Genomic DNA, 144179 nt, shown 5'->3' on the forward strand with positions numbered 1-144179 from the left:
CTCCCGAATAACACAAACAATTATGATCAAGTCTGTGGACACAGGGAATTAATTAATGGGCCAATTTCGGAGAAGCAGGCAAGACAGGCCGACATGAGAGCCTGTTAGAGTCAATTAATTTTTTAGCATATAAATATCACGGCGTTAATTATTTAGCTTCCAGCACTCGTGTACGTTCGCAAGGCACGCGCCGGGGCTGCATATGTGTGTATATTTATTTTTCTTGCCTTACCTCTTATCTGGAGATATGGTGCGAGCGGCAGGAACCGAATTCAGCCCTGACGGAAAAGAGCGACACACTGATCCTCCATGGAAACCTCGTTCGGCAAATTTCGGTCGGAATCGCAAGGTCGTTCATACAGGTGAAATGGAGCCTGTGGTCAGTCAGCGGTGGAGCACACGCCATAACGCAGGAGGTATAATGAACACACGCGCCTCATGTCTGCTGCTCTCCTCCTCTGCCCCTACACTCCCCACAAAAACACACACACATGCACGCACACACGCGCGCGCGCACAACACCCACGTTGTTTGCTGTGCAGAATCACATTTGCAACATCCCCAGTTTCTCTCTCTCTCTCTCTCTCTCTCTCTCTCTCTCTCTCTCTCTCTCTCTCTCTCTCGCCCGTTTTTAGGCGATGAAATCCAACAAACGCACGTCTGGATTTGGGATCTTGCAGAGATGATTTATTGTGCGCATCAAGTCTGCTCCCCCTGCGAACAAGAAGAGGAGGAAAAAGAGGAGGAGGAGTAGGAGGAGGCGATAGTGCAGCCACAACCAGCAGCGCAGCGATGGGAAGGTGCAGGATGGAGGGAAGGTGCACCTGGTGGAGAACTGCGCCCCGTGCGTCACACCACAATATTGCAACATAAATGGGAGCCCTGTCTTGGGTCAACATTTATATAGTCTATGAGAGGGATCTTCAACGTTTTTCAGGCCAAGGACCCCCAAACTGGTTGAGAGAGGGAGCAGGGACCCCCTACTATATATATTGTATACAACTGTGTTTAATATTTAACTGGGCCTTGTGCCATATATAAACATAGCTACCCTGTTATTGTGCATTCAATACTAAGCTATTCAAATATAACACAGGTTCATATATTCATGTTTTTAATTTAAACAAGTGCACGGTACAGGATGGCCATGCCACTGCCATTTCTAAACATACATCTTGCATACAACACTGAGCTATTAAAGTAATTCACAGATTCATCTTTTTATTTTAAACATACATGCAGAAGAGACAGTGAATCCTCAAGCCATCTGTGGATAGCACACGTCCTCCCACATTAGTGAAATGTCGGACCCTGATGGGTAGCTCACAACTTATCTAACCTTGGACGGATGGAGGTTGTCAGGCAGAGGGTCAAATTAGCCTCTCAATATGTTGGATGCCTGTTAATGTGTATTTAAAGACATTTAAATTTGTGGAAAAAAATTGGTTAGAAAATAAATCAAAAATTATAAACAATTAAAAAAATTGTCTCATCAACCAAACATTTCGCGACCCCCCTGCAGTACCTCCGCGGACCCCCTAGGGGTCGCGGACCCCCTGTTGAAGACCTCTGGTCTATGATCATCGCAAACTGTTAAACGATAGTTCACAGAAAAATGAAACTTCACTTATTATCTACTCACCATTATGCCGATGGAGGGGTGGGTGAAGGGTTTGAGTCCACAAAACACTTTGGGAGTTTCAGGGGTAAACAACTTAGAGTAAAGTAACTAGTGATCACTTATTCAAACGTACAAATCCTCCATACTGTTTGGTGTCATCCAAGTGTCCGTAAGCCCTGGCATTCATATTCGTCTCGAAATTTACACCATGTTTTTTAGCCTAAATGTCCTCCTCCTAGTTGCTGCTACAGTTCTTGCGAGAACAAGCTGATAATTTTCATTTTTGGGTGAACTATGTCTTTAATAGGAGTACAAGGTCGTTTGTATTTTCTTTTTGAAAGCATTCCTCTTAGCTCATAAAAAAATCTTATTTCTGTAGGTAACATGTAGGTAACATCATCTTGGTCGAGGATAGGGTGTTTCTGACCAGGACCATCATAACTTTATTCCTAGATCATGAGAAGTAACTTTAGAAATGGGCAAATACCAAATTACATAACAATTGAATGAAATTTGGTGCATGCATGCTACATTTTTCATGAAGTTATAAATAATCTTCATGAAATTTTAAAGCCCCACTAAGTCAAGATCAGCAACAAGTGGCCTGCACTCCAAACTAAATGCACACAGTAGAGTGGCACTATTTCCAGCGTTAGGTTTCAGCATCAGCAACAATGTAACACAATCTGCCCCTCATATTACTATGCATCCATTACATTGGCATGGTTGTGAAGCAAGACATCCACTAGGACACACACACACACACACATACACACACACAACCACACACACACACACAAACACAGGGCCTACTACTCACTGCTGGTCAACAAGACATGTACGTCGGACAGATCAGATAAGTCAACATTTTTATTTTGCCTGAAACACTATTTAAACAGAAGAAAATCACAAAGTAGTAACAGACTTTGACACAAAACCGTCTCTGCTATCATGAAATTCTTTACGCACAACGGAGAAGTAGTGTTTTACACAAGTGTTCCTTTGTAAACAAATCCTCTGCCCAGAAGGCACAACTTGGTGAACCTTGAGGTGGATGAAACACAACACCAGATGAGGATGACCAGGATGGTTCCAGCGTCTGCCGAGGATACAGATCCAAGGCTGCTGCAGTGGATAGTGGAAGGCTGGGGAAATGTAGCCTGGTCAGATGAATGTGGATTACTGCTGAGGCTGCAGATGGTAGGTTCAGAATATGGCATCAACCCTGTGTCAAAACTCCAGATTGCTGATAGTGCTGTGATTGTTTGGAGAAGGTTTCTGTGGTACACATTGGATCCCTCAAATCAAATCAATCATGGGTTGAGTTCCACGGACTACTGCCACTTCACCATGTGCGTCCTTTTATGGCCCCTATCTTTTAATGGCAACTTTCAGCACAATAAAACACCGTGACACGGAGCCAATAGTGTCTCAAACTGGTTTAATTAACACAACAATAATTTCAGGGTACTTCATTGGACTCACCAGTCACCAGAGCCTAATCTAATAGAACACCTTTGGGATGTAGTAGAACAGGGGATTTGTAGCATGAGTGTGCTGTGAGATGATGTGATGCAGTCATGTCCACATGGACCAAGATCTCAAAGGAATATTCCAAAACTTCTTGTGCAATATGCCAGGGAGAATTGAGGCTCGACTTTATATACCCAGCATTAGTATGGTGGTTTTTAATGAAGTGGTCAGAGAAGTCAAATACATGTCATATGATAACGTCAATCACCGAGCTCCAGTAGCCTGAGGTGGAGCTAAAGAGCTTTACAGAAATCAGCTAAAGCACACAACAGTTAAATCCAGTTTCAGTTTGCTGAAGGTCTGACTCAGAGGTAGATGAATACATCAACAGCAGTGCAATGTTTCGTTCCTAGTTAAATTATGAAGTTTACCACAACTCCCAACTCTAACTGAGTTTTGCTTCATGGTAAGAGAGGAAGAGACTGTGGTGTTTCTATGTTGATGAACATTGACAGTATAGATGAAGCTGCAATTTGTTAAATTATGTGAATATCAAATGGTGAAAAATAAAACCTCTTATTCGTTGTTAGCTGGATTTGTTCTTGTCGAGGCTTGGATTTTTTCTTTTTGTTTCCATATTTCCGTGAATTAATATAAATTGGATACTCGAGCAATCACCTATAATTTTAGCAATATATAAGAATTGTTTAGCTTCATCAATAAATGAAGCTCCCTAGGAGAAGAAGGATTTGTTAAGGACTGAATAACAAATATATTTTCATTTGATTCACAATGCCCACATTTTCCTGTAGCCTACAGTAGTAAAGTATAATTTAGACAGTTTTAGATCCATTTTATTTACAAGGAAGTGATTGTTCATGGTGGAAGATAAACATCTAAATGAGTAATTGTACATTAATGGAGAGAATTAAATCATTATTGCTACGAAATTTATAAGCAGGTAAAGTATGGACCTACAACAAGGACATGTCCACTTAGCTTGGCCCTGTCCAAGAGTAACAACATCAGCCCACCAGGATCCCGAAAGCTTACAATATTGACTCTTTCAGTATAGAACTATAAAACTGACAAGATGAAGCTTCAGGGGGATTGTGAGCCAAAATACTGTGGTAGCCAGGTGCAGCATCAACATGAGGCCCGAGGAAAAAACATAACTTGACATTCGATTTTTTCTCTACAGCATAATGTGTTAATTAGCGAGCTTTCAAGATGCTGCTGAGCAGATAGTGTAGAGTAGGAAAAGATAACATATATAGCAATATACATGTTGGAAACCATATGTGTTTGCCAAGGATGTGACTGCACATGGTGAAGAAAATATGTACCATTGGGGAGATAACTAATTCATTTTCTTGACAAGAGGTTGAACATGAACCAACAACAAACCAAGGAGAAGGTTAGCGTGGCTTAGCATGAAGTGGTAGCAGCTAGCCAGTCCTGTCCAAACGTGACAACATCAGCCCACCGGGATCCCGAAAGCTTGTGTTAAAATATTGTTTCTTTCAGTACAGATCTATAAAAATGAATAGATGTAGCTTCAGGGGGATTGTGTGCCAGAGTACAGTGCTAGCCAGGTGCAGCATGCCTAGTGAACAACTAGGCTTGTGTGAACACACAAGGCCAGGGAAGAAACTGCAACTTGACATTTATCCAACTCCGTTTTTGAACGGTTAATTTAGTAAGTGTTAATTGGGGAGCTTTTGAGATGCTGGAGCGCAGATTTGTATTTTCTTCTTTGGACAGAGCCATGCTAGCTCTTTGCCCCTGCTTTTGTTTCGCTAACAGGCTGCTGGCTCCAGCTTCATATCATGGAAACACATGAGAGGTCGCATCACGCTTCTCATCTAACTGCAGGCAAGAAAGACAATTAGCATATTTCTCAATCTGCCAAACTATTCCTTTGACAGCAACTATAAAGCTGTAAAGCTTTATAGATTCGCAGAGAAGAGTTTTAGTTTTCACGGAATTCTTTAATTTTTCACGGTACTTGCGACATATTACAATGGAAATTGCACAGGTGTTTAATTGGATTAATAATAGCTATATATGATTTGATGTTGCTATTTTGCACGACAGCTCCCTGGCAGGGTTTACTGCGACTGGAACAGAGCCACTGTTAATGTTATTAGTTCCACATGTGCTTGTTCTGTCATTTGATTTAATGTAAATTTGTATTATCGCTTAAAGTACCTCAATATAAGCACGGCCAGACGTGTCAAACTGTGTGGATAATCCGAAGTGCTTTGCCTCATTCCCGGCAAACTTAAATTTGAAAAACTCAGAATAATTCCTACTTATTATCTTTTGTCTTTTCAACATACTATAATTTATACTTGGCTTTTCTTGACAGAGATAAGAGATAAAGTCAAACCCGAGAGACAAATGGGTCACTTTTGGTTGGACTTTCTTCACCAGTCACATGTTTACCTCAGCAAGTCTTCATTTCACACTCGACAGGCAACAGAAAATCAGCTTGTATGAGCTTATGAGCTCGGCAAGGCTGCTGGTTGTAATACGTTGGGTCAGCGAGAGCCACTGGGACTCAAGCATACATCTACCAGAACACAATATAATGAGTTGCAAGTGGCTGAGAACATAGAGCCGCAGAGTGGGGGGTGTTAAAATTACTCAAAAATTGTGCGAGAGTGGCTTCTTCTTTGTGTGCAGGTGCTGGGGTGTGCATGGGGGCTAGTTGAAATCACTCCAGCATGTTTCTGATTGGAGGAGACAGAAATGATGGGGGCACAACAGAACCATATTTCCATTGTACCATTCAGTACAGGTGCTAAATGCAGTGGAGGAGGTACCTGCAGGCAAAATGAGTACAAAGTGAGTGTGCTCATGATGATATTGATGTTAGTGGCATTGCTCCCATTGTAATTGTCCTTTTTTTACTCAAATTTCAAAGCAGAAAAATAATAGAAAAATAATAGAAAGATTGATGGCTGAATTCCATTAAGTTGCGTTAATATCATGAGCCAGATACTGAATAGAAACAAAAAGTTCTCCAATTTCTATGACTAAAATGATCAGCTATCCTACAATACAACCCATTGGAGGAACCGGTAAGAGGTGCGCTGGACCCTTATTGGCATAGTAACACTAAAAGGACCCATAGGAGCATACCAGACCATCATCATCATGGTGGCAATGATACACACGTAGTTTGGGTTGTGTAACAATCACTAGATGTGTCTCAATTTAGGGCCTTCAATCTTGAGAGGCTGCATTTACAGACTGATTGCATCACATTGGCTTGACTAGGCTGTCCAACATCAAAGGCTCCTTCACATGAGGCCGACAAATGCGACCTTTCATCCTTGTGAAACGAAGGATCCAATGGGTGGATCCTTCTTGCCCCAACCTATCCCAGTATTCATTGTGCTTTGGTGACCAACCCTTTTTCATAGAGGTCATTGCCTCAAGATGTCCAAAGCTTGAGTATCACGCTTCAACTCGAGAGAAGAAGTGAGGGTATTGCACATGGGGCGTTCAGGCTTTCTTTGTCATGTCTAACTTCAGATCTGTTGCTGGGCAACAACAATATGGGAGGGACGAGCCTGTGAAGCCAATCACAGAAATCCTCTGTAGAACAGACTGTTTTCATTTCAGCCTTCATGATCTATGTGGACCAGTAAGATCACTTTCTTGATGTGCTGGGCTGGATAGGGATTGGTTAGGTATGGTTCAAAACATACTCTAGTAAAATACAGTTAGAGCGCCCTTCAAATGATAATGACGAGCAGCCTCCTGTGTGACAGTCCTGTCTTTGTTGTCCTAAAATCCACCTCAACCCTCCTCCTCCCTATATGGACTTTGTCGGTATGTTTAATTACAACCATGTTTTAATGACTGCAACCAAAAGAGGTCGAAATATATTAAACTGCTTTTTGCAAATATGACATATTGTTGACATTGGCTTGTCATCGAGCTGATCAGTCAAAGGTGAAGTAAAACCCAGAAAACACATTTATGGATTTCTCCATAAATAGCAGGGTTAGACAGACAATCTAAAGCTTCTATTGATAAAAAATATTCCAGCTTATATTATATGGTAAGTGAGGTTATAAAGAAGTCATAAACATTTGCTTTTGCATGCATTTCTGCATCATATAGGTCTATATACAAGACCTTAAGTTTACATAGATTGAAAAATAATTTATGAGCAAATTGTTTGAATTATATCATCATGACATCACTCTGAAGTCAAATTAAGTCAAATAGTGTAGTAATGAATTTCATTTGTGTGCAGTAAGAATTGAGGCACAATCTACGGCTTATTAATGTAAACCAATAATTTATTGTAAAATGGCATCAATAAAATATTTACAAATTGCAGTAATGCCCTATTAGTGTTTAAACTGTCTGCATGCAGGGAATAGATCTTATGCTTTTCATCTTTTTCATTATTTATTTTGAGGACAATCTCAATGGAACAGAGCTATTGTTACTGTTATGTTTAACAGGATAACAGGAATATGATGTTTCACCAGAGATAATCCCAGATGTTTACATGAGTTTCTCAATATAATGGTTCTCTTTTCTAACTCTATACTCCATCCTTTCTGTTCATCCTGTAGGAAGTTTTTCTCTTTATTGCTCTTGCTGCGGTTTCTGCTCATTTAAGTGTTCACTCCGGACTTGTCCAAGTCAAGGGTAGTGGATGTTGTATATTGTTCTGATAGTAAAACCCTCTGGGACAAATTTGTGATTTTGGGCTGTATAAAGAAAATTTACTTCAACTGACTTGACTATGATTCAAAAGTGCATTTGCCAACTGGAGGAAATTGGGTTTCTGTAACACACTGAGTTGCAGAAGGCTGACGTCTTGCAGTTTTTTGATAAGCATCCGCTGACAGCTTTGGTTCCTGTTGAAAAGATGTATTTCCCATGACAAGGCTGGAGAGAAACTTCTCTCTCTTCCAACTCCCTTCCTTTCAATTCACTCTCTCCTATTCTGAGATAAACAACTGCCCGTCATTACTCTGTCTGTGGGCTTCCTTCTCTCACAAACACTGAATTCCTCCTCTTTTCCGCAACCGCCTTTTTTTGTACATCATCCTCTCTCTCAAACACAACGATCACTTATCACTGGGTCTCTGCTGGGCCCGACTGAAGCCCTGACGGGATCCTCTTAGTCTACTAGGAGCCCCATTAAACCTCTATTGATCACCCTCATTTTGGGCCCAGGTTCCTTTAACATGGCCAGGGCATCGTTAATAACGCTCCATATGGCAGTCATTTGACATTTCCTTTAATTATACCTGTAATTTATTCATGCACTTGATCCTGGGAGCTTGTTGTGAAAAGCTTCCTCCAGGAATATTGTATCCTGCTCCTCTTGAGGCCCATGGATTAACCATCTTAATAGCAAACCCCCGAAGGTATTATTTCCTTCATTGTATGGGAGTGTGTCTGCATGTGTGTAACTTGCAGTATATGTGTGTGTACGACGTGCATTGTGCCTCGAAAGCGTGTGTGTTAAAATGCAAGTCATTAGGTCTTATTTCTCCACCATTAAGAGGGCTTGATGTAAATTCTCCTGTATTAACAGCTCGTCTAATTTTGGGGTGAGCGCACAGCAAAGTGCAAATGGTTGCAAGAGCTGTGCTTAGCACAATGCAGCGACCCCCATGTTTAACCCAGTTTTGTAGAGGGAAAACATCAGCGCTTAATTTGCTTGCTCTGCAGGTCGGTTCAGCAGACAGCTAAACACTGCAATTTCCCACAAAGCGGCGGAGGGAATCTCGTACGCACCCTCTTCAAATGGGATTTAAGATGTTAATTATGATGTTTCTTGATCACAGAGCATTGCTTAACTCCTGACTGCACTGCACACCTGACAGAAACTCTTTAAGCTGTGTGGGGGGAAAAGAATGCTCGCATTTGAGGACCAGAAAGTGGAGGCTCTTGTGCAAAAGACCCACACGCACAGGCACACACACACAAGCACACACACACACACACACACACACACACACACACACACACACACACACACACACACACACACACACACACACACACACACACACAGAGACACACACAGGCAGGTAGAAATAAAACGGTGATTTGTCACCCTAAAATGAAAAAAACATTTGACAATTTGTCAATTTGTCAGGACTGGAGGAAACACTATACAGCCTACTTTATTATTTCATGAAAAATTAAACAGCATATCCTGCTACAAATATGTAAACTTACATCACTTTCATTGTTGTGATCATTTTTCAGCTAAAACCATAAATCCTTTTGTCGTAACCCCTTTGCACAATACATCTGAACATAAAAACATCTGTCAGCCATGTGATTGTCAATCTAAAATGATTTGTGTGTTTTCTGCAGTTTACTCGAATACATCACACAGACGCTCCCTGGGCTCCTCTCGTTCCCTCTCCCTCTCGCACAGCCTCAGCCTGTTTCTCTCATTGTTTCCTGTGTGTTTTCTTTTTTTAATTCAATGTCTCTGGTAGCCTTAGTTCATTAGCCGGACTCTTTTCAACAACCTTGCATAGAAGACTAATGGGCCAGTATTCCTTTTTTATTGCATACTGCATTTCTATAGCTGTGCAGGTCCATTACTTTGGTGGATGGAGAATTTACTCTCGACTATAGGGAGGCCTCACTATGGGCTAATGAAGGCAAAAATCCACTTTGAGATAAATCCTTCTTTAGGTCAATACAAAATTTGCTTGGCTGCAGAAGAGGCCTGCAATTAAAAACCAGTAGGGGGAGGTCTGACCTCGAGTGAGTCCAGAAAATGCAGCTAGCTGATACACAGTCTATCTGACTGTCTGTTAGCCTGTTTATGTGAGTGCATATGGCTGCAGTACATTAATTAATCTTAGCATGGCTTAAATATAAGATATCTGTTTCATGCGGCCTGGGGAAAACAATCTTGTTATTTCCTGCACAGCGTTTCCCCGTGAATTAAATATAACTCAAGATGTTTTCATACAATACTCATAATAACTAGGAGGCAAGAAACAAACAAACAAAATTGAGTCCTGATGATCAGGCAACCTCTGCACGTTTCTTTTTTCTGTATATTTTGAGTCAATGTGAACGCCCACAGGAATTCTGTGGTACACATTGGTGTGAACTAAAGCTTTCTTGCAACAACAGATGGCGGAGTGAGTGAAAGACTGATGGAAAAATGATTCTATCCATTATAGGCTCTTAGTCATCTCGCTCTATTAAACAAACTCATAACGAGTGACGCCGGGGGTATAGCGAGCAGCAACCTTCTCCTTTTCTGTGCAACAAAGGATTTGTATATAAAGGTATCTCTCAAGCATTGACTGCAGTGATTCAAGTCCTGCTACAATTACAATACAGGATCAGTTGTAGATGACGCATATATTTGTATTCAGATATAATGGACTGAATAACAACTTGAATCTGGTCAAGATCGTGGTGAGTTGTGTGAGAGACTGTCAGGAGTGTTGATTCAACTCAATGGTCATTCACATTGTGCTTTGTAGTGTTATTAAGCCAATGTCCTGTTAAGTGTTTTCAGTCTGAGTTGATGAGAGGCTACTTGTTACCGCTGCTCTTTGCTGAAGCGCTTGTCCTGAGTGCTGAGCAGTGAGAAGTTCTCCCTGTTGCTCTATTGTATAATTCCACAGTGTCTGGAACCGATGCACCAGTGATTTCAGCACTGACAACTGTTAAAACAAAGCTTTACACCAGTGAGTCACTGCCGAGCTGAATGCACCAGCTTTACTGTGATGGAGTTCTGAAAAATCACAGTTTTTATGATGAGGTTTCAAATAAACACAAGGCAACATGGAGAAGAGCAAAGAGGCCAGCAAGTGTGGACAGCACTATATCACCCTAACAGTGATTTGGGGTTTAGTGTTTCACTCAGATGCTCTTAAGCGGTGGTCTGTAACAACCGTCCACCTCGGAGTTGATAGTTGCGAATCTAATGGCTTACACTCCTCACCCAGAGCCAGAAATCAGCCCGCATAGAGTTTCTTATAGCGGTTTGTTGATAGTATCACTACCTCTGGGCCAACCTTGAAGTTTCTGACAAAATTAAAGTGCACCGGAATCATCATCTCCCGGTGCCTTTGAGCCCCCTGGTAAAAGGTCCCTAAATCCTGAAGCCGCTGTGCAGACAGAATTAGAGTCGCTGTCAGGAGCCCCGCACCGCTGAGCAGAAAACACTGCGAGAGGAACAGGTGGCGGCAGACATTACTGCCCACGTCCTCATGCCAGTCGGAATAGGCATTTCCAGCGCAGCTCGTTTGGTTATAAATTCTGCCAACGGAAACGCGGAGAGTGTAAATGTGAATTGCTTTAGTGCTTTCAGTCAGGACGTGGGGAGAGGAGGTGGATAAAAGGTGGGAGGAGGAGATTGTTAAATGGAAGAACTTGTCACACGCTATGAATTTTCATACAGGAAGTATTTCCGGCTGTCATATTCAGGGATTCACTTTACCTGTCTCCCTGATAGAGATGTACACATTTAAATGAGGCTTTTAGCCTCCATAGAAACTGACACGCTGCATGTAGCGCTTATTTATACTCACCTAGACATCTCCAATGTTGAGTTTGTGTGGCTGTTCCATTTATTTGGGCAACCATAAATATTTAAACCGTAAATCTGTTGTGGGGGATGTTGCAAAAGTACTCTCAGCTGAATATTCATTACTTATAAATATTTTAACTACCATTTCACCAGCTTTCCATCGACTCATTGCGTGTGTATGTGCATGTGCGCACATGTGGATATGTTGTTTTCAGGGTTTGGTTTTGTGGCCCAATATCAGCTTCACAGACATCTGTAATCAATAAAACCGCTGAACCTGCAAGGTCAGCCTACCTGAGATGAGCCCGGCAATTCTTCTCTTCTTAGGAGCTGCATGAATCTCAAACCGTCTTCTGTTGGCTGCTGCAGGGCCACATTTTATTCTCTTAAATATTTCTGGAGACCAGAATTAGACAGGAACACTCTCACATTTACTTTCCTTATTCAAAGAAAATTAAACGAGCCCAGCAAATTAATGTATAAATATTCATGGCATAATATCAACTTTTTTTTCTTTTTTATATCCTCAGTCCTCTTTTGAATACCCTTACAAACCTTCAATACCTATTTTAATGAAAGGCAGTGAGTCATTAAAACCAATCCACAAATTAACAAATATAAGCTAATGCTAGCAGAAAATCCTTCATCTTCACCTGACTTGCTTAACAGAACATGTGCTGCTGGCCTTAGTTAGTTAGTTGGTTAGTTGGTTGGTTGGTTAGTTAGTTAGTTAGTTGGCATGAGGCACTGATGATGTGCCTCCACCTGGGCTTGTCCTGGTTAAGTGTTGGTCCTCTCCGCAGCTCCGGCCCTTCTCTTTCAGCTCAGCCATCACAGTTCGTCACCTTGTTGTTTCGGCCGACCTTGTTTGCATTCTCCGCTTCGGAATTGAATGACACCACAGGATAAATATGGAGGCATTTCTTTCTGTTGTTTTTTATGTAATAATTGGTCCCCAGTGTTTTGTGGACTCAAACACTTCACACACCCCTCCAACTGCATAATGGTGGGTAGATAATGTTTGACTTTTCATTTTTCAGTGAACTATCCCTTTAAAGCAGTCTTTGGTGTGTAGTTCTGGTCTTTTTCCGAGGACACTGCTGAAGCCATCATATCTGCTGACGTCTGATCTCCAGCACTTCAGTCTGACGCTCACTCTTCTTGTTAAGTTCTTCAATTGAGATCTTTTTAGGCCGGAGGATGCAATATATTTTTCCGGAGGCATCCATTGTGGACGACCCTGTTCGCCTCTTAGACTAAAATGTTTGCCTTCTTCATGAGAAAACGAGGCGGCGCTTGTGTTTACCTTCATTATGAGAGACTTAGAGGCTTGTGTGTAAGTGAACCCTGCAGTATAATGAAACAAACAATGGGGAGGCCTCCAAAGGAGGGATCTGTCCCACACTAAGAGGTTCTCCTGAATTTACACACACACACACACACGCATGTACTGTATGTCCAGTGGATGTTCAGCCCAGTGCGGCTGGTATTTGTTTTCACACATTATCCTCAAGCGTTCGATGAAAAGATCCATCATGGATGATTGGAGGATAGGTCCAAGGTGCTGACCCCCGCATGGATTGTCAATAGTCTCTTTCTAATGAATGTTTTCTCTCTCTACTGGTCAATGACCCACAATGATTCGCCTAAGTTTGGCATACATTAATGGCAAATTATCTGTTGTTTTTAAAGATGCGCTCCAATGGCATTTGCCCATCAACACCCAACACACAGTTGAACGTGAAGTTTTCTCATCAGATCGTTGAAGACAATGCAAAAACACAATCAGCTTCAAACAGCTGGTAACACGACTAGTCGGCACTTCTTAATTGTTAACTTGCACATTTTTCGAGGACAAATGATGCATAAAGAGTGAGAAAAAGCAAAGTTTTATAATTATATCCACGATGAACAGCAGTCCATCTGCCCGGCTCTCGGATTTTCACAGATGATCATTAGGTGGTTAAGGCGAAAAACATCTGTTTCTCAAAGCATTTGTATGTCTTAGCATTCAGGATGTCAAATAAATGAATTATTCAAACATCTTAATTAACATAAAGGATCCTGTCATGGCCAACATACTGACATCTGGGTGTCAGTGTACACGAAACAGAAAATCCATTCAATAGATGCATTGTATGCTTTAAATTTAATTGTAATTATCAAGTCTTTACAGTAGCATTTACATTTGCAGATCATTGATTATTATTGTTCTTTATGTAAAACAACTGAAGGAGAGGATGCAATTGAAGCTTTAAATTTGGTAAATTTGAACAAAGCAAAATCAAACCAATAATGACAGTGGCCTCTGACCTGGGATTTGTAATATTGACTTTTAAAAAATTACAATAGAAAAAGGCTTCGTGTATCACTCTAGAGAAGCTGACTCATAGTGGTTATTCAGTCAAATTAATTTCCATTTGAGCCCCCACACTATCTCTTAATATTTCTTCAACTTGTTTTTACCAGCACTTTATCAATTGAAATAAAGATGAATGCTGTGTCTCCACTTCCTCCCACTAGGCAAAAATGAAGCCGAGTCTTGATACTGGTGCTACCATCTTGTGTTGATGACGTTCATGCAGTACCGTGGGAACTCATTGGCCATCTTTGGGAATTTTATTTATTTAATGGAGAAATTTGACTTTTTAATTTAGCCCATGTCCTGTCTGTTAACATGGAGGAGTGAAGGTTTCTTCATTGCGGCCAACCACCAGGGGGAAATCCAGATGATTTCATCTTTATATTCAGTATAGACTCTGCACTTATGACGAAGGCATGCTGAAGCCACCTGCGACTTCCCCTGCCATGGAGAAGCGGGGGTGTTAGACGGATGAAAAAGAGACCCTCAGACAGCCGTAGCCCCTGTAGATACACCATTTAGTCATACCAGGCTTGTCCAATTCATGATTAACCTTTTCTGTCTCTCTCACACACACACACACCCACACATACAAACGCAAAGGGAGAGAGAGAGAGTAAGAGAGAAAGCAGAACCCAGAATAACACAACAAGCATAAGTGCAACCCTCGGTCACATATTCCCAACGTGCATGAGTATTAAAGTCATTTAACATTTCAATTTCAATATTTGCCCCTGGGCACCAATAGTTTAGTGAGCTACCTGTAATTCTGTTAAATGGTGATGATGTAACTTCTCTTGGTCCACTGCAACACTGATATTACACATTCTCACACACGTACGCTCACACCTCTGGGTCTCGAGTCAATAAAAAGGAGGCAGCTCGCTTTGATTGCACTTATCAGTCAACGTTTATTCCCAGTTCATCTCTATTAAGAGCCCGGTGCAATCCTGTGATGATGTTGGGCAACAAATATGAGATATTTCATCACGGGTAAAATTTTTGCATGACGCGTTCGACGGCCCCAGTCTAGTCCACACAATAGAATCTGTCATTTAAGGAAATACCCATGCAGCATTAGCACTCTCCTCGGATACCGAACACAAGTTCTCTATTATGCGAGGCTCTCTTCTTTAGAAAGAGCATTGCTCCACACGGCATTATCTCCTTTCTTTATTCGCCCCTTTCTTCCGCTCTGGCACTCTTTCATGAATCTGACACTTAAAGGTAAGGCTGGTGGAATCAGACACTGCAAAGAAAACATGAGCTCTACGTGGCAAGGAGACATTGAATATCGGGCTGAAGGGATTGGGTGTAGAGAAAGATCCCTGACATCTCCAGGTCAGCGTGCCCGCATGCTGGGCCTCCACACAAAGAGATTCATAATTGAATGATTTCACACAGTGAGTAGTGGTTCATCCTTGTACTTTGGGAGGTGTCACTTATATTCACAGTCTGAATGAGAACCTGGCTGTGGCAGATTGACAATCAGAGAAACGCAGAGAGACATGTGCAGAATCTGACTGAATCTTTGGTCGGAGGTTCCGTCGGAGAATAAACCTAGATAGATGTGAATCTCGTGGTCTAGGATTCAAATTTCTTCTCAACAAAATGTACGAGTGATGACAAATGTACATCAGCCCACACGGCGAAATCTGCTACCTGGAAACAGTGACGAAGCAAATTTTTATTACAGTACTACCCTTAAGTGTGTCCCTTACCCTTAAATTAGAAAAATCTTCTTTCTCTCTTCAACTTTCTCTGTACTTTCGTCTCTTCCTCGTATTCAGCCCCATTCGTCTTCCACAACAATTAGGTTCTATTATGAAGGTCATTGCCCAATTAAAATGCAAGCTAACATGATCTAGTGCTGCCAAAGATTTCAAATTAAGCACTGTGATGTTTTCTCAGGGCCGGACGAAGCAAACACAGACAAAACAAACTGATGCTCCCCAAAGTGTCCCAGGTTTGATGAGCCAGTATATACGTTCTCTGTGTTATAAACCAACGAGCCACCAGTGAGACTCTTGCATCTAACACGACTGTTCTGGAAACGGCACTGATGATGGATTTGTTGAAGTAATATAATATTTTATTCTATGTGAAACAGACAGCAGTAGTGAAACCACTGCAGGGTGCACTCCGAGGCGCCCTCTACAGTTTAGCTCTAAAAGAAATAAAACTGTTTCAACCTACACTGCAAGAACGTTTCTTTCGTTACGACCTGAAAACTCTGGAACCAAACATTGCAGCTGGTGGCAGTTACAGTATGTCTCACCCACAGTCCATCCACTGCATGAGACCGAGCTTCTCAAACCGAACGCAGATATCATCTCCTGAAATAGAAAAATGACCGTTGACATTTTTTGTATGCTGCTGTCTTGGCCAGGCTTCCCTTTGAAAAGAGGTCATTGTATCTCAACGGGACCGACCTGGTTAAATAAAGGCAAATAAAAAAAAAAAAATAAAAAAAATAAACCATCACATATTCTTGGCTGAATCTGTCAACTCCCATTTCCCAGCATCTCTAAAAGCAGATTATACTCTATTTATATTTTATAAATTACTATCATACAATCTATACATATATTCGAGTTTTTCACATTTTTTATATTTAAGGTCATATTTAAATGTGTGCATTAGTCCGGGAGATTTAAATCAATAATGAATTATGTCAAGCTCTCTCAGCCTGCTGGAGTGAAGCTGGGTAAATACTAAATATACTCCAATCCCATGTTTGCGGGGCCGAGGTGTCACTAGGGGGCATCGTTAGACCACAGGAGGAAAGACCAGGCACCGAGGAAATATACATCCATTACCATGGCAACTGGATATTCCCCACTCCTTCCTCTGTGGTGTAAATTTTGCATGTTTTTATCTGCAGCACAAAAATATAGGGCAGAGGTCAATGCGAACCACCACTGGGGCCGTTTGTCTCAACGCAAAATAAATTGCTGTCAGGGGTCGCGAGGCTCATCGCTTGAATAAAGAGTTTCCAGTTCGGAGCAAACACTCTTCTCTTCCCTGATACTTTAGAATAACCTCTGTTGACGCACCGCGAGAGGAGAAGTGATGAGGAATCCACGGATTTCACTTAACCACGCTGAAGTGCTGTGAGCCGGAGAGAAACACAACTGGGGGTCAAGATCACAGGTCAGCGCGGCACAATGGTCTTATAATAGGTGTAAATGTGTGAACTCCAAGCAGCGCGCCGGTGCCTTTCTCTATGGAGGGTAATGTCAAGGTCCACAACACAGCGCTCGCTGCAGGGTCAAGTGGTAATTGGAATGTAAGCTTCCTCTCTGTGGCTCCGCAATGAAGTTTGGACCTTGTGGGAACGGAACCTGGTTGGACGACTTGAAAGTGAAGAGCGTTTAACGGTCAATTCATGTGGATGTGGATTTATCATGAAATAATAAATGTCGAGTTGTGTGAGACTTTTGGAAAACGAATGAACAAGTCAATATTTAACACATTATATTTAATTTGGTGTGTGTTGCATTCACTGTGTGTTATATTGGGCTACACAAAGCACCAGTTCATTAAAGGGCCTTTCCACCACCATGTTTTAAATGTGATTGCCAATATACGCCTGGGAGTCTTCACCGGTTTTTAAGAGATGAGCCTTTATTCTGTGATTTCATCCTCTGATGTCACAGTGAGGATCAACAATGTCATACATACTATATATTTAGTGTATATGCAATGTGTTTTCAATATGTACACAACTAAATAGGGGTACAATTATACTTGTAAACAAACAGAAGACCAATCGGATTCATGGGCAACAGATGAAGTTGAATAGTTCTTATTTTTAGAATTCACAGCCCTCGTTTAAGTGTAGTCAGTAACACCACAACACAGTGTCATGATATTTTTAGTGCTTTCTTTGCATTACAACTTTAAATTATTTTGTCAATCTGGAACAGAATTCTAAAGAGAGGGCAGCAATAAATGTTTCTCCCACTATAACTTCTTCTTTCTTAATGATTTGATTTGTCATCTGTATGACAATGGTCTTTATCAATCTGAGGATTTCACAAACGTCTGTCTGCTGGTATATATGTGGCTCACACATTTTGACGATTGTTAATCTTATCTGCTTCACACTTCACATTTGTATCGTTAAGGGTCTAAGGAAGTGCTGTGTTATATTTTTACATGTGACACGTTCTCACAATCAGCGCTCTTTCACAGCGGTGGCTGGCTCTAATCAACGTAAGTGACATCGATCACTACAACAGGTCATTCAAGACAACTGTCAACTGATTCTCCAGTTCACGGTTCAGAGTCGAGCTTCACCGCACACGATGTGGACGTCTCTTTGTGCAGCGGCGGGGGAGACAAGGCTTCAGATTCCTGCAGACTGAGTCCAGCAGCTGGTCTTTAAGTTGCCATGGCTCAATTACTGCAGGTCACTTTTTAACGATTTCACAAGGAAAGCTGCAGCCAGCATTACCACAGGCCATAAACAGCCCATTCCAAACAGGCAGGTTCAGAACAGGCACCGCACTAGTAGTAGGAAACTGTCTGTCCTTTCCTTCAGCCCAAGCAGACTCGTCTTGAGCGGCTTGCTTCGTCCGTCAAACAGTCCAAACCCCAAAGTTAAACACCTCTCTGTCATTTATAAGCTGCAACCATGTTTTAGATAATGATTTCAATATCAAACGAGTAATTATTTCCTGTGCTGCTCTATCTTTAACCAGCCTCCAACAGCTCAGCTCACAGGTATTTAAAGCTGATGATATTAATTGTGATGTGTGTAAAGACTAACATCACAGTGAGGGTGTGTGTCGGCCTGCGAGTGTTTGGTTTACTTTCAAGAATGCTCTCTCTCCACATACTTACACCTGACATTCCTTCAGCCACCTGATCACGTGCTCCAGGTGACAGGATGTTTCAAAACACATGTTGTGATTCTGGGGAAGTGATAATTGTGTCAGTTGTCTCAGCCCGGATGCACCTGGAGTGTGAAGTGAGCCCAGATAGGTGTGGACTCATACTGTACTAACAGAGGACCGGTTTTATATGTTTTACACCCAGTCTCCTTCTCCAATTCAAGCAGTTGTTGCTGTTGACTGATTTGCGGATGTGCTAATTTTGTTTTTTTCAGGTGTGTGAATGTGTTTGGCACATCTACTGGAGCGAAACGTGTGACTGCAGGAGTTTCTTAATTTGTGATTCCAAACAAAGGATCTGTGCAGGTGTAATGAAGAATTAAAGAATACTGTTGTGTTGTGTATGTTGGCGAGAAACGTTAATCTACAAGTTACAATACAAAAACAATGAAATACAATACAATACAAGAAAATACAATATAAAGAAAAAAGAAATATATATATATATATACTGTATATATTATTTGTGATGGCTATTTGCTTTAGGGTAATTAAAATAAGACAAAAAAAAAAAAAGATACATCTACTAAACAAAAACACATTTAAACCCAAGTCAAGACCGGCTTCAGTTGCATTGAGTTAAAAGTGAAATTTCTTTACAAATACATTTCTGTAAAATACTTAAAAGTTGTAATGTGCTTGAGTCTCCTAAAGCATTTTTCTCTGTCGTTTCAAATTGTGTGTCTATTTTCTACGATTACAAATGACATTGTGACGTGTGCTCTGTTGTTTTGCAACAATAATACCTCCGCAGGGAAAAGCTTTACTGTAAAGTGGCACATTTCCATTTCCATTTCAGCTGGTGGTTGTATCTCCTTTTTCATAAGAGCAGGAGAAAATAGATATAGAATAGAATGTGGAGAGGAAGGAGCCAGTTGTGTGTCGAAGGGCTGTTCATGAGAAGGGATTGACCTTTGAAATCGGCAGTAACAAATCTAACTGGCCATGTAAGTCAGGATGCTCCAAGGTTTAGCATATGAGAAGCTGGGCGTGGAGGTTTCTGAACGGGGGCAACAAGTGAAGACGCGCTTTTGACTCTCCCTTGATTGACAGTTGACACACATGCACACGCCGACGCACGCGGAGTGAAGTATTTCCCCATGTTTTCTCTAGACTGCTCCAGTGTGTGGGGTTGTGCCGGTTATAGTACATGACAGCAGCCATTCCACACACACAGAGTCACAGTGCGTCCTTTGACCTGCGTCGCTTCCAAAATAGAGGGACGACCTAGTGGAGACTTGAGTCAGAGCTGCAGTTGTTAACTGCCCACTTTTGACAGTGAGTCAAACAAAAAGGAGGCGACGCACTTCACTCTGGATTCCTGGAGGAGCTGTGAGATGTGATGTGTGTGTCCGACCGTCAGCTCTCAGTCACGTCAAGGTCTTGAAGTGTAAAGTTCAGGAGAAAGGAGAAACTAGGACTGCCTACACTCCAGCTGATCGTCTTATGGGTGAGTTGTATAAGTCAGTTTACCTCCAGGCAGCTGTGTGTTGTTGTGTGTTTGTCAAGTGTTTGGAAGAAGTCATTCAGCTCGCTTACAGAGGTGTAACGTGATGAACTGTGATAATGCAGAGTAAAGCCTGCAGTAAACAGACCATCAGGCTGCAGGTTGGATGTGTTATCAGGTTAAATCAGAAGAGGGCATATCCCACTAATCTCTTTGATGCCTTTCCAGTTAGAACAACAAATATGAAGGCTATGTGGAGCCAGTGAATGATAACAGGGGAAAATATGTTCTTGTTTTGATATTTGACTAAAGATATGACAGGTATTCAAAAACACAAGCGAGTCCAGTTGCCTGTGTTCACATGTTTCCCTCCTGGAGATACCATGACTCTGGAGTCAGATATCTTAATGTGCTTTACATCACAATGGTTTTACTGTAATCAGAATGATGTTGTTAGTCCTGGTGCTTCACAGCCAGACTTAACTTGAAAACCATCCTGAATCATTCAGGTGAAAGACACATGTTCAACCTGGAAGCATCATCCAAGAGGAAACGTTTGTGTTGAGTTAATGCCACTTTTCAGTGGAGAACTGATTTCAACTCAGATGTTTTATTCTTATCCGAAATATCGATTTATTTTTTTATTTTTCTCAAGCCCAAAAATGGAAGTTTTTATGAATTATCTGAACTTCACACTTCATAAGTCAGGATTCCTTTCATCTGTAAACTGTTCATAGTGAGGTAACGTCTCCTCCTCCCTGCTCCCCTGTCCGGTCACTCACAGAGTGAAGGGGGAGTGGTGGCGGATGAGTAGCCCGGTGGACACTGGTCCCGCTCATTCCTGTGAAGCCGGCCCATTTAAGCCTCCGCAGCTTTGTCGCAGTGAAGTGGGTCGAGCTCTCTCTCTTCCTTTGTGTGACCAAACCTGACTGAAATGCAATAATTGGGGAATCCCGGGCTCCTCGCTCCCCGCGGTGATGTTTGGGTGCAGCGTCCAATAAATTAATTTGCAGTAACAAGTTGTTAGATGAGAAACAGGTCAGCGTTTAATTTAATAACTGAAAAACATCCAGTTCTGTGTTCTCTCAGCCGTGGTGCACGTTCTCTCTCTCAGAGTCTCTCCCCTGCACATGAACAGTGAATTTTGGACTTAAATCAGGGCAGAGTGGAGTTTATTATGTTTGTGTCCAGGTTAACAAAAGTGTCATTGGAATAATATAAGCAAACACACACAACGGTTTAAGCTGCTGTGATCATGGGGATGGAAGTGACAGTTGGGAAAAAACTTGTATATTTTACAATAACAACGGTTTTAAATATAGTTTTATAAATCCCATGAAGACATCCCATGATATTGCCAATTATAAACCCAATAAACAATTTCTAACAGAATGCTATGATTACTGCATGCATAGCATTGTACTGCCTCAAGTGTAACTGCAGATTTTTAATCAATAATAAAAAGACAGTGATGGTAAGTGTTGAAGTGGGATCATGGGAGACGTTGTTTTAACCAGAGCCCCCCCCCCCCCCATGCATCCAGCTTCCCCCGGTTAGGATTGCATCAGCGCTAATGGTTCAGGAGGTTTTTAGGGGAAGTAGAATTACCTGTAAATCACCAAATACAAACAGACTTGGTGATTAAAACATGTTAGAACTTTGAACATAGCACTTTCATATTTACTGTGACTGTTTGCTCTGTGTGTTACCCTGATAACTTGTTACCGCGATCAGATGATCCAGATGTTTAGGAGGTTTTAACCGGGAGCTGAATCATCTGCTAAGGTTTCCTCCCGGCCATAAGAAAACAGACTTGATGATTAAATCTGGTAAAAACACTAAATAAATTAGTTTCCTGTTAAAAATCGATGTTTCTCCAACATTGTTCGGTAACTTGGAGGAGCTTTTATTGCTGAGGAGCGATTACTCAAATTGTTTCTCTGATAATTTATATTCCAGATCTGATGACTAAAATCCTTCATCCTGCTAAAATAGATTAGTTAAAAACTGACCAAACCTTGGACATATCGGACTCTCTATATTAAGAAATGTACTTGCCCCTTAGAATAAAAGGTTGGACGAAAGTATTGAACCTTCCACACTCGCAGCCAACCGGCATTTTATGGTTTATTAGAGGCCAAGAGAGGGTGATAAATTCTAAATGTCAGACGGGGAGAGCCCTGGCTGACGGCTCTTATTTTGGCTAAATGGAAAAATTACAGTGGCTTCTCTCTGTAAAATGTCATAATGCTTTGACACCGTGAAATGGAAATCAAAACTTTCCATAGCAAATAGCTCCCCAGTGGTAACAATGAGAGAACATGACTGTAAAAGTGCCCTAAAGTTCATTACTTACTGAGATTATTTCGGAGGTTGAACATTCACCTCGTCACCCCTGCGACAGTTGTATCCAGCATGTGTTGCCACATGCCAGTCGTGCTGTCTCCACCTATCTCGTTTGGCTTCCTGAGAAATAGAAGACATAATTACCTCCCAGCGACCTATGTGATTGTATAATTGGAGCCTGTCAGAAGAGTTTTACTGTTTCCTCTGTGTGCCGTGTCCCAGGTCGAAACCAGACGGTACACAGGTTGTAAACACAAAAACAGCTCAGTCACTTCAAATTGAGTGGTCTCTATTGTAGGAGTCTTTATTTTAGGAACATGCAACATGCTTTTGTTGTCGAATGCACTGGATGGATCTGAATGGCTGATAAAGCAAGTGAAGATACATGAAGGGGCTGAATGTGAGAATGCAACTGTCAAAATGAAAGGCTTCGGACTTTCTCTGGAGTTTCTTCAGCCAGCCCCCTTGTAAAAAATCTGAACAACTGGGGGTGTTGGAAGCAACAATAAAAAAAAGGTGGTGCCATACACGTAGAAGACACCGGTGAAGAGAGAGAGAGTTTTTGGTGATAAGGGTGCGATGCCGGTGTTGATGGGCTCTAAACATAAACAAGTGATCTCCACAGTGAAATGTATAAGTTACATTCTGCCTCTTCCTGCCACACCACGCTTCACCTAAGTGCTCCAGATATTTGTGTGTTATTGTGAACGTCTCCAGGCGGAGAACCTTGCTGTGTTCTTATAGGCAAAAACTCTGGACCCGATTCTCTGGCCATCCTCTGGAGTTCTGAAAACGGCTTAAATGGGTCATGACAGATCGAGAGTATACGTTTTGCTGTGGTCAGCACACGAGCAGCTCATTGTTATCCACCAGGAGCAGACAGCGCAGTGTAAGAGCCTTACCAGGCAGGGGGTGGGCTTTTCATACACTTAATCAGTGATGCGCTTAGAAGAAGTTTAACTCATTGCCAGTCACTTATAGTAAACAGCTATCTGCCTTTATTGTGCACCCACTGCATGAAGGAATTCAAACTGCACCTTAAAAATACCTTTAGTCTAATATGTGGATTTGTTTTCATCAAAAGCTGAGAGCCAGTGGGGATAAATGTATTTGTTGGAACTTTATTGAAAAGGCAGTCACTCACGGCTCAGTATGAGGGAGGAAACTAATTTATGCCACAACTCACAACATCAGACTGGCAGTAACCTGCTTCGTGCAGAGCAATCAAAAGTTTTCTCATCACTGCAGAGAAAGAGTTGTTGAAGAAGACACGAGATGCGAAGCTGATTTAATGTTCAAAGCTTTCTAAATGCTGGTGGAATAGTTCTCACCGGTATTACACATTACGGTCTCACTGTCATTCACAGATTTCTACAAATGATATAACTGTGGGAAGGAGTCGCTTCAAAGTAGTGAAATAGTGACAGTGTTTTCCTTTGTGACGAGGCACAGTAATCACTTATTTTACATATCAATAGTCTGAGAGAAAGCACTCGTGTGGATTAAGTGTTTAGCTGCCGTTTAAGAAGATAATCTGCACGAATAAATCAAGCAATCTGTGCACTTCTGAATCTGCTCTCGAGAACGTAAGATGGCAGCTGACGGTGTCAAAATTGATCTTTGCGTATTCAAATAATTTTCTTGTGCAAACTGAATTTGGTCCCACTGCATGTTTTTGTATTACACCCAGTCTCCGGTAGCACTGTCCATCATGTGCACGGTCTCCTGTACAAAGGAAATATGAAGGAGAATCTGAGCGTTTGATAAGAGATGGCAGGTGGCTCTGCCGTGTCGTTCCCATGGTCCTTCCTGCTTTGAGTTTTAGTCTGTGTAGACATTCCCTGTTTCTGGGCCATAAAAGGACAAGCAGAAATCCCTTCTCCACCTCCATCTCAGTAAGATAATGACGCTCGCTCGACTTTGATCGGAGAGATGACCATGAAAGAGAAACTTAAGGGGTTGAGCGGCGATGTGTGTATTTGGTGAGGAAATTTATTGCTCCGCTCCCAGGACTGCCAGTCGACGTTTGGAATGCTTGTGAAATATTTACAGGGCTCACTGACACAGGAACTCACCACAGTCAACACCACGGCTTAAAATAGAGGGGTCGCTGTCAGGAACTGATTGTGTCTTCAGCCTGTCTGTCCCGTCTGCCTGCATTTGTTGACAAATTTGATAGCGATCAAACGTTGAGGGGATCGAGCTCGTATCCTGTGGAAATTTCTGTCAGAATCTTGAGTAAATCTTTCCAGCGCCGAGGCCGGCAGTCTGGTTACCATGGTGTCTGGCTTTCTGCCTGTGGGCTCTGGCTGTTCCTAACAACCGGGAGCAAAGGTCGCGACCGTTCCAGCCGGCAACTGCTTGGTGAAATCAACGCCCCACACAGGGGGCACAAATAACTTTGCTCCCTGTCTGAATTGGTGCGACTGAAGTCTCTGCAGAGAGCACGGGGAGAACGGGATGATCTGGCTTTGAGGGCGGTCACGTATGCTGTCCTGAGCCTCCCTCCAACCCCCCTCCTGTGCTGCACTTTCAGGAGCTTTTGCACCAGTTCTATTGACAATAGGTTGCATTCCTCCTGGTGAGTGAGTAACATGGTCGGCTGGCACTTGAAACACTCCTCGCGGGATTCATCTGGACTCTTGGTTTTGAACAGTGCCCTACCTGTTAGGACCTCTCTTTTCGGGGCACTCACAGAAACACAGAAATAAAGTGTGACGTGTACAGCGTGTTGCCTTGTTGAAAGTGACAGCATGTCCCAGTCGCCGGACTTTGAAGTAAACATCCTCTCTGTGTGTGGTCACCTCCTGTAGATTTCTGAGTGGATCACCGCACACTCTGTTTTGTTTTGGTCCTGGAACCTGTAAAGTAGAAGCAACTTAAGATAGGCGAGTTCAATATCAGGGCATGCCACACAATCAACACTATAAGTCAGACTGAACAGTAGACACGTGTGTGTGTGTGTGTGTGTGTGGAAACACAGGCTAATGATAAGATGCCTTCTGTGTTTGACAGGAGTAAAGAATTTTGCTGTGACGCATAGATTTCATGTTCATACATGTTATTTCGCAGTAAGGCTTATCTGCATGAGCCACAACAGGTCCCCATGAAAACATGTGAGAAACTAATAAAGACTGGTCTCTTTCCGTGCTGCTGCTGACGTATAGAAAGTCCAGGGTTTTAATGATTCATCACTACCATATAGAGTAAAGTAGACGGTGGTTGAAGTACTTAGATCTTTACGTAGGTAAGGATAGCCCTGAAAGGAATGTGGTCAAATACAAGAAAAATCCCTAAATTCAATATTTCAATTCATTTTCAGCAAAATGTGACATCAAAAGTATTTTTAATTAGCTTTATAATCATCATTATTATGGTTTAAATTAACATAACAACAAATGATATATACATTATTCGACTTATTAAACTTATTCATCACATATTCATACACAGTGCTCATATGAAACATTATTCAGCTGCCAATAATGGATACTTTTTTGGATCTGTATTCTTAAGGGTTGAATCTTTGGATGCAAGTAATTATCATTTTCATTTTTTATCCGTTTGCTGATTATTTTCTTGATTAATTTGCTATAAAAAATAAGTATAAAACGGCTGTTATTCATAAGTTCTCTAATGTTTTTAACTATTAGAGAACTTATTATTAGAAGCAACATTCTCTTTCATGTTCCGCCCTCTGCTTATCACAGTGCACACGAGTTGTACAAACTTGTATAAATTCCTGTGTCATGGTAATATATGTTTTTCCAAATTTTCCATCATATTTCCCCCAGGCCTCTGAAACTCGTAGCTACTTTTGAAGCTCACCATGCAATGATTTTGCTCATCTACTGCTGGTATTCCTAACAACGGGCTCTGGACTGAATGTCTGTCTTTTTTTTTCTTGCTGCTGGAATTTGATTCATATGCTAATGAGCTGAATTCCCATGGATTTCTCTCTCCTGGGCCATAGATATTACCCCCAAAACTCCCCCTTCTCACCCTCTGTATATGTAATCGTCTCTCACGCACTCACAAACTTTCATTGCGTCCCGGGGTCACAACCTTCCTAACAATAATCTTACACAAGTGGATGTATGTGTTCTGTCTTGACGGCAGGTGATAATATGTAGAGAGTTGTAGTCAACCAAAGACAATCTTTGTCGACTAAACTTGTATCTCCTCTTAAACCAATTGATTTGTCATGGGAGTAAAACAAATCTGACCTTTACCTCTAGATTAACTAAATTAACCACAGTTAAGTGACTGAGCTCTACCTGGAAGCCTAAATATATCATAAAAAAACATTGAAAGCAAATATTTGCAGTGTATTAAATCAGTTTGTCCTAATTATTAGACCAAAGATATTGAAATATAACAATTCTGAGATTGGAAGCCTCAAACATTAAACACAAGGTTGGCAGAGCCTCCCATCAGAGAGAAATTAGCTCTACTTAAAAATGATAGTTCATGTTGACTATTGAGCTGTGATATGCAGGCTGTACTTTATTAGTGTTCATTGATTTTGACATATTGCAGCTACATTGACTAAATTTTGATCGTGTCAATTAGTTTGGAGCCAACTCCAAGTAAATGTCAGGAATTTGTGAATTAATCCAGTTTAAAGTTTTTAAACAGCTTTTTATTCTTAAGTCTTAGCACAGCGTTTGAATGATGAATGTCCTCCTTACTCCTTGCTCTACCTTTGTCGGAAAACAGAGGAATTTGATAATTGATAGTTAGCAGACCTGCCCTAATGGGATATTTGGCTCTGAATGTGAGACAAGAGTACAGCCTACCAACATATTCAGTGAAGTATTCATTAACCTGACTGATGAATTCACTTCTTATGTGGTCCACCTGTTCATAAGCAGAGAGCAGTTCATCGTCTGCATACGGTTTGATTCAGGCCATCATGTCATTCAGAATTTATATTTTTTATTTTGCACTGGCACTCTCCTCCACTCACCAGCTCCCTAACATCCGATTCCAACACAGTAGAACCCCTAAAACACTCCTTAATGGACCCTTTCAATTGGGAGCACAGACCAGAACAAACACTTTCATTCATGGGGTTCCAGAAATGCTAATGAAGCAAGGCCCTGACACTTTCACAGGGATACCCCTGTCATGGGCCTGTGTTGGGCAGTGGTGAGGCTATCACTCACACAGGGTGATGCAAGGTACAAGTCCTATGGTAGCCGTCCTAATTGTGATTTGGACCAATGAAGTTGATGAGTCTCCTCAGGCAGCATTGGCTCAAATAAGCAGGAATTAGGAAATTAGTGACGGTTGCCAGGAGCAGCTTGTGAAATGCTGTAGCTGCCTTGAGTGATGTCATTGTAACATATTTTATCTCCCATTTGTCACTGTTTAATAAGGATGAACCTGAGGTTTTAACTTTTCCATGTATTGATTCTCTTTGCTCTGAACTCCGGATAATCTCCATAATCTCTGGAGTGTGTGAGAGTGCAAACTTTCAAGTGAGAGCCTCTGGACTTTATCCAGCCAGCTCCTTAGTAAAATCTCTGGATAATATCTGAATGAGCTCATGTGAGAAAACAGCAGGAGATCCTCAGGAGGATTCACTGCGAGCGAGTGGGGGTGTTGATGACCTTTCTATCATGTGACAGATGCAAAAAATAAAAAAGAACCAAACACAAATAGGAGGAAAAAGGTGGAAGTCACCAATGAATGTCAAGAGTGCTTTTGGTGCTAGGGGTTGACGCCAGTGTCAATGTGCTATAAACAAAAACAAGTGACATTTTTGCTGCAAGTGTGTGACTGGAGAAAACTCCCACTTTGTTGTGCATGTGTGAAAGTCAAATATCAGAGAAAGCCCAGACCTCGTTGTGCAGACATTCTCTAGAGTTCATATGTGAAAACAGCTTATGAATGAGGTATTTTATTCATTATGCTGTGTTATTTCATATATACATGGTTCGACATAAATTTTTTTAATTTTGAAAAAAGTTTCTACCTATCTGATGTATTTTGTGTCGTGTGGCCTTGTCGGTGCGTGATGCATATGTGGCAACATTGAGTAATAGCTTTGATGGAACACGATGAGGTGACTCATGAGTCCCATTCTCCTGACATGTTGCAGCAGATGCCTTCAAACTCACTAATTGCCAGCTAATCATGAGTAAGCAAAATCAAAATGTTCTATCTGATGAGTTTCTCACGAGCATGAAGATTTTTTTTTAAGTGCAGTAGATGCCAGATGAATTGCCCCTGCTGGTTTTTAATTCTAGAAAGCATTCACAAATTAAGAATTGCCGCTATTCATTATCATGAAGGAACCGCATGGATTCTCTCCATCTCATCTAGAATTGTAAAAATCTTTTCTGTAGATGATGCATTCAGTGTTATCATTTGTCATGATTACCCCACAGTTCAGTGATGAAAGGGTATCATGTGTTCATATATACACAGATATTTATAGACCGTGATATACTATAGAGTTTATTATTAGACTGTTCTCATCCAGGCAAACACATGTCATGGTGGAAAGATCACTCGTTGTCGTCTTCTGTCTTATTAGAGCCGAAACTAAGCTGCAGGTGCTGAGGAAATCCCCCCAAAACGTTTTTTTTTTCAAAATGACAGAAGTGAAAGAAAAATTACTCCCATTTTTTCCTTTTTTCCTTTAGTCTGCCTAAAGCTTGAGGACTTACATGATCCACAGACCTTGTTTTCTGTGTTTAGAAAGCAGAGTTGCAGAGGGCATGTGGCAGAGAGAGTGTTCACAGTGGTGAGTGCACACACAAGATCAGACAGGTCTCACACTGAAGTGAGCCCTCATTACTTTCTGTGTCATCTCCGCGGAGATGAATGTTAATCCCATGGATCGAACAACAGCTGTTATTTCTAAACATCATAAGATGGCATTTATCACAACTTGACAAGGCGTCTGTTGCTGTATGGGTGGCTGTTATTGTCAGAGAGAAGAATAGTGTAAGTAAGCGTTAACAGGTTTATCGATCATAGGCCTGAACATTGTCTCAAGTGGAACGTTTACAGTTACATGTATTGACGCAATGAATTTTTGTTGGTATGAACCATAGATAAATATATAAAACAGACTGAGCTGGGTATGGAAAGTAGACCCATCATGACCCACTTGATCTATTAAGCAAAAGGAATACGAGACAAATTGCTCTGCATTTGAAGCTCCCAGGGGTAAATCCCTCTTAATTTTCAGAACTGAATTCACAGAGTGTCTCATGTTTTCTTTATCTAATCCAGCATACAAATAGACACGTATACACATATTTGTGTGTTGTATTTTTAGGTTGTCTACCCTCAGCAAATAACCAGATGGAAGTCGTTGTTAAAAATAAATAAAAGATGTAGATGCAAATGTAAAGAAAATGTCGGAGGGACTGGCTATGACAAAACCTATCCATCCATCCATCCGTCCCTTCATCCGTACATCCTGTTCATTCTTTGAGGTTCGAGCGAGAAGCTGGGACTAATCCCAGCTGTCTTTGGATGAGAGGCAGTGGACACCCAGGACGGCAGCGTATCGCAGGGACATCACAGAGAGACAAGCAGCCAATTACACTCAAAATCACACATGTGGACAATTTAGAGTCTCACTTACAAGTCTGAAGGCCGGTGCATGCTTCTGCGTTTTCACGGGCCCGCAAGCGCAAGAGCCCCGCGCCCCTTACGTGCTTCTGTATCTCTTCTTACGTGCTTACGTGCGTCGCCCAATTTTTCTAACTATATGACAAAGCGACGCGAGCCTCACGCAGCCCGCAAGGCTTGTGATTGGTCTGCCTACTACATCCCGTCCGGAGTCCCATAATACCGGCAGAAATCACGGAAGATTTAGAAGAACCAATATGGACCAAATAGAAGAGCACTTGGCAGAAGATATCCGATAGTATGATCACTTGTATAACTCGTCACTGAAAAAGGCTACGAGGAGCCGCAGTGGCTATGTAAATAAACAATCGACGAAGAAGAAAGAAGGCGTCTCTAAGGTCGTCTTCGACAAAAAACATTACTCCGCCTAGTGTTCTGGAGGGGAATTGCTTTGTAAGAGGCGCAACGCTTGGGGAAGCTTGGGGAAGCATGAATGACCAAGAGTCCTGCGACACAGCTGCGTGAAAAGCCGCCGACGCAGTTGCAGAAGCATGCGCCGGCCTTTACCTGTGTGAGCTCTTGTAGATTGTTTCAAAGTGAAAGCACTCATGCGTTTCTATTGACTGAATCATTCATTTGTTTTTAAAAGGTTTTGATTGTTATTGTAGGTCTGGAAGATGAAAAGTTTCATATCATACAGTCCTTGCATTTCGTTAGGTACATAGTTCTACATTTATTTGAGGAAATACAGTAATCATCCCAGAAACCTCACCTAGCCGCTCGGCATCAGAAACACTCCCTGCGTGAACAAGATCCGCGACATGCTGCTGATCAGCAAAGAAGCCGTCACAAACAAAACAAACCCTGTGTGACCTGGGCGTAACCCCGATCTATATGTGGACTTTGGGGAGAAGCCAAAATACCAAGAGAAATCAAATGAAGACAGGTGGAGAATATGCCATCTCCACCCAAAGCTGGAATACGGACATGGAACCTTCTTGCTGTGGGGCAGCAGTGAGAAGCGCTGAACCACCGTGCCGCCCAAACACCAAAACATGGTTGGTTTAATACATTGATGTTTCAATAGGTCTTAATCGGCATTAAACAAAAGTATATTTACCACAAAATACCACTTTAGGCCTTCAACATTATCCCGTAAACTAATCACCAGCTTGGTTTGGAGCAGGGAGCGCAGCGCTGCTCGCTTATCTGCCTCTTCTTCAACTGCGATGAACAATGTGTCAGGGTGAAGAAAGATGTGAAGAGGTCTTCTGGTGACCTCGGCGTTGTAAGGGAGGGTAGCTGAGTGTGACTGCTTGTCTCCACTCTGTCTCCCTTCGTGCTGTTTGCTACAGAAAACAGATTAAGCTCCTGAATGGCACTCTGTCACTTGTCCTTTCCACAAGGGACATATTTCTGGAGTGATTCATGTTGTTTTTCAGTCAGTGTCACTCAGTGGACTTTGATTTTCTTTTTCTTTTTTTTTGCATGGAAATCCAGTATTTGTAATAGAGTAACATGAGATTGTAAAATGCAAGAGATGTGACTGATAACACAGTATTCGAGGACAGGAACTTCGTTTATTTTGTAATAACGAAACCGTATGGCATGTGTTTAATGGCACGCTACGTGTGCGTGCCAGGCTTGCTGCTGTTTAGAGAGACAACCCTTCATGTGTCATTCAACAAAGCACTGTGTGCCAACACAGGAACCACTTAAACCCCACCTGAGTGTCGCTGGGTGGCCCTTTAATGAACAACACACCACCACTAACTTCCACACAGTACATGTGTACTTCAAACATAGCATTTGGAGGAATGAAACCACTGAAACCATTAGAAAGTGAGTGAGCATGTGATGTGCTGTAGGGTACCAAGTACAAAAACAAGTTTTAGTTGAAATAAACCGCATGGCAGTGGTACACGAAATTAAAACACAAGGCAGAAGTATTCAAATACTAATGATTTTTCCTTTAACATTTTCCTGCCCATATGCTTTGCAGCGCTTTCGTTGGTGCGCTTAAAAGCTTTGAAATCTAAGCTACTTCATGCTTGGCTTTAAACCCTTTTGTAAAATTGGAGCACTGCTGCCTCTTTACATAATACTGGAAGCACAGGTTTGTTTTGGTTGTGTCTGAAGTGTGTCAGAGAGCTGTTTGCGTGAATTCCAGCCTTGAAAGGTGATTACTAGTTTCTCAAAGTGCTCGGGGAACCGACACAGGTAGTTTGAGTCTCTGCGCTGAAATGTGATGACGGAAAGATGCACCGACCTTAAGGGTAAGGGGAGTTGTTTTTTCTTCTTAATGATTTAAAAATCTTGATGTGTGTGGAGGCAAGCGTGGCTGTCGGCGGTTCTGCTTATACGGTTTGTCAATAAGGATTTTCCGTCTCTACTTCAAACACTTGCGGTAAATGCCTCATGTTTTTATGCATTAGAAAGTCATAACTGATATGAATTGATTGAATTGGCACAACTTCAGTGCATCTGTTACTTTATGGACAAACTTGAGTTATCTTCTGATAAGCTGAGCAATCATACAAAGCCATTAAAGAAGACTATATCGTTTATATATAGATTATTGGTATTAATCATTGGGATTCACCACACAACTTTTAATCGGTTTACATCTCCGGGGACTGAATGATTTACTTCACTCCTCAGCTGACATCTGGTCAAGGTTATGGATGGAAACCACATGAGATCTACCAGTAATATACACAAACTAAACATGAGGCACATAAAGGAACACATTCCTCAAAGCCTCAATCCTGTTTTATGTGGTTTTGAGGCTTCACTCTTCTGTCCCCAAACTACATTAAACTAAAAGATTGTGAAATCCATGACGCCTGGACTGTGTTTATATTTATCACCTAATTACAAATGAGACCTTAAATAACCCAACTCACTGAGTTTAAATTGGTTTGTGTACTTCTCTGAAACAAAGAAGGCAGAGGACAGTGTTGGTGGCAATAGCCCTAAACTATTTGCTCTTTCAAAGGTTTGTCTTCTGACGGCTGGGTCACTGTCTATATGTCCCAGCAGGTTTTGTGTGCAACGCTCTCCATCATTCCTGTCATTGTCTATGTTGACAGCAAAGCTTGTCATGATATGTTTCTTTGGGGCGTGCAGTCGTACGTTAGGTGTCTACACACGCAGCGTAGCATGGGTTCACACAGTCGCTGAAATTGTCTCTATTGTGATTTCAAACTGTGTGCGAGAACATAACAGACACATAATGGGTCACAATATCCGCTGCTGCTTTATAGTGTTGCAGTATAGATATAGGTGTGTCCTGTCTCGCCGTCTTCTTTAATAATACTCATTACACATGTGTTCATTTTGTCCGCTAATTATAGTCTTGGTCCTGAGATATGAAGTACATATTAGCTTTTAATCATATGTTAAGGATTCTATTTGACCTCCCACAAGGAGGTTATGTTTTCAACCTGGTCTGTCGCAGAAAAACAGACATTAACGGCTTTTAATTATCAGAAAGCACCAGAGGCTAAGGAGTGTTGGTGAGGAGATGGATTGTGTCAAAAGGCAGAGCCGCCGCCTTTACGCAAAAAAAGAGATTTGTCTGTTTCAAATGATGTGCCTGTCACTACCCACATGCCTCTATACCTTGGCATGGTTGTTAAAGTAATATTCACTAGAGGGCAGCACTGTGTCTAGAGTTTGTGACGAACCATGACGACAGATGAAATTGTGATGACGTACTTCCAGAAAGAGGAAAAAGTGTCTGTTTGTCCCTGTGCACAGATACAACTCGCAAAGTCTCTACTCAAAAAGTTCCACAACTGTTGAAATTGCTTGAGCTATGGCCTACACCGTTTTGCCACATTTTCAGATGATACGAATGCAGAGTAGAATCAGAAGTCTCCGTTCATTCCTGTGTATATATCTAACATTAAGCATAGATAAGTCTCAAGGTAAAGATACAACAACAATAAAACATGAGTTAATTAGAGAGTAACAAAGAAAAAATACATCTGCGGGCAACAGAACCTTATACAAACCAAGCATACAGTTTTGATTCTACCAGAAAAGTTGATTGTGTTCTGTAACTGTGTCGACCTTAGTGGTAGTTTTATGAGAGTGTGACAAGATAGCATTTGGAGTCTGCACATTGAGGAAGCTAAACTTTCGGAAGCTATATACTACGAACAGGCCTGACTTCATGTAGCTGTATTCCTATAGCATGTATGGCTATTACGTTGACTTGTATTTAACATCTATGCAACACAACAGAAACAGGTTATACCAGGGTCGGATCTTGGCATAGGCGACATATGCGGTTGCCTAGGGCGCAAAATGCAGAGAGGGCGCCACAAGACGCTGATTTATCAGGACTTGATATATACGTTAACCAATGCAGTAACGTCACACCATCGTCCTCTAAGTCCGGGGACACACCGGAGGCAGAAGCACCGCAAAGCTGTTCAACTCCTTTCCATGTTAATCAATCGGGCAATCGAAGCGCCGGGAAGCACCGCGGCCGGCTCGCGATCTATAGCGATAGTTTTAGGGTCTGTTCAATTTTTTCCTCTCACCGCGAGCGAATCGAGCCAGAAAGCACAATGAAAATCGATTTTAAATGATACAAGTGATATGTTATACTTTATATAAATTATTAAATATGCATCCCATACTTTTGATTTCCCTGGTGTCCTCCTGGAGTTTCAATTTCCAAGATTTTTGCCCCGCCATGATGAAATTTCCCCATCTTTAATTATGTACTTATTCCACTCGTTTGTCAGTTGTGGTTAAACAGACAGAAACACTTAAGCACATAATCTCTTGTGGGTGGCGGCTATAGGCTTGCGTAGGTCAGTCACCTGTGAAGACCATCATCATTTTACCTCAAACTGGCACGGACAAATGCGCTTCCTGTGTGAACAGCCAGGAATGTTGAAATGTAGAAATGTTTCGTAGTTGTAAGATGCTAATAGTACAGCCAAGTAGGTTTATTTAACACTGTTAAGTTAGGTAACCTCCATTCAGTGACACAACCGAGGTTGTTTCCTCAGGTTTCTTCCCAGTGGTTTTGGAGCGATAGGGCAGAAACAGATCTACAAAGCCACTCTCAATGACATTATATATAAAGTAGGTCCTAACATCAACCTGTTTTGTTCCAGTCATGTTTTCTCCTCACTGTATGTTATTTGAGCTCCTAAAACCACAGTGCATAGCCAATACCAGTCTGGCACTGTTGTCAGTGTGTTCACGGTTGGAAAATGAGCAGTAGGAGAAATGTGTAGTGGAGCCATTCAAAGTATGTTTCAGTTATATCACAAAAATCACAATCCCATCTCAGTATATTGTATGAGAACATAGTTACAGTTATTATTTAATGACGATGGTTTCGTCTTGTCATTGCCCTGTCTTAGTCCTGGAAGAAAAGTCAATTGAAGATCAAATTTGATCATTTTTTTCGTAAACTTAATTAACACTTGTGTAAACATTAAGTAGCCCAGTGATTATGATGCAGTTGGTCGAGCTTTCCGTACGTTTATTCGGAAGGAATTTTGTAATTGCTGTGTGTATGTGAGCTTTGCAGAAAGACAGAAGTAAACGAATTGTAATTATCAGAAAGCACCAGAGGCAAAGGACTGGTGGGGAGGAAACGGATTGAGACAAAGGCAAAGGGCAGGCCTGCCTTTTCAGTTAGTCACCACAGGAGACTGAGAAGTTGGTGGAGATGTGAAGTTGTAATCCAGAAATAAGGTTGTCTCTCATTTGTTTAAACCTTCCCGTAAGTTTAACAAGCGACTCTCAGCGGAGACCGTGAAAACACAATACCTGTGTTTTCTCCTCCAATGTTTTGGGGTTGATTCATATTTGTATCAGTAAGCTGTTATTAATTGTGCACACTATGATACTTTGAACCTGAAATATTTTAATATGTTTTTTTAATAGATATAAATAGAAACACATTTCTTCAGTTAGCAGAATTAAAAAGCAAATGTTAGTCCTTTTGACTTGGGATGTCACACTCAGTATGACCACGTCCATGTGCCAGCCTCCTCTTCTAAGTTTTCACATTATTCTGTTCTTGTACAATAAAAGTTGTTGTTACTTTCCAAAGACAAAACAGGAAACATGCAACATTTAAGGCGAAGACAAATTCCACGAAGCTCAGATGTGTGATGCTCACCATCTGTCTGAGATATGGTATAACCATTATAATTAAATTACATTATGTAATGTATTAGCTCTGTTCTTATATTTTCAGTCTCTTTTTGTCCTTTGCTTGTACCAGTTCTCACAAAATACAACCAGGTGTCTATATGTGCATGTTTACTTTGGCCTGACAATGCATGTTTGGTCATGTTACAGCTGTTGGTTTTTGATTTACATTAAGCCTTTGTGCACATGGCCCCCACGTCTACACAGCTCGTCAAGCTCTGAGTGAACATGTGAGTCCGTTAGACTTTGCCTCAAGGGCTTCTTTCTCTGTGTTTAAATAAGCCCTCCCCTCTTTAACGTGAAAAAGATCCATTTGAAGTGATGACAACAATGGAAGGCGTAATGGTATCCAGCCATTCTGCTCTCACAGTGACTTAAGGCAAGTCACTCACTGATTTCAAAGAAAAAGATGAAGGACAGTATGAGCTAAGTCAAAAGCTTAGTTGATGTAATTTGTTTATCAGTGGGAGGATCCAGGATTTCCTTCTAACATTCTGTAACATTGCAAGATATGGCTTTTTTTTTTACTCTGAACATTTCATTGGTTTCTCAGAAAATATAGAGAATCAGATTATTGATAGACCTGAAAAATCAAGATCTAGTGAATTTAGTGAATACATGAGGGGACTGTTGGGACATGGCAGAAGTATGTGCTTTTCTTTGTGCCATTTTACTTCCTCTTGTATCTGTCTGCAGATCTTTACTGTCATTTTTCCAACTCTCAAAGAGGTTTAGGGTTTCTTTATACAGTCTTTTTTTCTGTGATGTCCTTTAGAGGCACAAACACTCAGGTCAGGGTCTGTTTACAGCCAGAGATTTTTTAAATGGTCAATGTTGGGACTTCCAGCTGACGCCAAGTTCCACACCTCACCTTTAGAGGTGGTTGAAAAAGGGTTGGTGCTGTGGCTTTTGCATCACAGTTGTGGCTTTTTTTTGTGCTGTCACTTTTGCATTCCTGTTTTCCAGTGATGCACACTTCTAGGCCACCGTACCACACCGACTGAAGCTGAACAAAACCCTGCAGATAATAGCCAAGCTGCTGGTCTCTCAAAGCCACAGCTGTTGTACACGGCCTCCACACTGTTCCTGTCCTGAAGATGATCACAGCCTTTAGTCTGAGGGCCAATATATCTTCAGCACTCAGCCTTTCTTTGAGCTCCTCTATTCCACTCAGAAGATCATGGTCCCTCTGCTTAATGGCAGCCTCCTCTCCAAGATGCTGACATTAATTCTGCTGGTTCAGTTTCTCCGTTACCACGTCCAGTTTTACAGTGAGAAGAGCGACTGTTAGCTCAGATTCCCTAAAGATCGACCTCTTCTAACTCACACATCTTGGCCATGAACCTCCACTCTTCAATTGTGAGGAAGATGTGTGCCGGTTGAGGAGAGTGGTTCCCAGCAGAGCTCCAACATGATGCCTTGTTCATCTCAAGCTCTCTGACTTTGTACTGGACAGTGGATTTTACATTAAAGCTCCTCTTGTCTGTTGTCCCCGAGTCTCCCAGCAGAGCTCTCACATGAGCTTCGCTCCTCTTCTGCTCTCTGAAGTTGTTGGACAGTGGACTTGTTTTTTTAGAGTTTTACGTTGTCACTCTGTGTGTGTTGGTTGGTGTTTCTGCTCTCCAGATATGTTTGCTCTCAGCAGTGTCTGTGACAGTACTGACAAAGCTCTGTGCCTAAAGTACATCTTTGAGTTGCATTCACATTCAAATATGTGTGATGTCTAAATAACAATATGGCCAGAAAGCTCTAAAGTAGGATTTAGAAATGTCATGAGTTGGATCATTTCAGTATAACAGCAGCAAAGAGCTTGCACTAGTTCTTGTCAGACTTTGATTCACTGGGTAGTAAATGTCCTGCTCGTTTGATGATCCTGCAAAGTACTGCTTAGTCTACTGGTATATGGTCATTATGGCCCTATAAGCAAATTATGTATAGTTCCCATTATTTCCAATACAGTGCAGATCAGGACACAAAAGTGCTCCATAGAGTATAACGGGTCCTAATGAGAGAATTACAGATAGCTACTATTAGAGCCTTCCATAAAACAGGCATTTAAGTTGATGGAACAGCTTCATGTTGAATGGATTTGAAAAATTTGAAATGAAAACCAAATCATGTATCTAAAGAACCTGGCCTTCCATCAACAACATCATGTCTATTTCAGGCACGTTTTCCCAAGCCTCCATCTGTATCAATACCCTGAAGCACTGCATGCATGGAAATGAAAGTACACTTTCACAAAAGCTCTGGTCTCGTGAGATAAGAGGACTCCTTCCCTTTTCAATGGAGCTAAGACACATTGCATTAAGATCACTGAGACGGAGCAGGGTGTAAATGGGCGTGTGTAGTTTGTAGAGGGCAGGATGGAGGAATCAAGGCAAAAGGGGACAGAGAAAAAGAGAGAGAGGGGGAGAGGCATGCCTGTACTTCCTCTCCGCCCATTCTTTAATACTCACTGAGTCGCCCTGCAGTGCAGGCTTTGTCCCACTCATTGTCACAGACTTAGAGAGCCTCTTTGCCAAGTGAGAGGCTTTGGTGACATATGTCCCTTCAGTGAGTCTCTCGTCGCTTCTTTAGACGGCTGAGTGGAGGGGCGGGCGGGGGGGCGTGTCCGTGCACCAGGAGAGGAGCAACGAGAGGTGGCTGGAGGAGGGAGACATGTCAGAGATGTTGGCTCAGAGAGAGTTGTTGCAATGACTCCTTGAAGGTTTCTGTCCTGCACTTTCTCTATGGGTCTGTAGAGCTGCTGCCTCCACCGGCCTCTGCAGGAGGTGGACCTCAGATGTAGAATGACTCAACAAATGAGTGAGTATTAGTCACTTGATGAAAAGTTTGATGTTGTTAATCCAAGGGGAACGATTTCTCTCTGTGCTGCATGTTTGTTTGAGTAGAGTGCACAGATTATTTCTGCATTACTACAACTAACAATCTTTACTTTGCAGCCACACCTATAGTCTGTGTAGGTGCTGGTGGGTGTGAGGCTGTTTGCCCTAAGTTTGAGTTTAAAGACATTTAAAGTCATTGTGTACAATGTGAGTTGGCAGGGATTAGTTGTGAAGTCGTGCTCCGGCTGAACCATTGGCTTAAAAAGCATAATCCCCGCAGATCTGTGACTATGATCTGCCATGTGTTCAGGTAGTAGATCCCTTCGCTTCCAAAACAAATGCTTTGTTTTGTGTTTACACAGGGACTCCACCCCGTTTTACGCTCTGAGTATTTCGCCTTTTAAACAGCCTGTGTCAGCTTTGTTTGAGTTCTGCTCAAAGTGGCAGGTTCTGCAGTTCTCCACGTGCGTCTACGCAGCTTAGTAATTTGCCAAACCCACATGGGTCTTTGAGTGTGCACCAAGGCGGGGGATTGTCTGCTCATGAATGAAAGTTGTCCATTTGGTGGTCGCTGTGTTGTCAGGATGAAAACAACCGTGGATAAAAGAGTTCACTTCTCATGTCACTGGACGAGTGAAGGCCTCCCACCCAATCAGGACTCATGTGTGGTTTCTGTCTCCTTAAATCACAAGCCTCTCACTTCAGTTTTTTTACCTGTGTAATGGTGCTGTCGGCCTTTATCCAATGTGCACGTGTTTGTGGGCGTGTGTGTGCCTCCCTGTGTGAGACTAAGACTTAGAATGAAAGAGGCTTACTCCTTTATTACAACATGAAATCAATGTTTACCCCACCAGAACAAACGTCTAACCAGCTTTGTGAATCCTTCAATCCAATTCACTCAAACTTCTTATTTCAAATGATACTTTGCTGCGATCTCTCAATTTGTTTAATTGATTCTAAAGTCAAGCAGCTTAATCCGGATTGTTGTCGACAATGATTACCACATTAACCTTTTTTTCACTAAGACCAGGAAAGACACACTGCCTCATGTCCTCAGCACAACCCTGAGCGGCACTCAGTCATTGTTAAGCAGCGTACTGTATGACTGCTGGAGCACCCTGCCTTCATTCTCCTCGATTGCAGGATTAGCTGGAGGGTGAACCCATTTGGCATCGCCGGTGCTGCCGCCACCGTCTCCACGCTGCCGAGAACTAAGCCGTGAAATACTGACAGGCTTAGGCCAATTTATAGTCTGCCATCTTGGATCTAGCTATCGCAGCAGACAGCAGCTTAGCTTTTGTGCCAGCCGGGTTTACTGTAAGCATGCCATGCGATGCCACCGCCCAGGCTTCACAGTTCAAAGGGTAATCTCCAGACAAGTGCTCTGCAGCGCTGAGCTACCACATCACAACAATGAGGGACAACTAACATGAAATGGCTTGTGTCCTCAATGGGACATTTTGCATAAGATAAGAAAAAGTTCTTTGGAGGAGCCTCATTACAGAGCTTTTAATTTCCTCTTCTTTATTCATGAGAAACTAAGATGTGTAATGTGTTAATGGCCGAAATTTAATTATTCTATTTTCAAGCTTTTTAAGTATTTCATTTGAAGGAATATAGTCGTTTGCTGATAACTCTGCCTTAAGAGTTCCCATTCCCTTAAATGCCCTTTCACTGATCTACATGTTCGTGCAAAACATCACAAAGAGCATTTGCTTCCCCTGAGGCACAGAATCTTTAAAAATGATTTTCATTTGGATAATCAGAGAATATGTATGGATTGTAATGCTGTCAGATCACATTTATGTATTTTACTTCTGGTTGTCTTTAAGTTCACTTCACATTAAGCCATATACAATAGAACATTTTCAACATTACTGCCATTTACGTGAGAATGTGCAGCCCAGTCAGAACCAAGCAGATATCCCCCCTGCGATGCCCATTCCGCAGTTTATACCTGTGATTAGAACACTTGCTTGTAAGCTCCCTATAACTGAGCTATTGAACCCGGGACTTACACAGTTTGATCTTATTCTGACTCCTCCAGGTCCTCTGTGCCTTACGAGTTCCAAGTGACGACAACGTTTTCCTGATCGCATCTGTCTCCAGTAACCAGTGGAGGGGAATGAGGCTGACGGGGGGCCTTCAGCTGGTTCTGTTTCTGGCCTTGACCTCCAGAGCAGCAGGCCTCAGTATCCCACTGGAAGGTAGGAAGTTGTACTAGCTTACTTGATATCAAGTACAAAGGGGGTTAAAAGTTTGATGGACATTGAAGTTAAAATGTATCATTATATCGAAAACTTGATTTTTCCTCTCACTTTGTGCGGAGCAGAATAACATTTGTCAGAAAGGCCTGTTTATATCTTTAGCTGTAAGTGTTTGTAGATTTCCATCCTGCCTGAGCATAAATGTTTGGAGCTGTTAGAAAAAGGACAAACAAATCTCAACTTAAAGTAAATTGTTTAAGTCACAGCTCTTGCAGCAGCAGAGGTTTCTTTGTTTTGCATTCAAGTCCCGGTGTGCCACTGTACCTCCCTGACTGTCCAAGGCGCCTTATTTGTCCCGATTACGCTGCTTTGCTGGCACCCAACTTGTTTTTCCAAGACTTCTCAACATCATGACAACATTTAACATCTGTGTATGTCTCTTCATGTTCTAGTGGAGCAGCCACCGACCATAATAACTCAAACCTCAGGTCCCGTCATTGGCCTTCCCTTCGACAACTTTATCACCATCAGGTGTGAAGCCAGGGCAAACCCCCCACCACAGTAAGTGACCTCAACATTACAAAATGAATCCTCAGACAAGATCAGAGCTGATCGGAGATTGATTGAAGGAAACCCACTGTGTGTTTTGCTCTCATAGATACAGATGGACAAAAGATGGCGAGGACTTTACTCCTCCATACATCACCACCAACAACACAGGTGGAACTTTTGTGCTTCACTTCAAACAGCTCACCCAGTTCCAGGGTAAATACAGATGCTACGCCTTCAACAAACTGGGAACTGCCATAACGGAGGAGATTGAACTGATGGTTCCCAGTAAGTAATCTTCGCACTGTAAACTCAGCTGTCATGTAAAGTTTCTGACCAATGCTTTTCAGAGGCATCACACAACTGTGTTTTTTTTTAATGTTATTAGATATCCCTAAGTTTCCGAAGGAGGAAATTGATCCAGTTGTTGTTAAGGAGGGAGAGCCAATCCTCCTGAAGTGCAACCCTCCGCAGGGTATGGGTCAGCGGCAGATCTACTGGATGACTATTGGTGAGTAAAGAAGCAACTGTAACTTACATGGTGGATATGTCTTTGTGTTGGTTGGTGACATGAATGAGGATAATGTAAACTTAAACGTTAGATAAACGTTCAAATCCTGGCTGCTTTCACTCCTCTGCAAACCTGCTAATCACAGCCCAGTGTGTATGGCTGAAAATTTCTAAACTTGCTGGGAGAGTGTTTAAGAGGCTGACAGGCCATCCTAAAGTTATTTTAAGATCATGTGTGCGACGCTCGTCAGGCATCATGTCCTAATCAGTGCTTCTGGTGTCGAGCCCGGCTCTGGGTTAGTGTAAATACTGTGGACGTCTGTTTGTGTCACTCCTTCCTGAGTTTCAGTGCAGGCAAACAAAAGTAGCTGTTGACCTTTGAAATGGTGCTTTGTGTTTTCTTAGAATTTTGAACTCACAGCACCCTTATCCCCACCACTGCCAAACAAAGTGATTCACTGTGATGAAGGTCACCTCACTTCTGTCTGAAGTGCTCAGTGGAGAGAGGCGGAGTTTTCTGTCCAAACCTTCAAGAGGTTCTTACTCATCTCCAATCAAACTGGCCGATATCAGACAAAAAGACATGAAAGGTTACAGACGGGCTTGAGACATAAACAATGAAAACACTGTTTGTTTAAAGTTCTTGTTTTTTTGTCTTAGTTTACGATTGCTAGTTTCTGTTTGATTTGTTCTTAGTTTATATTTATGTAACATTGATTTAGTCTTAGTTTATATTTATGTAAGATTCAGAACAACGGATATATCAAACATTTAAAAATAGTTGAATATATATAGTAGCTTCTCTGAAGTACAGACAAGTCAAGGAGAAACAGTAAATGGAAATATTTTGTATTAATGGCCCATGTTGCCCTTAAGTTACATCTGACATAAAAAGAGATTGTTTCTGATTGTCTGTTTTTCTGCACATCCAACTATCGTGAACATGACATTTTGAGATTGCCTTTCAAATTTGGCATAAATTAACTGATAAGATTTTGATGACCAAAGGTCAAAGGTCACAGTCACTGCAAACCTCACCACCACAGTTTTTCATTTGGACATTTTACCTCACTAACTCGATACCTTAGTAACACCTGGAGGACTCATATCTCTAAGTTTGGAACAAATATTCACTTGGACTCAAAGATGGACTGATTAATGAATCAGTTTTCAGTTATGACTAATTTAGTGTTTAAAGCTCAAGGATACTTTGACCTCACAACATGTTTTTTTGTCCATAACTCATCTCATCAGGTAATTTGCTCATTAGGACAAAATGCTAATAATTTGGTTTAAAATCTCCATTTCTCCATACGACCTGGACGTGTATGTAAACTGCAACCTGATTGGTTGGCGTATGCTTACACCCATGAGGTGGACATTATAGTTCACGAGTTTTCTTTGTCCAACTAATGTCTGGAGGCTGTGTTTTAAATAAAGCTGTTAAATATTGTGAATGGGAAGACGAATGAGTGAAACAGAGCGTCACTGACCCATAACTTCCAATAATAGCTTGATCTTAACCAATCTGCTGTCCCAGTGAAGTGCACTATAGTGAACTGCACTGAAAGAATTCACTGGCTCTGTACTACACAAGGAAGCTCTTCAGGGCATTTCCATTAATGTCCAGTGGAAACAGTATGAGGCTGTGCTGTGTTTCAGTTTGATGTGATGTCCGACAAGGAGGTTGTTGAAGTAATTTTCGCCTTTGATTCCCCCCCCCCCCCCCCCCCCCCCCCTCTGGTGCACCCAGTGAATCTATTAGAGAATGCATGTCGTCCTACTTTAACAAACTGGTGCAGTGCTCGTTCAGTTTGCTTGACCTGTGGTGATGCTGGTTGCAGCATTCTCTCTGGAACTGTAAAAGTGACAGTGCAGTAATTGAGCCGCGGCAAATAAAGACCAGCTGCCGGAGTCAGTCCACTGGAGAATCAGTTGTGGTTGCGGTTGTTGTGAACCTGCTGTTGTTGTGATCAACAACGGCCCTTATGTTGATGGGTCCCAGCAGCTGCCGCCAGAGAGCACTGGTCACCTGTTTATTACATCTGATTAATATTGAACATATCGCTTGTCCAAATTGACAAAATTTGACACTGCACTGAATTGGGCCTCTAACAATACACATGCCAAATGTAAAGCCGATAAGATGTAAAGTAGTAGGTATAAGATAAGAGAACATGGGTCGACATTGGACACGTACATTTTCGACACTATTTGCAAATCACTGATTCACAAATGTTCTTTTCCAGATCTCCAGCACATTGAGCAGGATGACAGGGTGTCCATGGACGTCGACGGCAACCTGTACTTCTCTAACGCCTTTCAGAAAGACAGTCGGAAGGATTACTGCTGCTTTGTCGCCTTCTCCATATTTCGCGCCATTATCCAGAAGTCCCCGATGGCTGTCGTGGTCAAGAGCTGTAAGTTTGAAAAGTAGTCCTGTTGGCTTTGAGTCAAACTTTGAGTCAAAATTATTTAGCATTGGCGCCAATAACAGATCCCTCCGAGGCATGATGATAAGAATCAGTTACACCCACTTCAGCTTCCACCAAGAGGGAAAAAACAAAAGGCTTGCATGTTATTGGTATATTTAAGATATTCCTCTGCTGCATACCAAGAAGCAGGGCTTGCCTTGTCATGTTTATGTTCCTGGAAACTCTTGGTGTGATTGAGAAACACATGTTGACGAGGACAAAGCCACAACCATCTCTGCCCGTATTATTCTCATGGCATTCTCTGTTTTCTTTTCCAGTGAAACCTGACAACAAATCTGCTAACGCCAGCAATTCCAGTGAGTCATATTATTCCCACATCAAAGCCTTCACAATTCAAATCTAAACAATTTTTCTGCTATGTGAACAGGAAACACTTTTCGTTTGCCTGCTGCACAAAACTGCAAATGCGATATTGACTGTGAGCTTGTTTGTAATTTGATGGACTGATTCAAATGAGTCACGTGAGTGATGAAGTCTCTCTGTGGTCGCTGCAGTTGAAGCCCCCCCAGTGAGAAAAGCTGGCCTGCTGCTGCCCTCTGGTGTTCAGACAGAGAAGGTGCTGTTGAAGGGGAGAGATCTGAAGCTCGAGTGCATACCAGAGGGATTGTATGTATATGCTACAGTAACCACATTATGAGTTTAACATTATTAATTACAGAGGTTCTTTAGTTTGTTGATGAGCAGGATTACGCGAAAACTACTCAACCAATTCCCTTGAAATGTAAGAAAAGAATACATGGATCTTGATGAAAATTAAATCCAGACATTTAGGAGGAGATTAGGAGGACTAATATTTATGAGTGATTGCAATTTTATGCACATTCAAATATCAATTTGGATCAAGTGAATTTGAAAAATGGTTGCATAAGGGGACTGTTGGGCCTTGGCAGAGGTCTGCGCTCAACCGAGTGCCATTCTTTGTGTCATGACATGTCTTTGTTTCATGTTGTAGTCCCACTCCGACCGTGAAATGGATAAAAATGGGGGAAGACCTGCCAGTGCGGACAAAATTCAAAAACTCTGGAAAGATGTTGTCCATCTCTGCAGTAGAGGAGAGGGATCAGGGGAAATACATGTGTACCGCGGAAAACTCTGGTGGAAAGGTTGTCCACTACTTTGACGTCATAGTGGAAGGTAGGTCAACATCAGGGCCTGATCACTGTATATACTGTTTGCATGTGTCAGTCCATTTGTTTTGGCTTCAAAGGCAAAGCTGTTGACACAGGGATGGCAGCTGTTTTGACTCAGACCAACAAACATCTCCTTAATGTCTCCCAGAGCCGCCAAAGTGGCTGACAGAGCCTCCTCAGAGCCAGCTGACTGTGATCGGGGCTGATGTTCACATCAAGTGCTCGGTCAGCGGAAAACCACTGCCAGACATAACGTGGAGGAGGAACGGAGAATTGTTCGAAGGTGACTGGGAACGATTCTTGTTGTTGTCATTTTTGTGCTGCCGGGCAGGAGGACGGTGCAAAACTTCAGGCGCACAACCAGCAAGCAGCTGTTCTGTTACGTGTCCTTCAGAGAGACAGGCTTGACAATGAATGATTTGTACTCTTTCAAAATATAAAACACAATCCCCTAAATTAAAGTGTGTAAAGCAATATTTATTATCAGTTAATCTAGGGATTATGTTTTTATATTTATAAATTCATCATTTGGTCAATAAGATTTGAGTGAAACCCCAAAGTAATGTTTTCAAATATCATTTTTTCTCCAATCACCAGTTTGATACCCAAATATATTTGATTTCAGATTTTTATAAAAACAGATGCAAATCTTCCCATTTTAGAAGCTGAAAACAGATTTTGCCAAGTTTCTGATTAATCAATTAGTTTAATTCTAACAAATGCTGTCTTCAGCATCAGCCTTCCAACATGTGATCTATGCTTTAGTTGCTGTGGAAGGATCTTAATGTTCTATTCTTATTGATGTTTATGTGTGTTTCTGTCAGATGACCCTGGGAGCAACAGGCGAGTGCTCGATGACACTGTGGTGCTGCATAACGCCAGAGAAGAGGACAGTGCTGTGTACCAGTGTGAGGCCTCCAACACTCACGGCAGTATTCTGGCCAACGTTAACATCATGGTCACGAGTGAGTGTTACAACAGCAGACTACAGCAACTCTATCGGCTACACCTGCAGCTAGTTTGTGCTTGTATAGTTCTTCTTGTAGGTTGACCACACTCATCTACTGATCCTTTAAATAGAATAGAAATCATCCACATTTCACCTGAACCCGGCAGGTTTTGTCTGTTGTATGTATCCAACACCAACCTCAGCCAGAAGCAGTTCATGTACGCTGCTCTGAGCTTGTGTCACCCTGTACCTGACATAGTTATTGCTAATTATATACATGTGCATTTTAAAAATGAAAGTAGGTTCGCCCAGCCAATATGTTTTAATGTAGAAATTATATTCATCATAGAAATCATAAGGTAAAAGGCAATTTATGTTTTGCTTTTATCCGCTTGACAATATTTTTACTGTTATTCAATGTATTGAGTGAAAAAATGTACATACTTAAATTTTTTTCCTGGTTAATACTCCTAGACTTTAACTTATTGCACCATTATGAATTGAAGTATATGTCGAGTTTTTCATGTGTAGGTGAATATTATCCGTGTTTCAGCGAGTCTGTCCCCTCTGTGAAAACTTGACATTTGAGCAGCAGTTATCTCTCTGCTCTCCACTGTCCTTCAGATGTGACTCCTCTGATATTGACGAGGGACTACCAAGAGTATGAAGTAATACTTGGTGATCACATCATCATGGACTGCACCGTGTTCAGCTCTCCACCAGCGACCATCACTTGGTGAGTCGTAAGAATATGAGGAATTAGTCTTGGTGACATCTGTCAAGCTTGACACCTTCATCTACTGTGATGTAACTATGACTTCATCCGTGTAGTTACATCCCAGCATCAGTATGCATTGTGCGAGCCCTCTGTGCCGTCTGTGCTGCAGCCCAGAGAACGAAACGCCGCTTAGTTTAATAGCAGAGAGTCATGCTATCAGTTCCACACTGCTTTAGGTGTTTGCATGAACTAGTCTGATGATGACACTTGTGTCTGTGTAATGAGAGAATCCTCCTCCGCTCCATGGAAAAGGTCTAATTAAATGTTTCAACGAGCCCTTTGTCTCTGCTGCAGCTCCACAAATGGGAAATAGGATCTCAGACAGATCGGGACGAAAACATTTTTAACCTTACAAAAAAACATCCTCAGAATATCATTAAGATAGCTCTTCTGTTCCTATGAAATCATGCTCCACTTTAATGTAATCAACAAGCCTAGATCGGTTTTTCCTTCATTGAGATTATGATTTAACCCATTCATAATCTCCAGTTATTTTCAGAAGTGAGCAACTAACTAAACCTCAAAGGAAAAAAATAAACAAGATAAATTACAAGACCACTGTTCTAGCCTGATAGCAACACATGCTAACATCCAACCTAGCCCCTTAGCCTGAGCTAGCCAGGTATCGTCGAGCCATGTGGGCGTGGTTCAACAACCAGTCTTTATCCGGCCCACCTCAGATCCACCCAAGCTCTCTCCCATTTTTGGATTAGCTGGGAAGTAGGAGGAGTAAGGCGCTGGCAAGATGGAGACAGGTGAGCTGCCCACTTTGAGCTGGAAATTCGCTCTCTTCGGAAACCTATGGCGGATTTCGAGGAGGAAGTTGTTGGTATATTTAAAATTATATTAATATTGAACGTATCGCTCGTCCAAATTACAATAAATTCAACAGCCAGGTTTCTTGAATTGTTAGATAGACAAACAGTATGATAGGCTGAGTATGATTTACTGTATGGAGGAGAAACAGCCAACATTTTAATAAAAATAAAAGAGGCATACATGATTTGAATCAAATCTGACTTATACTGATTATTTTTCAAACTTAAAATTCAAAGTGCCTCTACATTGACAATGATTGATTTGCTCTTCATCTGTTATACACACAGACTCTAAAGCTGTGTAAACTTTGTCTTTCAGGGCCAAAGACTATGATCCAGAAGCTATCAAGGGAGAGCGATTTTTGTCTCTGCAGAACGGAGCGTTGCAAATCATCAGAGCAGAAAAAGATGACAGCGGGGAATATGTGTGTGCCGCCTCTAATACGGAGGGGGAGTCAGCCGTCACTGCTCTGCTGGATGTGAAAGGTCAGTAAAATGATACTGAATAATTTCACTTCCTTTGAGCAAAGTCACTGCACACGACCAGTTCACCCAAAAGATAAACCATTTCAGAGTGAAGGTTTTTTTCTCTGTTCAGCTGAACTGACCCTTTAAAGTGAAAGGGTGGTTGTGTTATAAACACACTTGGCCTTAACTGTGACAGGTTTCTGCAGGACCCTGGTTAAAGAGAAAGCTTTGGCTTGTACACAAAACTACAACAAAAAACAAGTTATACGGGTTTGCATGAAACATGCATGTTTACGATGAGAAGCCACTGATTGTCTTTGCATTTTGACTTCAATTAATTTCTAATTAAGGTTATAAGACGAAGCAGCATGAATTATCTTGTGAGAGGAGCATAATTACAAATACATATTTTTTATGGCATTTCATACATGCAAATGACCATGTGAGACATTTTGGTAACCCATCAAAGCTAACATAGTCACAGTGAGAAAGAAAACTTCAAATATATCTTATCATGATTTCTCTGGCTCCAGCCTAACAGGATAATCGTTTCTGTTTTTTCCCGGGGATGTTTTATCTTTAGACCCTACGAAAATAGTAGCACCGCCTCAGGACGCGGAGATCATCAGTGGGAGCACAGCCCAGTTGACGTGCCAGGTAGAATATGATAAAACCCTGCGGAGCACCTTCCACGTGGTGTGGATAAAGGATGGGGAGGAGATCCTGACTTCCTTTGAGGAGAAGTCCAGGTAGAGTTGATCAGTGTTCAGTCAGTTTTCTGATGTGTCTGTTTAAAATGGTTAAGTTCAGTCTCTTTTACTATATGCTAATGCTAAGCAAGGAAAAATAACTATTAAACAGCCCAAAAGATGAATTCCTTACTCTTTATAGACTTAACATATATTTTGGTCTGGTTAGTTAAGGAACAGAATATCTACAAATGCTGCAGCAGTTTCCTTAACCTTCTTTGGAAAGTTATCTGATGACCCGAGGGAAAACAACTTTCTTTAGCACGCCCAGATCATCTAGTTTTTTTTTTTACAATTGGACTTGATTCATATATTGAAAAAGAACACATACCTTTTCAATACAATGTGCATTTTGTTTAAATAACACTCTTTACTTGATACTTGCTAAATCCAAATTCAGCAGTTAACAAAATCTGTTCTCATCACGTGATCAGATACTTTATGGACGATGGCATGCTGCAGATCATGAATGTGAACCTGAGTGATCAAGGAATTTACACATGCATCGCTAGAACCAATCTAGATGAAGACAATGCTGCTGCACATCTCACAGTACTGGGTAAGATACTTTGTTGGTAATGTAAAGTTCATTCATTACATATTATTAACACATTCTGCAAATGATTTATTAAATCTACTTTTACCAACTGATGTTTTGGTTGTTGAATTGACTGAAAATTGCTGATCTGAGGTTTCTGTGTGTGTTTTGTTTTGCAGACGTTCCTGATGCTCCAAAGAATATCGAGCTTTCTGAACATAAGGTCCCACGGAACGTCACATTGTCTTGGACACCTGGAAGTGATCACAACAGCTCTGTAACAGGTAGAGGTCAAAACGTTATCCTCTTTTATAGGGTTGTGGAGGTGCAAAAGAAGAATGTGACCTTCAGTTGTTACACCACACAGTTTATGGCCGGATAATGATGTCATTATGTGTGATTATAATTTGATTACAAAGTAATAGGCATGTAGTACATTGTAACTGCAGAAGAACACATCAAAAGAGTATTTAGGATTTATGATGTTGTCATTTCAAACAGATTATATCAGCCTGGGCCAATAGCAGCCGTCCAACACAACTTGCTGAGAGGATAAAAGAGGTTCAAATAGATGTACTGTCAGAACACAATTCACAATTTAATCTAAGGTTCCAAAAATCTGAGACATTTAAAATTACTAATTTGTTTTCATCGGAACATTGAAATTATCAGAAAATTTGATGATTCAGAAATATTTTAAAACACAAGGTGTTATATTATGAAAAATTAAGAAGAAACACTGACCAAATCAATTTGTATACCTTCCATCATTCACCTGATATGAATAAGCCTGTGCCTAATCAAAAAGAGGACTTTCTCAGTGTCAGTCATGGTTAGACTAAAGGTCGGTGCATCACACTCTAAAACGCTTTGAAGAAACCGAATCACTTTTACCCAAACTACAATTGATCGGACCACAAGTGACTGCACCATCGGAAGATCAATACGTCAAGCCCTGCTACCCGAGAAAAGTGACTTCATCACAGAAACACGATTTTGAACTCAAGACTCCAATCAAAAAAAGGACTTTCTTGAAGAGGAGTAATGGCAGTTTCTAAACCACTTCTCAGGAGAGGAAACAAGGCCAACAACTTTATAGTGGCCTAAGAAATACCGGCAATTCACAGAGGAAAAAGGTCCTGTTTGCTTATAAATCCAAGTTGGAGATTGAAGGTCTGAGACAGAAGCGTGTCTCGAGACGAACAGGAGAGAGAATGAATCAATCCAATGTGAAACCTGGTGGTGGGAGTATTCTGCTGTGGAATTAGACACCTTTAACTAACTGACTACACCCTGACTGAGGGAGGTACCAGTCCATTCCTCAGACATGCTGAAGCCTCTGATTTATGTCTTACTGGAGTAGATAATAAGCCCAAACACACCTTGAAGCGTTGCAAGAACGTGAAGAACAAAGACATGTCATGAATTTCCTCCATCACCTGAACATCACAGGGGGCCCTTGAAGACGGTGAAAACCAAACATTTTTGTGATATTACGAAAGGATACATACTGTTGTTAAAAGCAACAAAAATTGTATTACATGTAAAGTAAATACAAAATGCAGGTATCTTGACTTCTCAGACAAACACACATATGTTGTATCTAAATACGCCTTTAAACAAGTAACCGGTGGTTTCGAGAGACACAACTTAAAAACATAATACGGAGAAGCTAACATACGGAAATTTAAATGACCAAAATGTTGCTTACCTCTCTGAGGGAGTAAAGGGGAGAGATGAATCAGGAGACACATGCTTATAAGAAGGGGTCTCCAAAAAGTGCATGTGAGGGCACAGAAAGCAAATGCTATTTAAACAGATTATGTGTAGTTATAACAGTAAATGTTTTAATGCATATTGGACTCTATCATACATCACCACTGTGTAACTGAATAGGGTTACATACCTGTTTCCCAGGGAGATGGGACCTAGCCAGTTCCTGCTAATTATGGAAGCCAGACCACATCTCAACATTATGCAGCACTTAGAATCTACAGACCGTTGTTAAATACTGGATTAGAGTCTCTCTTTGATTCTCCTCACTAGTTACCACGTCTCCTCTGTTGTGAAAGGGGTTGTTAACAGCTTCTGCTGCTGTGATCACTGCTGAGTGCAAACTGAGTGTTGTTGAAAAAGACATGGCTGCAGCTTGTAAAGTGCTGAGGATCCTAGCGAGGAAGCTGGTTTCCTATTTACGCTTCAAAACAGGGGACTCGTTTATTTTTGGATCTTAGTTTTGATCAGAATTGAATCGAGTGATAGAGGTTTCCTGTTGGATGCTTGAACTGCCCCTAAGCTTTGATATGTGAGAGCACTGATCAGAAATTAGAACCGACTCACCTGAAGATCCTTGGTGAGAGTGAAATGTTTTAATTCTTGTTTGTTTGTTTAATCAAACAACTCCGAGCAAGAGACGAGCAGTTTGAGGCCAGCCCTTTTAATTAAAGGGGCCTGTTATTATTATTGACTTGTATTATTATTATGATTATTTATATGATGATACAATGTCGGATGTCCATATAAACAATGTGTGCCGGTGGCAGGAAGCGTTATATTGCCAGTATTCGAACACAATATCTCAAGAACACTTTGAGGGGAGGGTCTTCAAATTCGGCACAAATGTTCAGTTAGATGCAAGGATGAGCAAATTAGATTTTGGTTGTCTAAGGTCAAAGGTCAAGGTCACGGTGCCCTCCCAAAATCCTATTTTTACTTTATTCTAAGAATAAATTAAGCGAATTCTTTCAAAATTGGCCGATTGAACATCATTTCTCAGTTCCACCTTAAGGGAATTTCTTCAAATTTTGACCAGCTGTGATTTGGACTCAAAGATGAAGTGTTTAGATGTCAGGGGTCAAAGGTCATGTTGACCTCCCATTATTGTGAATGCAATATGTCAGGAACAGCTGGAGGGACATACAACCACAGGGCGATAATTCTTGTTTTAGGTAGCGGGCGTTATATTCACAGAACTGAGACGTCCTGCTTGTGCAAACTCATATTCTGGGCCAATGTGGGCTCCAATATGTCTGAATGGATTCAAAAAGATGCCATTTCCAGTCATTTATGTTGCGTTACTTAGATTTAGTTACTAGTTACCTAGTTTTATAGTACATCTTCGACCAGTTGACCAGTCAGAAGAAAGTTATTCTTTTGGGATCCGAGCTTATATTGTTTGTTTCAGTCAATAGCTCACCTGAGGAACTGCATTACTGGCGCTTTGAGATAATCAAGTCTAAATGGGAAGCTTAATGGAGTCCCAGAATAAAAATATAAAGCTAGAAATTAGAGTAATAGGTTCCAATTAACATTAACTGTGGATCTGGCTGAGTACCAGGTTGATGTGTATTGAAATATTCATTTAATGGAATTAATTAGTCATGAAAATTGTCAAATGTACTGAATGTACTGTGTCTGAAATCCTCCCTTTGTTTACTCATTTATTATTCCCTCCATGACAAACACTCACTTGAGGCACTCTATACCAAGTAGTTAATTGGGATTTTGAACACTTCATCATTTTGAACACACTCATAGGTGTAGTGTTGCTTAACTAATTTACACATCCGTCATTTCAGAAGCAGGACTGACGCTGTTGTGGGATTCTGACAAAGAGTTGCTTTTTATTGTTTATAACAGTAAAAACATGGGACATTTAAGTTTATCTAAATTCAACATATAGAAGATTTCTGGCCGAGAAAATAATGCAAGAAATGATACGATCAACACCTTTGGGATGTCTGAGCATTTAGCACAGAGATGGAGTCAAAGGGTGATTAACCCGTCTTAGCCTGGAAACTAGCCTGGCTCTCTCACATCGATCTACCAGCACAACTTAAGTTCACTAATAAACACGTGGTATCTACGGTGTCCCTGAAGTTCAAATGTCAAAGGCAAATCACTAAACACAACAAAACATCACAAAACAAGTGGGCAGTGTCTCCATTCAATCAGCGATAGGTTGTGGCAATAGCAGGCACCTCACTACGTTGCGTTTTGTGATTTATTATTGTATTTTTTCTTATTTGCCGTGGTGTTTTGTTTAGCCGTTGTGTTTTGTGATTTATTGTTCTGTATTGTGATTTGCCTGCTTTTTGTGGTTTGCCGTTGATTTGCATTTCAGGGTTCTGTAACTATCCTATTTGTTTAATCTTTTCAATAACAGGAATTGCCCATTTGGCTTTAAGGCAGATACATGTCCTTGTATCAAGGAAGCTGAGCTAATCACCACCTGACTCCAGCTCCATTCTTCACTCATGAGCTTATTGATCGTCCTATCCACTCATCACATTTATTACACCGTTAAACATCTCCTTTATTAGTCTACCTGTAATGTAGGTTGAAGAATGTCTAAATAAAATGAGTTTAATTCATGCTCTCCCAGCGGCTGTGATCATCAGTTCATATGGTGATGACTGAATGTGTAATTGTTATGTGCGGTGCCATCTCCTCTGTGAGCACAGAATTTATAGTGGAATACGAGGAGAGCCAATGGGAGCCCGGCAGGTGGAGGGAGCTACAGAAAGTCCCCGGTAACCAGGCAACAGCCGAGCTGGCACTAAATGGACACCTCAACTACCAGTTCAGAGTGTATGCTGTGAACGCGGTCGGACCCGGACCCCCCAGTGAGCCCACTGAGAGATACAAAACACCCCCTGCTGGTAGGACCTACTCCTTTTAATTAACATTTTCTGATGTTGTTATCTGTGAGTGGTGAAAGTGTGCAACCTTCTTTTGAAGTTTGCAGAGAGGTGCCGTGTGGAGAGGCTACGGCCTTTGTCAAAAGGACCATGTAGCAGTAGAGCCGGAAGGCCCTCAGCATTAGCTCCTTTCAATGTGGCTGCTCAACCTTGACTTTCATTCCTTCAACCTGTATTTTAACTCAGAATACATTGAAGCAGAGATTTACAATAGTCAGTACTGGAAAATTAACAAAACGTGCCGAGACACCAAGAAAACACAAAGAATCAAAACGAGATAAGTGAGATTTAAATTAAAGCGAATGAAACAATTAAAACAAATACAAGATACAAGATACAAGATTCAAGACACAAGATACAATGAATACAATGAATACACTCCAGCAAGAACAGATGGAGATAAAACTACTCCAAAAACTTAAGTTGCCCTAAGGATTTAGGAGTTTACTTTGTATGGTTTTTCTTGTTTTGGCTGCTTGATGAGAAAAAACTGCATTTACCGAGCTCATATATGTTTAATGAAATCAGGATCTCTTGACGCTGAATAGTAACTACAGGAACGTGCACTTTAGCTGTAAGAGGCTGCAGTAGATATTCAGTGTGAAGATTAACACAAATGACTTTATTTTGTTTAATTTATTGTTATATAATCATACAATTTAACAAATTACCCCAAAGCTCCTGATAGGAACCCGGAGAACATCAAAATTCAAGGACACCTTCCTCATCAAATGGACATCACCTGGGAGGTGAGGGAAAGATTTTATAAGAAAGTATATCATATACGTAAGAAAACATATCATAGTAGTTTTTCGTGATTGCTAAGTCATCAGCATATTGTCTCTTTGTAGCCGCTGCTGCCGATCGAACACAACGGCCCGGGCCTGGAGTACAAGGTGAGCTACAGGAAACTGGGGGTGGAGGACACCTGGAAGGATCACATGGAGAAGAGACACTCGTTTGTCGTGAGGAACACGAGCACGTTCGTCCCGTATGAGATCAAAATTCAGAGCAGGAACAGCCACGGGTGGGCACCTGAACCCAAAGTCCTCACGGGCTACTCTGGAGAAGATGGTGAGTTGTAGAATTAATACTTCCTCGACTCTATATTTTAATACAATATCATTTCATTATATAACATGTCTATAAGCACATCGGTTTCAACTTCATTAAAACACGCCCTGAGGCTGAACTGGCCCATGTGAGTGTTGCTTTACTTGCGACTTTCTTTTGAACTTCTCGTGTCATCATTCCCCCCCCCCCCCCCCCCCCCCCCCTCCTGTCTTCAGTTGTCTTTTGGCATTGTCTGCGGGAAAATATTTCAGGTTAGGTTCTTTTCTTTTTCTTTTGCCCGTGGTGTTAACCCTGTGTGAGTTAGTCTGCAATAGTGACTTTTTCCTCCCTCCTGAAAGAGATAAAAAGAGAAGAAAATCCCCTTTTCAAATCCAGCAGGTGGCAGATAACCTTTGTAGAGCAGAGGGATGTCAAATTTGCGCTTCCGTCTCAGAAGCTGTCGGAGATTTGACAGATCGCGACACACTTTGCGCTGTCGGCCCGCTGGGGCACAATGGCTGCTTCCCTCTCTAGTGTCTGCTATGCTTCCATCCTTCCCCTTATACCAGTACAGTACCATGTAGAGAAGAAATTATTTAGAGTATTTATTTCATGCCGTGTCTTGAATTTCTTCTGGCCTCAAGTAAAAAACCCCAGCTTTGAACAAGTGAGGTGTTTTATCTCGTGTCCAGCTGAGAATGTATTTCTGCACTTTAACGCTGATCTCTTAGCTTTTCTATTTATTTACCAACGCAGCCAGCAACAGATCTCATCTACACAACCTGAAGCGAAAGAATGACCTCCTCCGTCTTTTAAAATATCAGCTCAGAGAAGATTCTTTTTGTTGTTGTTCCGCTCACTGTATCTCAGTCAATAGTCTTTCTTTACACACGTTTCACGGTGGTGAGAAAGAGGCTCTGCGAAGGTGGCCTGTTGTTCGCAGGTTGTGTGTGTTGCTGACCTTCCGCTGTGTGTTCCTCAGTTCCAACTGCGGCGCCGCGGGACATCGCGGTGGAGGTGATCAACACCACCGTTCTGAGAGTGAGCTGGACCCCGGTTCCACCTGCCACAGTCAGAGGTCATCTCGGGGGCTACAATGTAAGTTACCTTTACGCTGGAGAAGGATTTTATTTTTTCAGACTACATTTAACTGAAGACTTAACCCGAGTGACTATGGAGCACTTTTCATCACAGTAATGTGTTAGTAATTTTTCATCAGATACGTACAAAGATGGAATTTCAGTCAATTAAATAATGTAATAGCATCAAAAGGCCATACCAAATAACATTTGGCACTACTGAGGTGAAGGTAAATTGGTTAAATTTTTTTTAAATTATTTTCTGTTTATATAAAAGCTCTTCAAAGTTAAAAGGCTAAAAGTTCAAAAAACAGTGCTCCTGAAATGCAGTGGGCCAGCTGGCCAATCATAGCAGACTGGGCTTTATCAGGAGGGGGGCCTTAAAGAGACAGCGTTTCAGAAAGAGGCTGAAAAGAGGAGCTGCAGCAATTGACACTATGAGGAAAGAGATGTGTTTTCTGAACATTAAACAATGTCAACCTTTTTTAAGTAATAAGACTAATTCAAATCATCAACTTGAATATGATATGAAATGTCTCCTTCAAGTGCAGAGTCTTATTGCATAACATAACTTGTTTTTACTTATATTGTTATTAATGTAATCTTATGGGACTGTGATGAAATTGCTGGCTAACACCACTAGCTTTGATTTGGAAAGTTACTTTTGGAAAGTCTATGTCCTCTACCTGGTTTAGTGCAATTATATTTTTATTCTAGCATATTTTACCAGGTTTTATAATATAAATATATCTTCTCTTACCCCTTGTCACTCACCTGTCTCCAGCATGTCATAACGGAGGACAGATTTCCAGGAAACAGACACTACTCATTTCCACTGTTTCTTACATGCGCCCTTATCAACCAATATTGTGACAGCAAATTGACATTTTAATGTGGCAAGTCAAAACTGAGACAGAGACACAAAAATATAATTTTGTGATTTTAAATCAGTAAATCGTATAATTCTTGCGATACTGTACCCAGAATTTGTCAAACTCCACCTGAGCCGCAGCCCTGAGAGAAATCCTTTTAAATCCCAGCTTTCCATCATAATTTGGCTATTTGATGGTGATAGGTTGCACGGGTTCCACAGGACAATGTGAGTGACACATTAAATGACACATTGTAACTATTTTCTAAAAATAAAGTAAAATGTGTCAACTATGCATTCTACATAACAATGATAATCCATTATAATGAAGCACATAGAGAAATATTTTATCCCAAAAATGTCACAATGTAAGATTTTGAGCCACCCAATTTGTTCTCAGTTTCTATGTTTCAGACTTCCCTAATAGGAATATTATACTGTGACTTTCAGAATGATCTTGACTCAGTTTTGAAATAACTAGTAGTAACTTGCTGAATTGACAAAAATGGGGCTGGCGCACACTAGAGGATAACATGCAGATTTTGGACCCAATTTCCCTTTCCGATAATCTGGAATCGCCAAGCGTGTTTAACGTTTTTGCCAAATCATCTAGTCAGTGCGTTCTGAAGATTGGAAAATCAACTATAAGATAATAACAATAAGATTAACTGATAGAATCCATTAAATCTGTCATTATGTCTGTGGTCTCCCATGTTTTTAAAATCAGTCAAGAGTTAAAAATACTCTTGTGTGCAACACCTTAAGCTGTGCATGATAACTGTGATATTATGTTACATAACCTGTAAAAGAGATGCTCTTTGGCACATTCATAAAGTAAAGTATGTACATTCCTTAACACAGTGTATTAATTCGTTCAGGGTTAACATGTGTCAGATATCTGCGTCAGTGAAACTAGTCTTTAATAGCTGCTCCTCTCCATCTTTCTCCATTGTCTCTGTGCTGGGTTGAGATGTCAGGGTTTGATAAACAGGACCCAAATGCAGATGATGGACAAATAAAAAGTGTTGAGTTGCATAAACAGGCTTCCAGTCACCTGAAGGAAGGAAACACTTGTAGCACAAAACATGAACAGACAAACTGCCCAAGACGGAAGGAAACACATAGACTTTATGAGATCCAGGATATAGAACACAGGTGAAACATATTAGGAACAGGTCCAGACGATCAGAAACAGGACAAAGACAGGAAATGATACAAAAGAGATAAGACAAGGTCCAAAGTAAAAAAAAAAAACAGGAAATGAAAAACTTGAAGGGCAAAAACACGCGGTCCAAGAATCCCAAACACAAGTAAATACTGAGTTCATAACATAATAAAGTCCAAATGCAAAAAATCGAATGAGTTGTTCTTCAAAGTTTTCCCTTACTTCCCTGTCACAGGTTCACTGGGTGAGGAAGCACAGTCTGCTGAATCCCAACAAGATTTTTGATGACCGCCAGTCGCTGTCCTTCACAGGGAAGAGGAGTCACGCCATCGTCCCGGGTCTCAAACCTTTCACCGAGTACAGACTCATTGTGAGCGTTTTCAACAAGAAGGGCAATGGGCCCAACAGTGACCCGGTCACCTTCAACACTCCAGAGGGAGGTGAGGTCATATTGTTGATATTGTTAAATTATGTGGGTTTCTCACACACTCAAGCTGATCTCAGACATACACTCACCTCTGGATATTTTCCTGAAATTTTCTCCAGACATTATCCCCTAGTACACAGTCCGGATAATTTCCGAGTGAGCCCATGTGACAATACAGAAGCAAAACAGACGGTGTGATATTAATACACAGCAGAATTTAAACGTCATGTCCTGCCCCTTGCATGCTCTACCAGGACGCCACTCCTCTCCTGAATATTCCAGCCATTTTCCTGTTGTCATGAACATGTCTGACTTGCGGATCTCCTGGAAAATAATAATGACAATAATAATAACTTTATTTGTATAGCACTGATCCAAACAAGGTTACAAAGTGCTTCATTTATTTAAGCATAAAAGATAACATTTAAAATCCTCTAAATAAAAAAAAAAGGACTAGTAGGAACATGTCTTTGCAGCAGATTAAATAACATTATTTTCATTCTTCATAGTTCCTGAACAAGTGCCTATCCTGACCGCCTCCAACGCGCAGAAAGACTCCATTTTGTTGGTATGGGGACCCCCCCCGGAGGCGAACGGCATCCTCACTGGTTATCTCCTGCAGCACCACCTCAGTACGTATACCCAATGTTGTTGTCATTAACAAATGTCTGTGCAGTAGTTCGGTTCGGTGGTGAGGGCTGAGAAAAATCTGAAGAAGTGATGTTTTGTGTGTGTGTGTGTGTGGGGGGGGGGGGGGGGGCACTGCAATTAAACTTTAAGCATATTAGAGTTTTGATTCCCAATTGAAAAACCTTACAAATATGCAGCTCAGATCCCTCCTCTAACCCTTTCCCCAATTGTCACCACCTGTGTTATAATTCCAAACACTAGGTGGCAGTGTTTGACACTGAGCACTACACGATGGGGTTCAAACAGCCTGGTTGTGAGTTGAGCAGGTTACTTCAGATTGTGGTTTGACAGTTCCCTGAGTGTTTCTCATCTCAGATCCTCTCGGACTGAAGCTCCTCTCGCAAAAAAAAGAAAAGAAAAGAAAAGATCATCTGAGTCGATGCCGTTTGTGCCTCTTTTTCAAATTTCTTACCGCATTCATCTTCATCCAGGAGCGTTTTCTCTTGCACACATTCAGTGCAGTTATTGTGAATAAATGTCTTTCATTACGCTCTCCCTGTTTTCAAAGCCCACACGCTCATTGGCTGACATTTCTGAAATCCTTTGTGTGAAATGTGAAGGCAGAGACTTTGCCATCTCCACCAACACCCACAGAGTCCGGCCCGCTCTTCAATATCTGCTCCTCTGTCAGACCTTACACAGATACTCCTACACATGCAGTGTGTGTGTGTGATTTTTATTTTTTTCAGATGAAATGATTCACCGTGTAACATGCAAGCCCCTTTCAGATTTTGTCTTCTATAAACTCTATGAATAAAATATATGCTGTGCTATACGCGCAGTCTGCACATCCGCTGGAGTCATGAAACTGCTGTGTAAGTAGTAAATGAATAATCTCACTGTGTTCACAAACACATAAAATATCCACAGTGTTCGGTGCCGCAAAAACGATAAAGAATCAGAGTTTTCCAAGCGGTCGGCTACGACAGGGATCAACACATATTCAATATTCACCTGCATCTCAACACGCGCAGGGCTCTGACATCAACGAAGGGGGTTTCAGGAGAAGTGCGTTGCTTTCCACAGTCTGCACAAATACTGTACTTTGATCTATAATACATGCTTAGTGATACGTTATGCTGCTTGAGTGATTGCCACTCCTCTAATTTCCTTTTCCTGCTTCCTCCTCACATTTTCCATTGCCACTGCCTTCCCTGCGCTTTCCCACCTGTACCACCTCCGTCTCTTCTTTTGAAAGTGTTGTTCTTTAAGCGTTTCCTTCATTATAAGACTCATTCTGGCATTCTTACAAACCTGGGTCCTATTTCCCCATCTTTCTGGTTCTCAATGATCAATAGGGTCATAAATATTTGCAGTATTGAGCCTATCTGCTCCGGCTATCTCCGCAGGAATCCTATTCATAATGCTGCCAGACAGATACAATAACAATCTGACAATCAGTGGTAAAAACCAGCACTTTGGTGGACATAGTGTGACTTGAACAAATGCCCCATTTTATTACAGTCTCGCTGTTGCCGGTGTTTTCACTCAATTACTGGACTGATTCCAAACAGTTTTGCTCCTATTAATCATTTAGACCCAAAAAGACGGGAAAGCAGGGCCAAGTTTTGAAAATACTGGAATTATCTTTTAAGTTTCATTTCCTCCTCCTCTCTCCCTCTCTCCTCTCCCTCCGCGTTTCATCCATTGCCACTTGTTTACTCTCCCCCTCCCACTCCCTCTTGAGCTCTCTATCTGCTGCTTTCATCTTCTCTCGCTTTTCTTCATAATGTATTCCTCCTCAGCTCACCTGTCAGGACATGTATCTGCCACGTTCACCTTCTGCATGAACGAGCATGACATCTCCTCATCCCTAAGCGCCCCTCCCCTCGACCATTGACCCTCATTGTAGTTGTGTTCCATTCACACATAACAGGGGACAAACAGTGACGACTCTCAGCCCCGTCCGTCCATTGTAGGCTCACTTCGCGCAACGTGAACTGACCTGACATCTTTCTCCTTCATCTATAGTTAATGAGACCACACTGGAGGTGGTTGACTCCCAGGAGACGAACATCACTGGGGCCGACACCACTCAGTGGGAGCTCCACGGCCTGCAGGAGGGCAGCCTCTACCGCTTCCACCTCAGTGCCTGCACTCGAGCAGGCTGCGGACCTCCACTCGCCCAGGAGAGCAACACGGTCACTCCGGAACGTGAGTAGATGAAGTCAGTGTACCTGTGGTGATAGTGTGGCTAATCTGCATTTGCATTAATTTGAAAGCCCCTCCAGTGATGGAGGCATAAATCACTGCAGACGTGGTCGCAGAAATTTGATAAGTCATATAAATTGGAGATAGTTATGCTGATGATTTATTTTACTGTGCCCTCAATGAAAACACTTTTTTATCGTTACAGTGAGTAGCCTATCTGCATTTGAAAACATTTTTCTCACGTCTAAAAAAATAATAACCCCTCATGAGTCATGACGTCATTACTGTTATCTGGGCCCAGAAACTGCTTATTTATGCAAAGCTTGTGCTGCAGACTTGAAGCATGGCGTTAAAAACCGGGTGTTTACAAGCTATGGATGATCTAATGCAAATGCTCTGCTGAGTCGAGGGAATTGGGTTTTTGGAGCTCAGCTCACACTGAATAAAAGTTTGGGTGTTTTATCGACACTTCCCTGTTACATATTCCTGCCTCTCTGGATTTTCAGTAGTGGCCTTGAAATGAAAACCAACTTAACAACAATTGTGTCCTTCACACAAATAAAAAAACATTTAAAAACAATGAGTCAAGATGTGAAGAATAGACACATAAGCCGTTTTCAGACATGACCTGCGGGTAAATTCCAGAGACTTGGCTAAGGACTTTGCCGCAGTTTGCCTTTAATACAGGCACAACACAGTGGGACGTTCTCTGCACCGACGTGTTCACAACAGATCAAATACTCTGCCTGCATTATTCAGGTGAAAGGTGGAGCTGCCAGGTGCAGGAGACAGAGACAGGAAGTGACGTATTAACTGCATGGATCAAGTAATTATCTTGACAAAACACAGATATGGCATCTCTGTCTGTGTTTTCTATGTGTTTGTCACCCAGGGCAGTAGACATAATAGTGTCACTCCAAATTTTTAAATATGGTCAAATTGTCCCCCCCAATAAACAGAATTGTAAAGTGTCCGAATAACAATAATAAAACTGTTATGCCATGCTATGACAAGCAAAAAAGATGACTGGAGAGGACAGGAGAGGAGAGGATAAAAGAGAGGAGAGAGGAGAGAAGAGAGAGGAGAAGAGTAGAGTGGAGAGGAGGGGAGGAGGAGAATAGAGGAGGGGAGGAGCAGAGGAGGAGAAAAGATGACTGAAGAGAAGGTTAGTGTAGGATCAATATAAAACCAATTTGCTAAACCTTTTGCTAAAATGACTGTACTTGTCTTTATAGATCTGTAGCAATGCATATATATCTGTTCATTGTTTAAAAAATAATACGATCAAATATTTAACATTGTGGGCCCTAATGTGTTTGCCGTCTTAAGTCTAATGTATTTATGCTAATATAAAGATATTTGTGTATATTTTATATAATTTGATATATTTATGAAAGTATATTTTGGAAAATATAAAAAATGAATATATAAAGCTATATAGAGACTTACAATCTAGTATTAAACATTCTTTAAAAAAAATCATCTCTTCATCTCATTTTGGTCCCCCCCAATGTTCACTTCATGACTACAGACTTGGTGTCACTGGTAGATATTTGTTTACTCTTTGATTCTCCTGGATTTCTACGGACACTATACTGGGAGGAGGTGGAGAAAGTCCGCAGAAACTGGGGAGCATCTCACGCGGCCATTTGCATTCACACATAGAGAAAAATACGGAGGAACTGCAGAGTTCAGTGCATGTCTGAAAGCAGCTATAGTGGAAACATCCGTAACTAAACACAGTGTATCATATTAAAAAGATGCTAATAAATGAAGAGCGGACCTGAAAGAGGAAAATCGTGTCTGAAAATGCTATTTAAAAATGCTCGGTGAGATTGTCTCCATATCATCCCTGTGAATGCTTTTCCACAGTGTGCTTATAGAAGGCTGCGTCTCTATTTTGTCATATCATAAACATGATAGCGGCGGCGAACAGCTTACAAACCTGCAGAGAATCAAAGTGACCTGAAGACAAATACAATATAACGACCGGGAGTCTGCAGTTTAGCGTGATCCTCAACCATTTAGAGCTTCGTGAAAAAGCAAAAAGACCTTTTGAATATTTTTAAGAGCCAGCGTAGCTCATGTAAAACTGGATTACTGTGCTTCCTCGTTTTTATTCATGTCTAGCAGCAGAATTATGAGCATTTTTATCCTCTAAATACCCTTTTAAATAAGGCCTGGGAGAAGATACAATGGTCTGTTTTTAAAGCATGGATTGGCATTGTAGCTTTTTGTGAGCTGAGGCCTTTAACCTGGCACTGTTTCTCACTTTGGCTGTGTCCGATATCACTTGCAATTCACTCTATAGGGAGTCTGCCATTTTGTAGGGCTGTCTGAATGTTAAGGGACGTTTTCATTCCCAATATAGTGCACTCATTGTTTCCCATAATGCATCATTAAAAACAGTGTACAACCAATGGTTAATGACCGAGCAGGATCTACCATCATGCATTGCGCTGACAGTGGAGAAATGAGAGGAGAGAGTGTGGTGAATATGAGCAGAGCAGCACATCCCTGCACAAACTGTGGGAAACAAGTACATTTTTTTAACACTAAATGCAAAATAAGCATTTTCCACTGGTTTCCACTGGCCAAGTGTAGTGTCAGAATATGTTTTTCCCGGATGAGCTCACTATATAATTCTCAGTATAGAAGTCCATTCATAGTGAAGTAGGGATAGTGAGTTAGTGAGGGGGTAGTCCTGGTCAAAAAACTGCAGTCTGTGTGCCTATACTTTCTGCTCTCCAAAGCCAATAATGATAAATTCCTCACACGTAGCCGTTTTAATCGTATCGCACTCAGTGAAACTCTTTGCTAAAAGTTTACGTTAGTTGTAGTTGAGACCAACATCGTTCAATTTAGACATTCTGGTCTCCTTATTTGACAATATTACCTGCCGCAATGCAGTTTCAGACGGCAGGGTGAGAAAATGAGCACATGAGAAAATGTTTCTCCACCATCTGTATGTTTTAATAAAAAGTTATTCATTTCTCTCTGGCTTTTATGTTTCCTTTGAGAGGCTTTGCATCTTGGAGGTGGATGTCCAGCCCGAGAGCCATTAGATGCACTGTTTGTATATAGGCCTGAGTAGGGGTTCGGTGGGGAGATGAAATGGTTCTGTTTTGGAGCGCTGTCCTCGGGGCGTGTTAGTCACAATGCAGCAGAGTGGATTTATGGCTGCCAATATCACAGAGCAGGGGCATCATGAATTTAGAGACATTAATGTGGAGGGCTGGAGTGGCAGTGAAAAAAGAAGAATGCATGTGAGTTATAAAGCCCCAGTAAGCAGGCTCTGGAGTGTTCCTTTTAGAGTTCACCTTTGACTGAGTGAGCTTTTAATGCTTATCACCGTTTAAGTACGAGAAACAAAAATTACAACGGACATACCCTGTGTTTGTGTGTGTGTGTGTGTGGCCGTTTGAAAGGGTTGTAAGGGGGGGGGGGGGGGGGGGGGGGTTGAACTGAGAGATTTACAGAAGGATGGAGTGGAACATCTGTGAGAAAGGGGAACAGAAAGAAAAACAGAGAGTAGAGCGAACAGCCACAGCAGAGGAGTGCGGCAGACGCAGAAACTGTTTTTCTCCATCAGGTTTAATGAGATAACAAAGCAGCAGAGATAAATTGGGTTACAAACTAGACAAAACGCAGAGAAGAGCACGCACCTCTGAAGCCACACACAAAACGGCTCCTCCAATTATTTGCTCTCCAGCACAACGCTCGAATACCCAAGTTGTTATCGCCGACACATTTGCTAATGGCTCGAACTTAACGTTTGAAAAAAGTTAAGCTGGAAACAGTGTAATCAAGGGCTGGCTTTATGTTCATTCTAATTAGCTTAGGATTCAGCAATCAGAGCAGAACAGACAGCTTCAGTGTACAGCAGTATTATTATTATTTCTTTCATTGTACTGTAAGTTAACGCAGGGGCTCCACATATGCACAGTGAGATCTGTTTACCACACTTATTTAAAATGACTGGAAATCCAACTTCTGGAAAAAATCTTTGTGACACCAGAAAAAGATCGAAGCAGCTCATCAGATCTATAATCAGCATGAATTTATCTTATCCAAAACCAACAGTACTAAAATCTTACATATACTTATTAGATTCAGGGTTATCGGGTCCCATATGTACAGGTTGTCATTTGTTCAAGAAGCAATTCATTAAAATACAAACCTGTAAACTTGTACGATAATAAAAATACACAATTACGTTTATAGTCTTAGTAATTATAGTTCCAACTGCACCTTTTATGCCTTCAGCCAGTGGCTGGAGGCAGTATGATTTCTGGTCTGGTCTGGTCTGTCCGTCCCATTTTTGTGAACACGATATCTCTTGAACGCCTTGAGAAAAGGTCTTCAACTTTGGAACCAACGTTCAGTTAATGTCTCATGGCTTAAAAAATATACATTCAGGTGGTAAAAGGTCAAAGATCAAACATCAGGGTTTCTCTGACCTCACAAAGAACATTATTTTGCCTTGTGAACAAAGTTTATCCCCAAAAAATGTATGATGTTTACGTGGACCCACAGATAAACTGATTGGTATTTGTTTGTCAAAGGTCGAAGTTCAAGGTCACTGTGGCCTGGAAAATCATGTTTTTGAACTTTTGAAAATATCTCAAGTCTGCCTCAAGGGAATTTTTTCTAAGTTTCACCATTTGTCTCAAATATTAGGTGATTAGATTTCAGTGGCCAAAGTTAAAATGTCACACTGCATGTAGATGAAGACTGCATTGGATGGAAGAGGCATACAACCTGTTTGAGTGTTTAAAGAAAAGCAGTTCCTAGTCGCAACGTGATGGGAAACTATTGTTTTATTACTAGTTGTTCATCCTTCCATCCATGATCTATTAAGCTTATCCTTTGAGGGTCGCCGGGGGGCTAGATCCAGTCTTTGCAGACATTGGATGAGAGGCTGGGCATCTTCTGGACAGGTCACCAATCCATCACAGTGTTGAAATAAAGAGAAAAACAACCACTCATGATCCCATACTCACCTATTGTCAATTGAAAGTCTCAAATTAACCTTAGCCTGGTCTGTGGACTGTTGGAGGAAACCGGAGAAACCCACACAGACACTGGGCAACATGCAACTCCGCTTTAGTTATACATGTAAGATACATGTATAAATCTTACCACTGTTAAGCAGTTAGCATAATAATCTAGACTCAAGAATGTAAACATCAGTTGATGTCAGTCAATCTGGGATTTTGTGGGATTGATGGAAACTTGTCAATCAATGAGGAAAGATTCATTGTTTCTTTTAATGAATTCTTTATGTCATCTTTTTATTTGCTGTATTTTGTGCCTACAAATGTGGTTTTATCCATCAAATACCAATTTGTGATTGATTACTTTATCTATTGTGATAAATACCGGATCACTGGTTAGAGTTAGTAGAAGTAGTAGTAGGTACTTGGGAGGGAAAAGGTGTATGCTTCTTTGGCAGCGCGGTGCCCTCTGGTAGTGTGATCCTCCACCAGTCACCTCATCTGAAGAACAAATCACTGATGCAGGTTTCCCCATGCGTCTGTACACGAGGATGTACTGCCCACGTACTTGTATGTGGATATGCATGTGTGTGCAGTCACGCATCCCTACAAATCTGCAAGGAGAGTGTGTCTGTGCGCCTCTTCTGGAAACCTTAAATCCGGCTTGCCATATATTTCTAATATTCTGCTGTTATTTCATTTTCTTTTTATCCCTCTGAAGATTTGTCCCTGACTCCAGCTGTGGCCCCTATTCAGAGCAGTATGTATCAGCGCCTGCAGCGGCTGCAGCATGCCAACGTAGAAGTAGTAGCGCAAGGGATAGACAAGGTTGTAGATGTTTTTGCTGTAGTGTGTAGCTTGCCATAGCCTCAGCAATTGTTTGTCCTTTAGAGTTGTATAATGGTGTTTGGGTAATTCCTGGAAACAAACTAAAAGGCAATACGAGACTCCCTGCTACATTTGCTACCATTAATCCAGTTTCCCTGGTTGCTCTAACAATCCTGCCTTCATGTAATCTCAGACCTCACTCTCTTTCACGATATAGAGCAGTAGATCTGACAGTATTGTTGCAGGAATCTAACATCTGAGGGTTCTCTTTGATTTCAGCCCACAACTGCTCTCTCTCCTTTCCAACCTCTATGCCAGGCAATTCTACTCATCTTTCCTTAGGTATACAGCTCACACTCACACATGCACAGACAATAATACCCCTGTGATCCCATCCAGGTTGTACCTGAACTTTCAACTAACAATGGGAGTCGAGACAGAGTCGTCTCCGATTGTTCTGATGTCTGCTTTTGGGGGTTGTGGGGCCGGGGGCCGGGGGTGTTGGAGCATCAGGAAATGTCAGCTTTGCTTAAGAGCGAGAGAAGACAAGATGTCACCGCCGCCCACGATCTCTGTTCCTAACCCTTTATGAGGCAAAATCCAGCTCCACTCAATTAAGTCTCGGGCCCACTGTTGCCTTCTGAACTGTCATCTTGAAACGTTTTTTGCTGCTGCTGCACTGTTTGCCTCTGCTAATCCTCTTTTCCTGCCTTCTGTCTTTCTCCTTTTCTCTGGGATGGGCTGTGTTTTCCTTTGTCCTCGATTTGTCCTCCCACTATTTCTGCTCTCTTTATCAGTTCCGGCCCTGGTGAACGTAAGCTCCTACGTGAGTGACACCTTTGCCAAAATCAGCTGGACTGCCAGAGAAGAGCAGCAGGACTCACAGCTTTATGTGGCTTATATGAATAACCGTAAGCTACTTTTCCTGTCCCCAGCCTTGCTAAACATCGATAGGAATTTTAGTTGGCACCACATTTAAGTGAATCTGAATTTCACATCATGAATATACTACAAGCCTAGTGTCTGAATGGTAACTTCCATCATTTCCACGATATCCTTCAAATGTATTAAAGGAGACATAATATGTTTATATTCAGGTTCTTCTATCTCCTAATTCCCAAAATACCGTCTTTACTTGCCCCAGCTCAAAATACTGCAAGTCACTTTGACATTTTCAGAATGAAATCTGCATTACCACTGCATTACAAACAGCCCATCACACACAGGCATATTTAGGACAGACAAATAATGCTCTAATAGTTTTAATTTGGAATATAACTTTAAAACGTTAACACATCGTTTTCCTCATACTGTCAATTGCGGACAAAACCCTTTATAACACCCTAAAACAAAGAGAAATGTTGATTCAGCACAATATGTCTCCTATAATATTTAATGTTAGATTTAGAACAAAAAGTGTGCTTGCATAGGAACCCTTTGTGACTCGGTGACAGGTTATCCTTTCCTCTTTCTCTGTAGCCAGACCGCTAATACAGACTTGCTGCTTGTGCACCTCTTGTGCTTGGCTGTGTAGGTGATGGTAACTGGTGGATTTCTGAAGCCGTAAACACTTCTCAAAGTTTCCACGTAATTGATGGGCTCACACCCGGGACGGTGTACACAGTGCGCCTCATGGCCAAGGGACTACTTGATAACGCTAGCATTTTCGAGGACGTTATCCAGACTCAAGTCAAAGGTGAGAGGAGAGACAGAGCTGTCCCAGTCCGTAGAGTTTAGTATCCTGCCATAACAATGCAAACCTATCATCAACGAACTGATATTGACTGTGGTGAATGTGCGAGTTCATTTATTTTCCTTGTGTTTCGTCGACATTTGTTTTGTTTCCTCCATATCTAATGTTTTGTTTCCCCCCTATCTCATATATTTTCAGAAGAGATTTAGTGTTATAGCTGAAGGGTATGTGAATAAAATACGATGTGAGAGCATCCTCTCAAACTTGAATTCATCATGTTGTTGTTTTTTTGGTCCTACTCAAAGATAACGCTGTCTGAGGAATGCTTGAGGGGATTGTCGTACTCAAATATACTGTGTGTTAGGATGATCTGTGAGCTCTGCCTCTCCTTTTTTAATTCTCAGGTGTTGAAGGTCAGCAGAGAAACTCCTCGACCCAGGGATGGGTCATTGGGACCATGTGTGCTGTGGCACTCCTCACCCTTGTCGCACTCATGGCTTGCTTTGTGCGGCGAAACAAAGGTGGCAAATATGCAGGTACGCCACCGCCGCGCCGGCGACCAGACATGTTCTCCATGGAAAAAGGTCAGTTAGTCTTTGACGGGTTGGGCCCCCTTATCATTTTGCTTCGGGAAGTGAACCAAAATGCAGCTCAGGAAACAGATAGAAGATCTCGGTCTGATTTGGTTACATGCATCATTTCTGACATTTTCAAACACCACCAGTTTTCCAGGGTGATTCTTTGATCTACTTTACTCTACTGTCATTTTGGTTGACATCCCGAAGGAAAGTAAATGTGCACTGGACCTTAACCCTCACCCCAACCCTGTTTGGAAATCTACCCTGCATGCATGTTGGAAACCTATGCATGCCAGCCCCACCAACTCCGAATTCATTAACCCCAAATGAGATGAGCTTGTGTAATTTGACTCCTTGTGGAGTCATTAGTGTGGCTCTGTTAGTTGTGCTTGGAGCCTGTGATCACAGAACTTATCAAGCGAGATGAGTGAGAATCAGCTGGCTTAGCTCCACTGCTCCCCACCTCTCACCTGAGCAGACATCCTGGCTCTTCCTCTGTGCCTTTGTGTAACCTTGTGTCCGAACCAAATTCAGTTTCACAATGCCACCTACCTGCAAATTGTCTCCTCACTCGATTTCTTTCCTCTCCGCCTGATTTTTTCCGTCTTCTCAACACAACTCCACTTCTTTGCCTGCAGCAGCTTCTGACATGAAGCACTGAATGTTTTATCAGCTCCGGTGGATTCTCCCCCTCTGCCCATCCAGCTCTGTTGATGAAATCCCTCTTTTGTTTTTCCTGAAAAGCAGCTGGTATTTTTAAAGCATATTTACACAAAGAGACGATGTGCAGCACTTTGTGCAGACCTACAGAAAGAGGCTTTCAGTGTCCAGACTTGATAGTTAGTTTACCATCATATTTAGCTGCGCTCAGAGGATGTTTATGCCTTTACACTGCATACATCCTTCGTGTCCTTCGTGTGAAAGCGATAACTCAGGAACGCCCTGGGAGATTTTTCCACCAGTTCGCCTGAAGATGACCTGATAATAGTTTGGTGGTCAAAGGTCAAGGTCGCTTTGACGGCAGAAATCCCATTTTTGCCCATAACTCAGAAATTCACCCTCAAATTATGACAAAACGAGAAATATGTCTTGAAATAGATGAAGCGATGACATTTTTACACCCAAGAGGTCAAAGGCCAACTTCACTGTGACATCAAAGTCATTATTCAACACGATAACTCAGGAGCAAAGCAGGCGATTGTGACTGTTTATCCTGAAATGACCGGTTGGACCATTAATTCTCACCAGCATGAGACCTACTCACTCTTACACACTTACTGAGCACAAATGTTCACCTCTGATGATAAACGCTAAACAAAGGCAGATGCTACTGTTTGAGTTATCTCCCTTGTGAAAATGTAAGAGGACAGGAACCTTCGTAGTGATCTGAATCTGACGCATTACAAATGATATCACATCGCACCAGTACAAGTGAGATGTATTACACCTATGGATGAAAGTGCTGCTCTTCAACAATGGCGCTGAAATGTCTGTCCTGCCGCCCCCCTGCAGTGAAAGAGAAGGAGGACCTCCACCCTGACGTCGAGTCACAAGGATTGAATGATGACACCTTCTCTGAATACAGGTGAGCTGAACTCCCACTTTACAGAGGAAAGCTGCAGCGCCAGAAATGTGTTCTGGGGAAATTACCTTTTTCTTTATCTCCTAGAAAATGCATTGTGTTGTAGTCATATTAATCTAACCACCATATGTGAAATATTTTTGTGGCTGAGAAACTCATTTGTCATGTGTCACAGTTATGCTTTTCTCTCCCATCCCGAAAGCAAACCTTGCATTCACGAGCAGGATCGGCCTAGAAGCCAATGTTCTCGTCATTTAATGGGCTAGGTAATCACACCGAGTAGTTAAGAGTAGATGGTGACACACTTTACTTTGTTGTTTGATTCTGTGTGCATGTGCGTGCTCAGTGGAAACTGTGAGTCAGCTTGATTCAGTAGGGATCAGCTTTTGTGTGTTAGTGTGTGTGTTTGTGCCTACCTGTAGTCTGCTTGTTTCTTGTTACGTGTGTAATTTATGGAGTGGCATTTCGCTAGTTGAATTAAATGGCATCTGCACGCTTGCTGTCGCTCAGTGTATTACAGCTGACTCACAGTATGCAGGTCAAAATAAATCATCTTAACATACTCACACATTCACCCGATCAGAATTTCAGGAGCCAAACTTCAGTACCTATGTGATACAATATGATAAATAACATATGAGCCCAATATCTCATTCAAATGCTATCTCATATTAACACCAATGCATTGATTTTGTGTAAAATTGCAAAATCGAACCTGCTTATTCATATAATCAATGTCGTTAGGTTCCACTACTCTTCATTACCTTCCCTGACACTGATTCTGTTGTTTGACTTTGTATATTGTCTGATATCAAGTCCTGATCTGACACCAGTGTATTACAAGTTGTGTGCTATCAACCTTTTATTGGAGTGGTGGTTGATATCATTGCTGTTTGGCCTATTCCTAGCAACAGCAGTGGCAGATTGTCTTACTTATTCTACATTACAGCTGCTATTTTAGCTAGCTCTGGCTAATGCTACACTACTGGAAAGTACTTCTTTGTGGCATCACAGCACAGCTGCTGTTTTGGTGCGGCTAAGATTAAGATTAAGATGCATTTATTTGTCCCAAACAGGCACACTCATACAGGAAGGGAAATTGAACCTCTGCTTTTGACCCATCTGGTGCAGGACACACAGAGCAGTGAGCGACCATGTAAGGCGCCTGGGGAGCAGATGTTGGCGGAGTAAGGTGCCTTGCTCAGGGGCACTAGACAGGGTAGGGAGAATCCTCTTGGATTTTTGGACAGATCAATCCAGGTTCGTCTTTTTGTTGTTTCTCCGTGGAGTCGAACCAGAGACGAACCAGAGACCTTTTCTGCCCATAGTCCAAGTTTCTGCCACTAGTCCACCGCCTCTCTAAGAAGAAGTGATTTCTGGGAAAATAAAATTTGCATTTATTTGGATTAAGCTAATATACTTTAAAGACGTGATATCGGTACATTTAGTAATGCATTCGGCCAGGTCCGACCCCGCATTTTCTGTTAGCTGTATCAAAGGCATTACAGGTAGATGCCGGTATGTGTGTCTTAACAGAATAATTTGGGGCTGGCTGTAATCTTGAACCAGAAACGTTTCCCCTTGAGTGAAGGGCTGGCAGACAACAGTTTTTAACAATTTAATTTCTTAGATTTGCTTTTGTTTTCGCCACCACTAATGTAAGAGGATGTCTTTAGAGAGACTGGAGCAGATTCAGATTTACTGTTGAACACTCGTTCACATTGTGCACTACCTTCAGTAGAGGTGACACATTAAATTGCAATAAGGGAAGCTCCCACCGCGGACGTACGGATCGATTATAGATGTACTGTAATTGCTCATTGAAAATATCTTATATTCAGTGTAACAGACACACACTAAGCATGGCAAATGGCTGGAAAAAACTGAAGTAGACAGCTGTTGTTTTTTATAATAGCTGTTGAATTTCTATTGTTTTTGCTTTGTTTTGCTGCCACCGTGACAGTTTAGGGAAATCGACTGGATCCTATTTTTGCTCCGCAGCGCTGTCAGCAACTGTGTGACAGTGGTGTTTGTTTTGCTACAGAAACCACCGAAAATAGCCTCTTCAGTCAGCTTTGATTCCACTCATTGTCACATTCTTCAGAACATGATTACTCAAAATTGTGTAGTTGCTGCCAAATGCGTCCCTTTGATTGTTGCCAAGACTATAATTCTAATAAAAAAAATGCATTGTCTCGTGTCTACAGCTCGGTTTATAGATTACACAGTTTAAAGATGTAATAAGTACGTTTTTCCAGCCCCAGAGCCCAAGATCATTATAACAGTGTTGCTACATGGTGTTGTCATTTGTTGCTGTACACATGTGGTGGTGGTGCGCACAGCTTTGGTATTGTTTTCTGTGATGCCAAGTTTATTTTGTGAGTTCCTCAGGCAGGAGAAGCCGTCTTAATATGTATGTGTGTGAGTCGGTTGCAGCTGTGTGGCTGCAGCCTTTTGTTTAGCATGCCTCTCCTGGCTGGGTTCTCACTACTGTCCCCCCAGAGTGCCCTTAGCCCCACTGAGATGTTGTTTTCCTGGCTTTAGAGTCAGATTCAGGGCTCTCTGGTGCACTTTGAATCTCTGAGGTAATGGATCACCCACTGGTATGCCACGTGTCTGGGGAGCCGACAAGTGGTTATTATGGTTCCGATGATTTCTCTTTGGAGACAGGCCACTGCTCCTGTGTCCCGCTGCCCACTGCAGGAACAGCGGGTGTCATGGCTGGATTAGGCTGTTAGCCAACATCGCCATGCATTTTACTTCCTTTCCTTCCTTCTTTATTTGTTTACCTCTGCTCCTCTTAACTCTCACCTTCCCACATTTGTATGTGCATTTCGGGGGGATGGCAGCAGATCCTCTAGGCACCTTTAAACTAAAACGAATACAACTTCAGGTGCAAAGAGGGGAAAAAATTTCATCTCGCACCTGAAGTCTCTGCACTGCCCCAAAACCAAGTCAGCATGGGTCAATGGTGAGAGAAATTGAATTACCTTCTGCCCCTTCTGTGATGTGCCTCCATTTCTCACCTGTTTGTGAGGCTGAAGAGCAGCAACAGCTGAGGCTGAGCTGGATCCCAACCAAGTTCCTGAACGAGCCTCGGCTCAGAAGCACCCAGTCCCGTTTTATCACTGCATTCAAAGTCACTGTGGGCGAGCTTCCGCGGCTGTGGAATTCCGCTCCTTAGATAACAGCCACTTATCTTCGGCCCTCTAGAGTCGTCAGAGAAAGACGGTTTGATAAAGGATGAAATGCGGACCTTGTGTGGCTTGCATGGTAAACGGCCGTGTGAAATGGGATAGATAAGGTCGGTTATTAAAAATCCCTGTGAAGGAGACTCGATTCGTAATCTTAGCTTGAACTGCCTGTCCGTGCTAAAACGCTGCTCGAAATGTCAAGCTTGTATTCGACGCAGGTGTCAACGACTGCACGCCCTCAAAATGCACCAGCATACAGCAGCCACCTGAGCACTGTTGCCGAGCGCAGACGCTCCGTGCCATGAATGCTAAAGCGGAGAGAGGTGTGACCGAACACCGGCGCTTTAGGGAATTAGAAAAGAGGACAGGGAGGAAAAATATCCTCTGTGTTTTGAGGTGACCCCGCGTCTTGTAGCGAGACACCGGCAGGTTGGCCAGTTGCCCAGCCGTAAATTGGCATCTAATCTCCTCAGCCTGCGTGTGGGCCCTTCGGGAATACCAGGAATGACAGGCTGTTTGTCTGGGATTGCATATGCCCCACCTCTTCCTTCTCCTTTTCTCAATCTCAGCCTTCAACCCCTCCACCCCTCCCACAGACACACACACACACACACATCTCCCACCCATCTTCTTTCTCACTGCACTCTGGCAATTTCCATCGCTGGCTCTAAAGAGATTTGAAATTGCCTTTGGTCCTGAAGCCTTGGCAATTAGCAATTAGTGAAGTGATTGTAGCAAGCCCCCCGCCCCCTCCCTTGTGCTCCCTTTTCCTACAAGTTCTCCCATAAGAACTTGCTTTTTGAGTGGGAGCCGGTGTGCCCGTGAGTGCAGCCAAGCATTTAACACACTGTACATTCTGTATACACTAGTGTTCCTGTGAGTTTGTGCATAGCGTTTGGTTCTGTGTGAAACTACTATATATGTGTTCCTGTGTGTCAGAGAGCCGCCCAGAGCCATGTGTTTCTGTGTGTGTGTGTGTGCTTGTTGCTTCCCGAACATCTGCCTGCCGTGCTATACAATATGTTTGTTTATGCGCCGCACCACTGACCCTAGTCATCCCTCTCTGTTGTTGTTGATGGCAGTGACAGCGACGAGAAACCACTGAAGGGCAGTAGCCTGTGTTCCCTGAATGGCAATGACACAGTCGGGGACAGCGTCAGCAGAGACAGCCTGGGTGACTACGCCGAGAGTGAAGGGGAATTCAATGAGGACGGCTCATTTATCGGAGAATATTCTGGACGCAGGCACAGAGGTTCAGTGAGCGAGCCCAGCGGACCCGGCCCAGTCACTGCATAAAGCATGGCTGCGGCTCAAACTGTCTATTTCAAATCCTTTCAAGAGACTTTATAAATTCAGCATCACTGGCATTAAATATAGCTCCAATAGCCATATGGAGGAACAAAGATATTTTTTTCTGAAGACTGGGAAGGGAAGAACACACCAGTCATACACCTCAGTGGGAAAACCATGTGAGTCTTTGTACATACTGTAAGAGAATGGACTGTATCGTTTATATGTTTGAATTTCTTTTGGAATAATTTTATTGATGATAATAAAGAGCTTTTTTCTACCTGACGATCTGCAGTGGTGTATATTAATTTCATACTTTAACAAAAAGGACTTTCTACTAAGTAAAAACACCATACATCGTAAAGGCTATTAGTAGTTTTTAAACACTGGATAAAAATGTACACATACAGTTGACATACATATAGTATTGTATTCACTATATGTGTTCATTAACTCAGTGCAGGGTGTCCAACTTTCTCTCACTCTCATGAATACAAATATCTATTCATAAACTAATTACTGTCTATTGTTCTACATCACATGTTGAAATTGATCATATTTTTGTTTTTATATAAAAAATGCTGACGATGTTCTCATATCTCTTATAACCTCAAGTCTTTCATTTCCCCGAGTATGCTCCTGGTCAGTTTATTACAGAGGGTATAGATTGGTGTGATAGTATGAGTATGTAGGTGTACAAGTGTAATCATGCTAAGCAGTGTTAATTTCGTTGACGAAGACGATGACGAAATATATTCGTTAACGACCTTTTTTCAATGACGAAGACGAGACGAAGACGTAACGAAAACGAATCTTTGAAAATAAAAACTATGACGAAATCTATTTTAATTTTCGTTGACGAGACGAGACGAGACGAAAATGTTGGTGGTTGACTAAGTCACAATAATTTTTAAAACATCATCGTATCAGGCCGTCATGAAGTATCAGGAGCGGGCGAGTGAATCTGTGTGTGTGTGTGTGTGTGCCTGTGCGCTCCCAGATAGCGCTCCGGTCCGTAGCTCCGCCCCCCGCCTCGCGCACTCGCTCAGAGAGACACAGTGAAAGCAGAGCGCGTTCTCGTGGAGCAGCCTCTCAGTGACCGACTGCTTCTTAACTATGGAAACAGTGAAAACCAGAGTTTCTCTGGTCTCAGCTGGTCAGAGATCAGCGCCGCATCTTCTTCATCAGAGCAGAAGCTGCAGTTGGTTTGTACCGATGTTCAGTTTCTGTGTCTGGCTCCAGTCTGACCTGCTCTCCCTTTTTGTTTTCACATTTAAAATTAAATATATATTTTTAAGCTATTAGGCTGCAGCTATATGTTTTTATAGAAAAGGAGTTTAATGTGGCTATTAAATGTGACTAAAACTAGACTAAAATGGAATTAGTTTTCGTCGACTAAAACTAGACTAAAATGGAATTTGTTTTCGTCGACTAAAACTAGACTAAAACTAAGAAGGATTAAAATGACTAAAAGGTGACTAAAACTAATATGCATTTTCGTCAAAAGACTAAGACTAAGACTAAATCAAATATAGCTGCCAAAATTAACACTGATGCTAAGGTTTGCCCTTACTGTAGAATAACGTTTTCACCACAGGGAGTCTCCAGAAATGAAGTGGAGGTTTTAAATCTAAAGAAGCTAAAAAATCTGCTTCTTTCAGTCTACATCACTTTAAAACTACCAGGGGGCCCCAAACTATATATATATATATATTTTATTTTAATTTTAAACTTGGTGCAATCATCAATTTGTATTTGTTGCTCTGTTTAATGAATTAATAAAACAGCACTGACCACTGAATGGTAAAACTAAGATATCTATGCCATAATTAACAAACAATGACCAAAGTCTAAGTGAAATGAAAATAGAAACAATGCACAAATAAGCTATATTTTCTCAAACCTCAGACACTTTTAAACTTAAATATTTCGCCCCTTATATCTGAAGTACATGCAGTGAATCCTTACATACATAATGCACGTTGCTGAAATATTCATCGAGGGTATAACTCAAATAAAGATTTGACCTATTCAACAATCTGAATGGAACAGATGTAATAATAGCGGTGGTGCTGCGTAAGTACTGAATGTTTCATTGGCTTACTTTTTATGTTTCCGATCCCATGAGCTCTCTCAAGATATGAAGACCACTTCAAAACCATCGTACTGCATTTGCTATCGAGGAAAGAACATGCGGTGTATAGTAATGCAAACCAGCGAGACTCTATGTTCTCAGTTTGAGGCGAAAAATATACCCGCCCTCATGATAAACAACATGAGAAACATAATTTATGTCCAAAAAGTGCAAAAGTGATCATAAAAAGTTAGCCGATGACATAGAGACAAAAATTGTAGCCAATCTATTTCCCGTCCCTGTACCAGGTCTCATGGCTCCAATTATCTGAACCAAAGCAGCGCCCGTTCTCTCCTCTTCATTTTCTTTGGGGAAAGGATAACACTTTTGATGAGGCACGAGTTCCACCTAACACAGATAAAAGATGATTGACTCATTCGTCCTTTGCTGGGAACCTCTTAACGCCCTCCTTTAAATTACCACTCTGGTTTAGTCCTTTATTTCTGAGTCTATTTTTTACATAAAGATCTTTTTCCCTACTCATCATATCTGTTTGACCCCAAATTCCTACATTTTTTTACTGCTATCCAAATTAAATTGTATTGTGCATTCAGAGACAAGATACCCACAAGACATCCTCAGAGACAGTGTGAGTATCTACCTACTAATTCCACATACGTCTGTCTGTCCTTCTGTCGGTAAGTGGAACTGTTTATCTGATCGGCTTCACACTTAGCTTGTGTGTTCTTTAAACTGCCTTAGGAAGTGCAGTGCAGAGTTTGGTGCGATCTGGACAAGCATTCTTTTTTTAAAGCCTGTTAAAAGACTTGAACGTGTCTTTTTTTTACATCCTCAGATAATTCAGGTCAGAATTGCAGCCAGATCATTTTGATCTTGTTCATTTCACCATATTGACAGAGACATTGTCGTGTCACTGATCTCTATCATGGCAACAACATTCACAGAATCACTTCCTCCGGAATAAATGGTCTTCAAATTAAAAGCCCCAAATCAGTTTTGTTGCTGCAATGCTTCATATCAAGCGGAAATACAGAGCTTTTATTTTAAGGAGTTGTGATCTTGGGTCTGACGATTGTGTCGTTAGCTTAGAAGACCTCTGAAATAGCCAACATAACCCTTACCCAATGTACGAAAGAATAACAACAGTTTGTATATATATGTATATATGTGTATATTTTGAACCACATATGTGAACAGTAGTAAAGCAAATTCAGTTAAATTGTATTTATATATTGACTGTTGATAAACCAGGTAGGATGAACACAAAGTCATCTAACTTCACTCTGCACATGAAATCTGTGAAATTTATGAAAATCAATGAAATTTATGAAAATCAAATGACCAAATGATTATTTTACTTCATTCCAGCTTTCCCTTAATCAAATCCTCCTCCTTCCATCGCTGGACCTCTTGAACATGTCTCCCCGCCTCCTTGCTGCGGTTCTGTTAGTAGCCTGGTGATTATACAAGGGCTTTCTAGCCGTAATCAAACCAGACTTGGGATAGTGGAGTTGAAAAGCACTCCATGCCTCATGGCAAAATAAAGGTCATTTAAAGAGATTATCTCTGTATTGTCAGGGATTACACCCTTATCCGTTTTAAAATTGCTTTCTCCGTGAAACGTTAAAACCTCTAAACAACAACAAAAGATTACTCAGGTCAAAGCCTCCCCGAGTGTCACGAGCAGCTTCTTTTTTTTTCTTTGCTAAATATATTCCGAGGACATGCAGGCGACCCCTTTCAGAAGTCAGCCCTGTTCTACAAGGAGCCCGGGTCGGGATCACATTTACCATCCCTTCAATACGTGCCTTGATTGCTACTCTGTGTTTTCATGCTCATGTTATCTGATGGTGGATGCTGCAAACACACACACACACACACCGACAAGCCCACAGCTCTGAGCTCAACGCAGACAACTCCCGTTCAGCTGGGTTGATCGGCGCTGATATTTAGACTAAGTGCCCTGGAAATTACCTGGTGGGAGGAAATCAATAGCATGCTCACACATGCTGTGAGTTCAGCCCAGTGACTGCGGGCTGTATCCACTCAGCATTGTATCAACTTCAAACCAACCAAAGACACCACAAGGACAAGAGAATGTTGCAAAAAACAGTGGCACGCAGGGAAGATACGTAGTTTCCTCATGGCGCTAGACGTTGAGTTTACACCACAGCTGCCCGGTAAAGAAGAAGTTAGCATGACGGCCATGAAGACCTCATCAATAATGTACAATGTCAGGTTCACAGAGAGGGGAACTGTGACAGGTGTTTCCTGAGTTGCTCTTAAGGTAGGCCTCCTTCCCTTTGTTGGCTTTTCAAAGAACGTAGCTAAAGCGTTTGCCGAAGCGTTCAGGAGTCAAATCAACGGCAAGGGTCTTTTAACAAATAGCCATTCGGGGCCGCTTGGAGCAATACACACTAGTTCTCTCAAGGACAAGCTGTGGGCACTTTACCAGAGAAAGGGTTTAAGAGTGGGTGGAGAAAAAAGGGAGGGGGGTTAAGTACCGAAGGTTATTTGACTGCACGCTCCTCATTGAAACCTGCTTCAGCAACATTGCAGATGAAGAAAAGAGAGTGCAGAAAGAAATCTCATGATCTCGCGACGTTGACACACAAATGGCAATGTTTCATTTTCCATATTTCTTCCAATGGCATTCACTCTTTGTCTGTATGTTTTTTTTAAGTGGATGTGGGAACAATGGCCAGGCTTACCTAATCATAGAAATCCAAGGCAGTCTAAAAGGAATCAAAGAAAAGCCATCGAGCAAGACATCAGCGTCTAGACACGCTTTCGAGAGGCTGCTGTTGGAGCGATATATACTTTAAAGTCATTAAACTTCCTAACCTCACGGCCCTTATTGATGCCCATGTTTAACCAAACTAAAATCTGAATGCATTAATATCTCCAATAAATGCTTTCACGGTCACAGTAACACCTGGAAGAACTTCCATCTCATTTAGGTCCCAGACGCCCTCCCCCCTCCGTTCTGTTCATTCATTTTGTCAGCCCAACACGGTGCAACACTCACCTTCTGCTAAAATTTAATTTGTCTCACTAGAATGCAAATGGCACGGGATGATTCTGCATACAGAGAATCCTTTCAGGGGGCTATTATTTCCCTGGTAAACTGCTTTAGATGCAAGCCCAGACACTCTCGAATGCTAGCCAGCAATTGAGTGGGTATTTGTGTGTGTGTGTGTGTGTGTGTGTCTTTGTGAGAGAGAGAGAGAGAGAGAGAGAGAGAGAGAGAGAGAGAGAGAGAGAGAGAGAGAGAGAGAGAGAGAGAGAGAGAGAGAGGAGGCAGGGACACTCAGCCATGGCAGAAACTAATGAGACATGCATCGGTAATATGATTACAAAGTCAGCGCGTCTATGTCAGAGAACAACGGGTGGATCGGGCTTCGGTAGCGACATCTGCTCCGAACAAAGTGGACACTGACATGTTCAGCTGCACCACATCCGCGTCACGTTACTGGACCTGGAAGAGAGTGGCGCTGAGGTACAGGCGGGGAAAAGGATGCACAGACCAGCTGTCACTCAGATAATGATAATCAACCAAGAGAAGCCTGAAGACGCATCATTAACGACAGCAGTCCAGTCCAGTCCCCTTCTAGGTCCACACACCCCAAGGTTGATCCCCAAAAACAGGATTTCATCTGCTGGAGGATTAGATAATACACATGCAAGGACTGTGTGGGTTGTGAATAATTCTCACCTTCCTGTCTTAGCCTGAGGCTGTCACAGCAACAACTTGGAAGAAAACCATGAAAAAATATGTTTTTGCATCCAAAACTTGCCCAGGTGAATAAAAAAAATGACTTTCTTATTCATTCAAGTTTGAACACTCCGCCTGCTCCCCCGCAGCGAGGTTTGCGATGCTATTTTTAGCGCGCCGACATTTCCGTTAATAATGATTGAATTGGTCTATTTTAGCAAATGTCAGAAAACAAAGTGCTGCAGTGTGTTCCGATGTTTTCTCCCTTTGATGGGAGTAATCAGACTGTGGTATTGATAAAAAGACCTCAAAGAGACAAAGTGAGTTTGAAACCTGACACTGATGTTCAGTTTTGGTCTTATTAACGTACAAAAGGCTGGAAGAAGGGTTGGACACAGCCTCCCCTGCACTTTAACAAACAAATGAAATTCAGTGTTTTCCTGTGTTCCTGCTTTTTATCAGGCGAGTGATGAGCAGCTCTAGATATCAAACACAAGAGACTCTTCTTCGGCGTCAATTTTTTATTTTTCCAAAGCAATTCTTTTTTTTATGATTTTGTCTCTGTGTTTCTCGTGGAAACACCGCTCCTGAATTATTCATGACGCCTTCATTAAAAAAAACATTTGCATAACACACATGCATTAGGGCTTTTGATCCTGGTGTACACGTCAAATAATCTAAAACAGAACCGGGACCGCCAAAAAGCCCACGGAACATGGGAGAGTTTAAACGTCTCAAAGTAAGCTGGCCACAAACCTTTGCTCGACTTTAAGTTGGAAATGAAAAATGACCATGCAGAGATGGAAGTGGGTCAGAGTGGACCCCTTTGGTGAAATAACCCACTTGAAGAAGTAAATAACGTATGTGAAGGACATTAATGCTTCTCTGGGAAGAAGTTAGAGTTACGTGATTTATTATAATAATTATTCTGACAGCAGCAAAGTAAGTTGTTTGTCAAATGTGTTCTTCCAGATCGACACAAAATTACTTTCCATATTTTATTGAATCATAAAAGACATTTTGTCTTGTATCTTTCATTTAGTGATTTATTTTTGTTAGTATCTATTTATATATTCATATATTTCACCAATATATACAGAGTTTGAGAATGATTGATTTATAGCTTGTTAAGTTGGATTTCGAAACAATAAAAGAAAGAAAAAGAAACAACAATGGCCGGAAGTTATTAATGGTAAAGATGTGTGCAAGTCCTGAGACTTGTTGACAGTCACATTGTATCCTAGAAGCATTGATTCATTGTAAAAACAAACATACTTGATCAATAATTGATCCAAAGTCCTGTTCCACTAACTCATTGTGTATAGGACTATTTCACATTTGGTAGATTAAGAGGATATATTAATTGTACGTCTCTATGATGCACGAGTCTGGATTCAATCAGCAAGTACCGATGCAGAGTAACCATTAAAAAACAAGTGCTATTCAAATCTTTGCAAAGTAAAAACATTGTTCCATAACTTAATGCGTCCTCCTCCAGTAGCCAGCCAGCAAAGCTTGAGACATCATGTGAGATTATTCACAATGTATCCAATTGGTCCGCGAGTCTCAGAGGCCTCCAACCAAGTGTCATAAAGGTTAGAAAAGCAGAAATAGAAACACTCTCAAAATGTGTTAATTCTCAATGAATTACAGGTTATTGTTCCGGCTCTGAAAAGAGCGGAGGCTGGGTCCGGATCCAGGTCATGGTTTGCCTGTTAATAACATCTGGTCTAGACTGAGAGGCGGAGTCTGCTCCTCATCTCTTTAAATCTGCCTCTCTGCCATTTAGGACTTCATTATTTTTGTTTGTGGTTAATATGTCAAGAGAACTAGCCATAGAGACCCCAGAGTATTAAAACTGTGAACAACAGGAATACTAAAAGAGACTGTCTGTCCACTTAATTCACCCAATGGCATTAATGCTGTCAGGATAATGTCTCTGCTTAACAATCTGCCCTGGTCCCAGTTAGTATTTTATGTTTATAATAACTTTGTGTATTTAACTGAAACCCTTAAGACTGTGTATTTTACCCATTTCCATGAAGTGGTTTCCTGTGATCCACTGGTTTCTGAGAGTGTCCTAATTTACAAAGTCCGTGTCATCAGCCGTCCTCACACCGAAGTTTGACAAGTGTTGTGGGATCATTTCCCCGCAACTCATTATCCAGGTAGGGGAGGGCACCTTTAATGGTGGCTTCAATTATGCTCCACCTGAAAAAAAAAAAGCTCTATGATGAAGTGCAATATCATCAAGGTGAAACATCTTGTACAGTGGCAGCACTGTTAATAGTCAGCAAGGGTATCCACACTGACACAAATTTAATGAGGCTGTGTGTCATGCTGCAGGATGTGAACAGCCACATCCAAGGCTGCACTGACCACCGATATCTTGCAAACAAAATAAATCTTCCCCCGAATGACCGCAAGCAGAAGAATCCCACCAAGCTCATGACCTCATTAACATTGAGAACAACCGCCAATCTTATCCACTGTGTAGCTTGACTGTGTGCGACAGAACGGGTTTTCTTCTGTGCGTCATCCCTTAACACCACTTTGTGTCTCTGCAGCTTCTTCAATGCAATATTCTACATTGGATCATCATTGGCTCACTTGAAGAACAAGCTCCCCTAAGTGCAAAGAGGGCCTGTCAAAAGCAAGTGCTGCTTCTCTGCCAAAGTACTATAGAGGTGGCTTTTTTTTAAAATAAGGAGCCTCTGTGCACGCTGTCAAAAATATGTTTGAGAAGATAGTCCAGTGGAGAAATTTGTGGAGTATTGGAAATTATACTCTTCAAGTAACAGACATTCTTCCTGGGTGGTGTGAGCTGCGGCTGCATTTGTAGACCGATTGTGTCACAGCGACTCGACTAGACTGTCCCAGTTCGTAGGTTCCTCCAAATGCACTGAACAAATGTGTCCTTCCTTCCCCGAGCAACGGAGGCATCACCGGGTGGATCCTTCCTGGCCCAACATATCCCATAATTCATTGCGCTTAAAGGTAATGCCAGGAACAAATCAATGCGTAAATGTCAGGAGAATATAATTTTTCTATGTAAGTAGTCAACCAAACAGCTAACTGTACATATGTTAAGAAAAATCGACCTAGGGGATGGCTGTGACTCCCTGAACAAGCTGGTGACGCCATGGTTAACCAGCAGGACGCAGTGTACCTGACCTTTGGAGGAAGCAGCCGGCTGCGCAGGCCGGGTCCTCACAGGATGGTGCGACACAGCTATGGAGACAAAGACAATATCCACTATTTCCAGCTTGATGCACGATTGCCAAATGTGGTCTTCAAGTGAATTCTCTGCATATTACACAAAATCCCTGATCAAACCGCCGTCCTCGCATCCATGAGCTAATATCTCACCCACTCATCTCAGAGCTTGTGTTTCTTTTTGCCAGATCAGAGAGGATTCACAACTTCAAACGCATCTTGCTTCGAGATCGCTGAAACTGAGGAAGCCAACCTTTGCCTAGTGTGTCTTCTTTGAAGGCTTTACCATTCCTCACATCTTTAGGCACATTTGAATTTTCTACTGACTGCACTTTTTTATAGCTTGAAGAGTGTATTTCCCTGTGATTCACTGGCAAAACTTTAAGCCTTAAAACAAAGAGTAACCTGCATCGTCTGAACATAACTTTAGCCCTAAATTGTGCCAGATTGTCAAATCCTTTAATCAGAAATTTAAATCTTTAAAAAGTCTTCACTACTCACAGCAGCATTGAAATGTATAACCATCAAATGGTTAAAACCAGACCCACCCACATATAATATATGGACCCAAAAAGTATGGGACATCTACCAAATGGAGCAAATCACATATTCATTAAGGCTCCAAAAGTCTATCTTTACTAAACGATGGGGTCCTGTCTCTGCGTTATTAATACAATGAGGGTTACTAATTAATATCACTCTGGGCCTCCGGTTGTGCGGCTATCTGTCAACTTTGTCTACTTATGTACATCATAAACCATCCTCTCGGAAAAGCATATATAGCACCTATGATACTAAATTCTGGAGTGGACAATAACTATTACTTTATCCCTGGTTTTATTTTCATTTACTTGTTTTTCTTTTTTCTTTCCTTGTTTAATTTAATATATTATGTATGTAATCAATCATCTATTCTTATTCCTTTTCCTATTCCTATTCAATTAAAAATAAGTAAAAAAAAAAAAAAAGTCTTCACAAGGTATAACAAACAGCTGTGGTAAGTATGTATGCATCATTCTCATCAATTAGAGTTAGAATTATTACCTGCATTCAACATTAGCCAAAGAGCCACTAAACTCTGAAAGTTCTACTATGTCTGTCATGTCCTCATTTCCCCCCGTGTAGAAAGGATGTTAAGACGCCCCCCCCCCCCCCACACCCCCACACCCCCCACCCCGTCTCTCTAATCTAGAATGCATCTCTGTTGTTAATAATGCATTATTGACAGATTGTTGTTTCTACTTCCACAACAATCTAAATGACCTGATTGTGATTCACAGAGAAAATATATTTCCTGTCAAATTGAAATCTGATCATGATGTTTTACCGGATTTTAAAGTAAAAAATTTGTTCAGTGTTCAGTATTATAAACTATTGAAATGTGTCTCCCACACACACACACACACAGACAACACACACACATCTGCACATCCATCACATTTTAAAAGCCTTCCTCTTTGTTCCTCCCTGGTTGCAGCAATCAGGCTAATGAACACAGATTGAACCACAAAAAGCTGCATCGGAGAGAAGGCGACAGGTGTAACCAACGGCCATTTTGTCGAAAGCATTAAAAGCGGATTGCATTAACATTGGTGGCTCCAATAGGGAGGATGCCACCTGTCACACACACTCTTTCTTTGTACTCTAGCAGTGAGTCCTAAATCCTAAAAAATAAGTTTATTTTTAAACTTATATTTCAATCAATCTAATTCTGTTTGGTCTGATGGCTGAAAGAAGTTCTGAGTTCAAACAAGCACAAGACGTTTTCATGATTGAGTCCACGACATCATTAAATCCTCCACCCACTCATATACAAAAAAATCAACTCCACTTTTTATGCTTTGATATTAAACACATGGTTGCTAACAAGTATCAAAACAGACTACCGCGGTTGTTGGGGACAACAAATATGATCACTAGGCTGAATTTACGTTCTCATTTTCTTCTGCTGGGGTTTTGCAAATCATAAGTAACTTTTTAAGAGGAAGCTCTTCTGTGGAACATCTGCAGAGACATGTTGCTTTACTTTGGGGGACGATGTTCTGCTCTGCTCCTCGGGTGAATTTAATCTTCGCTCTGCACTGCTCCATTACTCTCATCCTTGTTTTCTTTTTAGTACTTCTTCCCTCACTTCTTGACTTCAGACAGGGATGCCTTCTCCTGCTCCTCCTCGTGGGAATTCCTGACTGAGAAGTGATGAAAGGTGGCGGAGGATAACTGTGCTGCAGTCACAATGGATTTGTCAAGATTGCGTGGCTGGTCAGTGATGCAGGATTATGTACAATCATCATCACTTAAAAGGTGACTCTGCACTTGTGAGACACATGCCGTTTCGAGTCGAATTTGAATGTCTGGGTTACCGGACACTTAGATGACATCACACGAGAAGTAGGGAGACATGTTATGCAATGAGAATCAGGGTTGTGCATATTTTCTGTGAACGCTGAACTGAACAAATCAGTTGTACGAATGATGAACGTGAGCGGCGTTCACTCCCACAAGATCATCATCGTACAGGCCAGGAGCGAGCGAAAATGTGTGTGTGTGAGCTCCCTGACAGAATACACACACACACACACACACACACAAACAGGCCCCCGTCCCCACTAACTTCCTCAGAGAGACACACACACAGTGAGATAAGAGGAGCGTTAACGTGAAGCAGTCGGTAAGTTACTTTGTTGAAGAATGGTGGAAAACAACAGTCAAAAGTTCAGTTTATACCATGCTGGTGTTTTCTGTGTCCCCTCCACACTCCTCCTGCTGACCTGCTCTCACTATACCTAATAAACACTCATCACAAGTTATTTAGACAAGATCAGTACATGAAGTTTACTTAGTGTTTGTTTGATTTGCTCCAGAGTTTATGAGGACACATTTGTGCACGGTCAGTACAACACAAGGTGTGACGCACACAACCAGGACTCCGTGTTAAAGGGACCAGAGCGACCTTGATCCGACACCATCAATTGATAACTAAATATATAATTGTAAATTTGGCTTCTAAATAATCCCAATAAAAAAACTGAACAAATTGAACTGCTTCATTTTCATCCGTAAGAACTGAACTTTGAACTGGTTCTTGTTACGTGTGAACGGGCACAATACTGCCGAGAAAGGCTGATAGATTAATCCCCAGATGCAAACATTTTGTGAGAAACGCATTAAATTCTATAATTGGATACTGTATGTATATACAAGACATTGATATCATAAACAAAATTCCCTAATTAGGCCCCATGCAACTAGCTTTCTGCTAAATTCCATGTAATTTGAGAGGTTTGATTCATGACTAATATGTCTAAATTTGTTTCTATGATATGCCTGGGATGGTGATGGGGTTTTGTGATTTGGATCAATGTAGGGCCACCCCGTGCCCATGTACCTGGGGCTCCCAAAATCCCTTGAAACACTCCTGCCTCCTCCAAATTGTTCTCCAAGTTTCCTCAAGAATCAAAGAGGTTGCGTTGTCAGAACCAAGCATCTTGAGGGATTTGTCAAATACTTGTCGATGGACTTGTTGTTGATTTTCCTTTGTTTTTCTACAGTGCAGAAACGCTGACAGACTCCCAGTATGCTTGTGTGAGGTTTAGATGTTTTCGATTCGTTGCCCCTTTTTTTCTCCGTTAGTTGAGAAACGTTGAGTGAATAAAAAATAGCAAGTAGATCCGGTGCACAAGGCCGGAATTGGCCAGAGATAATCACACAAGCGACTCTTAAATCCTGGTGGAACACTAACATGAAATCCTCCATATTTGGTTCTTTCAATTCCACTCAACACAGACTGATTACTGTAATGGATTTGTCCTGTGATACACCAGGAAAACGCTTGATCCGTTTGCATGCAGCAGTGTACCATTACTGCCGAGCATTCAAACACACACACACAGACACACACACACACACACTGGAACAATGAGCACAGATGGGTATTATGTGTTTAGTGGCGATTTCTATCTCCCACTGTCTTTCTTTATTACAATCTTTATTATAATCATGTGTTACCCCCTGAAGGCCCCAGTCCACACAAATAAATCTGGTAAAAGCACAGGCTGACAGCGGCGGCGGCAAACTCTGTTGTGTCGTGGCAGAACAGTGTGTTTTTTTATTTTCTCCAACAAACTTATTTCTCTGGTTCGATTCCTCTGTGAAATTGCTGCACTGCTGCTACATCCGGATGATAATTTTGTTTGGGGATGATTAACTTAACTCTCAAACCAAATGGCAGCAACTGGCAACAGTTGACTGGGAGTTGGAACACAGACGCCATCTGATGTCTCCGATGATTCAGAGAGGATTAATTGTTCAGCTTAGCACTCCGGGACATGGGGGGATACGAGCCCGCCATCAAAATACTGTGTTCCAGTTATAAATCATAAAATCACAAAGTTGAATTTAGCTGCCTGTAATTAGTGGAAACTAGTAAACATATAATTGTCCTATAACACAGTAGATTAAATTAACCCTTCTCAATAGATACTACATATGAAACTGAACTGACAATATGATCTAAAAAAGGCTCATGTGAGTAATTAAATGTGTCAATTTAACTTGATACGCATTTTCAATTTGTACATTTAAAAAGTAAAATATTGCAAAAGACATTACTATTGCATTTGTAATGACATCATATTGTTGTTATTTTTAGAATTACTGCAACCAGCTGTTAATCAATAAGCCCAACTGCTAATATTCACATAACAGCAGTGGATGAAAAGTTAAAAAGTGCTTTACTGACACATTCAATGAAATTATTGATTGCATTTGCTTATTTCTTGGACTTATATTAGTACTGGGATCATTATCCTATTGTTGAATTTAGCTTGAATCTTCCCCTGCTTAACTCTTGTCATGGACACACAGTTTGTCTTTGTGAAACATTTGACTCTTGAATCAATAGACTTGTAAATGGACTTTTTTGATATTTATTTTGGATTTTCCTCTTGTAATTTCCTTGAGTTTGGACTTTGGTTATACATTTTTGGATCTTTGGACTTGTTTTTATATTCATAAACTTTAGCGTTGTTATTTTCTTCTGTTTGGTTTTTGGATTTATATCTTAACTGTTTGCACTTTGAGTTTATTAGTTTGTGTTTGATTTTGAAGCTTCTTCCTCTGTCTGCCTCAAGTTTTTAATTTTACTATCATCTTTTAATTTGAATTGCAACTTTACGTCCATCTCTAACAAACCAAATAGGATTAACACACACCTTTAAAATTATGATGTCAAATACACCTGATCCTTATTCTTTGCTTGGTTATTATGTTGATATTGATAAAGAGGTATGAAAGTGTTGTTTAAAACATAAATACAACACATTCTGTTTACAGCTTCCAGTTTTTTGGGCCCTTCCAAACCTTTATATATATATATCTATGCTTCCAAGCAGCAAGTGGAAGCACAGCTCTTCAGTCTTCTTTGTTGGTTTGTCAGTTAAGCTCCGTTCAGTTTGCAGAGTTAGTTACTTGCTTGGTTTATCACTGTTTCATGCCCTTGTTTCTATGGTTTTGCTGCCTAAGTTATGTAAGCTGGTCCTTTATCAAACATCCCATTGCACCCTCCTGTTTTCTCTGCATTTGAGTCCAGCTACAACAGGATTATTATACCATTAAAGCACTATTATTGTAACTTTCTCCCTATACAAATAAAAACTCATCTAACTAAGTCTTTGTTTTTCTTTTCCCATGGTTTTGTCTTTTTTCGAGGTCTGGATCTCCTCCTTTTTGAACCTGTTAAACCCACAGAGACAACAGAAATAAACTTGACTTGACTCTAACATGCACTGCACACTCATGCAAACCCACACGCTAACATTCAATGACATGTTTGTAGCTCAGCCTCCATTGTTCACACTGCATGACCTGGCTTCCGTGTCAAGCTTCACCTGTGATGTTGGATTCGACATCGCCGCCAGCCCACGATAAGAAGTTAGGGACGCAAGAGGTTGACTCGTCTGGACTCATAATACCGACGTTCTTATAACTTGTCACACTCCAGTGGTCGCGAGCTCCCCTCAGGAGCTGTGTCCTCTGTATCTTCCATTCCAAATCACCTCATTACATCAGCCTATTATACTCCATCACAGCTTCCACTGCATCTCCCTTATGACTTCCAAAAACCTGGCGACACACAGCGAGACACAACAGGGATGCCTCTCCCTCAATTAGTGGTCAGTCATCCTCCTCCTGGAATCCATCAAGTCCTGCCTACCTCATTTATTCCCACTCACCCTTCTTCTTAACTCTGCAATTTCTGCCTGTGAGAAATCCCGACATGCACGATGACTAGAAAGCCTCTCACTGTCCTTTCCCATCATACTTACTCAGCTGTGATGGAGCCTAATTTTGAGAAGGCAGAGTGTGAAATTCTCTCTTTTCCATATGTGTCATATACTGGATGTGAATGGATACAAGCAATTTTCAATCATCTTTTCTTTTTTCTTTTTTTACCCCTCTTTAATCATTGGCACATAGAAATAAGAACCCTGGAGTAGGATGTGTGTAAACTGAACATGACGTTTCGGGGGCTCAGCGTTGGCTCCAACCCGCACAGCCACATGGAGCCGAATGACATTGTCAAATCACCGTAGCAGGAGAATGGAGAAAAGATCATGAGGGAGAAGTTGGAGGATCTGTTACCTCTTGCCCCCCCGAGCTCTTTGTGCTGCAGGAGAGAACTTCCAGCCTTGCGCCTCGCTGCTGTAATTAATTTGTGATGATTCCTGGATGTTCAGACGTCACTCAGAGCTCCAGGAGAAGACGCTCGCTTTGGCATTTGTATGGCAGTTGCTACCAGCAGCAAACCGGGGTCATTTCTTTGGAAATGACTTCACCGTTCTATACAGCTTCTTTTTTTTTCTTCTTCTTTTTTAGATACACTGCATTAATGCTGCTTTTGTCCTCCGAGACCAATTTCCTCCTGTTTGCTGCTGAGTGCTGTAGGAGAGAAGAAGGACTCCTGTGCTGGCGTTGCTTTCTTGCACCACACACAGAGATAGAATGAGCTAATTTAGCTAAATATATGGAGGAAATCCAGTTTTGTTGTACTCTGTATGCATGCAGTATATTGGATTCATCCTCCAACAGGTATATTTGTTATAAAATATTCTTATCTTCAGAGATTTTGCTGTGTACATTTTTTTTTTTTTTTTTTCTGCACAGGAACTCATGAGTAGATTTTATTACTCTTTGCAAAGACTAAATAAGTAGCAGCCCTGAAGCCCGACTGCAGCGTAGCATCCTATTAAATGTAATGAATTACCGTCTGCCTTATATAACCAGTGTTCCAGCAGACCTGGTGGGCTATAGCCACCAGGTCTTGTGGGTTGGTTTATTCCCAGTAAATTGAAGATGGTAATGAGGATTATGAATGAATAAGTCACTACTGTCATTTCTATTATCCTTTTATTGAAGGACCGTTTGCGGCTGTCTTTCCAGACAGTGTTTGGAAAACGTCCACTAGTGAGTGGAGGAGTATAATCTGACAGTAGGTCATAAACCCACAGAGAAATGTGTGTGTCTGTTCTGTGATGCTCTCCTCTCTTCTGCAGAGTACAGAGGGAAAAACTTTCCAGAGCCTTCAAGACAATTACAAATCTTCACAAGTCCCAGGAGAGTCGTACAGTGCTGCACAATGCTGGAGTTGGAAACTAGTGTATCTTTGATGCACTGTTATCATGCAAAATGAATGAATCTTTCACAGCAACATATTTCCAAATTATACACTGATGTGGAATATCTCTATTTGATTTAATAGGCGAGGGGCTGAAAGCCAATACTTTTTAATTGCTTTTGGTAATTATCTCTGCCAGGGATGTTATGTTTTCATCTTTGTTTGTCTGTTAAGCTGCTTTCCGACATGCACTGAACTCCGGAGATCCTCGGGTGGAGGTGTATGTGTGAACGCAAATGTCTGAGCGAGAGCCTCCGGAGTTAAAAAGGTGGAGCCAAACACGAAGAAGACACCGACGAAGATGTCAAGAGAGTTTGTGGTGTAAAGAGCTGCCGATGTGTAAAAGGCAACTGCAGAGAAAGCCTGAGCTCAATTCTCCAAAGATCCTCCGCAGGTTATGTCTGAGAACGGTTACAGTTTGCGAGATTATGCAAAACTACTAAATGGGTTAACGTACAGCTTGTTGAAAGGTCGGGTATGGGTCAGGGATGAGCCCATTAAATGTTGGTGCAGATCCAGATCAGGGGGAAAATGCAGGATTTGATTAACTTTCTTAAACGTGTCGATATAGGCTATTTATCATCGTTTTCACTGTTGCCGAATTATGTGTGAATCTTGAAAAAAACTCCTCATATTTTGAGGGTTGGTTTGAATGAGTCTGTGCTATGTTGTGCAGAAGCAAATAAAAACACTATAGCTGAAAAACACAATTTAGCCTTGGCTTGTAAGCAGACTGTTGGGCCTTGGTGGAGGTATGCACTCTACTAAGTGGAAGTCTAGTTATATCTTAAATCATTTCAAAGGAAAAAAAATAGTAACAATAGATAAACAAGCAAGCACCCGGCAATGAAGACATTATTTAAGTGATAATCCTTGAGATTTCATCCCGGTTTATTATGTTTACTGGTTTTTACAGCATGTGCAACACTCAGGAGCAGGTACTTATGTATGTATTGTATTAGTTATGAAGGTCAATACATGGTGCTGGTTGTTTACTGCACACCAGCGGGAGACGGTGGAGTTGGTAACCTCACCGAAGAGATGGAGGTGTGCAGCCTGTCCCCTGCTGCTCTTCATCTAACACCTGACGGAGGATGCTGCTTCCTGTAAGAATTGTTCAGTTTGGTTTATCAGTAACCTATTACTGTGTAATGCTGAATTACATGCATACATTATCTATGTCCCAATCCAGGGGACATAGAAAGAACATCCACCTGTTAGAACCTTCGATTCTCTATGATCCAAGGATAAATTTGACAGCCGTGTTTGGAGAAGCCGTTGAAAAGGGACAGATTAGTCATGTGACACCATCAAACTTCAAATGTAGCGTCCGGAGAATGCTTTTTTTATTAATTTGTTTGTTTGACAGGGACGATACACAGCTCTGTAGCAATACAGGAGTTTTAGCTATAAGCTTATTTTCATCTGGTGAAACAACAGCAATAAAAGTACAACATTAAAACACAGCAGCAGCAGCAACAACAATACAACACACACAAACATTTATTTTAAGTCTAATTTAAGACTGTTTGTTAAATCTGTCCCCAGGTATCATCTGTATTTGGCTCCTCACCTTCCGAGATGTGACCGAATACATAAACCCGTCAAAGTTATAATCTACAATATACAAACGACTTTACACATTTGATAGCAGTTTCAGAATAATTTAAATCTTCTGAGTTTATTTTCTAAAGTTATTCCGCTTACAGTGAATCCAGGACCTCTACCACAGTTGACTGCAAACCTCCCACTTATTTGATTTGGCTCTGATCCGGCTCTAGTTAAAACATTAGGGCTTGTTTATGGACTGTAGCCTGCAGGAAGATGTGGAATTATCTGGAATAATGTCTCATCCTGATCAATATATGGTAAACAAGGCAAACAGGTTGGTTACGTGGAGAGAAACAGAATGTACGTATTCCGGGTTCCGGTTATTTGGCCAGTTTCCAAGGGAATTATTTTCTAACCTTCAGATTCCTGTGTGCAATTCCTGCCTGCAGTGAACAACCACAGATATCAGGAGCTTTTTCAGAGGGTGACAAAGCAGGATCTTTTATCGCAGTCTTCACCGTGACATCCCTCGTCTCAGACACGGGGAATTATGGGCTGCGATCAATCGGCGAGCGAGCGAGAGGATGCCTCGATACAACAGAGGGCGACCATCACAGCAACTGTAATTTCAGGCATGCATTATTCAGCAGCGCTGTAAGATCTGTGAAGCCTTTAAGATTATTTACACTTTGAAACGCATTGGCAGGGCAATTGCAGGCATGTCCTGCAGAGGCCAGAGGTAATATTTCAGTGTAGAAATATATGTGGAGATGCAAGTTTTGTAACTTAAAACACAGACAATAATATATTATGCTCTAGAGCTTTTCCATTATCATTAGTTGTAAATGCTGTCTATGAATATAAAGCTAAATGTAAATAAGATTACAGAGTTATTGAGAAGGAAACTAAATTCATGCGAATACCTGACTTTCCTGTATTTCAAGAAGACAGCCGTCAGTTTTCTGTGAGCTTTTCATTGCAATAGTGTCTGTGTGTCTGGGCCTTTACATTCATTATGATAATTATCTATGACAGCCAGTAATGACTCCTGCGTGTCCACTGAGCTGGTGCACCACAAAGGCCAGGGCCCATACCCACTAACGTGCACTTCTCTGCAAGTTCTTATTTGTGACTGTGTGTCCCCGCTACAGGCAGTTCCCCCACAAGTATAACTCAAACTCTATGTCCTTTTATTTCCACGTCCTCCTCTCATTCTCTTCATCTTCTCGGCTCGTGTGTGTCGGGGCGCCGGGTGTGATGGCGGAGCTCTGTAGCTCTAAGCGTAAACATCTCTCCATCTCCACATGAAGACAAACAGGGGGGCATTATCGGGCAGAGGGATAGACCCTGCATTCAATCTTTGATTATAAATAAACCCAGACCCCCTCCTCATTGACATTCATGAGGTGAAACGGCAGCTTGGAGAAAGACCAGGAGCTGTGTTTGCAGTCTTATTCGTCTCATTTGTTTAATCAAACATCACTGCATTGCATTTATCACACTTTGTCACTCTCCCTGTTCCCGACTCACAGGAGCTTATTCACACTGGACTGTTCAAACAGCACCTGTTGACTTTCTCCACGTTGTTTTTCGTGATCACATGGAGACTCACAACCTAGACAGAGAAAGTTGACAAATAAAGACAAACAGGAATTATTTGCTTTTCCTGTCAAAACAAGAAGATTGAGCCCACTCTCATCTCAGTGTTGTAAATATGAACGTGCAACCATCACCACAACAGGGTGAGGCCTGCTCAGTTCAAAGACTAGAATGGCACTGTAGAGCGCAGACCTCCGCCAAAGCCCAACGGTCGCCTTAAATTCTATCAAGCTTGAACACATTTCACACACTAATACATATCAAGCCTGATGTTTTCATCAAGATCAACGCAATATTCTTTGGGAAAATCAGTGAAACCCTAACCCTAACCCTAACCCTAACCCTAAACCCTAACCCTAACCCTAACCCTAACCCTAACCCTAACCCATACCTTCAAATCTCAGTGATGAACTTCAAATGACTCATTGACTCATCTATCTTGCTTCATGAATCTGTATAAAAACTGAATTGTGAAAGCAAAATCTTGTGGTTATACAGTCAATGCTGGAATGGCTGCCAAACTTTCATCAAAATAAAAGTTCAATATAAATTGAACATCAATGCAATCATCAGATATGTGGATGTGGTTTCACAACAAATATACAAAAAAAGGAAATCAAGGAAAGAAACAAACGTGTGAACACTCAGAATAACGGGTGTGAGTCATTTTAACTGATTTATTCTTAGAACTGTATCATTACATTTGTACAAAAATGAGTCACTGACTTCAGTACATAATGATGAGCAAGTTCATATTTATATCCTTGCCATCCCCAACACTGAGCATGTGGAACAACAACATGCTGCTGCAGTCTTGGCCCAGATGTATGATGTGTGAACTGGACAGTGTTGTGCACGTTCACACCTCTCAGGAACTAGTTCAAAGTTCAGTTCATACAAGTAAACATGAATAGTTCATGTTCATAGTTCACCATTTAAAATCTGAGCTAGTTCATAGTTCAGTTCATTTCATAGTTTTAAGGTGGAAAGTGAGGCGCCTGGATGTTCACACCGGACGCGCATTTCTCAGCGCCTGTCAGCCCGCGATTCTGCTTTCTCCGCTTGTTGTTGAATGTCACCCGTTCAATGTCTTCAAAGCCCCCCCCCCCCCCCCCCCTTTTAATACAAAATACCGGCTGTTGCCCTCAGAGGTTTTTTCGTCGTCAGACAATAGCCGATTGGCTCCGAGATCGACGAGCAGGTAAAAGTTTGAATGTCTTCTAGAACCACTTGCTCCTTAAAAGCTTCCCGTCACAGTCAAATCCTAATCTTTGCACTTTCCTTACATTCTTCCCAGTATATGTTTGTGTTGTGCAAACAAGTAGTAGATGAACAGGAGGAACATCTGTGCTCAGTTGTTAGCGGATATGCTTCTGCAGTACAGTTAACTAAACACACATGTGTTAGTCTTGGCCAAACCACCGAGTAGAGAGTTCACACTGTCGATGTGAGACGTGTAAGGCTAAAGTTAAACTGGCTCTGCATCGCAGTCTCCAGTCGTGCACTCACCAATTTAAGGATGGCAACCTCATCAACCTTTAGATACCTGACAAGCTGCATTATTGTATTTCTTTCAAATACAGCCTGTGCTTTGATGTGAAGCAAGTCGCGTCCTGCTGTGCAGGATGTGTTCAAAACCAACTATTGAAAAAGCAAACCCACACATCAACACTGAGTAACACATCCAGGAAAAAGCCATTTGAAGTTATTCACTTTTTGATTGAAACATTCACATGCACTTTACAAAATCAGCAATTCCTTCCTATTGAACGGAGAATTAATGACGTTTCATTTTATCCGTCAACAAAAAAAATGTTTTCACCCTGAAAAAAAATCAAAGATGTGTTGCTATGGAAACAGTGAATATCAGTGTGTGACTGAAAGTCTGTCTTGCAGGCATGAGGGCTCCACCATCATTCTGGAGACACATCTTATCACACTCCTCGCTTGTTAAAAGTTTGTGCTGCTTTCCTTTAGTGCCTGAGCTTCAATCTTCTTCTCAATGTGTCAATGCGCATGTGCAAATACTCAGATTATTATTTTTCAGATGGGGTAGGGCAGCATCTGCATGTTCTTATATGAATACACAACTCATGGTATCAATGTGTTAGGTTACGTGTTGCTTGGATTCATGATACTACGCTTAATGCTTTCTCCCGGTTCAGCCCTTTGACACAGGGGGAAACTCACTTAAGCGGATTTCGGACATTCACTGAATTCCGGAGTACCTCCAGACATTCTCCTGAATGAGACAACACAAATATCCGAGTGAGCGACTCTCGGTCTTTCTGAAGAGTTTCTCTGAGTGAAAAGTCCACAGAATGTTCGTAGGAGCCGCTGTGAGAACACAGCAGATCTCTGGGTTGTTGTCAACGTGTCTGAGCAGAGAATCTCCAGCTGCGATTTTTATGCATGAAGGACAAACTCCGGAGAAAGTCCGAATCTGCTCAATGCCTAGATACTACTGAATGCTGGAGAGTTTACTTCTGTCATGCAGAATAGCTAAAGATTAGATATATAACTATATTGCCTGATTAGGTTGACTCGCTGTTCATGCTTTCATTACAGCGGTAACTGTTTATTTCCTTGTACTATTTGTCTGATATTAGTGGGAGGAGACCACGCTGAAGGTGTTCATAATGCTGATGAGCAGGGTATGTTTATAATTAACTTTAGTAATAATGTTGATATTCCTCAGAAAACTGCATCTTATTAGTTATGTCGTGCAAGATGACCTGGAGTTAATTAGCTCAGCTTGTTCCTTGTGCTTCACATTATCTCAATGACACATATACAGAACAGGGAAGTTTTCTATTTGCTGCAAACCCTCACCATGAGAGATTGACTTGTCTGAGCTCTCCGATTTTTCAGGCTGTGAAACAAGCCTGCTGCACCATGGGGTTCAGAGCAGTAGGGAAGAAATGACAGGGAGGTCTTACATATTGCCTGTGTGCTCCCAGGATGTTCTATCAAGCTTTTTCGGAATCGGCACAGTCACAACAGGATCCTGTGCTATGTGCCCGGATTAATCATTGAATTTTCATCTGCCACATGATTCTGTTTAGCTGCTCCTAAACCGATGTGAGAACACAACGTCTGACCCCAAGACCCGAGAAAGCCACTGCATGTTATCATCATTAACCTCGGTTTACCCCCAGAGGAGATCGTATCTCCTCCGAGCTATTGGGTTTCCAGCGAACTCCTGCCTGAAACACAATATTTGCGACGATGAGCTGTGAAATTTGCAACCTGTGAATCCTTGGCCATGAAAAATTAATAAGGGAGTCAAGTATTGACCCAGGTACCATCTGACTTCGGGACATTAAGGAATCATACAACACTGAAAGATGTATTTAGTGTAATTAAAAAGCGACATCTTGCCCTCTGAATGAGTGTTTTCCGTGCACTCTGTTAATCGCAGCCTCATTTTCAATTTGGTTCTGAATTTGTTGGGGAAAAAAGAACTTGTTTGTTTCTCTCTCACAAAAATAGCATTCGTTCATGAATATGAAATTGTTTTTATTTTCTTCTTCCAGAAGTACACAATGCAATGCATTCATTAGGAGTCCCCCCATTTTAGTCTCCAGTTTTCCAATAATACAAAAAAAATTCTTGAGTTGTGCAAAGAGACAAAAGTGTTACGAGGATATGAACAAAACGCCATTCGCTCTGTCTGCTTTCGCATCTGAGGCGTTTGTTAGATTTCTCTGAGAGGCAAGGTCAGAACTACTGCCACGGAGATTTCTGTTTCCTCTAGTTCTGCGTTAGTATTTTTGTCAGGTCTTTGAGAGTGGATGACTAACGACGCACAAGGATCGACAAGCCGCAGCCTCAAGCTGTGAGAAAGACATGATTTATCCCTGTTATTAACCTGTGCCATTTCCCTCCACACTTATTCAAATTCACGATGAAATCCATCTCTTTACCCTTGCCATTTTTTTCATCAATGTGCTTTTTTAGCATTCTCGCTGTTTTGATCTATATTTCAGAATAAAGATTTGCTGTTTATACAAAGGAGCCATTTAGATGCCACCCAGTAGTGTGGAGGAAATGGATATGAATCTCAAATGACAATGTATTCGATTAAAAGCAGCATGAGGTGTGAGCTCCAGAAATGGCTGCACACTGCACTTACACATGCACACTGCACTTACACAAGCACATACCAGAGTCTTGTTGTGTAGCTGACTGCTGGCAGCCCGCAAACCCAGCGCACAAATATTGAATTTGCTCAAACAAAACTAAAAGCTGACAGTTGTGTTCAAAGCAAATTCATCGTCCTTAAAGCTCTGATTCTCAACAAAAGCCCACGTCAGGGGAAAGAAGAGCCGTGCTGTTTTGACAGGTAGAGCTCAGGTCAAGATTTATTGTAGCTTTCCCTGGTAGGTGAACCAATACCTCCAGCCGTCCTTCACTCCCACCACTGTTTACCACTCTTTTATTTATTTTTTTATTCACTCTGTGCGGCAACTGCATTTAGTAATGCGAAAAAATTTAAGTAGAGAAATAAATTTATCAAATAAACACTGCTATCAAAAATAAAATATTGCTTTGTATTTATATGCTGAGAAATCTGGTTTAGAATAATAGGGATATAGTATATACATTTTATATCATATTAATGACATTGTTATTTTCATAATCAAAAGTAGAGTGCTGAAACATGGCATAGTCAATGTTAAATAATAAAGTGTTTTTTTCCGATAGTAATAATAAAATAATTATAATAATAGTAATACTTAATTATTATTAGAATATTATGATTATATAAACCAAACATAACAATAGTTCCCTCATTAAGCTGTAGATATTGTACTGTGGTAGGCGGTGGAGATGGGACAAATTACAAATCATTGACAAAACCTAGGATGATAAAAACTAATTAAAATCTTGTAAAAGCAGAAGTATAAAGATGTAGGAATAGAAAGAACTCAACTACCTCAAGTTTGTACCCGAGTACACGTACCTGACTTCCTTCCTCCACAAATCATCAGAGCCTATAGTCGGGAGAGTCCTAACAGATGAGGGATTATGACTGTCATTAAAATATACGAGTGAGCATATTTTCGATGGATATAAATCTGATAACAACCACATTCAAGTTCCACTATCAACATATTATTCAGCAATACACAGCACAGTGGCAGACTGATAAAAAACAGCTTAAATACATACGCTCTTTATCTGTGTCCATCCCTGAGAATCCGACGGAGCGTAATGTGTTTTCAAGATGCCAGGGCCTCAGACAGCACAGCCTTTTGGAGAGACAGGTTAAAAGAATCATAAATCCAGTAGTGAAAGCACTGTTGATATAAATAGTTGTTTTATGCTGTTGTAGGTCTAACAGCTCCATTTCTCATCCACCTCTTGGCAGTTGAAACATGTTCTCAGTGATAATAACAGCCAGAAAAATCCATTGCAAGCACGACCTGAAACCCAAAGCAGCCACTCGGCGCCTCCGAAAGATCTAGGAGGAACTTTTACTCGCTTTTGGACTTTATTATTTGAGCTTCATCTCTCTCTATGTGGGCTTATTTTTAACACTTTTCCCCCTAACTGCATTTCTTTCCTTAGACACAGACTTCTCAGCTGTTTGTATATTTAAACTACAAAGAGATTTAATAATAACCCATCACTTAGTACATAGTGGGTCCACGGGCACTGTACAGAAGTCACCTAATGACTCTGACATTCATAAATGGCCTAGATAAAGCGTGTTATTAGAGCCACATATGGAATGAAAAACTGCGGGAAAACAAGAGTCAACCACAAAAGAAACATGTCCTTGACATAGTTATATTTATAAATGATGCCATCTCTCAGAGGAAACCTGGGCAAAGAGTGTTTTTGAAGTAGCTGTCTGCACGCTGTATAAAACATGGTCTCGCAAGAACACACACTCACTTAAATATTTTATTAGCAGCAGAGAAATTGGGCAATCGCTGTGCACCTTCTTCAAAATGAGTACCTCAGCACACAGCTGGACACCTGAGACGGAGTCCCATGCCTGAAAGTTCACCGCAGGAGAAGCTGCACAATGAGATGCGCTTCCCAGCAGGAGCTTCCTTCAAACCAACCTACGCATATCAAACCAGGAGGCTATATCCAATATTCATCAGCATGCAGACCACCACCATAGCTGTGAGTAAGAAAGCAATTGTTCTCACACTCTGTTGTCATACTGCAGAGAGTGAAGGATTCAGATTATGGGGGGGGGGGGGGGGTATTTGTGCCTGCAAACTCAACTGTGAGCAGATTTATTTCCAACCTCCTTTAAAAGATTCTATTCAAAGTCATTAAAGAGTGTTTGATTTGGTGTCAATGTTTTCAAAAGGCTTAATGCTTTTTCGCCTCATGTCGGCAGCTCCGCACACGGCAAGCAAAACTAATGATTCGAAACAAATTTAAGTTTTCAAGATCAACACCCGAGTAATTATTTGAAAGTGTTTGGAGTTTGGAGGTTTGAAGAGTGTTGTGAGAGGGAGGATGTGTTTGTTGAGGACGCTAATTGACTTGCAGCAGCTAATTAATTCGAAGGTTGCAAGGTTGTGATAACGGTGTAATGAGAGAAGGGAATGTCAACACCAGTTGATATTAGACCCGCTAAATATAGATGATAGAATGTTCAAGAGCTTTTCTATGGGGAACGTGAGTTCCAGATGTGAAAGCAGATGGTGGTGACACAGTGTGGAGACGACTGCAGATCTTCAGGCGGCTGCTGCTGCACAACAGGTTTCAGGGTCATGTTAGAAAGACCGAACAGATTTCAGGTTCAAAACAGCTTTAGTAACAGTAGCAGCAGCTCATGTTTTGATTTGTGGGTGCAACTGGAAATATGGAATACGATTATTTAGTTTAGTGTGCTCGGAAATATAAGCCTTCATTAGTGAGGCACTTTGAAGTTCTGTACAGCAACTGAAACAAATCATTATGAATTTGTGTTGTAACTAAGGCATCAATGTTTTCTCGTTACTGATGTCAATGAAAACATCGGGTTTGATTTTAGACATGCACGGAATTCCAGACATTTTCCAGAAATTTTCCGAAGGGGCTGTATGTGAATTTTTTTTCCTGGCAGCCATCAGAGCAATCCATGTGAGAATAGAGTGGGAACAGTCACAGCAAGAAAGTGGGTGCATTCATGTTTCTAACACACTACGGATGCAGAACCAAAAAACAACTGAAAAAAATACAAATAGCGGGAAAAAGATGTGCCACACATATAAAAGATGCAACAATTCGAAAGCTTTGCCAATTTGTCAATGTGATGGAGAGAAAAATGTGAATTCTGCAGCGGAATTTACACGTCATATCAAGTTGTGAGACTCGCAACATTTTCTTGCTGCGTTCTGCATATGTGAAAGGCAAACTATGAATAATTTCCAGACCCAATTTTTGGGAGTTCATGTCTGACATATGGTTAACTGGTTAAATGCAAATTACGACTAGAAGCGGTATCCATACTAACAAGAGGTGTCAGATTCCATTCGATTGACCATGCAGCAGTTCTGACCTAATGCTAATGTCTGTAACCAAATAAACCACCATTTGTCTCACTTTGGGTTAAAAAACAAACCCTCTAGAATATAAAGTGTTTGCATGTATTTAAAAACAGATAAACAAACCTGAATGACCTAAAAAAGTAAACTCACTGTTCCCGAATGTGTCTTGAAACACTCGAGTGGCGTCTTAGTGTAATCATGTTTTCATGAGCTTGAACATATTTTCTAATTATGGCCTGTCCCCTTTGGCTGAGAGAAGTGTTTTGTGAGAAATAAAGTTGTGACATTTTCTAAAGGAGGACTGCCAGACAATTAAGGGCTTGTCGTGGGATTACCTCCTCGGGTATGACACTGATGTGCATGATGGGATGGAGGGCTGCGTTCAACACAGTATTAATGCTCTTAAATCTTGCCCCATGTGCTTTTTCATTGCTTGTCCAAATGTCACATCAGATGGGGGATTACTTTTTATCAGGAAGTCCTTTAACAACTGGTGAACCTCAGGGCAGCGGACTAAAAACTGTCTCACGCCCCAAAAGCAGGGTTTCATAAAAAATTATAGGAAACTGGTGTAGCATCAAAAAGCGAGTTAAACAAAGCTTATCTGAACAATGAACATAAGGTGCATCTGTGTGAATCTAAAATGACAGAAACCATGTTTGAGCAAAATATGATTTGGCTTTGACTTTTTAGTTTGGTCCATGTACCATCTATTAACATGGAGGAGGCTGGATTAATTACCTATATTGTAGCCAGCCACCAGGTGGTGATCAAGATAGAAAACTGTAAATGTTTAAAGTATTTACACAGTAATGAGTATTGAAATGGTTATTGCCAGTTATGGTAGAATGTGTCGGCAGATTGTATATCAAGCAGTCTTGTTGTATTCATAGTCCACGATCAGCCTCCACCAAAATCATGATCCACCACCACGATCCACTATCATGATGTCTGATTCGCCATCCATTGTCATGATCTATGGTCCACTATCAGGATCTACAACCCACTGTGATAGTTGGTTGTTGATCCACGATGTGGACTGAGGCCTTGATCCTGGATCTGCAAACAGAAGCACAAGGACTCCTGGGAAAAATTCAAGTCAATAACAATAACAAGCTTCATGTGTCCCCCGACAATCGAACAAAGAGCAGGTCCAAGACAAACCTGCATCAAACCTGAACCAGCTCTAAGAAAAATGAAGGTTTTAAGCCTACTCTTAAATGCAGAGAGGGAGTCTGCCTCCTGAACTGAAACTGGGAGATAAATCCACAGGAGAGGAGCTTGATAGCTGAAAGCTCTGGCTCCTACTCTACTTTTAGAGACTTTAGGGATGACAGGTAAGCCTGAATTGTGGGAGCGCCGTGCTCTAGTGGGATGATGTGGTTCTCTGAGCTCTTTAAGGTATGATGGTTCTATATTATTAAGGGCTTTGTAGGTGAGGAGGAGAATTTTAAATGCTCCTCTAAATTTAACAGGAAGCCAGTGTAGTGATCTATACTCCCAGACAGATAAAATAGAAAGATAACTCACAGATTCCTAATGGTTTCATTGGAAACAACGGCAATCCCATCGATAGTTAGATAATGTATCCCTGAGGTGTTTAGAGCCGAGCGTTACATCCTCTGTTTTATCTGAGTTTAATAGGAGAAATTTGCCGGCCTTACGGTTAGGTCCTTGAAACATGGCAGACGTTTAGTTAATTTATTACATTGTTCTGGTTTTATTCACAAGTGTCATCCGCATAGCAGTGAAAATTGACCAATGGTGTCCTGATAATGTTTCCTAGTGGAAGCATATACAAGGTGGGCCGAGCACAGAACCCTGAGGAACCCCTTGATTAGCTTTGGTGTGCACAGATGACTCATCGTTAATTTGCACAAATTGGAATCGATCTGATAAACCAGCTTAAGGCGGTTCCTTTAATGCCAATTAACTTTTATAGTCTCTGTAGTAAGATGTGATGATCAATAGTGTTGAATGCTGCACTAAGATCAAACAGGACAGGGACAGAGATAAACCCTTGATCTGCAGCTATGAGAAGGTCATTTGTGACTTTTGTCAAGGCTGTGTCTGTGCGGTATTTTTCTCAAGGATTTTAGACAGGAAGCGGAGGTTGGATATCGGACTGTCAGAGCCCGGAATGGTTTTTTTTTGAGAAAGGGTTTAATTACGGCTAAGTTAAAGGACTCCGGGACAGATCCTGATGATAACGATAGATTGATTGTATTCAGTGAAACGCTATTTATTAAGGGCAAATTTTCTTTGAGTAACTTTGTTGGAATGGGGTCTAAGATATAAGTTGTGGGTTTAGACGATGAGATAATTCAGGTCAGATGATCAAGGTTGATAAGGGAGAAGCTGTCTAAATAATAACACAAGGAGACTGGGGGATAATGGCTGGGTTGCTTATAAGAAGAGCCTAAATGGCCCAGAAGATAGGAAGCACATAGACTGTATGTACTCGGAGAGGGGGGACAAATTTGACAGATATGGAAAACACATAGAGGGAATGAAGTGGGATCTAAGATGGGGAAAGTTAGTGACACCAAAATAATGTAAAACAGGAAGTACTCCCAACAATGGAAATAAATGAAATCATGACCAGTGAGAAAGAGCAGAACTTGACAATCCCTTATTGCAAATCTCCCACTAGAGCATTTTCTGTGTGGTGGACAAAAAAAGAGACCATCTATCATGCCACCTAGGGTCGGTGTCAGAAAGTAACACCCATCCTCCGTCTCCTGTTCAGTTGCTGCATAAATAGCCGCTGAGATCGCTGATTGATAATTATCCTTATCTCCGAATGTCTCCTGTTACGAGGAAACAAATAAGGGCCGAGGAAAGCAGGAGCTGGCAGGCAGAGGTCAGTGTGAGGACTTCTACATTTCATGCGGTGCACACTGAGAGATGGAGGGTGCCACCGAGTGACAGTCTCCGACCTCTAGGTGAGATCGAAAAGGGATGATAAAGGCAACTGACGGAGAGAAAATTGGCAGATAATTACAAAGGCTAGAGGGGCACATTTTGTCTCCCGCTGTCTCTTTCTCTACATCGTAAAACACACACACCACACACACCGGCAAACAAATCTGTATAAACAGTGTGTAGCAAACACATCGAAATTACCAACAACTTCTCTTCCACAATTAAACGTGCTTGTTGATGTGCTTCAGCTGTTTTTTGTTCTATAATCATTTATATTTTGTTTCATTTTGTTTTCTTTCAGAGGAAATATCCTTTATTCAAAATTAATATATAATAATCAATTTGACCTCTCAACATAGTTACTGGTTGAAGCTGCATCAAGGACAATGCAGCATTTAATATGATTTTTTTATGAAGGTGCATCACCTTATTTACGTTTTGAAAGTCACCTACTGATCCGGTAACATCATGTAACGTCATATTTGTTGTTCCTGAAGTAATGGAGGAAGACGGCAGTGACGCTGTCAAATAATCCACAGCACTGAGGTCTCAACATTTCTCAACTTCAGAAAACATCAGAATTACGTTCACATTTCCGTACATTTACATAACCTCCAACATTCAGGTCTTTTAGTTGTTCCAAAGTGTGGAACTAAAACGTTTGGTGAGTCAGGTTTTAGCTTTTATTCTCTGAGCCCCTGGAACAAGCTGTCAGTGAATCTGAGAGCAGCCAGAAATGTTGACATTATTAAAGGTAAATTTAAAACATACCACATGTCTGGCTTTTATTTATGTATTTTTTTAACAATTAACTCTCATTTATCATCATTAACTACTTTCAATTATTCTTACTAAATCTATATTTATCTCAACTTTTATTGAACTCTATGTTATTATTTGTATTCTTCTTATTTTCTTCCAGTTTCTTAGTTTAGATTTTATTCCACCCTCTTTTACCACTCCTACTGTTATTTCCACCTGCTTATTATATTGTATTTATTTTTTACTTTTCCATTAATTTATTAATTTATATTGTATCTCCATTTTATTGCGTGCATTAGTCTCAAAGAGTTTTAATGGTTTTACCTATTATTTCTCTCTTGCATATTGTCAATCATATTTCAAATACTGAACTGCACTAACCTGCATTAAGAGATGATATTGAAATAAAGTTTGATTAATTGAAGGTGCGGAGGTTGAGGTGGTGTCAGGGTCAGTGCACGTCTTTTCCATCAGGTATCAGGTTTTGTGTTGCACCCTCATGTGCATTGTGATTAAGTGACTAAACACAGACGTGACAACGTATTCATATATCTCAACTGACTGTGAAATCAAAGAAAGCATACTGCAATAATATTGATCAATATTTACTGTCATTAAATGCTTTTTTTCATGTCAATTAAAAATATGAAATAAATTATATTTATATTTATCTTTTAATAAGATTTAATAAAAAAATCAAATAAAAAGTGTTAATTGTTTCATCTTCCTTCTTTTCGCAAACTCATTTTCTATTCCAAAACAGTCTCAACCAATTTTCAACACATCTTAACAGTGAACACATTTTACAACTGCTTTTCTTTTCCTTTTTTCCCTTTTGTAGACCAACCCCCACTTTTCTTTTCTGGTCTAGAACAACTCATAACACATATGCAAGAGCACTCAATACCTAACTTTGATGTGAAAAATCATTATCTTTATTTAATTTGCAGCAACCATAGTACCATAGTAACCATGTGCAGATTTTACAGGAAGTGCAAATTAAAGAATAAACTGGCAAAATCGATTAAAATCGGTAACACTGCAAACATCAGTGTTTTTCAGATTTTCTTTGTACCATGTACCTTTCAGAAAAGCTCGGATACATCTTTGAGTGAATGAAGCTGTATTTGAATGTTTCATCCAGGTAATTATACTGAAGGATGTTATTTCAACTGTCCTGACCTTCTCCCTCTTCATTCTCCTGCACACCCGCATACCCTTATTTATAATTTTTCCTAACGTGGTGTTTTGTGGCTTCCCCTCCTTCCTTTTCTCCCATCAGCCACCTCTGTTGCTCATTAATCATGTCATGTGTCTCTCTCTGGATGAACCCCAGGGAGTGCTGAGGGGATGAGTTGAACTGAACTGAACTGCACATGAACTGGAAAAACTGCAGCACAGCGGCTGCAGATGCTGAACCAAGTCATGTCTTAAGAAAACCATCTGTGTGTGTTAGTGTTTGTGTGTGTGTGTGTGCATGTTTGAGAGAGAGAGAGAGAGAGAGAGAGAGAGAGAGAGAGAGAGAGAGAGAGAGAGAGAGAGAGTGATTAGAGGTAAGTGCTGCTCTGTGCTGTTTTGCTGGCTAACAAGCGACACTGTCCAAAAGGATGCTCGTCTTCGAGATACTTCGTTCCTTCTGAACTGTAATGTTTATCCCAAGCATGGTCTTGTTTTCCACTTCACAGCCACCCTCACTGATTCAACTTGATAGAAGCAAGGTGGGCGCAGATATATCACGTTCTGTCTCACTGACGGTTTGCTAGTCTCCCAAACAGTGAGAAGAAAAGCAGACGACATTGTTCTTTTTCAAACTGAATTACATGTGGATGAATGAATTGGAGGCGTGTGATCTGTGGGCCGCTAAGCTGTGAATCTAGAGCCGAGTCCTCTCTCTGGACTGCCGAGGGGTGTTTACCGGTTTCCACAAGTCAGGTTAAATGTTTTGTCACTCTTATGCTTTTGTTTTTAGAAGCAAATGAGGAACTCTTATCATGGCTACAGGATCGGTTGAAAACACAGGTGCCAGTATGAGGCCTGCTTAAAATCACAGGTATGAATATGTCCTCTCTTTTTTTCCCCTTTTGACTGTTTATAAAGATGAACAATGTGTCCACAGTCCTTCCCCCTTCCCCATAGGCCAAACAAATCCTGGATACAGGTGACCATGCACCTTCGACATAATTTGGAGCCAGATTCTACACAGTATTGTGCCAGTGAACCATGCCATCGGGGTCCTAATACACATTCTTGATCAAACGTTAGTCACTTTGAGACTTACTAGACAAATGGACATTTAAAAATACATCAGTGTGATAAGAACCAGCTAAAATGACAGGAAGCGTCTTTGACAAAAGGTATGTGACGTGTACTTTGACTTTTTATTGTGGTCCAAGTCTCATTTGCAGACATGGAGGAGACAATGTTTATTACCTATATTTTAGCCAGGGTTGATAAAGATGATTTGGAGCAGTCATGTGGTTTCTAAGAGCTAAGAGCCTCCCTTAAAGTTTCCCATTTTGCGCTAGGCTATGCTAACTGCTTATATTTATAGGACAGGCATGAAAAATGTATCGTCTCATCCCCATCCTACCAAGAAACAGTGACTCTGTCCAACTTCTTCTTTAAGTGAAGATTAAGGAATTTAGGGTGTGTACATTTTGGACCAAAAAGATTTGTAGTCACTGACATCACAGTTTGTTCTCTTTTTTCTGAAGTAAGTCATCACATCAACGATGTAATGTATTTGTGACTAAACATCACAATGTTACACTGTGGTGTTTGGCTCTGGGTCTATTTATAATAGTGTAGTACAATGTTGGGTATATTCTTTAAAGTTGCTATGGTCAGTTTAAGTACAAAATAAACCTCATGTAAGGACATATTTCTAACATCACAGCCTTCCCCCCCCTGCTTGTGTCAGAGTTCTCACCTCATCGTTCCTTTGAAGATTTCTGCAGACTTTTAGAAAGAGGAAGTAATGGGGCTCTACTGACATTGGTGGTCACAGACTCCACTGCAAAATCCACTGATCTGGTCAGTGATCATAATTTATACAAAAAAGTGTTCCACGAAATGAAAAACCCAAGAATGTGAAGTATTTTGTCAAGCATTGATATTAATTCTTTATTTATTGTATAATGAAGGTAATCAGTATACTATAGAAATAAAGGATATCTTGGCATGTCTTTCAGGAGCTTAAGTTTCAATGCCAATAAATGATTTGCTGATCTTCAAAGCTCAGATTCCTCTCCTATTTACTCCCAGTTATTCTACCTGGATTAACAGCATGGATGTAAAATACCTGATCCATTGGCCGATCAATAGCCTCATTGCCAGAGCATCAGATAAGCCAGTTGCTCCAGCAGGACCCCTTTGCCCCAATATGCTAAAAGAAAGGAATCCCTAATTGTAGAAACAACACCCACCGCATTCCTCATTTGATGCGGCACTGACATCCAACATATTGGATTCCATGCTGGAGCAAACAGGCCTGGACTGCAGCACAGGGGCACTCTGAGACGCGACCAGGAGCCAGGATAATTAACATTTATTGATACATGACTGCTGTAAGCCTGTTTGCCCAGTGAATTAAACCAGCTCATTACAGGCTTAATGGTGGGTAGGGGAGATAAATAATAGATGCCCGTCCACTCACTGGCACTTTAGCATGCACCACCAGACCCTCACCACCACCACCTCCTCTGCTTCCTCCATTCCTGACATCAATTTGCCCGACGCGAAGTCAAGACATCCTCCCGTGAAACCAAAACTGACATCACCACTTCAATCCAACCAAGTGGTCTCATGTGGCCGTGGTTGGAGGCTTTAATGAAGGCGGTTGCAGATAAATGTTGGGAGTTGGCTACTGAATCAAATATACACATTTTCATTACAGTCAGAATGTAACAATTAGTAATGACATCTAATTCGAGGCAGTTATTATTTCTTGTTGCTTATTTAATTTTCTTTGCACTCCTCGGAGAGCTGGATGATAAAAACGACACAGATGTTGAGGCAGAAAGAGAAAAAAATAAACGTCCCCGTGGATGTGAACGCCACAAAAGGTGATGTTGAATGTTCACTTGTTCTATTTTCCCTCCTCACTCTCCTCTGCCCGAATTCGGCTTCGCAGGAAATGAAACATGAGAAAAACCAATACATTTGAGCGGAGCGTTGCGGCAAAGCATCCCGGCGACAGATGATGCTTTTTTGTTGTGCTTCTTATCTTCTGCGCCTCCCTTGTCCTCCCCAATTGTTCTCCTCCCTGACAACATAACTTTCGCTCTCCCGCTCCCCCGCCTCCCTCCTGTATCCCCACATTAAATGCTGCCTTATCGAGCTCGCACACCAAAAGCACGGAGCATTTTCATCTGCCACTCTGCCTTGTTGAATCCACTCAATTCCCCAAAACTCAGGGAACATTCATTTCTGAGAGCAAGGCAGGGAGTTTGGAATGAACTAGTTACGGCTGGATGAGTGTTTTATTTTTCTATTTATGCAAACCACTCGAAAGATCCAGTCGCCCCTTTTTTTTTTTTTTGCAGTTGCGGCAACTTAATTCAGGGCATTACTGGCATTCCTCAGCTCCCCGGAGCCATTGAAGAAATCACTTCAATGCTCCTTCTTGATGTGAGGAAGCTCAAATAGATTGGATGTATACAATTCTATTCAACCTCAAAGATGGATTATCACATTAGGTTTTTATTACAGCATGGAATGCGGTCAAGATTTTCTCATCAGCTTTTCTGATAAAATGAGTTAAGTTAAAAAAGTTCTCCTCATTCACTGTGATGACATATGCATTAGAGGTATAGTTTAATGAATTGAGTTTTAGAAATGTATTATCTTGGATAATTTCACTAAACTTAACTAGCAAGATACAAAATATGACCTGCAATGTGCACTCCACTTCCTTGGTGCTGGTGGGTTTATTTATTCTGCTTCTAAATCCAAACTGACCTTTAAATGTGTTCAAAGATTTGTGCTTTGTTTCTCAGGAACCAACAATGATACACACAGCTGTGTCTGTCAACAGCAGCAAGATGAGAAGTTGGACCACTGCATTGTTTAGGCTTGTGTTAATGTTACATCGTTAATTAGAATGTATTCTTGACTCATAGCTTTGCATTGTTTATAACAATAATGTCACCAAAGTCACTGGCAAAACAATAAACAATTCTAAATGTGGCAACAATTTATTTATTTATTCTACATAAACTCCAGTTCAACCAAAGTTGTTGGCATGACAAATGAAGGCAAACTTAATTAAGCTTGTACTATTTGTTAAACACACTTAATCCCAGTTTATAGAACACATTTGTACTTCAACTTCGATTGTACTCTTATTACCTCCAAATAATTTGTTTTTTAAAATCTGGCTAAACTATTGGTTTATTTTAGCGTCATCGGACTAACATTTAGGGATATGACCTTGGTGAGATTTAGTTATTTGCTTCTTTGGTGAACACAATGGTATCACGATTGGCTGAAATGATGGGTTAGCCTTTAAAAATAAAATTAAACTTGCTTCCTGGCACCGTATAATATGATTAAGGCCGTCAGGCTCAAATAAACGGATGTGAGTGGGTGAGTGCATCTCTGATGATACTCGGGAGAAATTTCTCTTTCCACTTAACAATTGCGTCTGTTATGACCAGATCCGTACTCATTGTTACTGAGGGGGGCTTGGTTACTTGATTCATCTGTGGAAGAACCACATCTGAAAACTCAAGCCTCAAATATTCTAACAAGAAATCCTTTTTAGAATCTAAATTCAGTGAATTGTATCTGTTTTATATTTGTAGTGTATTGTATGATTATTAATATGCGTACAAAGAAAAGTGAAATGATAAACAACTGGGGCATAGGAGTTGCTTCCACATGCATCTGTAAGTGCTGTCTGCATCTAAATAGGGTTGACATGAACAATTACTTTTGTAATTATCAATTTATTAAAATATATTTTTCTCAGATGCTCAAATCGAACAGGACAAGTACAAGCTCAAGTACTTGAACTAATCTGATATTATAGACTGAGCTGAGGTAGGATTTTATCAATTTCCGATTTTATAACATTTTCTTTTATTTCCATTCCCACAAAGTGGCAAAGGTCAAGTTCAAAGTTTTAAAGTATCTTTATTGTCCCTTTCAGGGAAATGGATTTGCAGCCAGGTTCGTGCAGACTCACATTAAACACTAACACATTGGTGGACAACCGACAGCAAAATCAAGACATAAAGTTTACAGAGAATTCCCGAGACTCTATAACATACAGTCAAATCACCAGTAAAATGAATATCTCAAAAAATCTGTGCAAATTAGCAATTAGTGCAATAAACAACCCGAAACCATTTGCTATTTACCATGTGAATGGCAGCCGGGACGAAGGTAACCTTATATCTCTTGGTTCTCGCAACAGGCTCCTTGAGACGGCCACCTGAGGGTAACAGTTCAAGCTGTGACCTGGGGGGGGGGTGGAGGCTCTCCATGACGGAAGTAGCCTTCCTAAGCACCTGCTTGTTTTTTTTAACTCTGTAGGCCGGGCCTGACTCCTCCCTGAGATCTTACTTGCTACTTTGGTGAGGCTGGTGAGCCTGTTCTCACTGACAAAGTCACCTTTCCGTTCCAAGCAGCATTACAGAACATCGTTATTGATTCAATATACCTTATAAAAGAGAGCCATCATCTCAGAGGTGAGACATTAAAAGAACGCATTTTTCTCGAAAAGAATCACATTTTGTTGTCAAGAACGATGCCCAAATATTTATAACCATCCAACAACTCAACACTAACACCTTTGATAGGGGTTGGTACAGGACCAGGAAAAGTCTTTCTGTGAGTTATTATCATGTCTTTAGTTTTTGATATTTTTTACTTTTAGGGAGGCAGGTTCAGAGGACTAGGGACAATTTGGTTTGACCAACACTGATGGCTGCAGATAGTGTTCAGATGTTCATCTGTAAGAAAGGTTATTTCACATTGCTCTCATTGTTTCACTTCTGACATGTGCAATGCTTTTGCCAGTTTGTTTGTTCTGGTTTGTAGGAGCACTCCTTTTGGTGCCACCCATGAGGGTCTGTGAGCTTTAAAGTAACATGTCAGAAACCTGAAACACATCACAAGCCTTACTGCAACATTAGAAAGGCTGCAATGGGAGTAACAGGCTCTGGTGAGTCATCTGAGGGACACGAGCCTTAGTGACATATAAGGCATGTGAGTATGTACATGTGAGGATCCCAAAAACTATAAGGTGACTTTTGACTTTATTTTCAGTTAAAAACGCAGATATTCCTGAGAAATCCTAATATAGGCTTACTGGGGCTGGAACGTCTTTTATAAACCCACAATTAAACATTTTAACCTTTATTGATCCAAACTACTGCTACACGAAATCTGATATAACTGATTGCAGTATATTTTTCATACTCCCACAACCTGTCTGCCTTACAAGCCAGAAGCTAAAGTGCATTTAATACTAGAACACAAAATTGTGGGATGGCTAAAAACTCCACTTGTCTCAAAATTAAGTCAGTTTCTGTGTCTATGAGAAAATGACCCTGCTCCTTATTTGATATATAAAGTCAGTAAACATTTTCCTTTTTCTTAACATTAATTGTCTCAATCGCTAGTTTCAAGTTTTCTTCAAAACAGCAGATTGGCCTTTTATCAAATTATTGTCCCATTTAAGTCACATAGACGCGCAGTAGGGGCATGGGAAACGTGTGATTGACAGCTCATGCCATTTAATGGCTAAAGGTCAAAGTTGTAGATGGGCTTGTTATGTTCTCTTGTGCTTATGTGAGAAGTACATTCCTTGATAAAACCCATCTTTGATTTGATCTAGTAGAAAAATGGCTTCTAAGGAGGGTGGAATCACAGGCTTCATTATCAGTAAGAAATAAGTTGGGGATGTAAATAAGCTCAGAATTCTTCTGGGGCGCTGTATCATTAATACCTACCTTCAAGGTATCACCACAGAAATGTATATAGGGTACTGATATTTGCATAATAATGTATTTGTTCTGGAAACTCATTGCGATGGTGTCAGCATATTGGTTGACAACGCTGCTAAATTATCAGGACTCATTTGACAACGTTGAAAGCTCCCTCTGACATGGAGAGATGAATTTTGGAACTTGTGGAAAAGTGGAATCCCCACTTTGTGACAATTTAGTCAGTGAGTGTCTGTTATACTGTTGTCTCCCTTTTTGTGTCCTGAAATCTGGAGTTTTCCACTTCAGGTCTGACTAGCCATCTATCTAGGATGTAAAATAAACCGCAGCTTTTTGTTAGATACATCTGGAGATATTTCCATATGCTCGTCCCCCACTCACAGGCAAAATGCCCCTCTCCTTTTAAACTGATATCTTTACTTACCTACTTGTATTGTCTACTCACTTTATTTCCCCTCAAAGATCACTAAAAGTAAAGTAGAGAACAACATGTACAGTATGAACGGCACACTATACTATTCAAGTGTGCAGTCATTCTGCATCAGTCATTTACATTCAGTGGCAACGGTCAAAGTCATAGCACAAAGTGTTGTGGTGTTTATAGTGCAATAAAAGTAAGGGTGTGAAGGTCATGGTGGTAGAATAGGCCGACAAGCTTTTACCTTCAACACTGACAGGGCACTTTGTTTTGTCTAACATCATAAACGCAGTCAGAGTTTATTATTTGATTACATGGAGCACATCTCTCCCTAACACAAATAATTTGTTTTTAATTGCCAAACATTATCTATGCAGCATTAAAATATATAAGTGTCTGCATTGGAAAATGTCGGTATTGACGTTTTTGCAGTCATAAGCATTCTTTTTAATATCTAGCATCAAAGCAGACGAGTTGTTTACCATGAGATGTACTTTGCAGGTTAATGATGCTATTATACGAACATTATTTGTGGGATGTGAAGCTGAAACAAATTCTTTTCTCTTCGGCAAAACTTTTGCATCCTCGCTACTTTCATGGAGACTGATCTAGACATGGTTGAGGGTGACAAAATGTTCCTTAATGCAAGGCTTGTTACTGGCCACAGACTTGAAGGGTTGTGACTGGTGCTGTCACACGACTGTCGCACTTTGTTGAGAATTAATATTATCTTCCACGGAGAGATTGAGAGTTTGTGGTGAAATGTATTTAAATAATTGCTGAATCCTTGTTAGACAGCACCAGACTGTCCAATTATGTAGTTTCTCCTTTACAGAAAGGGGCTATTTTCAGGTGTTTTTACTGGGATTTGATATTTGCAGAAGAGACTAACTATGACCTTGTGCTCGTTACAGTGGTATAAGTGGTTGGTGAAGTAAGAAGTTCAGCAGATTTTATCTATACTTCCTCATTTATAGAGTCTACCTGGCACTTTTGATGATTATATTTGATTCCTCGGTCAATAATGAATACATTGATAATATGGCTTTAATATTTGTTTTTTTTGGACAAATCAATGTGATGAATTTCTCAGAAACAGAAAAACACAGACATGAACGTCCAATACATTTATGAGGACTACAAGAGGAGCAGTCTGGTCAAGATGAGTCAAATAAATTTCCTTTGGAAACCGCATGGTCCCATTCTGTTGTGGAAAAGAAGCAATTTCCGTTATCTGCAATCGAACTCAGTCAAATGGATTCAGTGAACCATCGGATCCACGAGGAGGGTTGTTCTTGCAAAAAAAAGATTTTTTGTTGAAGCCGATGGTGGAGACAGAGGTAACGCCCTGAAATAACTCCTCACACCTCAACTAGTGAGCTCCACCTCTTTTAGTCAATGTTAACACCCACAATTAGTGCTGGCAGTAGAGCAAATGTAAATTACAATCAAATTCTGGATTAGCCCCGCTCCACTGGTTTTAATACTCAGAGGAACAGACGGAAACTGGCGGCTGCATTGAAATGCGCCACTGCAACTGCTTTAAAGGCATTTTCCAGAGCAATGCTGGTGAATCTCTGCTGAACAGCAAAACAACATGTGTCCAACAACGTTCTGTTCGGAAACTAATGGAGCTGCTGAGTCGAGATGTTTGAAACAAGTAAAGCCTAAATGACAGCAGAACAGCTGGCGGGTTGTGGTGATGATTAACTTCTGCACCGCCGGTTACATAAAACAGGAATCACACGAAAGGCATACAAGTGCAAATAGACTAATAGACACTTTCACAGATGCTTACACACGTACATGCACCCCGCTCTCCTCTCAAGGGAGCCCCTCCACAGCCCTCTCTGATGTGTTTCATCATTCACTGTTTGACTTTACTGCTTTCCTTCCCTGTGTTTCCACCCTGGAGCCCGACCACCTCAAGTGGCCAGGTGCAGCCTCTTCAGAGCACCTAACACAACAGCCCTCATCCGCTCACTGTGTTCCCGCCAACACGACAATCACATGCAACAAATGATTCTGCTTTTTTCAAACGCCGGGACTGAAAACATCAAATCAGCCAGCCTATTTTTTTTACTTAAACATTTTCCAGCAGCCACATTGACATGTAAGAAACCTTCCTCCTGCATCTTCGTTCAAACTAATTCTTATTTATTTTCATGGCTCCGCACCGGAGGCATTATGCTCTGGTTGTCTGCCGATCACAATATTTCAAAAACGCTTCGAAGAACTTTCTTCAAATTTATTACAAATGTTCAGTTGGACGAATAAATACGTACGATTTTGTTGGTCAAAACTCACTTTTGAATTGTGTCCACAAAGTCCCTGTTATGCTTTTAGGGATTTTTTTTTAAATTAGATTTTCACATAAACTGAAAACAATATGGTGGTCAAAGGTCAAGATCACTGTGACCTTTCAAAACATACAATGTCTTGTAAATGTCCACATTTAAACCCAAAAGGTGATGACACATTAGACTGGTGCTCACTTGTGTTGTTTTGTTTTAAGAATGGTGGTTGTTCAGAAAAAGCTTTGTCCATTAAGTTCAATCCTCTGATTTCACAACAGTGCCTTGGGGCTATCTATCGGCAAGTTAGGGTTTGCTCCCAGTTGACAGGACTGAATGGGGTCAAATATTGAGGTTACTGGGATAAGAAAACGTATCAAAGTGTCACAGTCTTTTGTTTGTGTCGTAGCTGAGCCTATGTGGCTACTTTGTGCTTCTACTGGGCAGGAAAAATGTACGGATGCTTTTAACATGGCTAGACAGGGAGAACACGACCGGCAGTATGCCACGTGATCACCACAGCTTTATCTATGGCGCTAGGGGAAAGCACTGGTTCATTTCATGCCATTAAATCATTAGCTGATGCTCATATGATGAGGTCATCTGCCGGGATGTCACCTTTTTCTCCAACCACACATCGACTCCTCAGCACACGAACCCTATGTAATCGACTCCTGCCTTCCTCGCCCCCTCACCTCAGCCCTTCACCGCCACCGCCATCTCTCTTAGCTCCATTCTTCTGCTCCAATGAGTCCAAAGCCACTCGCGCCCCTCTTGTTCTCTACTCGAGCAGAATCATCAGCAGTGACAAACATCATTATAATGCTCCTCAATGAGCGCTCCACCTTTAGCTGCATGTTGTAGCCTGCGGGGGGCTCTTCTCTTGAGTGGGCTCTATGTGCTGACCCGTGTTTGCATGCTCGCAGTTTGGCTGTCCACTCCAGTGAATCACACACCCAAGTTACGTCCCTTTCCTCTCTCTTTGCTTCCAGGATATGATGCATTAGCTCGGAGACTTTGGGGAGGGGGGGGAGACAGACATCATGCAGCCTTTTCATTAGAAGAGAGCGGAGATGTGACTCTGTCTACATGACTGACTCAATAAATATTTGTAAAAGGGAAAAGAAAATGAGAAAATAAATAAATAAAACATTGCCAAACAAATGAGATAGTGCAAGCAACTCTAATGGCACTAAGTAGAGCACATGCCTCCTCCAAGGCCCTAACCCTAACCCTAAGTCCTCTTATGAAACCACTTAAATCAACTAGATCCAGATCTTCATTTGGATCTGCACCAAAGTGAAAGACTCATAGACATCAGTCCCCGAACAAGCCAGATTTTTTTTCATTAAGATCCTTAAATGACTTCCTGGCCAATCAGTGAACATGTAAATAAATAAATGAATAAATAAAAGTAAATGAAGCCATTTCTTGAAACGTTGAAGAAAGTGAAAGAAATTCTAGATCTGCCCCTTTGCTCGGATTGGCACCAAAATATAGTGGTCTCTTTTTTACTCATTTACCATCCTTTTAAGAAACCAACCAATAAACTAACATAAACAATATGGTGGAGAATTGATGGTGGCAGAAAAGGGAATTTAAAACCCAGTTTGTTGATTCAATGCTTTTAAGTGTTGATGATTTACAACAGTGGAGTTACTGCAAATACTTCTTATACCACTCTGGTCTCAGCATTTTAGGGATATAATAAACTAGTGGATGAACAATTGCCTCACCATAATTCAAATAGAATGCAAAACAAAAAAAATTCGGATATTTTTCGCACAGAGGCGGGAACCATACACTGACTTTGATCTAGGGTGTGTTATTAGGACTGTTGTGAACCAATCACATACAAATTCTGGCCATAATATGCATGAAATATTAATCTGTGAACTATAAGGGACACACTGAGGCTGTCAGGGGCTTAAGTGTTCATTATGACTGAGCTGTGCTTGGAGACAGCCCGCTGCAGACTGTTTCAAGTCTTAACGCTGGGAATTTGTCACAATACTTAGCTCCCTTAAAAAGTCGGCCGTGTCTGTGGGCAGAAATCTTTGTACTGATGATTTATGACAAATGAACTTCACATTAAAATTTCACATTACCATTATTGTTGCTAGAATCCTGGGCCGAGAGATGATGCTTCGTTTTTTGGCTGAACAACAGTGATATGGCTCTGGTTAGCAAGCATGTGGTGACTTTGACCTTTCCTTACCTTGGCAATATGAGGCGGTGACCAACTGTGAGGCCGGCTGTCCGTCTCTCACTCAGCCATTTTCTTTCAATGAAAGGCCTGGAAATGTTTGCCGGCACATTCTGTTGTCCATTCATTCATATCTGAAAATAATTTACCATAGTCATTGATGCTATCATTGAGCGTATGATAGCATCTCTGTCGTCAAATTGATGTTGTGGTAGAAACATGATGTTGTGTGTGCTGGCGCTGCTCCCTGTGAGAACATTCACCTTGTTTGTGGGGCTGAATGTGTTTCTGCTTGTTCTGTATGGAACAGATGCACATGTTTTCAAAGATGGACGCCCCTGTGGGACATTTTCATATTGGTGCTTTGGGATCATGTGTCCACCCTGTTACCAAGTCCAAGAAATGTGTGGCACATTTGTGACAGGTGGATAGCCAGGTGTCCCAATCCGTGCCCAGGCTTTCATGTGCTCAGGCTTAGATGCTACATACAGTAATTTCATGAGACTACTGCTTGAATAATGTCTCCTGAGATCTGAAAGGGCCAAATGCTATGTATTTCTGTTTCCACCACCTCAGCACAATGTTTGTTTACCATTTTTGCTTTTATCGAATTTTACTCTCAAATCGGCAATTCTATCAATTTTGAAATATGACCAATGAAATCACTGCATTGAAATTGCAAACGACCACATATGTTTTCACAATACTCCATTTCCTGATTAGTTATGTGAAAACAGCTTCTCTGGAGAGGCAGGGACAAACTAAGTGGCATGCAAAATAGAGAGGTGAGATGACTCCTGAAATCTAATGTGACTCTGTGTGTGTGTGTGTGTGTGTGTGTGTGTGTGTGCATGTATAGAAGGTAGTACACCTGTAAGCTCTGCACTCACTGGAGCAAAGCCTATTAGAACAAGCATAAGACATATCCCTAGACTGTGACCTGCAACAACTTTCTCTCTCTCTTAGACACCCACTGTCACAAACACAGAGCCACACACAAACACGCAAGCGCACACACAAAAACACATGGTTGTGTCTCCATAACTTCAGAGGAAATTACATAGACTTGCATTAATTTCCTGGAGGTTTAAAACCCTATACATAACTACTGCTTATCTACCTTTAACCTTCACCAAACCAGAACCAAAACTGTATTTAACCTTACTCTATCCTTAATCTAAACGTGACCCTACCATCACTTTAACCTAGCCTTAACCTAAAGTTAATCTTACTCCATTTAAACAACTTCACCTTTAAAAATGATTTATTTTTTGTGGACTTGGTCTCTGTCCCCATAAGGATGACATGTCCCTCCCCATATTGTGACTGCGTAACACACACATCGAAGTGTTCTGTCTAACACTGAGGTCACCTTCAACAGGACACCAAGTCTTTGTGAAGCTTTACGCTTTCTGCCGCAGCGACGCTTAGTTTCAGCCACAAAATGTGTTTCTTATCCCCTGTAAATCCTCATTCATCAATTGACAGCAAAGAATCAAATAACTGTCAAGGGTAAACTCATTGCTCGGCCTCCTGCAGAGGTCTTTGCAGCCGTAGCTACTGCACACAAGGTGTGGTATTCTAAAATCCTCTTAATGCAACGATGATGACACAAAGTTCGATTCTAATCCGTTCTTAAAGCTTGGTCATTCTAGTGCTGGCAAACCACTGTATCCGTTCAGCACTCAGTATATCAGGCTCTTTTGAGCATTGCCCAATATTTGGTGCAGATTAAATATTGATTTCTATACATTTTGCAACATGGTGAAAAATGTTCCCTTGAGTTGGTTTTATATAGGGCGTTACTGGAGGCCACTCATCATTTTTCTGATTCCTGCTATTTGAATCTGGAGGTGAGACTCAACTGGTCCCAAAAGCCTTTTGATATTTGAGTTATTTGGGTATTCAGCTAGCCTTTCTCAAGCGACCTGTCCTGAGAAGCAATCAAACTCCACTAAACTTACTTTCTAGTGCACTAAGTCCTTAAAGCAATCAAGGATGAGGAGAAAATAGACTATATCCAAGAGAGTATCTCATGCTGATTTTCTCGCCACACTTATCCAAATAGTCTGGCTCCTTATCAAATTGGATTGGTTTATTTGAATGGGAGTGAAGTCCCTTTTGGTCAGCAGAGGCTTAATATTGATTTAATCTGAAATTGTTAAATATGGGACAGATGGTGACAGTAGAAAGACCTTGCATGCGGAAGCTATTGTCTGTAATCCACTGTGTTCTCTGGGTATCTTCCTTCTCCTCTGCGTGGCGAAGAGGCATTTGTCGACTATTATAGTCTTCTTCAAGGGACTGAGCAACCTTTTGGTGAGAAATAGCCACAGTTGTGTACTAATGTGCCCTCTTTCGCATTTGTAAGACCGGTAACCTCTCATGCTACAGGGAAACTTGAAAAATGCTGCACTACTACAGCAAAGGGTGACCAAATTATCCATAACAAATTTCTGGCAAAGCACACATTGTTTTCCAAGCTCTGATATATTTAAAATCAACTTACAGAAGAGTCTGTGTACCTCAGTATAGCTGCTATGAATGCATTAGAGGTTAAATATAATAATTCCTCTTGGGCCACTTGTTTGTGATTGTGAAAGCGAGAATTGTTTCAACTGTAGAACAGAGGCTGTTTCAGCTGCAGTTGAGCTGAGAAGCTCATGAAAAGCTCCTTTTGCCCGCAGATAATTACAAATGACTCGTTGCAGGCACTCACCTTAAAACACAGAAGGTCTCAACAGGGCCAAAGGTCACATTTATGAACACAATCACAGCTGCACTGACACAACGCAGAGCCTTTTAGCTGCTTTTTTGTAATTACAGATATCATAAGCACTGTGATGTCGTGGCCGCAGCTTTCATCCGAGCACCAGGTAGTGAACTCAGAGTATCCACAAGTGCACTACAAGCCTGATGCATGCCTTGTTGTTGTTCTTTTATCCTCTATCCCACACACAGGAGCAGCCTTTGAGCCTCTGCAGATGCTGGTGAGAGCCAGGAAATCAATGCACTCGAAAAGGGATAAGAGGGACTTGGTTTTGGATAACTCAGGGTTTCTAAGTGTGCATTATTCATTAGAGAGGAGACACACACACACACACACACACACACACACACACACTTACAATTGCTGCCACTGCAGAGGTGTACTGGAGACAAAGAATATGTAAGCTAAACCATATCACTCCCAAAAGCTCAGAGCAGTAGTACAGCAATTCCTGGTGCTTATGTCTTTCTCGCTCCGTCTGTGTCAGGTCGGGTACCACACACCTGATGATGATGTTATACACCTTTTGGAAAAGGAAACAAGGGCAAGTAATTTGTTCCACAGACTTTGTGATGTGGTATAATAAAGCTTATCCATCCATTATCAATACTGCCAATCCTTTAAGGGTCACAAGAAGGTGGAGCTAATCCCATTTTGCAATAGGATTACCAGGACAGATGGCCAGTATATCACAGAGTGAACACACAGAGACAAACACCTACATGTGAATGTAGGTGTGAATCATCTACTGTATAATGACTATGACTGTACACAAAACTTTATTTAAAAACCAAATCAATCACACAGATGTTACTCATTGGAAAAAGATCTTGACCACACAAGTGTTTCTTCAGATGTGACCTAAGATAATACCAAAGAGATTTCATTAACTCATGACAAAATTTATATTTTGGAGGTAATAAGAATTGTTTATGTACGATAAGTCAACTTTAGCAAACAAATTACTGATTTGCTTTGCCAGTCATCTCACTGAGAGAACACTTTTACGGCTCGGCGATGAGGAGGAAACAGGTCAAAACGAAAGATATCTTCCGCAAGAAAATTGTTATCAAAACAAACTATTAGTATTGATTTCAAGCTTTACCAAAGCTTATTAAGTTGAGGCTTCATATATTAAAATGTTAACTATGTCACAACAACACAGAATTTTTCTGAAATTGGGAGTTCTTTGGAAATATTGACTTGCGCGAATGAAAAAAAACACTAAATAGAAAATAAACAGATATATTTGAAATTTTTATTACAGATTAGTAAAAACACCTCAAGGGCAATCATTCAAACACAACCACATTTGCAAAGACCCTGAAACACACAAACACACCCACAGCATACTTCCTTTCTCCCTTTTTCATGCTCAAGAAAGGTTGAAGTTATCAGTTTGTCCCTTTCACATTTGTCCGAGCAAACATAACAAAAAGTCGACTGGAAGAACAAGGTTCTGATAAGAATTCCAATCAACAACTTCATGACATTTGAAACGTCAATAATTGATAAATCGTGAAGTGGTCTGGGTGGTAACCTCCTTTCAGAGGAACAACTGCCTCTATTTCATGGATCAAGAACTCAGCTCTTCTAAGTGAGAAGACAGATAGGCTCAAGGTTAAATGCTGCAAGACAGTCTTTATCGTGCAGCAAGTGAAAACCTCAACTGCTTGATTTCCTCTGAGATATCTCCTCCTCACAGACAATTCGGCCCATGGAGCCAGGAGTCACAGCATCAACATCAGAACCCTAGTGTATCAGTATAATATTCCTGTGGAAGTATTTCTGAGCATTTAGTTGTGTAGACATGTTTAATTTGATAAAATGAGTATTCATATAGACTGATCCTAGGAGCGTTACGCAGGGAGGGAGGCTGAGGTTACTCTAGTAGTGCATGACAGCAAATGACAGACCTAATTTACACATTTCAATCAGTTGTAAAAAAGAAAAAGGTTCTGCAGGTCAAATGATCAGAAACAGATGTATAGTGTATTAACAAATGGTAGGGGTGTAACGGTGAATGCAAATCATGGTTCGGTACGTTTTGGTACAGTAGAAGGAACGGAAAACATTTAACTGATTTTTCATTTATTTGTATACAACCCTGGTTAACTGTGGCTAGGTCTTTCTTACTTAGATACATTTACCAAAGTAAAATAACAAAATAAACACTCTCATAAATAAACAAAAAAAAAAAAAAATGCAATATGTTGAAAATGAACTGCACTGTTATTGTATCGTATGATTATCAATATAAAATATATGTATTTTTTTTTGCTTTTTTCCCGTCAAAAATAATGATCTTGTCCACATAGTTGGCAGAGAGGGTTTGATGCCCTGCTGGCACTAACAATGTCTCAGCGTGTGACTTGCTGGCTGAAATGTGAACAAGAGGGAACTTGGTAGCGGGGGTTCTCTACATCAGAGAATGGTGGCATGTTCGCTGCTATAAAAACACCTTACGCTCGTTATTGCTTTGACACGGTCTGAATTATTTCCAAGCGGCAGCTTTTATGCCGCAGGGAGCTGGGTTTGCACAGAACTCGTTTTCTTCCTTGCTATTGTTATTCCCTACGTCAGTGGACATGACTCTGGAGATTCTGTTTCAAACGAGTCGGCATGTTCGATGTGCTACCAGTTACATTTCAGATAGCAGTTGCGCAGTGTAGGCTTTTGTATGATCCCCTTGTCTCTGTCCGTCGTCGTTATAGTTGACTGTGAAACTGAAGTGTTCCCACATGGGAGACTGAGATGATGAGGGAGGGGCTTCACACTCCTGTTTGTCTGAGGTCACTATGACCACGAGCCCGCAGCACATCCGGTCCCTTGCCAAAATGTGTCTATCGCAATTTGAGACCCACACGCACACAAATAAGTTCTGTACGTGGACTCGCTGCACTCATTCGGTACACGTGCGTTCCTAACAGAAAGGCCCGTACCATGTAACATTACACCAGGAACAAATTGCATTTGACATATGATGCTTTTTTAAGTTGTACATTCTTACAGTGTGTTATATGTTTCTTCAAACTTAAAACCATCCTCTCCCCCACAGAAGACACTTCTCATGAGGCTCCTGAAACAGCTCATCAAAGGTCATGTGACGTTGTGTGACATCACAATTACCCGCATATGCATAATGCATAATGCACCCCTGGAAGCTCGTCTGGCCTATAGGAAAGCTTGAGTGGACTACTCAAATAGATGTTAGATAGGTGTTTTCTGAAAAATTTGAGTATTTAAATTCAGGTTATAACATCAATTTAAATTATGAACCTCGCATTCTTTTTATCCTGTAAGTATAACAAGTTAGGTGGAATTTAAAATACAAAAACAGAGCATAAAATAAATCAATACAATATAAGACAGAAGACACGGCAGTATGAGGTCAATAAATAAAACTTATTCTGAATAACACTGGAAGGTTTAACGGGTCTCAGTTCTTATTATTTAGAATGTTAAATGACTTGTAGATATGAAAATTATGAATAAAATAGAATAAAATGAAAACATACTCATATTCAGTACCTGGATAGAGGAACTGAGTGCTTGCTGCCCTACTGGCCCAATACTTTGCCAGTGCTGTCCAGATCCTCTCTCTCTGGAGAAGCCCCTCCACCATGCACCAAGCAATCAAAGGACGAGTTTCCTGAGGTATAGCTTTGATGGTGATGTTCTTGCTACACATGAGCACAACTTTCCCCATAAATGGCGGCTGGTCCATATGTCCCACTCAGGTAGGGAGGAGGCAGCCCTCACTGCATCTCTCCGGCCTGAAGGAGAATGAATACTGGCAGCTGCCACTCAACAGCAGAGGCTGCAGCATCCCAACGCTTGAGCTTTGGCAGCTGCGGTGTAACCCACTACTTCTCTGCTCCCACCTCTTCCTCGAACTGTCAATTAAGTTCATTGCCACCTTACTTGAGAGGGAGAGATGGAATGAGCTGGGTGTCCCAGCTTTAGACATCTTCACATACCAGAACATCCAGGGCCCATCCACCTAGGGTTGTCTGGGACAAGTTGGCGTGTGCTTACTGATTAGTGTGAGAGCAGGGCCATCGACCCACGCTCGGACCCACTACCAGGCGTACTGGATTTTCCAGGGTTGGTTGATAGAGGTTGTGCTTGGTGGAACTGTGACCTTACTTCTAGCACAAGGTATTCGATTCTTCCTTCAAGTTGAGTCATCGGTGACTGAGGTTGTTTTGTCCTCGGCCTCACAGTAGCAAAGAGTCGAGGCACCTTTACGATTAATTTCCTCCCACAAAAGGCACAAAGTGCCTGAGGATGTGAATCCTGAACTAAACCCTCATCTGTCAGCCCTTTTACATGGAGATCAGTCGTATCTGGAACCTATAAGTTTGTCCTGCTCAGTTAACCCAGACGTGTGCCAGACTTTAAAAAGCCTCTGTGTTTCTCTGTCAGCAATTAGAGTCCAGCAATTAATTACCTAACAAAGCAAACTCTTATCTAACCCTTTTTCTTATTGTCAATGAAATTAACAAATTGTCTCACTTTCAGGAAATTAAATCAGACCTTAAACTTAAGAAAAGCCAAGGAACATGATGGCTGAAAAATTAGAAAAATATATCCTTGTTGCCAGTAATAGATTGCTCGTTCTTTCCTGAGCCTTCATCACATCCTTCCAACACATTTCATACCTGTTAAAGTAAAAACAATTACATCCATGTTGGTAGTTTACTTGTGCCAACAATGTATTCTTTGGAGGATTACAATCAGCATTCTTATTTCTTTATTTTTTCATTTCCATCTACCTCAATCACAGGCGAACCTGGTTAATTCGTTGATTGAGAGAAGCATCTAAGTAAGAGATTCAGGTTTGTGGCAGATTGTCTGTAATACTACATCGACTGAGTTGGGGAAACCCTCACTGCCCTTGTCTCTGCATGATGTCATTCACTTTTAATGAAATGAGCCACAGTCAGCAGCTCAGTCCCCTGCTCAGTATTGCAGATAACACACTGGAGTTTATCCTCAGGGCCTTCTCAAGGATGAGGAGCTAAACGCGAGACTGATGTTAAAATACTCTGTTACTGACCTGCAAAACTGGACCAGGAGAGATGCTGTGATATTATATTTTCTTTCAGCTGAAATGGGATTAACATCCACTATATCGGATCTTTTATGGTGCCTTTGAGTGGACATATTTTTCAATGCTGCCGATGGCAACTGAACCAAAGAACCTGATAAGCAATGGACTGGCTAAAGTGTCATATATGGAGTAAAAGAAGTGATTGTGCATATACACTCTAAATGGCCTGGAGCTGTGAATGGTTGTTTGTCCCTGTCCTCTATCAGCCATGTGAAAGGCTGGCGCCCAGTGTAAGGCTCCAGCCTCCCTGTTCCCTTCAATAGAATAGGATGGACGGGTGAACAAATTATTACATGTTTCAGAATAAAAAATCGTCAGTATTAGGTTAACGTGCCATGAGGTCAGTCGGATTGAAAGGTTCATTCATAACACATCATGGTTTATTTTGTATTTGTCCTTATGTTGTTCTGAGCTGCAGTAAGAGTAATAGTGAGACTAATAGCATCAACACTGTCAACAATCCTGTTAGGGATCAAATAATCTTTGTTCAACTAAAATCCAGCTATACAAGTTATAATTTGTAGTATATTCAGGTTAGTATAACCTAATCATTAAAACAAAAAAAAAAGAATCATTAATTAATAAAAACAATAATTGCTCATTTTTTATATTTGCCATTGTAAACTTTCTTATTCCTGTAAATGGTCCTACAGATATCAGGACCCTTGGTTTTGAGTGATTAGATTTGTGAGTGATATGGCTGTTGACTGTACCTCAAACCTGAACCTGCTCCGAAGCCGGTCAGAGATACAGCACATGTTACCCTGGAGATTTATGGCAATAAGAAGTGAGCAGGTTTGGGATAACAGTGTTAAGAGCAAAAGGGGAGTTCTCAAATGGGGCCCGGGGGAAAGAACAGAGCAAAAACTATAAAGGCCTGTGTTGACTGTTCATACCTCAGAGCAGGAGTAGACATAGAATTACAAATGTATATAATGCCATCACCAGATCTATTTAGAAGGGAACAAAATAGCTGTCTATCATGTGTGATCACAAAAGCAGAACCATAAGATTACAAGTTTTTAACCTCAATTAGAGGTTTGAATTTGCTTTGAGAAGCCTAAAGATAAAAGCCAGACAAAGCAAATTAAATATGTTGACAGGCTAGACATGGCAGGGTATTGGCAGGCGCTGCAGGTATTTACTCTGGATGACTGAACAAACTGTGTGTGTGGGCGAATGAATTGCACTTAAATACTGAGTAGACTGGCTGATGAACCATGTGTGCAGGTGAGTAGTGGCAATCAGGAAACACACACACACACCCACCAACACCCACTCACACACACTGTAATGGATCTACAGGTAAGTAGAGTAGAGGATCCAAGGCAGATATAAGAGGAGCTTCAGAGCATAACAAGTAGAAGCAGTGAAAACGTTAGTAAAACATATTTTATTGGAGATCATTATTTCACATGTGTCGGTGGCAGTGTGGCACCTCTGCAGAGAATGATCTGCCTTTTCTTGCTCTCTCAGAAGAGGCCTTGAAAGTGCTCGTCTTTCTGACTCCTGGCAGCTCCAAGTTGCTCATTTCCGCGTCTCATTCACTGCCTCAGGACAAATGAAATTTGTGTATTTATGTGGCATCGTCTACACAACAATAACAAGCTCATTGTCGCGTTGGGCCCGGTCACAGGAAAAATTTGTCGGAGAGCAGAGAAGAATGAGTGAAAGAGCACAATGGCAGTAGATACAGTGAGAAACGATCAGTGTTGACAATCTAAAAAATACATGAAATGTTCAATCCTAATGTTTGTGTTTAGGCTGGCTGTTCTATTAAGTGTTCCTCTGAGCTTTGATGTGCCTTTATTAGCGTTGTGCATGGCTGGCTAAGGAATATTAAATGTTCATTCAGTAGGTTAACCCAAATATTCCTTCTTCTTCTTCTCGCCTTTCCAAGGCTCAGCAGGGCATTCATTAATTTCATCTGTAATTATTGCTCTCCCATTCGCTGAAACAGAAGTAGATTCTCTTAAATCCCACTCAGCGTTATGAGTGGATTATGAGCCGAAGGCATAGTGCGTATAGAAAGTTCTGACTGTTTAAACTTTATGAGCTGGCTATCTCATCCCCTGTTTTATGTAGAAGTAATGATGAGAAACAAGTGCGTGTTCACACACTCATTTTTCATATTTAACGACAAAAATGTGTTACTCTGGACACAGCTCTGTTTTCTTCCTGTTTTAAATTTTGGGTTAATTTGCAGCACTAGAGGGTGAGCAAATAATTTTCACACTGCTTGAAAAATTGCTGAGACTATGAATTATATCATCCCAGTTAGATTTGAAAGTGGAATGCCTTAATCATCACTTTTTTTTTAGAGACAAGCAAGAGCAAAGAGGCAGCAAATGCCAAACATGCACAGCCCGGCTGTTACATGACCACAGATTAAACCTAATAACAGGGATATAATGGACCTGTCAGTGGAGAAGTATCCACATCCTGCACTAAAGAGAGAGTAGTAATACAATGTACAAGTTAAAGTCCCTTTTTTCTCCTTGCGCTTACATTTGCGAAATATACTCTTAAACTATCAAAGGTGAACTTTATTATGTCATAAGAAAAAAAATTCGTTTCTCTACTGAGGTTTATATTAGTATGTATTATATTGTTGTATAATTAGGTATGATTTAGCATAAATTGAAATGAACTCAAAGAACAAGGAATATACTTAATTACACTAGCATATACACTATAAAATATACGTAGTTAGTGACCTTCTATCACCAGTTGTTCTCAAATGGTGGTCCCAGGACCCCTGTGTGTCGGTTGCACACTGCCAGAGGAGGGGGTCTGTCAAAAGGGAGAATGATTTTCAGATTTGAAAATATATTCAATAACTATTTCTCTTGTGTTGTTCTTTCACATTACTTATTAGAATGTAATAATAGGTCAAAGAGAAGTTATTCCAAGGGACATACATGAGGGGGTCCCTGGAATATGTTCCATCTTGAGAGGGGTAATTGAGAAACTCTATGATAAAGGGTCATGATTATTATATTGCATATTGGACACTGTTCTGTAAAACTGATTAAGTAAGGTTTCAGCTCTTTTTAATATGGAGTTCAGCCTATGTCCTCTAACATTTGAACTTTATCACGGAGGCCTGAGACGGTAAAAAGACACACAAGTCCCCTGGTTCCATCAACTTCAGCTCACTTACATTTCCTCAAGTGAACTCCATGGAGAGCAGTTGAGTAACATAAGTACAGTTTGAGGTACTTGGACTTTGGGTATTTATATATTTCAATGAAAAACTACTTTACACGACTACTCCACTACATTTCATAGAACATTATTTGACTCACTCCATTGGGATACCTGAGATATCATTACTGATTACAGTTACTCTCTTGGGCTGTGATGTCACCAAAACTCTGTGATTTCACCAAAACTCTATGTACTGTTTAGATAACTAATAATAACTTATTCTCACGAATGAGTGGGGCGTTCCTTATAATTAATAATGTAGAATCAACTTTTGCAGTAGCAGGTAGAGTATCCAAACAGGCTTTTCATAATTCCTCCTATCGATGAATATATGAAAATAAATAATGAAAATGCCAAACACCCACCACTGATGTCCCATGTGCCGCTGCCGCCGCCGCGCGCACAGACAGCCCCGGTCCTCGTGCAGTGGACGTGCCGGACGCGCAGTGTGAACACAGACGTCAGCAGAGACAGTCTCCACTTCTCTGCTCCACACAATTCTCCCACATCGTGAATCTCTTCATAAAACCCTCCACTTCTCCTCCATGTGAGGAGCCACCGCTGCTGCTGGGGGCGCTTTGTTCGGTGTTGGCCCGGCGGTGGTGTGAGCACAGGGGTCGGGCACGGTCTTGGATGAGCGACCGGAGAGGACCGGAGAGGACCGGAGGAGCCCGGGCTGCCAGCAACTCTACCGGAGTCTGAAACACAGCGGAGGGGACCGGGGGTGTAAATCCTGCTGTACAGGAGGGCGAAGAGGAGAGTTGGGGTCTGTTTTTCTGCGGTGGACGACATTCCGCGTTCGAGGAAGAAGGAGCCTGCGGGGAACCGAACTCAAGTGTCCCCCGATGCTGGGAGCCGTTGGCGGGCTGGAGGAGTGAGGAGATGCGCGGTGTATCATGGACATCCGAGAAGGGATAAACATCAGCGAGCACCGCAGGGGACGAACTCAGGTAAATAATCCATAACTATATTGTGTTTTCTAAATAATTCCTAAATTTGGTTGGTTTTGTCTTGATGCAGTGAAATCACAAAAACATAAACTTCCACTCGTGGCAGGAGAAAATAAATAAAGATCTAAAATGTAGATATTCTCCTAAACTGTCAGTGAACAGGCTGTCCGGGTCTGGGGGGATTTTTAGACTCTGCTTTTATAGTATATCTATAATTTAAAGGTGATAGTAGGCAGCACACATAAAGCCTATTAGGCTACTTGTCTCGTGAAGGCACATTTTCGAATGTTGCGCTATCTTTACTGGATCTTCCCCATCGAGGACATTTCAACCTCAGTGGACTCCTAATATGAGGTTTAATAAAAAGTAAATATATGAATATCCAAAAATCCACAGATTTGAAATCAACATTCCTCTCTCTCCTCTTAATTGTCACAACCATCACTCACTTCATGCATCTCTCCTGCTTTTTAATCTAACTGCTAAAGGAAATACTGTACTTCCTATTCAGGTTAAATGAAAAGTAAATAAATAAATACATGTGTGTGTGTGTGTGTGTGTGAGTGTGTGTGTGTGTGTGTGTGTGTGTGTGTGTGTGTGTGTGTGTGTGTGTGTGTGTGTGTCCCTTTGTGTCCTATTCTTTTCATGGCCATCACTCACTTCATGCATCTTACCTGTATTTTAATCCAACCTTAAAAACCTTTGATATCGATGGACTTCTCCTAAAGGTTAAATAGAAGGTAAATAAATATATCTGTGAACAAGCCTTTATGCCCATACATCACTTAGACAAACTCACAGGGGTGAAATCCCGGTTGCCTTCTTCCCGGTGTTGTACACAATCCGCACATTAGGGATAATAACAGTCTTCTATGTGCTCTTAATTGTCATGGCGATCACTCGCTCCATGCATCCATCCTCCCTCTTAATTCTGACCTTTACAGAAAGTCCATTGAGATACTTCCTGTAAAGGTTAAATAAAAGGTACGTTTATGTCCATACTTCACTTTGACACCTCATCCTCTGTGTCATCTTAGTTATCATGGCCATCACTCATTTCATGCCTCTTTTCCTGAATTTTAATCCAACCATACTAGGAATTCAAAATATGATATAATATAATTGTTATAAAGGTTAAATAGAAGTTAAATGAATACATCTATCTGTGTGCGTGCTCTTATTACCATACACCACTAAGACAAACTCAGGGGTTTAGAATTCCAGTTGCCTTGTTCCTGAGTTGAATACAATTCCCACATTAGAGATAATAACTTTCCTCTATGTGCTCTAATTTTCACGGCCATCACTCACTCCATGCCTCTTTCCTGTAAGAGGACCCAGAGCCACCGAACAACCCTGCTCATTTCAAACCTCTGGAAGAACTCATTTGTTTTGCAGTGATCAACAGGGGGATTGAACTCAGTCCAGTCCCATCCTCCCTTTACCGCCTTTGATTGCACAAAAGCTTGATTGCTGTCTCAGATTGTCTAAAGTCCTTTAGTGTGCGATCCTTGCTTGGAAACGTTTATTCTCATGGAATCGAGTGTCCACGTGTGTGAGGAGGGAGCTGCCTCGCACATTAGGATTCCACTATTAAGTAAATTAGATGCGGCTCAGAAATTGGAAGTGGTTCCTCTGACGGTTAGCGCTTCCACCCTGTGGCAAAATGTTTACATCCAGCCTCATCTGCTTTCCTCTTCTTAGGGGCGTCTCAGGGTTGTGAGCACTGTCTTTAGTTTCACGCTGACAATGTGCCAGCTGGATGTTCTTTGGGCATAACTGTTTCTGCCCTTTGCCATGCTTTAATACCCCGCTGCAACCTAAACCACTACCCCAGAGTGCAGTTACTCTTCTTACCTCTTGTATTCAAGTGGCTGGGTTAGTAGAGCTACTACACATGTCCTTGGGGAAGTGTGTTTATGGCTGGACAGATTTCTGATGATGTCACTGGCACAGAGAGAGGAGGAGGGTGGGACATGAGGTCCACAGTGCCCCACTGAATGGAGCCTGGTCTGCATGGCTAAACAGTAGACGTTCACTGAAGAGGGGTGGTGCAGGCAACATGTTTTGCATCATGATGTGAACAAAGTGGGGATTGTCATGCTTCATCATGCGGCAGGGGAAAATAGGTAGTAGGATGTTCCTCTAGAAATCAGTTTCAGTTTTGTGTCTCTGTTTTTCATTGTTCAAAAACAAAGGGAAGCAGCCGAGCTCCATCCTTAGAGTTACTCTCATCTTATTCTCAGATTTAAAATGACACTTTGTGAGTAAATACTAAGATCTACAACAACTCAATGTCTCTCATTGACTCATTAGCAAGCAATCCTCATTTGTACTAATCAAAATGCAGATAGTTTCCCTTGCATCAAATTACTTCAGTATTTTGTCTGGTTTTTGCTTCTTGTCATGCATACCAGGCACCGCTCTGTGGGGAGCCATAAAGTTCAGGTTCCAACCGCCCCTTATTGTTTGAGTCTGGCATCCTCAGAGATATGACCATCCATAAACATAATCTTCTCCTGGCAAAGACATATTATGTAGTATAACTTCTCTTCTCACCAAAATGCCTGTAATTTATAAGGCGCTCCTTTGCAAATTTATATTTTGTATTCAGATTTTTTAAGTTTAAATGATAAAATGCCAAAGAATTGTTACTGTCCACAGCTTTGTTTTCGGTTGCACATTATAGACAAATTCCCACTTTGTATTTGTACCTAGTGCCTTTACGCAGGGAAAAGGAGGTTAAAATGAGGTACGTTATACATAAAAATCCAAGCACGCAGACAAGATCAATTTTTCAATGTGGAGTTGATGGACTGTCTCCAGAGACAGCTCAGAAAACATAAAAGTAAGGTAATAAATGTAGGAAAAACATGTTTACTTGCTATACCAAAAGTGTAGTTTGACAGATAATCACTGCAGTGTCTTGTATAAAAAAGGAAAATACATTAACTTCTTGAGTAGTAACTGCCAGAACAATATAGTAAAACAATATACCATCTGCTGTGTATAGTATCCAACTGGGCCACAATCTAAATGTTTACACCATGTGGGGTTGTTTTTCCACATTTCTTCCAGTTTGCAAAGATGCCTTCAGCTGTGAAGCTCACGACCCCTTAAGGTGGTTTGATCTTTCATTGCTTATAGTAATAACAGTTTGCATTTCTCCATCCTCGACTTATAATGACCTCCCATGATAACGGCTGAAGTCAAACAGTGTTCCAGCAAAGACCTGCTGTAAATCTCTGGCTTTAACTAGAAGGCTCTTTAATAAAGGCAGGTGCACTGGCACCGTCAAGCACTGCACCTTAAAAACAACCAGTCAGAGCTATAGACTGTGGTTTCACACCTTAAAGTGATTTAATTTTAAGCTCCTCCAGTCCCATTTAGGTTATTTCTAATAAAGTAATAAGTCAAAACTTTTAATCAGTGAGCTTAGGTTACTTAAGGGTATATACAATGAGCTCATTGCTTTAGGACTAACCATTGCATCAAAAAGATTTTCAGGAACTTTCTAGTAAATACATCGACTCATAAATCTCTCATGTTATGTAAATTATTACTGTATACCATGCTCATTATATTAAAACTCGGGCTTGGAGCATTTTTGCAGGGAGAACCTTTCAACATACTCAGTTGGGCTTGTCACAAGGGAGACCGGGATGAGCGCCTCATGGAGTGCCCCTGGTGCGGTGTGGAGAAATGAAGAAGCTGGCATGTGTTATGTCATGCCTGTGGCTTGTGTGCTTAGATCAAAACACCATTAGTCTCTTTGTCTTGTGCCACCATCTGAGGTGGGATCTTGGCTGGGGAATACGATGGCTCCTCTGTGACTCCTGTGGTGTGCCATTTGTGAAGAAAGGAAAAAATGGGCTGGCACATATAAAAGCTCTGGCTCTAAAGTTTAGAGCTTATTGGTCCTGGCTGCATCATAGATTCTTGAAGAGCAAAGTTGGTCTGGGGGAAGTAACATTTTATTTAATCTCTGTGGAGCTTCACAAGTTCAGTGTTTGCAGTCCAAGAGCAAAAGGATGCATCTTCCAAACTGCTTTGAAAGTGCAGCCAATCTTCCAACTGTAAAGGATGCTACAACTGTGTTTTTGTGGATCAAATAGATGTGACACCTACTTAAAGCACAGCAACCACCCTGTCAGTTATATGAAGGTAGAGACATGTAAATACAATATTTGTTATTTAGAATCGATAGTAAGAAATTGGTGCCTGCATAACAAGGCAGCACCCTAACATAAAGTGTGTGTGTGTGTGTGTGTGTGTGTGTGCGTGCGTGCGTGCATGCGTGTGTGTGTGTGCGCAGTTTATCTACAGACGATGCACTTTTGGAGCCGATAGGTCAAATGTTCAGCTCAGCAATAATATGGTTTTCCAAGGTAACTGCAAGTTATAGAGAAGCTAATATTGTAGCAACGACATTGTTATGACATAATTTCGATGTTATAGGATTACGTCATATATGCATTCCTTTTTACAACAAATAAGATTAGACACAATCTACAGTTTATTTGTACCTATACTGTCTTTTCTGAAGATTAAGCATAACATGTAGTCTTACAACTGTGTCCATTTGTTTTAATGACTGAATATTTATTGTTAAAGAACCTATAACCGTAAATAACATCATCCGTTGAAGACTTGATGTCATTATCACTGCCACTCTTCAACAGAGCTGCTTGGTAATTCTTCAAATCATGTGTGCATGGTGAATGAAAATATGCATAATTAAGAATAAATTGAACGTCCACTACTACGAGTGTACTCTCAACTCCGGCACGCCAGAAAATGAATTTTAGATGACTGAGGCCGTCGGCGCCGTGAGATGAGGCTCACATGCAGGGAAACACTGATCGAGCTGGTGTCTGCAGATCAAGTGAAGTCACAGCTCAGGTGATTAAAGATGCAGCCTCGTATGCCATTTTTCCTGGTCGTGTCTCGTTCCTCGCACAGTGTGGGAGTCTGGTCTCATTCATGATTCAGAGCTCGGAGGGAAGTGGGTGTGTGTGAGTGTGTGTGGGCTGCTCGTGCATTTTAGTGTGAATTTTATCTTCATCTGGACTCTCCAACCAACGGGACCTGCAGTACCCTTCTATTAATACATTTTTTGAGTCCTGAAAAATTGATGGCAGCAGAGAGATCGGGTGTAGCAGAGAGAGTCCATCACTGTCAGCTTCTGAGGCTGACTGAACTGGAATCTGTGGTTTATCAACTCCAGCTGGTGCTGTCAGAGAGGAAGAGGAACAGAGGTGTCACTTTGACAACATTGGAATTTGGAGGAGCTCTTTGTCTCCACCACTCTGAAGCCTCCCTCAAAGCAGCTGCATTTCCTCAAAAATCGAATAGAATGAGTTGCTCAGTTTTGTGTCCGACCTTTTCTGCGGCTGCATTTCATGGCATTGATTACATGTGGTTTGTTTTAGTACTGCTACACTAGGAAATGGACAAGAGTTAGAATAATTAATCGATTAATCGATTAAATGGATCAGTAGGAAATTGTGTAGCTACTGTTTTGTTAATGTCATATCTCTTTCAGCGTCTAAAACATGAACATGTTCTGTTTTTCCTGTTCGTACGTGACTAAAATCTTTGGTTTTAGATCTTTGATCAGACAGTCAATTTAATGATTTCATAGACCGCCACGATTAATAGAAGAAAATAGGTTACAGGTGAATAATTTATGGAAATAACTGTAAAGTGCTCACATTATTGAATGACATGCCAGAAAATGCATGAAAATAGCAGTGCTTACTACCTGGCTTGTCTTGTCTGGCCAACCTAAAGCTATTCAATTTATAATGATATTAATGCCTGAATAAGAAAACACTTGGTATTTTTGCTGCTGTGTATTAAAATATGAATTTATTATCAAAATATGTGCTGATTAATCTTCAAAAGAAAAAAAAAGGGCTGTAGTCTTGATGCCTTCCCATATGAGCAGACACCATCTGAGATGTTGATTATTATGATAATGTGACATTTGGGCATTTTACACCTATTTCCTTCCAAATAGAAATATTTATAGAAGACGTTATCCACAGATCATGAAATCAGAGACTAAAGTCTAAGCTGCACCTGACATTTTAGAGCACTCTCATCATCCTGACTTGCTTTTAATTAAAATGTGTGATCTCCAATCAGCAGCATCAGAGCATACTCACTAAGTAAACTCATTTCAAAGCACTTGAATTTGGCAGATATGACTTATTTCCTCTAGATATTGACAACTGGTGTAAGTATATGGACTGAGATGGCAGTCATATGGCCCTTGACAGAGATAAAGCTTTATGGAGTGTATCTGTCACACAGTCAGCGGGGGTCAAATCCATTTCATAGACATAGAGAATCCATGTCAATCTGTGTCATTCATTGCATATAGTCTTTGTATGCAATATGTAATCAGCATTGATAACATGAGATGCTGCTGTGTTACATTTTTAACTGCAATGGAAATTGCACAAATTGAGTCTGGAAATGTTCTGGCCATGGACGGTCCAGCCTCGGTCATATTCCTTTTTTCGATCATTGGCGTTTTTCAGAGACATGAAACAGGAGGGACTTTAAAGGAAAAGTTTGAAAGCCCCCGCATCATTAGCTTTCATCGCATACAGCAAAACCAATGAGAGAATCAATTTGGGATGAAAGTGAGTCATTGGTCTTGTTGCTACCACTTAAGGTCACAGGAGTAATTAATTTATTCTGAAGAGGAAGTCAAATGCTGCCATGGACACTCCTGATTCCCCTCGCCATCATGTTAGTGCAGCGCTTCTTTGGATCAAAAGCCTGTCTTTTATCCCCTCGCTAACCCTGCCCTCTGATTCCTCATGTCTCAGGGCAAGAGAGTAATGGAGATCAAGGGACTGCTGATGGAGGCTAACAGATACCTGTTTTTGTTAATGGGCCGTCTCACTAGTTCACACTTTCTGGTCATGGTGGCTTGTGGTGCTGTAAATACAGGATGTATTTACAGCACCACAAGACATGGTCTTGTTCAGACCATGTTGATCACAAACACAGAGGTCTGAGTTTGTCACATTAGAATCCTTATTAGAATCCGTCTCCACACAGTATCTCAACTGACCAATTATGATCACATCTCATGGCACAGCTCTAAATGCAAACACATTTGTCATCTGGGAACCAGAAGGACCAGAGGAGGTCAACTGAGTAGTTGGTTATTCAAAAAATGTGGCTGCATATTTCCAGGACTACTTCTGTTTGTGTTCTGCCCAAAGACAGTCTATGATACTGCCTGATCAGATCTTCATCAATGTATATTGACTGTTTTCCCACATGCACCCAGAGCTGTCCACAGATGTTTATATCAGGCCTAAGTAGGGCCATTGTGATTTGATAACTCACACAACCTAAGGGTCGGACTGTGTATGAAACCTTTTTTTAAATTTCTGGTCAAGGATACATTTAAAAAAGGGAGGTTGCTATATCTGTGAACTGCTGCAGAAGCCTCAGTGTGCCCCCTATATCTTTTGTGGTATAAATGCTAATGCTTCCTCATGCTTCCCCCAAATGCACGTAACAGGAAAGAAAATCGATCCAGGATGAGGTGGCTGTTGTGACAGTGCACCAACGCTCGATATAACTGAGGGCCGCTGATATCCATAGAGCTCAATTGAAACCAAATGCTTAATCTACAGGCAGATTCACTCGTGGTAGACGACTCCTGTCATAACCGCGCCGTTACAAGGTTATTGCTTGGACCTTTTAGCGGAAGTGTCTCAGGCAGAAACAGAATCTGGAAAAGGTCAGCTAGACAATTTGGAGTCGCGTGACAGACACAGGTGTAAACAGTGATGTGTCTCAGTTTCCCACTTGTGCTAGGAGGATCACCTAAGATGTATGCACATGCCAGGTGTAACCAGGGTCTTTAGAAACACAAGGCATTTCTGACAACTGTTAAATCTGAAATGAAGCTTGAGGTGTTTTCTAATGCAGTCTACATATTCACGTTTTTTGTCATCCAAGCACATAAATAGCTTGGCATAGGTGTGGAGTTGGAACATTAAGTTTTTGCCTTATTTCTCGGCTCTGTTTTGTGTAAAGACACCGTGTGGAGTAATTTATGCAGCGCATCTCTCACAATTATTCCCTCAAAGGAGGAGCACTCCAAAAATATCCAGGAGCACAAGAAGGGATTTGCAGTCTCTCTGTTTTATTATTAAAAGCCAACATTTACTCATAACATTTGCATCCTAATAACTCCAAGATAAGTTGGAACTAAGATGACACTCCAAACCCAATCTCCATAATGAGATTTATAGGGGGGAAGTGTTGCCTTTAATGGTTTAGTACGCGCAGACGGGAGAGTGGTGTAGGCGAAGGTGTCAGGGACGCACAGTTGATGTATTCACATAAGCATCAGTATGCTCTGTCATGCCTTGCACTGGTGCGCAAATAAGAAGCATACAGATAGCAGGGGAAGTGTGGAACTGTAATCATTCAGTTGTCTCTGCTTATTTTGGGCACTTCCCTTTTTGATAGACTACACTCTATGTTCATATTCATTTTCCTCTCATTTATTTCAGCATGCTGCTGGTGTGCAGTCGGAGGACACGGGGCCATCAGTCAGTTAAATGTACCCAGGGAGAGTCCGCTTGAGCAAAGACAATGGCTAATTTCCTCCCTTCATCCTCTTTCCACTCCATAACCAGCCGGTCGTACACAAACATTTATCCGCTGCTTTAACAGAACGTGTCATAGCATTCAGGAAGTGTGAGTGCATCTAGAGTTTCAGACAAATAAATGCATCCCCGTTTATCAGTGACTGGAGGAATCTGTCTCATTATGATGTCACAACTTCTTTTTTTTTGTGAGACTTCATTTGAGCCTAAGCAGGGATAAATTACGGTTTAGTCCTTGAGAAAATCAATTGTGCGAGTCTCCCCGGGGACGGAAGATGGTTTTGCGCTGCCTACAGTCAGCTCTTTATGTCAGAAATACATAATCCCCCCCAGCTCAGACGAACTGGAGTAGCCGGGACAGTGCTTTATTACATGCTAGGGATGTGTCTGACAACCGGCTTGCTTCTTGTTTTGTCTCAGCAGGTCTGAGTACAAGCAAGCAATCCCTTTATGCTCCCCTTGCACACAGGATCCCTGTTATGCAATGTTAACAACACTGAAACAAATTTATTTTCTAAGTGCTTTGGTTGGACAAACCATTTTTCTGTGTTATCACAAGACGGTGTCGTTTTTTGATTATTCTCTTAGATTTTATAATATCCTATTATAACATAGACCTTATATTAATTGTCACCTTCACCGCCAAAGTGTTTGCAGAGATTAAAAAGCTATTAGCTAAGCTTTTGGGGGGATTTTCGGTCGATTTATATCATAAAATCACTTTCGCAGCAAATATCTGTATATAAATGTCTAATAGATTTCTCACCTCCCCTTCTTTTCATTTTATAGACGAACGGTGAAAGTGCTGCAAAGGACAAAGCCAGGATTCTACACACCTGTGATTGGATGTGAGCTTGTATTGACCTGAGACCATTAAAATGGAGTTGTCATGGAAACTTATACTGCTGCTGTCATTGGTGGAGTGTCTGACAGGTAAGCTGCCCAAACATTTTTATGTTGTTGGCATAGGGGCTACGTGTATTGTTATTTATAGATTTTTGTTTTGTGATGGCGCCTTGAAAATCAGAACAGATGGCACTTACAAGTCAGGTGAACAAACTAAAAGGTTTTGGGGCAAAGAGCGCACCCAAAGCTTTGCACCAATGTTCTTACAAAGGGTAGGAGAGATTCATGTTGTTCAGTATTCTTCCACTTAATGATAAGGGGCTATCTCACTCTTTTCAGGCTGTAAATCCTGTTGAAATAGAACGAGGCAGGTTTTCCTTTTCTCTCAAAGACAGACCCTGCGACGGAATGTGCAGTCATTCATTTTAAAGAGCACTTCAATTGTTACCCTAATTGAGATTGTACTGCTATTGGTACAGATATCTTGCCATTGATCTCGACTTTAATGAGAGACCTAATTGTCCTCTCTTATAAAATGTTCAGGGTCAAACGCTAGTTCCCCTCTGAACGTCATGAGGCTGAGGCTGAGAAGGAGATGAATAAGGGCTTTGTTGCATGAACACAGTGTCTTGAAGGAATGCCTAATCTTTCATGTAGCCTTGCTCTATGTCAGCTGCCCCTCCTCACAGCTGGGACCTACAATAAATAGCGTGCGTACGTGCATGTTTCTGTGTGTTTGTTTGTGCGTGTGTGCGTCTCTTTTTCAAGAGCACAGCAGCACGTTGGCACCTAAATCTGCCTACATGGCAATTAGCACCACTTATCGCTAAATCCACTACACATCAGTGGATGTCTAATGAGGCCTTCATCAGGGAGCCGTGACTCCCTGTGGGATTCGGAGCTACACCACGGATATAAGCTTAGGAAATCCTGCCATAAACCTGACAGAGTGTTGATGTCAGATAGAAGCTTCGAAGAGAGGTCTGTGATACACTAGATTCAAGCCCAAAAAATGTATAAAATAAATAATTTGAAATGTACTAAATATTTTGTTGATGTGTTCAGCTACAGCTATTGTACCTCTGTCCGTCCTGGGAGAGGGAGCCCTTACATGTGGCTCTCTGAGGTTTCCACGTTCTTTTTCTCCCCTGTTCATGGTTTTTAAAATTTTGATTTCTTCTCTCTGGCTGAGGTTTAAGGAAAGAGTATGTTGCACTTTGTTAAGCCCTATGAGACCAAATGTGATTTTTTTATATGGTTTTCTAAATTTGTCTGCAATTGTGATTACATTTAGATTTATCTATTCAAGGCATATTAGTTCTTAACAAAAAGGAGCGGAGGGCAAATCTTTTCTGGAAAGCATTGTGTTGCACAGGCATTGCCTCACTCTCGAGGCTCACAGTCGCAGTTGGTAACACAGAGTAACTGAGCATTAATATTCAGAATGGGCTTACATTACATATGCTCTGCTTGCAAGACAAGTGTGGCGCAATATAATGATAGACCTCCAAAGCCTCTGCGTTCTGAGAAAGTATTTTAGTATGCAGATGTGCATGCTGGGTAGAAACAGCGCAGTGTGAGGGTGTTGGATAGGTGCTGCTTGGTAGGTTTTTTACCCAGACCTGGGAGTTTTTTTTTGTCTTTCTTTAAACAGCAGGTATCAGCTGTGTGAGAGAGCAATGAGGCCAGGGGGAAGTCATTCCCATTGCGAGTTCATCTGGAGTTAACCACCCACCCCCCCTTTCCATTCCCCCTGAGGTTCTGAATGGCCTGAGGCATGGGCTGGTACTCTACAGCCTGTGTGTTTGTGTGAATAAGTGAGTGAGAGAGAGTGAGCGAGGAAGCAAAGAGAAGAGAGAGATGTGGAAGTAGTTTGCCCCAAACAGATACAGCTAACCTTCACGCTGTAAGCTGCTCCCAGCACAGCAT

At 41.2% G+C, this 144179-nt stretch overlaps 2 protein-coding genes across 11 annotated transcripts in view; both read left to right on the forward strand.

The window, feature by feature from the left end:
- The first annotated feature begins 19996 nt into the window (after positions 1-19996).
- Positions 19997-77088, forward strand: LOC128442559 (neural cell adhesion molecule L1-like protein). 10 transcript variants are annotated; one of them, XM_053425070.1, is made up of 29 exons: positions 39098-39294; positions 41362-41521; positions 41974-42082; positions 42180-42358; positions 42459-42581; positions 44830-45000; positions 45333-45371; positions 45570-45681; positions 46028-46209; positions 46354-46488; positions 47030-47170; positions 47779-47890; positions 49070-49236; positions 49802-49967; positions 50402-50526; positions 50685-50789; positions 54969-55166; positions 55884-55954; positions 56057-56279; positions 57241-57356; positions 59609-59813; positions 60310-60432; positions 62462-62644; positions 68360-68398; positions 70001-70162; positions 70564-70743; positions 72250-72322; positions 72522-72585; positions 76596-76683. In XM_053425070.1, exons 2-28 carry the CDS (start codon positions 41440-41442, stop codon positions 72583-72585), a joined length of 3585 nt encoding a protein of 1194 aa, XP_053281045.1. In that variant the 5' UTR covers positions 39098-39294; positions 41362-41439; the 3' UTR covers positions 76596-76683. The 10 variants fall into 10 exon arrangements, with proteins under 10 accessions (XP_053281042.1, XP_053281043.1, XP_053281045.1 ...); XM_053425073.1 differs by having other exon boundaries at positions 70564-70695; positions 76596-76682; XM_053425067.1 differs by lacking the exons at positions 39098-39294; positions 72522-72585 and adding an exon at positions 19997-20361 and having other exon boundaries at positions 76596-77088.
- A 65194-nt stretch (positions 77089-142282) lies between these two features.
- The window catches only part of cntn3a.1 (contactin 3a, tandem duplicate 1), a 65366-nt gene continuing 63469 nt past the window's right edge, over positions 142283-144179 (forward strand). The window contains exon 1 of the mRNA XM_053425082.1: positions 142283-142337. Coding sequence (XP_053281057.1) covers positions 142283-142337 — 55 coding nt within the window. The remainder of the gene's footprint in view (positions 142338-144179) is intronic.

Source organism: Pleuronectes platessa, chromosome 6 (assembly GCF_947347685.1).
Source record: "Pleuronectes platessa chromosome 6, fPlePla1.1, whole genome shotgun sequence".
NCBI lineage: Eukaryota > Metazoa > Chordata > Actinopteri > Pleuronectiformes > Pleuronectidae > Pleuronectes > Pleuronectes platessa.

Coding starts and splice junctions, on each gene's coding strand:
- LOC128442559 (XM_053425067.1), top strand. CDS start 41,440: ATGAGGCTGACGGGGGGCCTTCAGCTGGTTCTGTTTCTGGCCTTGACC. Junction 50,790..54,968: donor TCACAACAGCTCTGTAACAG/GTAGAGGTCAAA, acceptor CTGTGAGCACAG/AATTTATAGTGGAATACGAG. Junction 72,323..76,595: donor GACACCTTCTCTGAATACAG/GTGAGCTGAACT, acceptor TGTTGATGGCAG/TGACAGCGACGAGAAACCAC.